Genomic DNA, 113,066 nt, shown 5'->3' on the forward strand with positions numbered 1-113,066 from the left:
CTCATATTTTAGCAAAATTGCTTTCATTAAGAGAAGCTTGGTCTTAAGAAAAATATGGCAAAGTAACAGATACTCCTCTGAATTCGGTTCACAAATTCATTAAGCACCTTGCCATTTCTGCATTGATAGAATGAATTTCCAAACATTGATGAAATCACACCACTCTTATACTAACCAAACAGAAAAACCTGTATTGTGCAGGACATACAGACATAAACAAATAGTCCCTGTGCTCAAAAAGTTTACATTCTCCCTAAGGTATACTCTCCTCTTCTATTTTTCAGATCAATCTAGTTTTCCAGGTCTCTCTGTCTCTGTCTCTTTCTGTATCTATCTCTCTGTCTATCTCTGTCTCTCTGGTTCTCTCTCTCCCCTTCTTTAACTCACACATACACACACACACACACACACACACACACACACACACACACACACACACACACACACACACTTCACCATGGTATTAAGCCCATAGCATCCACTTTGACTCAGAAAAAGCAGAGGCAAGAGGTCAGGACAAGAAACAGGGCATGTAAGGTGTTCTTTGGTTTGCTCTCTGGCTGAAGGACCCAAGAATCAGACTCTATGAGTTAGAATATGCCTTTTTTAACAGGAAACACATTTTTTTTAACTCCAAAGTGTTTCAATATAGCTTGAGTGAGTTCTGAGATCCCAAGATGCAGCACAAGGTAGGAAGGGGCAGTCTCCCTTATGTGCCACTTTTTTTCCATGAGGAAAAGCCTGAGGGGGTGAATGGTTCAGGGAAGGCCTCTAGTCACAGCCCTGGTTGGGAAGAAGTGTGGAGGGTCTAAAATCAAAGCAAGGAATGCCAGGTCCAAGCTTTTTCTTTCTATGTTTTCTAAGCCACAGCTTGGGAGGTAGAGGGGGGCTGCCAAGACCATTAGTCCCAGCCCTGGACTATGGATAATGCTTCTAAAGAAGAAAACCATCATGTTTTGGAGGTTGCAAGACAGGAGCCAGCAGAGAGAAAGTAAAGCAAGCAAGCTTAATTGAAGGAAATATAGTATAAGGGGCAACCAGGGGGGAATGAAACAAGTCAGGTATGCTGGTGGGCCCGGTGGAACTGGGCACCAAAGCTGGTAAGTCCTGATAGCTTTTTATCATATTCTTTTCTGGTTCAAGCAGGGACCAGTCATTGGGAGGACAGAATGGGGACTCTGGACCTAGTGTGCAGGTTCTGGATCAGGGCTTGGTGCTAATTCATGCAGAGAAGAAAACGTGGAGAATGGATGGACTGGTGCGTATTCAAACTGTACCATGGTCTGAGTATGTCGTTTTGATTCCACTTTCTTCACTCTATATCTCTTCATTGTAAAAAGAACACTGGATTTGGAGTCAGACGACTAAGGTTTGAAACCCATTACTACATAAAATTAGGCAAACCACACCCTCCCAGCTTTGTTTCCTTCCATGATGATCTGAGGTCAGAAGCCTGAAAGAACAATCAACCAGAGAAACAACATTTTTACAGATGTGAAATTAAGGAGGAAAATGAATGCTATGTGGTCAAGTGAGCATTGATTCAGGTGTGGTAAAACTATTCAACACTTGGTGGCAAGAATAGGTGCTCAGCCCACAGCAGCACAGTTCTGAACCCCTCAATTGGCCCCAGGCTAATGTGGCCCACAGTTTTTCAAACAGAAGTAGGCCAAGGGCAACTTTCATTATACCTCCATGAAGGACTTGACCTTGGCAATCTTTCACTATACCCTTTGGGGCTCTGGTATGACTAGAATAGAGCCGCAGGGCTTCCTGTTTGTCTCTCAATCTTGTTTTAGCCACCACACATAGGAAGACTGGACTCTTAGGCAAGGTAGTCTGGCCACATAATAAGAAGTGATATTTATAATGACCATGAATGTTTGAAGTACTCTGTATATATCATTTCCCTGGAGGCTCTCAACAACCTGATGGAAGGAAGGAAGGAAAGAAGGAAGAGAAAAAAGATGTCAAGAGATAGAAATAGATGATAATTATGGAGAGATATAGATGATAGATATCAAAAGACAGATATCAAGGTATGTATGATAAATATGTGGAAGTGAAAGACAGGTAAATGATAGAAATGGATGTCAGAAACAGGTAGATAGATAGATAGATAGATAGATAGATAGATAGATAGATAGATAGATAGATAGATGATAGATAGATAGATAGATGATAGATAGATCATTCATTAAGTCACTGCTATGTACCATGAACTATGCGAAGCAGCGGGGATACAGATACAAACAAGAAAGACAGTCCTTACCCTCAGGGAGCTTATCTCCTAATGGGGAAAGACAACACATAAAGAGAGGATGGAAATGGGGAAATGAAGGATGGGATAGAAGAAAAATACTAATACTCTACTCTGCATTTTAGGCACAATTCTGCCAGAAACAATTTTATTTAACTTACTATTATTCTAAATCCAAGCATTTTTACCTGAAATAAAGAAATAAAGAAAAATCTAAACTATCATAATGCCTTCATACCTTTAGATAAGACTGTCTACCCCAGAATATACGAAATGACATTTATAGGAATCTTGAAAAAGAAAAGGTTACACATGTTAACATTTCAGAAAAGTCAAAGTCCCTCCCCAGAACACTCTGCTTAAGGACTAACGGGTCTCCTCCCAGGTACATCTCAATTCTTTCTGAATGGAAAAGCCCAATCACTTCAGGGAATAGAGAAGGCAGTATTTTTAACCAGCAAAGAGGAACTCTTGGTTCTGTTTGGTGACCACTACTAATCCATTTCTCTAAGAAAGGCCTTTTTTGTCCTTGACCCAACCCACCTTTCTAAGTCCTCCCCTCCAAAGTCTGGAAAGGGCTTCTCAGTTGAACTAAAAAGGAGATTTTTAATATTCTTTCACAATTTCTAGAGGAGAAATTTCCTTATTCACCAGAAGGGAAAAGCAACATTAACATGTTTCTTTTGCTTCCCAACTAGAACTCAGACAAAAGCCTACTACAAAGGACCTCTGTCTTGCCACATTCTACTTGAAATAGCCTTTTAACAACCTTTAAGCTAGAGGTCCATCCATGAAAATATTGAGTCATAAAATCTACATGGCATTGAAAAGGTTGGGAAAATTCACTCATGTGGCCAATGAGATTAAAGTTAATGCATCTTAAAGACTTATATGGTCTGATGCTGAGTGAAGTGAGCAGAACCAAGAGGACTCTGTACACAATAACAGCCACGTTATGCAATGACTAATATTGTTAAGCTGAACCTTTCTCAGCATTACGAGGATCTAAGACATCTCCAGAGGCCTCGGGATGGAAAATGGTGTCCACATCCAAAGAAAGAACTATGGAAGTCGAATTGCTATCACTTATTTTTACCTTCTGTTGAGTTTTGTTTCATCTTTCTGATGATTCCACCTATTGGTTTTAATTTTTACTTGCAATTTCACTAATGTGAAAATATGTTTAATGGGTATGTAAATGTAAAGCCTATATCAGATTGCATGCCATCTTGGGGAGGGGGGGGGGAAGAAGGGGGAGAAAAATTTTCAACTCAAAAGCATATGGAAGTGATTGTTGATAAATCAAAATAAATTAATAAAATTTTAAAAATAATAATAATAATAAATAAAATAAAATTCTACTAGGAAAAAAATTAATGCATCTTAGAGCACCCAGAATTGAAGTGACTTGCCCAGTACCACACAGTCCTTATCTGTCAGAGACTCAAACCCTGATCCTCTCATTTCTGAGGGTAGGTGTCTATCCATTACCTATCACTGCCTCTCCATGCTAAAGATAGCTACTAAAAATAATCAGACTCTTGTGGGTGCCCAGATGCAAGAGATCAGCCTCATCTTTTAGCTTCTCCTAGATGAGGTTCCAATTTACAGTTTTGTTGTTCATTCACTTCAGTCATGTCCAACTCTTCATGGCCCCACTTGGGGTTTTCTTGGCAGAGATACTGGAGTGGTTTACCATTTCCATCTCTAGCTAATTTTTTACAGTTGAGGAAACTGAGACCAACAGGATAAGAGTCTTGCCCAGGGTCACACAGCTACTAAGTGTCTGAGACTGGATTTGAACTCATGAAGATGAGTCTTCCTGAGTCCAAGCCCAGTGCCCTATGCAGTGTACCACCTGGTTGACCAGTATACAGTCTCTCCACTGATAAATGAAACCAAAAGATGATTAATAAGTACAGATCATAGAACATTTTTTTCCTTAGTTGCATATGTTTTACTTAAGTCTCGTTAAGTGTTTTCATTTCATTCTATTTCACTTCTTCTAAAAGGCAAGACATTAAGATGCTTCACTGTAGAAGGGTGACTAGGACCATGTAGTTCTTGAGAAGGGCAGAGAGCAACGCTAACAATGACAGCATGGGAGGAGGTAGTTGGCACATATATGAGGGAGGGGAGAAGTCCAGGGGAAATACCCACTTTGTTGTAATGCAGCAAGTCTTGAAGCCTGGGACGTAAGGGCTTGGAATGGAGAAAGGTCCCAGGAAGTTCAGAAACAGGCTCATCCCTTGCTCTTCCTTCATGCTTTTTCTGAAGGGCACCATCTCCACCACTAGGCAGCTACATGGAGCTCCAAAGTAGTGCTCCTGCCTTCCCAGGGTTGATGATACAAGTCTAGGCCTGCGGCGAAAGGAAGGTAGCCCTTAGACCGTCATGTGTTCAGGATGTGCTATTTGAAATATGGCCTCTTGAGGCTATAAGGGCAGACAGAATGAGGCAGAGAAACAGGATTCTTTGTACCCAGAGTCCACCTTAACACCCAGGTCCTAGCAAGGTACCCGCAATTCAAGGCACTCCATGGGTCAGCAACCACGCAACACCCAACGTGGTTTTTTTCCTTAAAAAAAAGTTCCGTTTGGTTTTGTGTTGGTGTTTGTAACATTAGTCTTTTCTAGATGCCCAGGGTCAAGAAGACCTGAGTTCATATCCCACCCCAGACACTTGCTAGCTGTGTGACCTTGGGCAAGTCACTTAACCTCCACTTGCCTCAGTTTCCTCACCTGCAAAATGGGGATAAGCATAGCACTGACTTTACAGGGTTGTTGTGATGATCTAATGAGATGGTGTTTGTAAAAAGCACTTGGCACAGTGTCTGGCATATAGTAAACCTTATATAAATGTTAGATTTATAATTTTAAACGAAGAAATACAATTAAGTAAATCCCCCAACTCAACGGCTGAGTCTGACAATGTATAGAACATTCTGTATACACAAGCCACAAGGTCTCCCATAAAAGAAGGCAGGTGTGTTTCCTTGTCTTTTCTCCAAAGCCATGGCTGGTCATTATAATTACACAGCTCTTGGCTTCATTTTATTCATATCTTCATTTACATTATCATAGTTGTTGAATCTGTTGTCTAAATAGTTGTCTTCTTCACCGCATCCGTTCATGCCACCCTTACTATGTTTTCCTGAATCCCTCACAATTTGTCACTTTTATATTCCATTACATACTTACACTACAGTTTGTTTAGCCATTCCCCAATCAATGGGGGCCCACTTTTTTCTAGCTCTTTTCTAACACAAAAAGTGCTGCTATACATCAATGTTAAAATGCATATTGGACTATTGTGCCAAAAGAAATGACGAACAGGCGGACTTCAGAAAAACCTGGAAAGACTTGTATGGTCTGATGCTGGGTGAAGTGAGTAGAACCAGGAGAATGTTGTACACAGTAATAGCCATGTTGTGCAATGACTAATATTGATAAACTTAACCCTTCCCAGCAATACAAGGATCTAAGACATCTCCAAAGGTCTCATGATGGAAAATGCTATCCACATCCAAAGAAAGAACTATGGAGTTTGAATGCAGATCAAAGAATACTACTTGCTATTTTTTTTCTTCTGTTGTGTTTTGTTTCCTCTTTCTGGTGGTTCCTCCTATTGGTTCTAATTCTTACTTACAACATCACTAATGTGAAAACATGTTTAATAGGAATGTATATGTATAGCCTATATCAGATTGCACACTGTCTTGGGGAGGGAGGGAGGGAGAGAAAAATTTAAAACTCAAAAGCTTATGGAAGTGATTGTTGATAATTCAGAATAAATTAATTTTAAAAAATAAAACAAAATGCATTTTGGAATCACCTATCCTTCATCTCCCTGGGGTAAATATCCAGGCAGGGAATTTCTAGGTTAAAGGGTACAAACAGTGACTTTACTCACATAATTCCAGATGGTTTTCCAGAACAGTCAAACCAATCCACAGCTCTATCACCTATGCATGAGTGTTACTATCATCTTGAAACCCTGACAACATTGAAAATTTCTGCTTTTTATAATCACTTCTAATTGACTGGTTGTAAGGTAAAACCTGAGTTGCTTTAATTTGTTTTGAAGACTTTTTTCATGTGGTCATTGATAATTTGTCATTCTTATTTCAAAAATCATTCAAATCTTTTGATTATATGTACTTTTCTCAGACAACCAAAAGGCACATTAGTTCAAGGCAAACTGAGGGACAAAAAGATTTCCACTATGCACATATAAGGTTCCTTTTTCACAGGTTACCACACTGCCCCTGAGGGAGAGTACACACATGACTTAGAAACTCTCATGCACAGAATAGAGAGAGAGAACAAATATACCCAGACAACACTTGTGAAGGGCCCACATGCCATGCACCCATGTGTCCAGAGTGCCTGTATATAGAGGACAGGGAGGGCTGGCCCCAACATATGAGTGAATAAAACAACTCATACCTCCATCAATACAGAACAGACATGTCCTCTGTGATATCTGCTGAACATCAGGTCAGGCACCATATCTCCACTCTCCATCATGTCATCTGCTAGACATCTTCACTCATCCTAGGGTCACTGAGATGCTCTCAACTACTATTTGTTGGAATTCATTTGTTCAGTTTTTTGGAGCCTACTCTTTGCTAGCACCTTCCGAGGTACAGTGTAAGCCCCTCTCTGACAAGAGAACGAAAGCTATTCTGATGAACAACCTAGGGTTTTGAGCAGCATTGCCCAATCAGGCAACCGACAAAAGCTAGCAGAAGCATCCAGGATAAAATTAAGTTTATTCTTTTGACCAACTTTCTCCTAGCTCTGAATCGCAGTCCCGGTGACTGATTTAGTTACAAAATTCCTTTTAACACCTGTTAATCCCTAGTAGTAATAGTCTGTGCTCCCAAAACCTATTTCAGGTGCCCCACCCAACCAAACCCACAGGAGCTATACAAGGACTGGGCTTGAATGCCATGCAAATAAACCTAGGAGCAAGAACAAAAAGGATCAATCCAACATAGCCTACAGTCTCTGTCCCCATTTCACACTCCTGACTTCACTCTGCATATCTTCCAGCAACGACATCGATGACTTTTGTGTCAACCATCCTCCCAGTACTTAGAAACTGACACCTGAGTTAAACCAGACATCCGCAAGGAGGATGCTAACCGAGCAGTAACCACAGGGATGATCACAAAAATGTAGCATCAACCACATTGAAGATAAGAGAACTACCCCACAATGCCAAGATGCCCTAAGAATAAATGAGCTGAGTAGAATGGATGGTGAGCATGGATTCGGATTAGGTAGAGCCTCCTTGGGATGTACACTTAGCAGCTCATTGGTGCTTAGGGATTCCACTAGCCCTCACTTAGACATTTCCATAGGAAACAGAACTGTTGACCATTAATTGGGGAATGGCTAAACGAACTGTGGTACCCAAATGTAATGGAACATCATTGTGCCGTAAGAAGCAATGCCGTAAGAACAAAGAAACTGGAGATGCATGAGAAGATGTATGAACTGATAAGGGGTAAAATAAACAGAACCAGGAAAACTATATCCACAATGTCTACAACAACAGAAACAGAAACCACAATGAGATGAATCCGAATGTTATATATTATATATTATACATATTATATATTATATATATTTTTTATATATTATATATAATATATATATATATTATATATTATATATTATATATAATATATATTTATATTTAAAAATGCATCTCATTGACTTTGAAAGACTTCTCTCTTCTTTGCAATGCAAGGATCTAAGAAAACTCCAAAAGATTCATGATGAAGAATACTGTCCACATCCAGAAAAAGAAACATGAAGTCTGAATGCAGATTGAAGCATACTATGTGCTCTCTCTCATTCTTTCTCTCTCTCTCTCTCTCTCTCTCTCTCTCTCTCTCTCTCTCTCTCTCTCTCTCTCTCTCTTCTCTCTCTCTCTCTCTCTTTCTCTCTCTCTCTTTTGGTTTCCTCTTTCTTGTGGTCCCTCCCATTGGTTCTAATTCTTCATTACAACATGACTAATGTGAAAATATGTCTAATATGCATGTGTATGTAGAGCCTATGTCAGATTGCATGCCACCTTGGGGAGGGGGAGAAAATCTAGAACTCAAAATCTTATGGAAATGAATGTTGAAAACTAAAAATTAATTGATTAATATTTTTTAAAATGCGAATAGAAAAAAGTGCATCTCATTCCCTTTTTTGTGGAGGTGATGGTTTGGAGACATGAAACTATATATTCTGTCAGATTTGATAGATGTATACCTTTGTTTTACTGAACTGCTTTTTTTCTCCTTTCTTTTTTTAATCTTTTGTTCCAAATGATAGCTCACTGGATAGGGGAAGGGAGGAAGAGATCAATATCAAAATATTCAAGTATGAAGGTGATGTAAAAATAAAATCTGGTAGTACAAGTTAATTTTGAAAAAAGAAAAGAAAACATAATTGTTCTTAAGAAAGAAGGAAATGTCCTTTAAGACCTGAACAATCTAATCCTAATTTGTTTTTGGTTTATGAATAGATCACCTGTAAATGGCTACACCCTAAATCCTACTGAAGAGATGAGTAGTTGAGTCAGCTCAGCAGGAAGTCGTGGTACTTGGAATGGGTTCTGTGGGATGTCACCCCATTAAGTTCCCTGAAATTTGAATAAGGCCAAATCAAAATAGCATCAAAGAAATTCAGGAGGAAATGTTCAGTGAGGACAATGTAGTTTGCATACCAAAATGGCAATTGAAAATCTGAGTTATATCCATTACTCTCCCATTTCCTTAAGATGCAAACTGGTGGTAAGCCACAATCTCTCAGTGTCTCATTTCCTTAGGCACTTTTATGGGCTTACTGAGGTCAGTCATGTGATGCTATTTGGAAAGTGTTTAGAAATGCTAGATGAAAAGTTTATCTGGGAAGGCTAAAGTTCCTGAGGGCATTTCGTCCAGTTCAAAGTCATTTTGATGGAACCCCTTTGTGCCCCAAACCCCTGGGCTTGAATCATCATCTCCCAAGTTCTGCCCCTCTACTCACTCACACATCTTCCAAATAAGTTCCCTGCATTTATGGTAAAGGAGAAGCTAGCTGACCTAATGTTCGATAGCCTGATATTACTGGTCCCTCTCCAGGATGGCTGAACCTCATATCTTCCTACAGTTTGGGCCATGCGAAAGGCCATGTCCTTCTGGCAATAAAAACATAAGATCTCGTTCAATAGAAAAGACCCAGAGGTTGCAAGATTGTTAACTTTTGTAGAGCTTGGTAATTAAGCCAGTGGGCTGGAGATCTACAAGGTCATCATTCAATTCATCAGACAAGAGTAACATCACTCTACCAGCCAAGCTGATATATGACCAAACCAATTTTACCTATATTAGTCATGTCCAGTTAAATAATAGAAGCCAATTAAAGATTATGGAAAGCCTTTTGTCCCTTCACTAATATGTTCCAAGAATTAGAAGAGTTTAACTGACTCTTCTGATTTTGGGGAGGTCTGATTTAGGGACTGGGTCTCCCTATCTCACTCTGATGGCCAATTCCACAAGTGACTATCACAGGAGTTTTGACCTACTGCCTTTCTGACTTGGGCTAGTTCAACCCTCCTTAGGCAACCTGGTATACCCTACTCCTCTTCCCAGGGTTCGCTATATTGGTGAAACACTTAGTGTGAACATCTATTCATGCCAGCCACCTACAGCTCAGACATTGTGAGCTTAAGGCATCTGCTAGCCTCAGACTCTTCAAAAGCAGAGATTACAAGCATATACCACCTTGCCCATCTAACATATTATGGTAATATGAAATGGTTACAGGCAACATTGTCAGAGCTAAGACCAGTCCTCAATCCTGCCTCTTCTCCTTTCTAGCTGGATGACCATGGGACAATTATTTAACTTTTATAAGCCTCAGGCTATTCTCTAAGACTCACCAACTAAGTCAGAGATAGGTTGGGATCTATTTTTATGGAAGGAGCTCCCACACAGATGCTTCTTGTCTTCATGTATGTCATTGTTAGGAGATGCCAGAAGCATATTTCTCTATGTGGTTGGCTTCTACCTTGAGGTGTGCTGGAGAGACTAATGGCTTTGTAGTCAAGAGATCTGGGTTCTCGTCCTGGTTCTGCCACTTGCTAGCTGGGTGCCTTTGAGTTTGCTGAAGCTTGCTACCTTTGTGATGATGGTGTGGAAAGATCACTAGTGGCACAGCATCTCCCTCACTAGCTGTGTAACTTTGGCCAAGTCACTTAACATCTCTGTGCCAATTTCATCATCTGTGAAGTGGTAATGATAATGATGTGACCTGCATTACCTACCTCACTAAGCTATTGAGAAATTCAAATGAGATACCCACCCTCCTTTGATCAGTTCACATGAAAGGGAGGTTCACTTCTCCACATACCCAAAGTTCCAGAGGACTGACTGATGATGAAAACTAGGATCCGTCTCCTGACAGGAAGGTTAAGTACTAAATATGCACAAGAAGACAGGCTTTTTTTGATGTGGACAATATGGAAATTTGTTTTGCTTGACTGTGCATATTTATTATAGTGGTTTATTACAATGGACGGTAGAGAAAACAAATGCTTACCATTTGAAAACTAAACTTAATTCTTGAAAAGATTTAAGATATATGAGATAACCCATACAAAATCTCTAGAAAACTCTGAAATATGATAAAAAGTATTGACAATTATTATAGCTCAACAGACTCAAATATATATTCAGGTCATTCAAATTAAGATGACCTCAGGGGAAGTTTGGTGGTGCAATGGATACAGCACCGACCCTGGATTCAGGAGGACCAGAGTTCAAATTCGGCCTCAGACATAGAACACTTACTAGCTGTGTGACCCTGGGCAAGCCACTTAACCCCATTGCCTAGCCAAAAAAAAAAAAAATGACCTCCTCTGAAGGTTTCTTCCATTATCTCTTCTCTGCTGATTATCACTCATGATTAATCTTGATTCTTAGCACCAGGACTAGGCAGCAGAAAAGGGAAAAGCACACAAAGTTCTGAAGATGAATGTGAATAAGATCAATAATGTCTTTTATAATTTGTTAAAAAAAAAAAAGTCTGGTATATGAATTACACTTGTCATCTACAAAGGCTCCTGTGATGCAAGGTTAAAGTCCTTTTGAAAAGAATCCCTTTGGGTAAAAAATTGAGGATTTGGAATCAGATGACCAGAGTTTGAATTTGTATTCCCTTACTCCCTGAGAAGCATTAGGTAATCTGATACCATGTGACAAATATTGCCTAAAGCACCCACTAGAAGTAAGACAATGTGCTAAACTCTGGAGGGAGATATGAAGACGAAAACCCAAAACAGCTTCCTGCTCTCAAGGAGCTTACATTCTACTCAGGGATACAATGTATAGATTAGTAAATACGAGGTAATTTTAGGAGGAAAGTACATTAAGAAGTAAGGCACTTTATTTCACTTCACCTTGCTTTCTCCTCTATAAAATAAGGGGATTGATCAAGATAAAGAACAGGTTCTCAAAGTATGCTCCAGGGAACCCTGGGGGTTCCTGAGACCTTTTCAGGGGGTCTGTGAGGTCAAAACTATTTTTCAAAATAACACTAAGATGTTTTCATTTCTAATATGGTAAATATAGGTGGATATAACCCACATAAATGAAAGCCCACACGTCTGCCCACATCAGGTTGGCTTGGACAGTCTAGGGAGTTATTAATAAAAGAATCTTAACTGACATTTATAAGTACTTTTGGGTTTCCAACGCCTTTTATATGGATTACCTCATGTGATCTTCACAATGATTTTGTGAGGTTGAAGTCAGGTTACAGTATTCTTGTTACCCCCATTTTACAAATGAGAAAACTGAGGCTGAGAGCCATTAAGTGACTTAGCCAGGGTCAAGCAGCTGGTAAATGTCTGAGTCCAGGTCTTCCTGCCTCCAAGTCCATCACTCTAGCCACTAAGCAAGGCAACTGTTCTTCTAAACCTTTAGCACAGCCCTTACTTAGGGGGTTTCATCATGCAGTGATCTGTTAGTCCACACCTAGGCCTTCCAGGAAGTGGTTTAAATTAATAGCTGTGTGACTATGGACAAATCACATCCCCTTTCTGAGCTTCAGTTTCCTCATCAGTAATCTAGGTCAAGCCAAAGCATTACCTCCTTGCCTGTCCATGCTCATTTTGACAGAGATTGGCAGAGAACAGCAAAGAAATAAGCATTTATATAGCGCCATCTACGTACAAAGCACTTTTTACTAATATTACCTCATTTGATCCTCACAATAGCCCCAGGAGATAGGTACTATTATGATTCCCAATTTACCAGTTGAGGACATGAGGCGAACAGAGATTAAGTGACTTTCCCAGGGTCACACACTTAGTAAGTGTCTGAGGCCAGACTTGAAACTCAGATCTTCCTGATTCCAGGCCCAGGGCTCTATCAGTTTCAGCTACTCACTGCCTAACCTGGTAGAGGTTAGACTAACAGGTGAGAGAGAAGAAAAGCAGAAGAGTGAGGCTTAACTGTTAGTCATTAGTCAAACCCTGCAGATAAGAGACATGCACATAAGAGACTGTCCCTACAATTAAGTAATTGGCAAAATGCCCGAGGAGATTAGATTTATACCCACAGAAAATCAGATAATGATGCAAGATGATGGGTAGCCTTCTTCCTGGCTCTTACACGAATACATGAAGAGAGATCTGTTATCTCATTGGATCCAAAGATGCACATCTTGTTCCCTCCCAGCTCTTCCCTAGACACCCCTCCTCCATGTCCTCTGCTCAGTTCTCCACAAGGGCTCTGCACAATACCATTAGGTTTCTCCTTTAGTTCAGAGATTCTAGGACTTTTTTCACATATCATGGACCCTCTTTGACAATGTCTGGTGAAGCCCTTCTCAGAATAATGTTTCTAAATGCAGGAAATTCACCACATAGGATGACAAAGGAGATCAAGTCTATTGAAATACAGTTATCAAAATATTAAAGTTCCAGGGACAGCTAGGTGGTGCAGTGGATAGAGCACCAGCCCTGAAGTCAGAGGGAGCTGAGTTCAAATCCGGCCTCAGACACTTAACACTTACTAGCTGTGTGACCCTGGGCAAGTCACTTAACCCCATTGCCTAGCCAAAAAAAAAAACAACCCAAAATATTAAAGTTCCCAGACTCCCAAGTTAAGAACCTCTACTCTAGAAGCAGCTAGAACAAATACAGATTCACAAAGGAAGGTCCATGAGTCTTTCACTCCCTTCACCTTGAACAAAAAAAAAAAAGGTTAAAAACCAAGGCCTGGTTGGGGCCTCATGGCCTCAGAGGAGAACAAGATTGAAGGCCTTTCTCTAGTAACTGAGGCCAAAAAGGGAGTAGCTGGGACTCATGATGGAAAATGCCACCCACATCCAGAAAAAGAACTATGGAGTCTGAATGCAGATTGAAGCACACTATTTTCTCTCTCTCTCTCTCTCTCTCTCTCTTTTTTTCTGTTTCTTCTTTCTCATGGCTCCTCCCATTGGTTCAAATTCTTCTTTATAACATGAAGAGAGATCTGTTATCTCATTGGATTATACCATGATTAATGTGAAAATAGGTTTAATATGAATGTATATGTAGAGCCTATATCAAATTGCAAGCCGTCTAGAGGTGGAGGAAGGGGAGAACAGGGAGAAAATTTGGAACTTAAAATCTTATGGAAGTGAATGTTGAAAACTAAAAATAAATAAATTAACTAATTAATTGAAAAATTTTAAAAAGAGAGTGGTTGATGCTGACTGGCCTTTTTGATGCCTTCACAGCACATCAAAGAGCTTCCCCTTTCCCGTGAGGTTAGCCAACCAGGACTAGGGTCCACCAGTCTCTCCATAGCACTTTTCTTATACATCATTATAAATCTCCCTAAAGCAAACTCCCTAGGGTCTTCCATAGGGAAAGGTTGCATCAGCCAAAGAAATTGAAAAGGTCTGCCCACACACCAGACCCCCATTATACTTTATTTTATGAAGTATCATAGCTTAAAATTCATCCCCAAGTGTTGAGCCTACTGGGGATGAGTACTTAGTCTGGTCCTCAGGAAGCAGTCTGCGTCTCCTAAGTCTCTCAAAGCCTTCCTATCATGGTAGAACCTTCCAGATCTTGTACTCTGCTTATGGAGCCTTCAAGAACCTAGGGTCACCTCCACCCACAATGAGGTTTCACAGCATGACTCAATGTCTTACAATCACTTACCATTCAGTACTGTTGGAAATAAATCTTTGGCATCATTCTCAGTCTTCCTGAGGAAGATTATGGAGAAGGAGCCTAGATGGCTCCACTGAGTTGAGTGCCATCCCTTATTCTCACATCTTTTCTCACTGTATCACAGACTCACAGAATGTTGAGTTGGAGGGGGCCTCAGAAGCCACCATTTCCATGATGGAATTCCTTGGCCTGGGACCAGCTTTTTGTCTTTCTTTATGAGCCCAGTGCTTAGTCTGGTACATAGTAAGCATTAAATAAATATGGGTTTATTGATTAATTGACTGACAATACCCTTTACAAAAGTGATCCACTCATTGCATGCAGATCTCTAGATTAGCCACATCTTCCCAAGGTAGCCCAGACCATTTGGGAATTATCCTGGTCAGGAGGGGCAGTTAGAGTACAGGGTCTGGAGTCAAGAATACTCATCTTCCTCAGTTCAAATCTGTCCTCAGATATATACTAGTTATGTGACCCTAGGCAAGTCACTTAATCCTGTTTGCCTCAGTTTCCTCATCTGTAAAATGAGCTGTAGAAGGAAATGGCAAACCACTCTAGTATCCTTGCCAAGAAAATCCAAAATGGGATCACAGAAAGTTAGACAAGACTGAACACTGAACATCCTTGTTAGGAAGTTTTTCCTTTCATTAATGATACATTTTCTTCCTACCTATTGCCCCTAGTTACCAAACAACAAATAAAACAATAGGATGTTTCTTGTTGATTTTTTTTTATTTTGGAAAATACAGTTATTTTCATTATTTAAAACATGTTCTTTATGTTAACATGTAATATGTTTATTATTGTTCATCTAAATAAATTAATAAATACATATTTTTAAAACTGACGTATTTTACTTTCTGAAATGGTGAATATTAGTGGACACAGCCTGCATAAACAAAGTCCTCAATAACTTTTAAGATTGTAAGGGAGTCAAGCAACTTTTTAGTTTAGACTGGTCTACAGTCTCTAGAGAGTCATCTGGGGACACTGAGAGGTTAAGCAACTTTTCCAGGGTCACACAGCCAGTATGTGTGAGAGGAAGGTTTGAACCTAGGCCTTCTCATGGCAGGAAAGATACCTTTCTTCACCTTTAAATAAGATTGGAAAATATGAACCACAGTTGGCTTTTTTTTTTCAGATCCTCAATACTGAATGATATAATAACAGGTATATCATTACTAGGCTTGGTAAATGTCCCTGGGGTTAATAAAAAATTTCCAAGCTATCTCAAACATTTTTTAAAACATATATATATTTTGGCCTCTACCTTGTTCTCTATTCACGTCAAGCCAAGCATCTACTAAGCGCTGAATCTAAAAGTGGATTCTCCATTCCTTTTTAACTTAATTATTCAAGGGCAGAAATGGGATAGTAGGAATTACAGTTATCCAAGAGCCCCCAGCTGTAAACAAATATGATTCACACTCATTGAACCTTTATCTGCTAACGTACTGTTTGAATGATAAAGCCCTGTGTTGAGCTGTTCCCAAAATGCTTAATTCAAGGTTCACTGGATCTTAGATCCTGTACCTTCTGGTACATTTTGTACCATAGAGCAGCAGATCTGTCCAATCCCCTAAACTAGTATTTTTACACTCCAGCAAAGGTCAGACTAACTCGGGTGTGAGTTAGTGAGAATATGCTCCATTAACCAGTGGGATTTCTTCTTCCAATATGGACAGGATGGCTAATGTAGAGATTTTTCTTACTATGGTTTAACAGGCACAAGGACTAGACCTGGGGGGACCCTCTATTACAATTAATTGTTTTAGATGTCTCTAAAACACAGAGTTTTTTAATGACTTATCTGGGGTCACATAAAAGTGGGACTTGAACTCAGGTCTTCTTGGTTTTCAGAAGCCTTACCTTGTATTGCCTCTCTTTTTCTTGGAACCGCCATAATCAAACGCAACTACCATTACTTCTGGGAAAGGGAATGTCAATTAACTTCTCTATGGCTTGCTCTATCCCTTCAGATTTTCCAAAACAAAACACCCTGACCTGGCTACTGCTCCCCTATGTGAGTTTCCCCAACCCTGCCTCCCATTAGACTATAAGCTTCTTGAGAGCAGACTGACTCATTTTTATATTTGTATTCCTTGCACTCAGAGCAATGCTAGGCACATAGTATATACTCAATAAATGTTTTTCATTCATTTATCCCCAAACTGTTCTGTCTCTCAAAATGAGTTTCATATTATATAGTGTTTTCATTATTATAAGAAGGATTTCATGACCCTTTTGTCCATGTTCATATTACTCCTGGTAACAGAGGGAGAGATGAGATAGGAGAATAGACTTATGGACCATCCCTTATCCCCAACTCCACATAATTTCTCTTTTTCCTTTGACAGTCTCCGATTCTTGATTTCTTTCTCCTTACATGAAGTGTGTGTGGAGGGGGGCAGGACAGACTTATAAATATGGGGAACCAAAGGACAGTGGGAAGGGGAGGAGGAAAGTCACACTTTTATTTAACACCTGCTGTCATATGGAGTAATTCTCCCCTCCCCTTTCACAAAGCCAGAGAGAGGCAACACCTACAGCAAACATCACATTCCAGGGTGTCCCATCATCACACAATGAGCAGGCCAACAGGCGACTCTTCATCTCTAACTGCTTACTAAAGCATCAAAGCTTGGAATGAAAGCTTCTGTCTTCACACAGCCTCACCTTCAGGAAGATCTGCACAAAGATTCTGCTAACATCCCCACTTTTCAGGCTAAGGAAGTATGTTTTTGTATCTTAAAATAAGTATAATAAAAACTCAAGGGTTAAGTTTCATTATTCTGGATTCTCCCCTTTCAAAACCTCTCTTTTATCAGATCATGGCTAGGGAAGGGAAACCTGACACACCCAGAGTGTGAGAATTGATAACTTGATAGGCTAAACCTTTGGCAGTTTCAACCTCTCCAAAAACTTTCCTTTCATTGAAGGAAAATGGCTCCCAACCTGTTGTTTTTTGTTTTTTGCTTTTTTTTTTTTTTGCAGCTGAGGGGATGCCACCAGCTATCTCCAGAACCAAAGTTATTAACCTGGGATCTGTGACATTATTTTTTAAAAACTATTTTGATAACTATTTCCAATATACTTGCTTTCCTTTGTAATCCCATGTATTTTATTTTATGCATTTAAAAGTATTGTCCTAAGAAGGGGTTTGCAGATTTCACCAAACTGCCAAAGGAATCCATGATACAAAAATGGTTCAGAATTTCTGGACTAGAGACATCACAAAACTCTTAAAATCAAAGTAACTGAAATTAATTTGTATTTTAAAATAAATCAGATAAACAAATCCATAAATAGAAATCCCAACACCTGGAGTAAATTCTTTGAGGAGGAAGTAGGCAGTATTAAAGGAGTGATTGCATTGGGGCAATGACAACCTGTCCCCCAGTGGGTCTACCTAGGTTGGGCAGGCAGAGGGGTCCCATGAGAGGCCTGGTGCCATGCAGGCAGCAATGAGGAGGAAGGTATTAGCCCAGGGGTGGGGAATCTGTGGCCTCAAGGTCACATGTGGCCTTCTAGGTCCTCAAGTGTGGCCTTTTGACTGAGTCCAAGTTTTATAGATCAAATCCTTCTATTAAGCGGATTTGTTCTGTGAAGTCTGGATTCAGTCAAAGTGCTGCACTTGAGGACCTAGAGGGCCACATGTGGCCATAGGTTCCCCACCCCAGTACTGGCCTATCAAGACTACAGACCTGTTTATTGCATTGTAGTCCAGGGCTTGCAACCACTCCAGTATCTCTGACAGGAAAACTCCAAATGAGGTCATGAAAAGTTGGACGTGACTGAAACAGTTCAACAGCAATAACCTCCACTTCCGGATACGGTGCTCTTGCCACCACACCTTTATGCCTCTCTGTAAACTGGATAACTTCTGGCATCATTCAATTGTTCATTCAACAATTATCTAGCTGAGTTCCTACTATATTCAAAGCATTGTTCTAGAAACTGTGAAGAATAAAAACAATGTAACACATGGTATTTGTCCTTGAAGAATTTATAATCCAGTAGGGGGTTTGACTTTCTAAGACAGAGTGATACAATGGAATGAGAAATGGATCTAGAGTGGGGACTGGGTCTGCCATATGATATTGAGTTTTATTCTATAAAATAAGAGGCGTTAACTAGATGACTGCTGAGGTCCCTTTCAGTTCTAAATCTATGATCCTATGAACCCAGCCCATGTTGGCACCCCAGGACCAAGCCCTGTTCACTCTGGGCTAGTTACAACTCCAAAAGGAAATACAGGCCATGTCAATCAACTCCAATGGTTCCTTATTGATGCTAGGATCAAACAGCTTCCTAGTTAGCTTTTAAAGCCCTTCCTAACCTGCCCTGAACTTCCATTTTCAACCTCATTACTACTCCCCTCTCCCACACTCCAGGGTCCAGCCAAACTGGCCTCCTTGCTAATCCTCTCTCACAGTGTCCCACATGCAATCATCACTAAGCCCTTGCACTGGCTGTCCCCTCAGCCCAGAATGCACTCCTCCTCACCACCCTCGTTTCTGTCAGAACTCTGCTCAAGCTCTATTTTCTATAGGAAGCTTTTCCTAAATCTGCTCCACCCTCATCCTCCGTGCCCTCTCACTTAAAAAAAAAGTACCATCTTTTTATTTTGGACGCATTTTGAGTATACATAATTATACTGCTGTCTTTTTTTCCTAAAGGAAGGAAGACTTTCCAAGCCTGTCTTAATTCTAGTGCATTCCCTCTGTTGATTTTTTCCAATTTATCTTGTATATAGCTCATTTATACATATTTGTTTATTTGCAGTCTCCTCCATGATTAGATTGTGAGCTCTTTGAGGGAAGGGACCATCTTTTGCCTTTTTTTTTTTTTTAATCCCCAGTGAAACACAGTGCCTGGGGCACTATAGGCTCTTAATACACCTTTACTGATTTGATTGACCGTAGTATAAAACCTTTTGAAGGCAGGGATCTCAGCCTAAAACTTAATTAAAACGTAAGTGAATGTTGAATATGACTGTTTTGAAACTAAACTAACAACAATCATATCCTCTTCTCCTCTACGGGTTGAGTAAGTGCTTAATAAATGTTGATTGACTGACTGATTGATGCATTGTCTTGTCCAAATCGGAAATTGGGGATACTATGAAATTGTGCCTCTTATAAATTCCAAACTGCTTAGCAGCCATTAGCCAAGGGCTAACAAGAATTTCTTTCTCAAGAGACTGTTCACCCAGGAGGGAGAATAGAGGGGTGAGGTGGAGATGCCATTCCCAGTCAAGATTAGCGAGCTCCAACTGAATTCAAGGATGTGAAATTGAAAGAATTCAAATCAAGGCTGGCCGGGCCCCAGCTCCTCCCCTTGTTTAATTTCCATGATCCTGGCCCCGCCCCTTGCCGTCCTCTGATTAAACCGCTCCGCAGCGAAGGCGGCTCGGTGCTCGCTGGAAGGTGCAGTGCTGGTGCTCACAGGTGCTTCCCAGGATGAGGGTGTCCGGCCTGGGATCCTCCTCTTCGCTGGTTGCCTTCGCGTCCTTGCTCCTTATCTGGCCCAGCCAAGTCGCGGCAGTAAAAGAGCTAAAGTTCGCCTTATTAGTGAGTAGACTTGCCTCCCCATTGCTTTATCTCACACCTTTGTTCCCCATGGGAGGGAGGGCAGGTGGACCGCGGTGTTAGGTTTCATCTCTCCCTTGCACTGCCCCTGGGACACCCCAACTGCCCACGCTGCACTCCCAACTTACCGCTAAAGTGATTGAGCAAGTTCCGCAAGTTTCTGCATGAAGTCCAAAACAAGTCTCGACACACCCGCAAACAGAAAGGTTTCTTCGACTCCCCTCCCCCAGTTTTGTCCCCTCTTTGTTTCCCATCTCCCCTCTGCATCAAACTCAGGGGCCTCCTGGCAGGTCACCTTTGACTACAGTGATTGGGTCTGAGAAGCAGCCTGGTGGGGAGGCAGGAAAGCAGCAACCTAACTTCAGGGCAGGGGTTGGGGCCAAGCTACTGCCCAGCTCAAAGTCCCGACTGGCTGAATTGAGGAGCCAGGCAGGCTCAGGTAGCAGAGGGCAGTCCATAAACAAAGACCCATTTGGAATTCACCATCGAACCTTGAAAGTGAAATTCAGTGGTTCAAGGATGCCATTCAAAACTTTAGGATGTCTTTGCCTTTGGAATAATTCATTTATTTTCCTTCATGATGCATGTGAAAATATAAGGAAAATGAGTCATGGAATGAAAAGGTATAGAAAATATATTATTTAAAGTACAGAGGTTTAAATGGAGAAGGGAAAGGAAAAGTGACAGATACAGGAGAAATCTTTCTTTACATATGGATCCTAATATAATCTCTCCTTTCTTTCTTCCTCCCTTTCCCCTACCTATCCGCATCACTTTTTTCTCCTTATGCTTCCTCTTCTCCTTTTCTCTCCCTCTCCCCTCCCCCTTCTCTCAGAGACACAGAACGCTTCCAGCTGGGAAGGAGCTTCTGTTTGCTCGCTTATCTAACTCCCCAGGTTTTAAAGATTTCTTACTTATTTTCTCCTCTCTTTCTCCCTTTTTGATCTTTCTTCTCCTTCTCCCTCTTCACTCCATTCCTTTACTTTCTTCTCTCTTTACATCTCCTTTCTTGTTTTCATTTCCCCTCCTCTCCTCTGCCTCCACTCTTCTCTCTTTTCCCTCCTCTCTTCTCCTTCCTACCTTTTCTCTCCTTTTCTCTCTTCTTCCATCTCTCCTCACCTTCTCCCTTCACCTGGCCTCTCTCTGTGTTACCTGGATCGATACATGACAATCTTTTAATGACATCTTTCTTTCTGCAAATGGTCCTTTTAAATGAGTTTTCTCATTTAAAGGAGCCCAAAGATTTCATTTTACTGACAATGAAGCTCCTATTTTCTCACCTCAGTAGATCCATGATTCACATCCTTCTCTACTGTAACATAGCCAGCCACAGAGAGCACATTTTGGAACAATGATCATTTCTATAAATCTTGCTGCCTGTTTCAGTAAGCCTCCACTAGGCCATGAGTTAACAATGTAGACAGAGGCCAAAGTTCAAGTGGTCAAACACATGCTTTATACCGAAAAGCAACTGCCAGGTTTCCATTCTATAAATCTCTCTGATGCTGACTACCTTTTCAGGGGTATGATACGTGCAAGTTGGACTTTTTATTTAAAGCCTTTGAGTTCTTTAATTCTAGTACCTCCTCAGGTTGACATTTATATGGCACGTTTAAAAAATGCTTTGTTCAGAGAAGGGCCGTATTTGATAAGATTTCACAGTACTCACATCACCAAATGCATAGAATCTGCTACTTATCTGAGAAATTACAGTCAACTCTTAGTTAACTGTGTGTGGATTCTCTAGTTTGTAAATTATTTGTGGTAAATTTCTTATCGCAGACTGGTTTCCCCCTTATTTTTAACTTAGGTTAAGGTACTTTTCCCCATTGATCCATGTGGATACATGTTCCAGAAATGTTAAAGATGTAATGTTATACAAATATTCAAATAGATGGCTGATCTCCTCAATATGCATATTCCCTCCAGTAATGATGATTGATGCCTATGCATGGTTGCACATCTTGGATGTTTTTTAGCCATTGCCTTACATAAGTTTGCCATAGGAGGCCCATCCAACATGCTGGAGGGAGTTGGCCTGACCTGGCAAGGATACTACTGTTGGAACACAAAGACTAGCCATGAGGTTTTTCTTACTCTTGCATATGACCAACCTCTCTTCTTTTTCCAGTCTTTTAAAATGATATCTTCCTTTTATTACTCCACTTCTCCTTAGAAATTCCTTTTCTTTAATGTATTGCAACCTGCTTATGCCCATGCTATGCCACTCTGTTGCCCTTTGGGTAATTTCAATTTGGATAAATATCTATGCAAAATCGTTGGGTGAGGGGATAGTAGATTTCTCTTCTTAATTTTTGACTGTGCTAACAAAAAGATGCCCTGTTTGAATGTGACGTGGTGCTGATTATATATCCATCACACCCTGACACTCTTGGATGAGATTCATGATTCAATGGAGCTTGATCTAACACAGGAAAAACCAAGTAAATGAAGAATGCTATTGTACAGACTGTGATATGCAACTAGGTGGATGGACAGCCTATATTACTCATACATATGAATAGATATATATATACACAAAGAGATATATAAAAATATCTTAGATGCTACAAACAGAGAATGAGCTGGGTCTGAGATTGAACAGGAGGAGAACGTCCTGGATTTTTTGCAAAGTTCTCTGAATGATGCCACGTCGCTCCCTGAAACAAAGGTCCATCTTTTCAATACCAATTTCTCTCTGTGCTGTTATATGACTACAAGTCATGGAACACTGCAGTCTCCAAAGAACAGAAGTGGAGGTGAGCCAAGAAAAATAAGTCTGTGCCACTTCTTGGAGGTGCCTACTCTTGGTAGGAAAAACGGAGAAGCTTTTTCAGACCTGGTTTTATGTTGTGACCAGGGTCTTCACATTATCTGTAAAATATTTCCATATTATTCCTTTGTGGTTCTAAGACAACAAATCAAGCTGATGAACTAAGATGTATGCTTTAAGGTATAAGTTAGACCAGATAACTTCCAAGGTCCATTGCAACTCTTGAGATTTATAATTTATTCAGTTCTTCAATCCTGTTAGTGCAGAATTTCCATTTAAGGCACTCTTTGACCATAATACCTCAGAATCTAACAAATCCACAAAACCTCTTGACCAGGCTTAATATACTTATATAAAGTAGTTGGGCAAGCCCTAATGATTCCAAGCCAAGAAGCAGTTTCCAGAGGTAGTGGATACCTACCATTGTCCCCCTGTTCCAAGTGGAAAACAAAAAACAAAAAACAAAAGCGCCCCCATTGGTGATGTTACCTAAAAACCGCCCGGTCTCGCTCTCATCTACTTCATTTCTCCATATTTTATTAGCTGACAAGAAAGAACCCTAGATTGCTTTCAAGATGGCTTGCCTAGTTAACTGGAATAAAAACAGAAGCTTTCTGTGCTTTCAGATAACATCTAGATTATTAGCAATTAGTCTTAGTTGCTTTGATAATAAACTGAATTAAAACACAATTGCAATTTAAAGGGAGGTATGGAGAAGAGAGCAAGGGATTATTAATGAGGAATCAACACTACTTTAGGCTAATCAAGCAATTTTTGCATACTACCATAAGACTGATCAGGGCTTTTGTGTCTAATCCAGAGATGTATAAAGTGGCCACATGAAGCACTCATATTTGAAATTTTAGGCAAGGTTTATTGCAAGGATCCACAGGACTCAAAGGTATTGCCTCTGGGTTATGTGAGACCAGGAGCCTCTGATTCTTGGGGTGTGGGGTGTCATTCTTACAGGAAAGGACAGTAACCCAGAGCTGAGTAACTTACGTTCTTCGGGATTGAGATGCTTCATTCAGGGAGGTATTAACAGAAAAACTCAATGTGGACACTACTTAGTCTGGGAATTCACACTTAAAGCACTACATAAATGCTCATTATATGGCACCTAGAAGACACAGTGAATATAACACTGGCCTTGAAATCAGAAAGACTGAGTTCAAATACTGCCTCAGACACTTTCTAGCTCTTTGATCTCGGGCAAATCATTTAGCCTTCTGTGCCTCGTTTCCTTATCTGTGAAACAGAACAAGTAATAGGACTTCCCAAGGTTGTTGTGAAGATCGAGATGACGTATGAAAAGTGCTTTACAAACCTCCAAAGCACTACATAAATGCTCATTGTCATTACGCTTGTGAAATATACAATCAAAATTCAGCTTCATCATTATCCATTTCAGCTACGCTCAGTCCTGTTTGGGGCAGAAGACAAGTTATCCTAACTGATTTCTGCCTTCACAGAATGACATCGACTACCCAGATTATTTCTGGCAAGCCATGGAGCATCTGGCCTCATCTTTCACGTGTGCAGGGTGGAGTAAAAGGTCTCTTCCAGCTGCAGGTCTATAATCCTCTAATCCTGTGTAAATAATAGCTAATAATCACAATAACTAACATTTATATAACACTGACTACGTGCCAGGCACTGTGCTAAGTGCTTTGGTTTTCATGTGCCTTTTATTGTCTTGGCTGAAATACATTCTGTCTCCTTCATTCTAGTTTATATATAAACTTCTTAAGGCCTCCAATTTTTCTCCAGTTTGGGTAAAATTGCCTACCTTGTTCTGAATCTGTTTTCTTCTGCATCCAGTCTAATTTCTTTAGGCTCTGGGCCTCTGAGGTAGGGTACCACTTGTGTGGCTCTTTCATTTCTAGCCAAGCTATAGGACAAAAGAAGCTATTTGCTATTCAAATTAATTCAATAAGCCCCTACTATGTGCCAGTAGAGGCAGCAAAGTGGTGCAGTGGATAAAGCAAAAGGCAGGAAGACCTGAATTCCAGTTTGACCTCAAACACTTAAGAGCTGTGTGGACCTGGGCAAATCATTTAATGCCTCTTTGCTTCAGTTTCCTCATCTGTAAAATGGGATAATAACGTCACTTACCTTGCAGGGTTGCTGTGAGGATCAAAATAAATAATTGTAAAATGCTAAGCACAGTGCCTGGCACATAGAAAGCACCATATAAATGTTAGCTATTACTGCAATTACTAGCACTAGGCCCCATGCCAGGTGCTAGAGTGTAAAGATGAAAAAGGATGACCCCTTTCTCTGAAAGAACTTGTACTCTACCGGGAGAGACAACATGGAAACAGAATGTCCAATATAAAAGAAAACATCAGATAATTTGGAGGGTGGGGGAGGAAGAAGTAACAACTTAGATGTTAATGCTCTTCCCTCTAACCAAGGCTAACTTGTTTGAAGTTCTGTTGGTGAATGTTTGTATCAGTATTTTACTTTGGGCTGTAGTTTAATGTCAAGAAGAGTGTTCTTTCTAGGAAGTCCAGGATATCTCAAGTTTTATGGTTCCCCTGTGAACGCCAGACTACAAAGTCAATAATAATAAGGTAGCTTGACTGGAACGGGAGTCCAGAAGCTGACCTACTAGTTCAAAATGAAAAGTAGAGTTGAGGGAAGAGAAAGGTAAAAAATCAGCATATAAATAAGGATAAAAATAGCTGTGTCTGTGAAATGAGACAATGAGATAGAAAGGAAAGCCATGGGCCCGGAGAAAGTTGGCCCAATTCAGAATGGTGTTGACTTAAAAGCTTCTCTCTGGGAATATGCATACGTGATGCCTGACATGCCATTATATGACAGCTAGCTCTGAAACTGGGGTGGGAACAATGAGGGGAAAAAAGAGCCTTGTGACTCCGGTTCTGCTACAAATGGAATCTTGCAGGCACTTTTTCATTCAGTTGTACAACTCTGACGAAAAGATGCTGAATTTGAAGTCAGGAGAAAATCCTACTCCTTCTTTGAACTTATTCTTTCTACTTCTTCTACTTATTACCTTTGTGATGTTGAATAAGCCAGCTAACCTCTGGGCCTCTGTTTCCTTATCTGTAAAACAAGAGGGTTAGACCGTATAGGCTCTGAGTGCCCTTCCGACTCTAGAGCTGTGACCCTATAACCTCTACAAAGCCATTGGCACCCAGTTCATGAGGATGGCTTGGTTTGTGTTCATTAAGTACTTCCTAAAAATGTTCAAGAGTCGCCATTAGAAATCCTTCCAGCTCACCAAATTATAGGGTATATCATTATCTATGCCCAGTCATTACATCTGTATAAAGCCTTACATTTGTATATTGCTTTATAATTTACATCTAGATAATGCTTTGCTGTTCACAAAGAGCTTAGCACAGTGCCTGGCATATAGTAGGCACTTATATATTTATTGGGGCAGCTAGGTAGGGAAGTAAATAGAGCACTGGGCCTGGAGTCAAGAAGACTCATCTTCTTGAGTTCAAATCCAGCCTCTGATACTTACTAGCTGGGTGACCCTGGACAAGTCACTTAACTCTGTTTGCCTCGGTTCCTCATCTGTAAAATGAGCCAGAGAAGGAAATGGCAAACCACTCCAATTATTTTTGCCAAGAAAACCCCAAAATGGGGCCTTGGAGAGTTGGACAAAACTGAAACTTAACAAATGTTTACTGACTATGGACAAAGTACTTGTCATACATTATCTTGCTGGATTCTTTGCAACAACCCCAGAAGACAGGTGGAGGAATTATTACTATTCCCACTTTACAGATAAGGAAGTAGAGTCTCCTCAAGGTAAGTCAACTTACTCAAATGATCCAGCTAAGGCTTCTGATTCCCAAGCTAATACTCTCTCTCTCTCTCTCTTTTTTTAAATGATATCTCATTGCCTTTCTAATGATAGGGAGAGGTGGATTCTCCAGAATTCCATGGCAGGAACTTAGCCCACCTTAGCCACCCAGCTCTTTAAGATGAAAATACTTGTATTCTCTCCCAGGGACTTCTGTATATCATTGAACCACGATTTTTCCTAATGCACACATTTCCATCCATCTTGGGACCCTGCTCCTCATCTAAGGTGTTGCGTTTTTTTCTAGCACAGAAGAGAGGCAGGAGTCTTCATTGAATCTTCTCCAACTAGACCAACAGAACTTTAAAAGTGATGGTTTAGCCTAGAGGGGGCCACAACTGTCTAAATGACTAAGAAACGATATGAACTATTTTATTTTAAAAATAAGTTTTAATGATGCTTTTGGTTTTTAGGTCAGTCATTTCTGGAAATATCCCTCCTCCCCCAGCCCTCCCCCTTAAAATGGTATCCTGCCCTTTTGACAAAAAAACGATTAAGCAAAAATGCCTGATACAGTGACAGCGACTGATAATCTATGCATTTTGCCATAGTCTCCCATCCCTCTGCCATGAAGGTGGAGATACATTTGATTATCCTTTCTCTGGAACTGTTACTGGCTTTTTTTTTTTAGTTCCTCAGAGTTCATCTTTCTTACAGGGATCTTTTTGTTTACCCTGTTATAATGTTCTTCTGGTTGTGCCTCCTTCGCTCTGCATCTGTCCATACAAATTCTCCCATGTTTCTCTGGATTCCTCATAGTCACAATTTCTTATTGCACAGTATTACATTGTGCTCCTATACTACACTTAATGTAGGCTATTTTATTAAAATTTCTCTCTTCTAACCTCTTTTCTCATATGTGGCAGCCACCTTTTCATTACTAGAACTGTGCAAAATGTCAGTGAGTCAAATAGTTGGACCCAGGGAAAAAATTGTAGGAAATGTGCTGGGATTAAAGAAGACACTCAACCATTTACATCAATGCAAGTATTAATTATTAACTAACAAGTAACATGGCAGAGTCTGTCCCACGCCTCAGTCATCCATAATAGTCAGTGTTTTGGGAAGGACATACGTTCACTCATCCAGGTCAGGAGGGGATCATTTAGTGCCCTGTAGCCATCATTTATTAAGTCCCCTTGGTAACCTCAAAAGGTTCATTCCAGCCCAGCGATTTCTATCTAACTACATTATCTACTGAGATGTAAATTTTGCATAATGCTTTGAAAATAACAGGCATGAGTTTTATTTTACAAAGGAGAAACTAGCACAGATATTTCAGGCCTCCTCCCCTGCCCTTGTCACTTTCTTGTGCAGCCATGGGAATATAGCTTCCAGATGACAAATGGTGAAAATCCTCCTCACTTTATTCATAATAATAGTGACATTTGTGACCCAGATCAAGACACTTCACTTTGCTCAGCCTTATTTTCCTTATCTATAAAATAAGGAGGCTGGAGGAGATTTCCTTCCAGGTCCCTCCCCAGGCTAAATCTATGACTCTGTGAGGCCAAGTAGAGTCCACATGGTGCAGTGGTTAGAGGGCTAGCTGTAGAGTCCATAAAATGTGGGTTCAAGTCCTGTCTCTGACACATACTGGCTGTGTGACTCTGGCTAAGTCACTTAACAGCTTAGAGCCCCAGACCATTCTCTTGCTGGTCCATGTAAAGGAAGGGCATTTCCACACTGATAGTCACTTAAACCAAACATCACAGACAAAAAAAAAATACCGTGTCACTTTCCAGTAACTTTTTATTAGGAACTTTCCTCACAAGAAGGCTGTGAGGTAAATGATGTGAATATCTCCATTTTACTGATGAGGAAACTGTGACCCAAAGAGAGGATGAATCAATATGAACCTGGAGGGTGATTCTGATAGATCACAGAGAATCTGTCCTTGGCCTTATGCCATTCAGCATTGTAACCAAGGATGCTGATGCCTACATAGATGTCATGTTTATCAGATTAGCAGACTGCACAAAGCTGAACACACTAGGTGACAGAATCAGGAAAGATCTGGAAGGATGGGCTAAATCTAATCAGATGAAATTTAACAGGGCTAAATTTAAAGTTCTATACTTCAGTCTCAATAATCAACTGTAAAAGTACTGGTCTGAGGAAGCTTGGCTAAAACAATGATGATAATAATAATAACTAGCATTAATGTAGCACTTTGAAGTTTGCAAAATGGTTTACGTATAATACCTCATTTGAGCTTCATAACTATCCTGTAAGCTAGGTGATATTATTTTTTAAAATAATTTTTATTGATCTTTTTTTTTACATCATCAGAATTTCTTCTAGTATCCCTTTCCTCTTCCCTCCCAGGAAGCCAATATATCATTATAACAAATAATATTTTTAAAAAGAGAGAAAAAATGGCAAAACATTGAAAAAGTCTGAAAGTATATGCAATGGCAAGTACTATTATACCCATTTTATAGATGAAGACACAGGCAGGCAGAGATTAAATGACTTACCAGGATGACACAACTAGTAAGCATGTGGTGTAGAGTTGGACTCTGTTCTTTCTGGCTCCAAGTCAACACTCTGTCCACAATACTTTGGTGGTGTTGTGGATAGAGTGTTAGCTTGGAGCCAGGAAGTGCTGAGTGCTGCTCAGACACCAAAATGCCTGAGAAAGAAAATGGTTGATGGGAAAAGATCTGGCTGAGTTAGTGGACAGAATGTTCCATATAAGCTAATCATGTTACAAAGCAGTAAAAAAAAAAAGAAAAAAAAAAAGCTAACATGCAATGAGCTTGTATTAATACTAATGTAGTTTACTTAGCACCAGCGTGATACCATGGAGAGCGGAAGTGTTGCATCGTACCTGAGGGAGCTTAGAAGGAGGGATTCCCAGTCTACTTGCCACTATGCAGACCACACTGGGAAGTCTGTGTTCCATCCTGGGTGCCACTTTTAGGGAAGACACTGACAAGATGACCCTTTTTAGAGGATGGCAACAAGACTATATAGATGGACTTGGAAATGATCCCAGATGAGGGTCAGCTGCGGGATATTTAGCCCTAGAGAAAAAAAGTTGTGGAGGAGGCACATAAATATCTAAAGGACTTTATGTGGAAGAAGGCTTAGATCTGTTTTGTTTGACCCCATAAAACGCAAGTAATATCAATGAGTGAAGCGGGAGCAAGATTGTTTTAAGCTCTATAAAAAGACAAACTTCCTCGCAATTTGTTGTTGTGGTAGTGGTTATCCAGTTGTTTCAGTCATATCTTGACCCCATTTGGGGTTTTCTTGGCAAAGATACTGGAATTATTTGCTATTTCCTTCTCCAGCTCATTTTGCAGATGAGAAAACTGAGGTTAAACAGGGTTAAGTGACTCACTCAGGACCACACAGCTAGTAAATGTGTGAGGCTGGATTTGAACTCAGGAAGATGAATCTTCCTAACTTCAGGCCAGGGCACCACACAGCTGCCTGACCTAGCAATTAGAGATGCCCCAAAATCAAGTCAACAATTATTTATTAAGCACCTGCTATGTGCCAGGCTCTGTGGTAAGTGCTGACACTGCTCAATGAAAATTTGTCAAGGATGTTGTGTTGGGGATTCCTAGACAGGGATGAGTCAGACTAGATGGCCTTTTCTATCCTTTCCAGCTCTTTTGATTCTATGATTCTAGGAACTGACTTCTAGGAAATGACCTTATGTTTAACACAGTGCCTGGCACATAGCAAACATTCAATAAATGCTTGTTAACTGACCAGTTGATGAACTTGCCCATATTAACACAGCTAATGATTGATGAAGCTGGCCCCAGACCCAAAAATCCAACCTTCTGACTCAGTCTGTGTTCTTTCTCTTACGTAGCACTCTCTCAGCCACTGTCCTGTCATTTTGCATGCTTTTGTAAGTACAGGTGTTTGGCACGCTTGTTAAATGGGGCTTATTCACACACCCAGTTAAAATAGCAGCTGGAGAAAGCAGTCTGCCTTGATAATGCGTTGGGTATCTGGCATTCTGTTATAAGTAAAAAGCTCCCTTTCACCAGCACAGACTTCAGCTAATTGTCCCCTGCTGTCATCTACTGCTTAAGCAGATATCCTTCCTCACCCTTGATCATATCAAGTCTCTGGCCTCATTTGTGAGCCTTTATGGAATACACAATGGAAGCATGAAATCACGGGATTGTAAGTAACAATCAAAATACTCCCCACAAACATCAATCTCTCCCCTGACAATGTTAGCTGGGAGCAACATTCCACCCTGACTTTTAGGGGGTCATTAAGGTCCTGCAATCACAGCTAAATTTATTTCAATAGTCTCAAAGTGGCTAATATAGTTTCCCAAAGTGCTTGAATTATTTGCAGAATGATAATAGTTTTCAATTAAGATGATCCTTTAAGGTTTCCAAAATGTTTTCCTCAAAACACCCCTGTGGAATAGATGTGACAAGGACTTATTCCCATTTTACAAATGAGAAAACTGAGGCTCAGAGATGTTCACTGAATTGCTCCTGGTCCTGGTAATTGTCAGAGTTGAGATTTGAATCCAGGTTTCCAAGACCAGCCCTATCACCATTATGTTGCACTGCCTCTAGATGTAACTAGTACAGGGGAAGAATCTGACACAATATACTCCCATGGTTACAAGTGTCTGTTTCTTATTGCATAGCATCAGAGACAGTTGGGGCAGGGTGGGGGAGGGAAGAACAAGGGAAATGAATTAAATACGGTATTTTATGGTCTTTTTTCCCAGGGTCTACAAAAACCCTAAATAAATTTCCAAGTTAACAAATCTAAAATGCTTCCTCTGACACATACTGGTGATGAGACCCTAAGCAAGTTCCTTCATTTATCTGGGCCTCAGTTTCCCCAAATGCAAACTGAGGGAGTTGGACTGGATGACATCTAAAATCCTTTCCAACTGTCTGTTGCTGGTGCTGTCATTGTAACCTGCACTGATCGTCAGCAAGACCGCAGACTCATCAAAGTATTGGAAAATTGAAGGAGCTGAATTCCACCTCTTTCTAACCCTGACCTAAAACTCCTGGTTCGCTTTATGGGGCCAAAAGGCACAAGCCCGATCCCTCTTCTACACAAGGGCCCTTTGAACACTTGGAGGTATTACCATGTCATAATGACCTCAGTCTTCTCTCATCTAAATGCTCCTGTTTCCTTTGATGCTCCATGATTCTGAGATCCTTCAGCACCCTTGTTACCCTACTGTGAACAAGGTCCAGCTTTTCAATGTCCTTATAAAAGGCAACACCCAGAATTGAATACAATATCCCAGCTATGATCTGGCCAGGGCTCAAGTACTGAATATTGGGTCTTTACTAATGCAAAAGTAAATGTGAGAGTTAGGGGTGAAAGGGAATTGCATGCCAGGTTTGGAGTCAGGAAGACCTCAGATCTTACTTCAGATGCTTAGGACATGTGTGACTGTGGACATGTCACTTAACGTGTCTGTTCCTCAGTTTCTTCATCTATAAACTGAAGAGACTGAGCTCAGTGTTCTCTCCCATCCCTTCTAGACCTAGATCTGTTCTCCCATGATAATGTAGCAGTGACCGTGGGAGGCACTGTGGCATGATACACAGAGGGATGGCCTTGGAGCCAAGAAGACTTGGTTTCAAATCCTGCCTCGACTACGTCCTAGCTGAGTGACCACAGGACAATCACTTATCTTCCAGGTGTTCTTGTATGAACTCGGAGATTAGTAGAGTTGGTCTACATTGGTGAAGAGAATTTCCACTCTAGGAATCTGTCACACCAAACATCAAATGAAATTCCTCCTATCATCTAACCACCTCCATCCCCCCCCCAAAAGTCTACATCTGCCTTTTTAACTGCCATGTCACAATGGTTGACATACCAAGCTTGCAGTCCACTGGTTTTCAGACCAACTGAGAACAGGTCCATTGTTTTGGATAGAGCACCAGGCCTGGACTCTGAAAGATCTGAGTTCAAATAGCCTCAGACACTTGCAGGCTGTATGGCCGTGGGCAAGTCAGTTAACTTCTATCTGCTTTAGTTCCTCATGTGTAAAATGGGGACACACTGGAGAAGGAAATGGCACACTACTCCAGTGTCTTTGCCAAGAAAACCCCATAGACAATGTCTGTGGGGTCATGACCGAATGACTGAACACTAACTAAATCTTTTTCTTTTCTTCTAAGCTATTGTGCACTTAAACATAGGATGTGGCTTCTTCATTGTTTTCTAATTATAAAGACTTTGGCAAGGAAACTCCATTGAAACCTGGAGCATTACAGTGAAGCCTAGTTTTGGCAGAGAAGAACCAACTTGTTATTGTAACTTCAGCCAACCTAAGTACCTGACTTGGTGGGGATGAAGTGGCCCTTTGTGATTTTATAAAGGTGGGGAAAGACCTTCATTGATTGGCAGTATCTCCTACATTATGCAATGAGAAACATTTAGGGGATTCAGGTTTGAAGCAGGATCCTCTGAGATGTGGATAAAAACTTATTAGCATATCATCCATTCTCACCAGGTTATGCAAAGCACCATACAAACGTAAACTACTCTTTTTATTACCATAAAGAATTTTCTGACATGATAAATATGACTAAGGCTCCTCTCTGGAAGAAACCAGCCATTCAGCTACTAGACCCAATAGCACAAGGTACATGGCAAAGCATCTTAAAAAAAGGCAGTGAACCTGGAAATATTTTATTAATGATAGCAAGGTCCATTACCTATGAACAGATATTGCAAGTTAGCAAATGTGAAAATGTAACATTTCATTCTCAGTGGTTCTCTGAGGTGAGTGTCTATACAAAACAAATCCAGAATGCAGATGAATTACAAAATTTAATGTTATTCAAATCAGTATAGTATACATGAATATATTCTAGGTAAATCAACAATTTCCTATAATTTTAGGTTTTAACAAAGTGGTTAAAATCTCTTTAATTATTCAGCAATGGTGAGTCTTTCTAGGAAAGCTATAGCCCCTACGTAGTGCTACGAGTCTGAAGAAGACCTACCCCTGAAGGTTCTATACCTTTAAGGGACATGATTACATGACAATTTAATTTCAGTCCTAGTTCATCTCAGGGACCATGGATATTTGTTGAATGAATGAATAAACACAAGAAAGAAGGAATGGATGGACCTGAACTCTCTTCTTCTCTGAGATAGAAACCATCCACCACTGTTCCTTTGTTTACACTCAAGGAGAAAAACACCCATTCAGGCAACGTATCACTGGCCGAGCCTATGGAGTATTCCACAGAGGCCCACAAGAGCCATGTTGATTGCTTCACAGGTGGTTATGATCCATTTTCTACAAGGGAGAGGCAAAAGGAGGTCCAAACATGTGATTTCATCAGAATAATGAACTCTGTATGGAAAACTCTCCCACCATTTCTGAACCAGAGCTGAGCTGAAACTTGAAAATTGCCTAGAGAACTGAGAAATTAAGTGACTTGACAAGGGTCTTGATCAGAGGCAAGTCTTCTTCCCTGGTCTGCCTGTCTCCCCCACCCCTTCCATCTATTATGATGTGCTGTGTTTTTTTTTTAATTTCTTGTAATAAAACTTTAGACTACTCAAGGAAACCAGAGAATTCATGCTACACATATAGTAGGTGCAATAACAAGTTGTAGAAGATTTTGGAGAACCAAGGAAATTAAAACTATAGTTATTTGCTTTGAAATCAAGTCTAGTCCCACTGCATCCTGGGCCATCCTCACTCATCCTGATCCATATCTGGCCAGTGAACCTAGATGGCTCTGGAGGAGAAAGTGAGGCTGGTGACTTTGCACAGCCCTCCCTCACCTAAATCCAATTCACTTGCAAGTTGTGGCATCACCTCCCTGATGTCATGGTCTGCTTTGAGAACAAAGGACAAACAACGACTATGCTTATAAGCACATCCTATGACTGTGTATGACTACACAGTCACTGTGCTGAGTCCAATGAAAGATAAAGGGGGGCTGGGACACAAGAGTAAGAGCTAGGGGTAGGACCAATGAGCAGTGGTTGCAGAGAGGAAGATTGCTTCTTGATGTGAAGAAAAATTTGCTAAAAGTTAGAGCTGTCCAAAAGTTGAGTGGGCTGCCCCAGGAAGGAATGGCTTCTTCCTTGTTAGAGACCTGCAAACAGAGAGGATTCTTGGATGTTATTAGTTGAGATACTGACCAGATCTGAGAGACTGTGATTATAAACTTCAGTCCTAGCGATCCATCCTTTAATATTAATTGTGCTATCCTAGCCATGCTTCTATATTACCTGAAGAACTGCCAAGAGGACAAGGGAGTAGCTGGGTTTACAATGAAACATATCAAGACAAGTAACTGAGAAACGCCAAGTGAAATGAACACCGTATCTTTCCCACTTTTTTTTCCAGCTATTTCGGCATGGAGACCGGAGTCCTATTGAAACATTTCCCAATGATCCCCATCAAGAATCTGCTTGGCCTCAGGGATTTGGACAACTTAGCCGGGTCAGTTAGCTTTTCAGATAAGTATAATCAATGAAGTGCAAGAAGAAATGTTCACTAATTGTTCTAATTTACTTTTTTCCCTGATGGGTATATTAAAATTGGAAGATTGTATATCAGCAAAATAAGTCATTTATTAGAGATTTTTAAAAACATATACAAAATAGCATAGTAATCCCCATGACCAGTTATTAGATTCAAAAGAATTAAATACTACTCTTCTAATTTATGAGATGAATCAATTGGGCTGGAAATACATGATCTTATACTCAGTACTAACATCCTATAGTGCAAAGAACACTAGCTGTGGAATCAAAGGATATGGTTTCAAATCCTAATTCTAATGCTTACTGTCTGTGTGATCTTGGGCAAATCATTTACCTACCTTGAGCCTCAATTTCCTCAACTGTCAAATGAGGGAATTGAGCTCATTGGCCTGAGGTCCTTGTCAGCCCCAGATCTATGATCTTGTGATGCTACTTACCTTCTCTAAGCTTCAGTTTCCTTATCTGTAAAATGAGGGGATCGAACTCAGGGTTTTCCAGCTCTCAATTTATGACCTTGTGATGTAGCTAAGATTATCTGAGCCTCAACTTCTTGATCTTTAATATGAGAATAATACCTGTGGTACCTTTCTCATGGGGCTTCTGGAATGAGATAATTTAAGGAAGGGACTTTAAAATGCTATATAAATAAATGTTACTTGTTGCCATTAGTATTATCTCTTATGTGGTTCATTCTTCTATCCTATAGCATGTCTTCCTTTTAATTTGAATCAGGTTAGAAAATGTCATCTTCACTTGTTAGTACACGTTTCTCCCCAGAGACTCCATGTTTCTGACCCCCCTTGTTAGAATAACCCCCTGGATAGAATGAGAGGGGAACATTCCTGTGAGTTACTCTGAAGTGGTCTAAGGTCCTCAAGTTCATTTCCCAGCCCTGGACTGTGTACCCTTATTCCAAATCTTTAAAAGAGAAGGGGTTGCCCAACCAGTTCTGCTGCTTGAAATAAAAAGCCAGCATGATCAAAAGCAGCTGCCGTGGAGTGGCTTAATAACAACTAACATTTATCTCGATTACTTCAAGGGTTACTGACTGCTTCTTTCAAAGCAAGTCCATGAGTAGTTGGTAGGGCCAACAGTATGACCCCCATTTTATAGATGAGGAAATAGGCTTAGAGAGTTTAGGTGACTTGGCTGCATTCTTGGGTCACACAGTAAGTAACTACCACAGCCTGGATTTGAACTGAGCTCTCCCAACTCCAGATCCACTACTGATTAGAAAGTAGCTTAGAGTTCCTGCTTCCCCCAGCTTTACCAAGTCATCAGGTGATCCTACCATAAATACATGTACAGGAGCACACACTTCCCTTTTCTCTAACTCCCAGTGATAGAGCAGTTTAATTACCAATCTCTCATGTCAGGGAGCTGGCAGGTGAGGGTAGGGGTAGAGACGTATAACAATATACAGGACAATATCTCCTCTGGTTCTATGCCTGTCTTGGATAACTACCAGGACCACCTGGCCCTCAATGCAGTCCTTCTCGGCTTTAAAATCAATTTGTGATGCTTTATTTACATATCATCCAACTTCCTCTCGCATCATTCTGTACCAAGGAATGGTGCAGATGAAATAAACCAAACTAGCCAATTCTGACCGACGTCCTGGCATGTGTAAGGGGCTCTTGTAGGTACCAGCGGAAGTCCCATGAGAGGCTTTACACATCTGTGTGATCTTGACTCCTCACTTATACAGTCTGTTTCCAAGTCTGTCCTTCTGTCTTCTTAGTATCTCCATTCACACCGCCACCCCCAGGCCAGGCCCTCATTATCTCAACCCTAGGCTACTGCGACAGCCTGTTGGTTGGTTTCCCTGCCTCCAGTGTCTCCTCATTCAATCCATCCTTCCTTCAGCTGCCAAAGAGATTTTCCTAAAGGGCAAGTCTGACCATGTCACCCGTCACCCTACTCTATAAATTGGAGTGGCTCCCTATCACCTTCAGAATCAAATGTAAAATTCTCTTTTGGCATTATAAAGCTCTTCAAATCCTAGTCTCCTCCTACTTTTCTAGGCTTTTTCTACCTTCCTCCCCTCCACTTTAGTCCCCTAGCAACTCTGGCCTAGGTGCTATTCCTCTAGCAAAGTGCTCCATCTCATGACTCTATGCCTTTCAAATGTCTGGAATGTTCTTCCCCATCACCCCTACCTCCTGGTTTCCCTGGCTGCCTTCAAGATGCAGCTTCATTGCCACCTTCTACAGGAAGCTTTGCCAATGAATCCTACTGCTAGTACCTTTCCTCTGGGATTTCCCCCCATTTATGCTTCATACAGTATGAATATTCAATTTTTTCCATGTTGTCTCCCTCATTAAAATGGGAGTTCCTTGAGGACTTTTCTTGTATCCCCAGTGCTTAACGCAGTATTTGGCACATAGTATGTACTTAATAAATGCTTGTTGAATGACTGACTCAGAGTCACAGCTCAAGTTTCTTTGCTCATTGTCACTGAAGTCTGTGGTACTGGACTGCACCAGAACTGCCGCCATTTATAAAGAGCTGGATGATGCATCCTGACCATTCACCTTGATCTTTGTTTTTGTGTTCCCACAGCTTGGGATGGAGCAGCACTATGAGCTTGGTTCATATCTAAAGAAAAGATACTCTAATTTCTTGAATTCTACTTACCACCGGAATAAGGCAAGTGGAACAACTAGAGGGAGGGGAGAAGGAAGAATTCCACTGTCCAAGATAAAAATTGAGTTAAACATTACTTATGGAAAAGTGCTCATCTTCTTTTTGTTGATGTTTTAGTCATTTCATTTGTGTCTAGCTCTCTGTGACTCCATTTGGGGTTTTCTTGGCATAGATCCTGGAGTGGTTTGCCATTTCCTTCTCCAGCTCATTTTACAGATGAGGAAACTGAGGTAATCTTCAGGAAGATGAATCTTCCTGATTCTAAGCCCAGTGTTCTATCTGCTGTGCCACCTCTCTTCCTTTACAGGAGATCAAATGCAAATTACAGGACCTATTATTTATATTGCTAAAAGTACTATTTTTAGAGTCATTTGCCTTTTTTCGGCACTGAGCTACTCTATTCAATGGTGACAGTATGTCAGTAATGACTATAAAGTCACTCTTTACTCAATAAGATTATTCAAGAAAAAATGTATCTGTAAACTACATTTTTTTAAAAATGAATCATACTTTAAAGTCCTTAAAAGTAAGGACTGTTGGAGAGGATTCTGGGAAGATGGTGGAGTAGGTCAGAAAATTCCAACCTCTCCAGATTTCCCCTACAAACAAGACAAAATAGTGCCTCAGGGCCAACATTAGAGCTGGTAAAAGTAAACAAGAGTTGGGGAGAACAGTAACCAGAAAAGGTTTGTTCCCTGTAAAGTGTAAACACCTCCAGGCTAGTTCTGATAAAACAGCAAGTGGAGATGCCTGGGGCTAGCTGAGTTGGGAGATAGCCTTGATCCCAGCCACAGGAATTTTCACCTCCTGGACAGGGTGGGGAGTCAGGTATCTGAGCAGGGAAAGATTGAGGGAACCTCTGCTGATAAGGGATGCCAGGCCCAGCTGTGCTACCTGAGACTCAGCCCTGGGTGAGAAGGCACTAGCAGTGCAGAAGCAGTGGGGCAGGGACACACTGGCTGTGGACATTTACAGAAGAGCAGAATTCTTGGTTTCAGTTCAGGCCAGAGGGGAGAACTTAAGGAGGACCTGAGGCCAGAGGCACCATCTCCTATACCTCAGGACTATAGGTGATTACAAGTTGCTATAAATAAAAATGAATAAATAAATAAGCAGGCAAAGGAGAAAAAACCCAACCATAAAAAGCTACCAGGGGAATAGAGAAGACTGGGGTTCATCTTCAGAGGAGGATAGTGAAGCAAAAAAAACCTCTCCTACGCCAAAGAGTAATATCAAATGGTCACCTGCCCAAAAAGAATTCCTAAGAAGAACTTTAAAAATAAAATTGGAGAGACTGAGGGGGGAAAAAAAACAGTCCAAGTAAAACAAGATTATAAAAAGAAAGTTAACCAACTAGAAAAGGAATCCAGAATTCTAAGGAAGAAAACAACTCCTTGAAAATTAGAATTGGGCAAGGGGAAGCCAGTGAAGTTATAAGAGACCAAGAAATAATAAAACAAAATATAAAGAATGAAAAATAGAAGAGAATGTGAAACATCTACTAAAAAAATACTGATCTGGAGAATAGATCAAGAAGAAAAAACAGGGGGCAGCTAGGTGGCGCAGTGGATAGAGCACCAGCCCTGAAGTCAGGAGGACCTGAATTCAAATCCGGCCTCAGACCAAACACTTGACACTTACTAGCTGTGCGACCCTGGGCAAGTCACTTAACCCCAATTGCCTAAAAGCCAAAAAATTTTTTTTAAAAAAATTTAAAAAAAAAAAGAAGAAGAAACATAAGAATGACTGGACTACCTGAAAGCTACAATCAAAAAAAGAATATTGATGCAATAACAAAAGAAATAATTAAAGAAAATTGTCCTGAAAAATTAGAACAAGAGGAGAAAGTAGAAATAGAAAAAATACACTGATTATCACCTGAAAGAGATCTTACAAGGAAAACCTACAGGAATATCATCGCTAAATTCCAAAACCCCCAAGTCAAGGAGAAAATGTTATGAAAAACAAGGCAAAAAACAATTCAAATATGGTAGATACACACAAGACCTAGCAGCGATGATACTGAAAGACCACAGATCTTGGAACATTATATATTGAAGAGCAAAAGAACTGAGGTTCTGGCTGAAAATAACATACCCAGCAAGGCTAAGCATAATACTGAATAGAAAAAAATGGACATTCAATGAACTGCCACTTTCAGAATTTTATTGCAAAAAGACCTAAAAATTTGACATGCAAGATTCAAGAGAAATATAAGGTAAACATCTAAGACTAATTACAAGGGACTCAATAAGACAGACTGTTTACTTTTTATACGAGGAAATGTAAACTGTATGTCTAAGATTGTAATTAGTAATTGGGTGGTTCAAAAGAAAGATTAGGGTACAGCTGAGTATGATATGATTCTAAAAAGTAAAACCATTACGAAGAGGTAAAAAGAGTAATTATACAAATGAGGTGCGAGGAAGAACTGACAGAGAGGAATTAGATGGGGGAGAAGGGCTTGACCCTACTCACATCAGGAATAGCTTAAAGAAAGAACTATATATAAATATATATATATATATATATATATATATATATATAGAGAGAGAGAGAGAGAGAGAGAGAGAGAGAGAGAGAGAGAGAGAGAGGTATATATAGAGAGTATATGTATATGTAAATATGTGTGTGTTTATATAGTATATGTATATATATATATGTATACATATATATATATATATATATACAAATTCTTCTAAATTTAGAAAGAAATAAAAGGTAAGGGGAGGGATTTTTAGAGGGAAGCCTGTCATATTAGATATGGGTTAAAGAGAGAACAATGTATACATTTAGAAGAGAATATAAGTCTTCTACATTTATAAAGAAATAAGAGGGTGAGGGAATAGGATAAGAGGGGGGTATAGAATGGTGTCTGGATTAATGGGAATGTAATAAAGAGGGAACAACATAAAATAAAGATCAGGAGTATAATTTATTAGGAGAAAAAAAGCAGGAGTAGTAAACATGATTTCAGACAAAATTCAAGCTAAAATAGATTTGATCAAAAGAAAAAAAATAGGGAAACTACCCTATATGCCATCCATATTAATCAATATTGTTTTAGACTATTTAAAATAACTAGACAGTATAAGGTTGGAATATTGCTATGGTGTAAGAAATGATGAGTTGGTAGATTTCTTAAAAGTGGAAAGACTTGAATTTATGAAGGAAAATGTTATCTACCTTCAGAGAAACAGAACACAAACAAGTGTAGAATGGTCTTACATAGATGCACATGAATATATGTGTGTGTGTGTGTGTGTGTGTGTGTGTGTGTGTGTGTGTAATTATAGATATCTATGTATAAGTATGTGTACATAAGTGTATGTCTATATGTATGTCTAAATGTGTGTATATGTATGTATATAAATATATATCCATGCTTAATTAAAAAAAGAACAAAGTAAAAAGTACACAGCAGAGGACAAAATTAAACCTACAAGGAAGTAAAGATGTTCAGCTCTGAACGCAATGTATAGTATTTATTATGTAGGCTTTCTTGAAATGGAAATTTTTTTGCTTTATATTTTGAGTCCTCTCATGTTCTGCTGTGCACATAGCAATTTTTTCCTTTTCTTATTTTGTATTTAAGTTTTAGTATTTGTTTCTGTTTTCTTTTCTTATTTTATATTTAAGTTTAAAATAAAAAATTTACCAAAAAAAAAGTAAGGATTTTTCCTTTACTGTCTTTGTATCCCTAGTGCCTGGCACATAGTAGGTGCTTCATGACTACGTGTTGACTGATTAACTTCCTCAGTGGAAAGAGTTCCCTCCACTGCTGAAATCAGAGTCAGGATCAAAAATTCATTCAGTCATCAAACACTGATTATGGGTTTGCTGTGTGTCTGTCAGGCACTGTGCCAAGCCCTGTGAATACAAAGAATGGGGAGTGTGCATTCTAACAGAGAGATGACATGTAAATAACACCAGGTACACACAAAACAGAGACAGAACAGATAAGAGGTCACGTCAATGGGACATGAAGGGCTGGACGGGCCCCCAGAAAGGCCTCATGCAGCAGATGAGACTTGAGCTAAGTCTTGAAGGGAGTCAGGGAAGCCAACGAGTAAAGGGAGAGCCAGAACATCCCAATCACTTGGGTCAGCCAGGGCTATGCCCAGAAGATAGGACAAGGGAAGGTCACATTCAGGAACTTAAAAGAGACCTTTTGAGCTGCAGTGTAGAGAGGATGGAGAAGAATGAAGTGTGAGGAGACTAGAAAGAAAGAGGGAAAAAACTAATTAAAACTTGTGGGAAGGGTCTTTTGTAATGCAATAATCAACCCTTAATTTATCTACAAATTCACATTTTTATAAATAAGACTCATAAAGTGAGGCACACTTGTACTACTGCTTCTTTTCATAGAAGAGCAAAATGAGTCCAATAACTGAGGATGTCCTACCCTTGCATAAGCTTCCTGTGTGGGCATGTAGGGCCTTTCTCCTAGGCCCTGTTAGTTCCTTAGAAAACCCACAGTTCCCATAAATTGGTCTCTGCTTTGTTCTTTCTTGCATACTACATGTCCTAAGGAGACGTGGGAAAAGACCTCATAGTGATGGCTGGTTCTAATGACAGGGATTTTGGTTTTGGTTTGTTTATTTTCTCTTTTAGGTTTATGTCCGAAGCACAGATGTTGACCGGACTCTAATGAGTGCCATGACAAATCTTGCTGCCCTGTTTCCACCAGAAGGCTCTAGTATTTGGAACCCCAAAATCCTCTGGCAGCCGATTCCAGTTCATACAGTACCAATTTCTCAAGATCAGGTCAGTATGATGGCAGAGCTAGAGGTATCTCTCAGCTGGAGATTACAGAGAAATCTGAAGGAGCCAGAATATACAATTCATTAATTTCAAGTCACTTTAAAAGTGCAGAAAAAAATTGAACCAGTGCTTACTGTGTTCAGAGCTGAAGAAGAAACAAATTTTACATAAGCCATAATCCCTGCCTTCAAGAAGTTTATAGTCTAGGATATACAGAATAATATCTGATAAGGGCTAGATCAGACAGTATATACAAAGTGGTATGTAAGCTCAGAGGAGAGAAAGCTTTTGACTTGCAGGGAGAATCAGTGAAGGCTTCATGATGAAGAGTTAGCAATAGCTGGCTTCCAAGGCTGAATAGCAATTCAATAGGTGAAGGAGGGTAAGAGGACATGCCAAGTAAAGGAATGGAGGTTGGAAAGGGCACATCGTGTGCAGGGCTCAGCAAGCAGTGTATCAGAGAACACAAAGTACATGATAGAGAGGTGGTGTTGTTTGGTTGTGTTTGACTCTTCGTGACCCAATCTGGGGTTTTCTTGGCAAAGATACTGGAATGGTTTGCCACTTTACAGATGAGGAAACTGAAGCAAACAGGGTTAAGTGACTTGCCCAGGATCAAACGACTAGTAAGTGTCTGAGGTCGGATTTGAACTCAGGAAGATGAGTCTTCCTGACTCCAGACCCAGCACTCTATGCACTATGATGCCCCCTAGCTGCTCACATGATATGGAGTAGTATGAGATAAGCAGAGTAAATGTTACCAGGTATGTCCGTTCAGGAGCTCCTCCTCCCTCTACTTTCTCCTGCACAAAATATGAAATTTCTGGCATGAGGTCAACTCTTGGGCATGAGGTGGATTTCCTCTGTTCTTAGTACCTGTTGCTCTACTAACACCACATCGATTATGAAGTTCATGACTAGAAGGTGTAACCTGAACTTCATCCTTGTGCTTGGCGTTTAAAAAAGCGGCCATGCGCACCTTGCAGGGCTGGAGAGGTAGGAAGTGGAAAAGGCTGGACAGTGCAGAGAAGGGAGCTGCACACAGACACGGACTCCCCCCTCGGGAATCATTCAACCCCAAGCAGGACAGCCGCTGGAGGCAGCAGTAGAATGGAGAAGAGTCCTTGGGCCAAATGGGAGCAGCAGGTTCCCAACTCAACAGCAGTATATTGACAGCAACAAAATGAAAGTATCTTCTGAACCAGCTAAAGAAGTTCCTGGACCAGACAGAGGAATTCCTGGACATGCCAAAGATCTAGTTCAAACCAAGAGTGGAAAAAAAAGCTGAAACCAAGGAGTGACAAAGCCAAGAGCCATAAGTAGGAAAGGCAAGCCTGGAGGGGACCTTGCCATCACTGGTACTGTGAGTAATGTGGATTGTGAAGGTCCAGAGTAGGGATGTGATTCTCTGATGACCCTAGTGGGTCATACTGCAACTCTGGAGTGACCGTATAAGACCCTAGGAAAGGTGGGGCTCAATATGAGGATGGCTGACAACTTTCTGACAACCCCTAGTCCTAGCTCCTTGCAGGGCACCTCATTCAGGATAGCGCTATAAGCCTGGAGCCCTATATCGGTCCTTAGGGAAGGCATGAATTCATCAGAGAGGGAAGGAGAGATGTCCCTGATGTTTAATGGCTTATGTTTAAATCTCCTGCATTTTTTGTGGACTTAACTAAATCCTGACCTGTATTTAATGTCTTCTTAGCCTGAATGATTGCACTGGAATAAAGATCTCATTTCTTTTTATGTGGTCAGTTAGACATAAGAGAAATCCTGATGTTCCCACGAGAAACACTGGGTGAGAGCTAAAGAGATTTTTAGACAAAAATCCTCATGACTGAATCTAATCCATGGGAGCTAAGAGTCTTGGTAATGGCGCATGGGTTATATAAGTATGGAGAGCTGAATGCTACCAATTATTAAGGTTCTCAAAGTCCCGGCAAGGAAGTGCAAACTTTACTTAATGGCCAATAGGGAGTCATTGAAAGTCTCTGAGCAGAGGCATCATATCCCCAGATCTATGTAGGAATATGATTAGTCTGGCAGTGGTATAAAGGAAGGAAAGGAGAGGGAGCGAGTAAAGGTGGAAGTCATATTCAGAAGCTATTGTAATGGTCAAAGCAAGTGGTAATGAGGATCTTCATAGGCTTCTAGCATCGTGAATAAAAAAGAGATGATGGCTGTAAGAAGATCATATTATCCTAAAAGAAGGTGATAGTTCCACTGGACTCTATCCTAGTTTGACCACATGTACCGAGTTCTACACACCATCTTTTAAAAGAAGGACCTTGATGATGTGGAGAATGTCTTGAGGGGGATTAATTAGGGTGATAAAAGGAAGGGAAGGATTGAGGGTCTTTAGCACAGAGAAGACCAAACTCAGCCGGGTCACAATGAAGGGCTGTTATGTGGAAGAGGAATTGCTCTGAAGGGCAGAACGAGGAACAAAGGGAAGTATTTGCAAAGAGTTCTATTTAGGCTTACTATAAGAAAGGATTTCCTAGCAATCAGAACCAGCCCAAAGCAGAATGCACTGCATCAAGAAGCCATGGGTTCCTCCTCCTAGGTGCTCTTCAAGCAAAGGCTGGATGGCCACCTGTCACAGACACTATAGAGGGGATTCTTGCTCAGGGCCAGCTTGGACTTGATGGTTTCTGAGGAATCTTCCAACACTGGGCAGCTGTGATTCTGGGATACTACAGAAGTTTCATCAACAAAGCTTGGTAACTAACTTCATATGAGAGATGAAGAACAAAAATGAGTCAGAGCTAACACCTTGGAAACTGGGAAAATGGAAATAGCAACAAAAAGAAAATGGCCCCGTGTGACTTCTGATCTGTGGAAACTTCAAGGTTATCTTTTTATCTCAGCCTCTGGTCTGTCTCCGTTCAAACACACAGAGGATGTTTCAAAATATAAATTTCCAGATAATGCTAACCCTAGACAATACGAGGAAGCTGACAGATTTTGTTGGGGGCCAACTTATGCACCCTTTACTTGGCTTTTTCTTCCTCCCTCCTCGTCTTCTCTTCCATATTTTCCCTTTACCCCATGTTTACTAACTAACCTCCAGCTGCCCAAACCTTCTCTACTTTAGTCTAGCCTCTTCTGGTTATTCCATGCTTCAGAATGACTTCTCCCTTATTCCCTAATCTCCTATCAGAATTCCCATAGTTTCGAGTTTGAGGTTTTCAGGAAGAAAGCAATTGGGTTCAACTAATTCACCCTTTGTTGTGAATGGCTGTTATTCTCCTAGCCTTTCAAAGTGTATTTGCAGAGAGGCGGGAAGGAAGAGGACTGAAGCTCTAAATGTTAGAATTTCAGGAACTATGGGAAGAGATTGTGTGGGTTGAGTGCTCTTGTTTTAATACTATCAGATAAAGCAGCCAATATGGGAGAGAAGCCTGAAGGACAGCTCAGGTCTCCACCAGAACTCCATAGAGACCTAAAAATGTCCAACCAAGTCCTGATTGGGAAATCCAAGGGAAAAAAAATCACCATAAGTTATTTTTCCAGTCTAGGTCATCATAGGGAGACAGGCAATGAAGTCTAGGGAACAGGGTCTAGCCAGGAGCACACCATGGAGAGACTTCCAGTGCTGGTTCTGAATGAGGGTCTGTCCACACTGTGTACCAGGACAAGAAGTCCAAAACCCACAAGGAGGTGCCTGACTTTGTTCAGTAAAGAGAACAGGGGCCAACTGGCAGCTGTTGCTAATTACCTCATTCCAGGTCACAGATTCAGACTGAGAAATTGAGGTGCCCCCAGGAATGGGGTAGAAAGGAGCAGCCATGAGCCCTTAGCTATGTACTAAACAATGACCAAGTCCAGAAGCATGCAGCTCTGACCCCAGGAGTGAAGCAGGGTCTGAGTTCCAGCCTCCATCCCAGTCTGAACAGGCCCTTTCAGGAACAGGCTGACCTAGAGGTCTCTCCCATCTGTGAAATGCTATGATTCTCTGATCCCAATGCAATGTTTTAGAATGCCCACACTTATGGAATCAGGTTATAGAAGTACAAACGAGACTGCAGATGAAGACTTCCATACGGAGAAACCTCAATACAGGAAATCTTCAACACAGGTGATAACAGAATCAACCAGAGTACACATGAGCTGTAAACTTTTAAACGCTTCTCTTTTGGTAGCCACCAAGCTGTTACGTTGTAGATGTAGTGAAGGGAAAGTACCTGTGTTATTAAGAGAATAGAAATCTTCAAATTTCCTCTGTCTCTATTAAGAAATATCCAATTCCAAAACCCGATGAGAGATGCATCCCCATGTTACTGCAGAACTGCCACACTGGAGAAAGGAATGTTTCATTCCTCTGAACTCATTGCAGCTCTGGCTTCAGCACGTGTGCAAGAAACAGACAGAAAATAACTGGGGGATGACAGACAGGACACAGATGCCATTAGCTGGGAAGCATCTAACAGTTACTCTCCACAAAGTGCTTTTCATCTATCATCATGGCTTCGTCATTCCACCATGATTAGTGGAGGAAGCATAAAGAGAAGAGGACCAACTAGTTGACCTCTTACAGTTCCTGATCATGGGCTCCTAGATCTAGCGCAGGAAGGGGGAGGGACCTCATAGGTCATCGGGACCACCCCCTGCATCTTACAGATGAGGAGGCCAAGGTCTAGTTGATGCTGAGTGACTTACCCAAAGCCAATGGGGGTAAATGTCCGAAGCAGGATTTGAACCCAGTTGAGTGCTCTTTCGACTCAGTGTATCGGTGTTGTTATTGCTCAGTCATTTTCAGTCACATCCAAGTCTCTGTGACCTCATTTGGGGTTCTCTTGGCACAAATACTTGAGTAGCATGCCATTTCCTTCTCCAGCTCATTTTATACATGAGGAATTGAGGCAAACAGGCTGAAGTGACTTGCCCAGGATCACACAGCTACTAAATGTCTGAGGTTGGGTTTGAACTCCAGAAGATGAGTGTTCCTGACTCCAAGTATGGCACTCTATGCACTGTGGTGCCACTACCTGTACCAGTACCAAGACTTAAAATGTTAACCTATGTGAAATATGGGAGTGGGAGAGACTGGTTATACACATAATCTATGTTGGAAATGAGAGGAAAGGGATAGAATGATTTATGTCACATTTCATTTGAAGAATTAGGACGTGACAAAGTATTTCATCACAGGCCTTCCGTTTCTTCCTGAGAAGAATGAAATATTGTCTGGCCTTATTCTCTCCTCATCTCCCTATTTAAGACTCTCAAATACATTGATCCCTTTTTTAAAAAAAAAATCTAATTTCAAAAGTTCAGTTCAATTGAAATTTAGGGTTTTTTCTTCATGTTGGTTTCCCAGCTGAAGTTTGAAACGTGACTATACTTTTCTAGTATTTCTATGTAATTTTATAGACTAGAAATGGAATTTGTTCTAGTATTTCTGCCTAATGGATTCTTTTTTGATTCCTGTTCTTTCAGTTGCTGTACCTTCCTAATATGAAATGCCCTCGACTTGAAAAGCTTCAGGAAGAAACTCTGATGTCAGAGGAATATCAAAACTTGGTGTCTCCATACAAGGTTAAAAAAAAAGAAGAGCTTGACTTTACTAGTCTATATGTTGTTATATAATGGGCTCAGGTTGGGGATAGGAAAGGGCCTTCCCCACCCCTTGGGTTTGACTGTGAGTATTTGGGACTGAAGACAACTTACAAGGTCAGAGTCACAATTTTCATTACTGACCAGCTAGCTTGATACCATGCCACAACCACGGTCTACACCCCCAAACCTAACCTGCTGTCTTCAAAATGGACCTACTTAGAGCAAACAAGTTGTTGTTGTTCAATTGTTTCAGTTGTGTCCGACTCTTTATGACCTTATTTGGAGTTTTCTTGGCAATGATACTGGAGTGGTTTGCAAAGGAGACAATTCCCTTAAAGCGCTTTCAAAACTTTAAGGTGATCTCAGAATGTCCATATGATGTTACTATTAAGGTATGCACATGATTCCATGTAAATATATCTCATCTAGAAAATACAATTCAAGACATAAGCCTTGCATTCTATAGTACATAAAGCAAAACTCATTATTATCTTTCTATCTTATTAATTCCATATCCTGTGTTCAGGTTGTGGGGAGAGTTTGGCAAGCTGACTACTTGGATAAAGATTCTGTATTCCAGTCACAAGATTATGTGATCACACTTATCCCAGCTTCTCTCCAAGTTATATCTGGAAACCTTACAAGAAGCAAAATACACACTCATGTTTTCCTCCTATTGCCACCATGCTACTTTTCCAGGTTTAGCTCAAGACTCTTTGTCATGAGCTGAGGCTCCCCCTACACACCCCGCTTCCTGAGCTCTCACTGTTGCTGCCCTCCTGCCTACGTTCACCATCCTCAGAATCTATAGTTGACTCTGCTCTCTTCCGACATGAGAACAGCCACAACTCTGTTCCCCTCCCTCAGTGTTAGAATGATCATTTTCTATAAGAAAAGTTGTACTCTTGGATAGTGAATCCAAACCACTTCCTTGTCCTTTGGGCAGTCCACAGTCTAGAATGATTTTCTCATTCTGAACTAAGGATAACCTGGAGTAGGTCCTCCCATATTATACAAATCCCCAACTACCTCTATCACTGCATCAAACCTGACAGTAATACAGGTCAAGGAGGGAAAGTCAGCCTTCTCCCAGATGCATGTTTGCCTTTATACTTAAAGTATTCCAGAAACAGCTGAAGAAACTGTATTGTCATTCACACAGGTAATTCCCAGTGTGTGAATTCCCTCCTCTATGACAGCAGAAAATTCCTAGCTGGTTGCCTGCAATGCTTCACAGTATAATGGAAAGATCATGGGACTTTGGGATTAAGTGAAGCTGATTCAAACCCTGGCTTAGCTACTCTGGAGACAGTGTTGCTTCATAGAGAGACCACTTGACCTAGAGTTAGAAAGACCTGCTCTGAATCCACTCTCATTCTTAATAACTGGGTGACTGGGCGAGTCACTTAACCTCCTTAGGCTTCAGTTTTCCTCATCTATAAAGTAGAGATAATAATAGCACGGTCCTCACAGGGAAGTTGTGAGGATCAAATGAGATTGTAAACATCTATAAAGACCTTCATAAACCTCAGAGTACTACATAAAGGATAGTTATTATTTTTGCTAACTAGCTATGCAACCCAGGCAAGTCACAACCTCTCTGGATCTGTTTTATTTACAAAATGAGGCAGTTGGACCAGAAGAGATCTATGATCCCTTACCCTTCTAAAGCTCACAGTCCCATGACATCATTAAATGACTTGACCCAAGATCAGATCGCTAATTAAAATCTGAGGCAGGATCTGAACCCAGGCCTTCCTAACTCCAAGATCACCATTCTGTCCCCCTACAGCAGGCTGCCCCTATACTTGCAATATTACAAAAATTGATCTTGTCTACAAAATTCTGTGGGTTCATCTTATTAAAGTTATCATAGTCAGTATCACCCAATGTACTTTCCTGGCAAATAACTAATTCACCATCATTTTTCTTTGTGTCAATTTGTATGTTTTTCAGGATTTTATAAATACTTTACCAAAGCTTTCAGGACTCCAAATCAAGGACCTTAATGGAATCTGGACTAAAATCTATGATCCTTTATTTTGTGAGGTACAAGTAAAAAAAAAAAGACTAACCTCCTACGATCTGATGCTTTGAAATATGCCTATGTAGACTTCTATAACATAGCCTCCAATTTTTTCCTTTCTAGATATATTCCTCTTATTTCCTTTAACAGTAGAACATAAATTAGGACTCCTTCTTTATTACTGAAAATCCTCCCATCTTTCCTTTTCTCTCTTGTTATTAATATTCTTACCTTTTAGAAAATTGCAGGCAAAATTGCTTTTTGTCCATCTTCTGCCATTTAGTGATTTTTCACTCACTCAGGAATTCTGGGCTCTTGGTATGTGTTTTAATTAAAAAAGAAATGCATTTCTACAGGACAAAAAAGTTACCTGAATTTTACAGATATATGGAAGCAAGAGAATGTAGGCCACATGTATCAGCATTGACTTATCAGCAAAGAGCCTCACCAAACATTTTCCTATGAAGGTCAAATACTCATTGTAATTCAACAAATTGTTACTGGTTTTTCAAGACGATATTTCCTTCACTTGGTGAGGAATTTCTGCCAGCCCTCTTGTGTGTCATTTCTGAGTCACCGTGTTCTACCTACTAAGTAGGAGAGGAGGATACAATGAGTTTCTGTTTTCCCTCGGGCTCATTCAATGAACGAGACAATCAGTGAGCATTAATTTATTAAACTCTTCCTATTTGTCCGGCTATGTATTAAGCACTTGAGATATGAAAATAAAAATAAAAATAAAAGTCCCTACTCTCAAGGAGCTTCTAATCTATTGGGGGAAATAACCTACACACATGTAAGTGCATACAAAATATATTCAGGGTAATTTTGGTGAAAGGTCACTGGTGTCTAGAGTGATTGGAAAAAGGCTTCTACATATGTGTAGAAGATCTGAAGCTATAAAGGAATTTAGAGATTATACAAAACTAAGGTAAGGCACTAGGGCAGGGGTGGGGAACCCGCAGTCCAGGCCACTAGTGGCCTTCTAGGTCCACAAATGTGGGCCTTTTGGCTGAATCCAAACCACAGGTTCCCCACCCCTGCCCTAGGGAGTACAGTGAGAGAGGAGGTCTGATGGATAAGCTGTGGCTAGAGCATTGCCTACATGAAAAGTCTTGTGGGTAAATGCTGCTCTCCACTATTCATCACTGCTTCTCACTTTGAAATTATCACAAGCATGGGGATGGGGTAGAAGAATGGCCCTTGAGTTTGATGTCAGAGGGTCTGGGTTTAAATTCCACCTCTTCTGCCTCTCTGGGCCTCAGTCTTCTCCTCTGTAAAATGAAGAGGCTGGACTAGGTCATCTAATTCCAGTGCCTTCTCTCTGTTAATTATTTCCTGTTTATCCTATATATAGCTTGCTTTGTATATATTTGTTTGCATATTGTCTCCCGCATTGGATGGTAAGCTCCTCGAGGGCCAAGACTGTCTTTTGCCTCTTTTTGTATCCCCAGTGCTTAGCATGTAGTGCCTGGCACTTAATAAATGTTTCCTGACTGATTGAAGTCCCTCCCAGATCTAGATCCTGTGATCTGGAAGCATAAATTGGTACCATAGTTATTACCCTAGTGACAAATGACACAGTTTGTTTCCCTTGGGTAGAGTTGCTTGGCTCAGATATGTGTTATGTTTCTATTTCTTTTTATCATTATCATCTACTTCGCCAAATATATCCATCCAACCACTTCTGTAAAAGATTCTTCCATGGAAAAGTTTAAGACTGTCCTTTTATGCTGTTCTCCTTAGGCTCCCTTGGCCTTCCTTGAGATCTTGTTAATTTCCCTTTTCCTGGGGCCATTCAGTCACGCCTGGCTCTTTTACATCTCAGTTCAGGTTTTTGCTCTTCACTGGGCTTTGATCTCCACTTTTACCAATTCAATCCTGCTTTTGCTTCTTGGGGAATTGGTGGTCTTCTCTGACTGGAGGGTAATCCTAGCATGGGATCTCTACCTGCTTTGCTTTGGAGACTGAAGATTTTCCCTTGGCAACCAGTTGGACTCATTTTAAGAAACCTTTTGAGATCATATTGCCAAAGGCTTCAGAGCATCATCCCTTTACCTTCTCACCTTTCAGGCCACAAAGGTGTTTTGCGTTGTTTTTAAGCCCTTTAATTTATCTTCTTCAAGTGGAATTTCTCTGCCAATGCATTTGCCTTTCCTATTAAATGCAGGGGGAGGTTCCTAAACCTCCTGCAGGTTGGGTAGATTTTTATCCTAATATTCCCTACTTCATTGTATATAAAATTCCCTTTTGCCACTGAGAAATTTTAAGTCAAAAGCCCTGGCCACACACAAAGGGGGAGAGAAATCAACCTCAGTGTGTGTCTCCTTGGGTGACTTTTACAGCTGCTTATCAGAATGTGAGTTGTTCCTAGAAAGAGCCCATTTCTTATATTTTGTACACCAAAACCAGTGAGGTCTGAACACAGTGGCATTTCTGAGGTCATTAGGGAAGACAGATTGATAACAAACAAGCAGGCCAGCCAGAAGGAAAAAAAAAACTATTCATTTTCTGTTTTCCTCTTTTTGCAGAGAATTCACAATTTTACTCTACCCCCCTGGGCCACCACAGACACCATGGCAAAGCTGGAGGAGCTGTCTAAGTTATCTCTCTTGTCAACCTTTGCTGTATATAAGAGGAAAGAAAAAACTCGGCTTCTGGGAGGTATGTCGCTAAAACACAGACAGGCACACATGTGTATGCATATGCATCTACATATACAAGGGCAGGTAGGTGGTACAGGAGAGAGAACTCTGGGCCTGGAATAAGGAGGGAGTGAGTTCATATCCATCCTTAGACACTTACTAGCTGTGTGACCCTGGGCAAGTCACTTACCCCTGTATGCCTCAGTTTCCTCATCTGTAAAATGAGCTGGAGAAGGAAATGGCAAACCACTCCTGTACCTTTGCCAAGAAAGCCCCAAATGGGGTCACAAAGAGTGAGACACTGAAAAAAACAACACCAATATACATCTACATGTGTAGATGTATATATATATATATATATATATATATATATATATATATATATATATATATATATATATATATATATATCAGATTATATAGGGCTTTATGATTTATGTAGCCTAGTCATGCTCTTATAAACTGCAATCATCTCAGAATTCTGAACAATGAATTCAATGCCTATCCCGGCTAAGCAAGATTGGACTAAGCCAGAGGACACTTAAATATTAACTTGGCTGTTTATGGAATGACCTTTACTTTTTGCACATTTCCAGGGAAAAATGACTAAAGTGGCCTGCCACTCTAGAAGCTCTGGGAAGGAGCCTGACATTAATGGGAATTTGCCTGGACCAATCCCAATGAGAAGGTCAATAGTTTTAGATTTGGGTAAATGAAAGCAGTTGAAAATCATCCTCATCTGTAAAAATGGGGCTAATAATATTCGTATGGCACACCTCACAGGGCTGTGATGGGAGTCAAGGGAAATCACGTCCAGAGAGCACTTGGCAACCTTCAAGTGCCTCATAAAGGTCAGTTATCATTATTATATCAGATATTTTTGCCACATAGATATTCAATAAATTATAACCTAATGCAGCACAGCAGATATACTCATTACTCTGCTGCCCCACTGCATTCACCGACTCCACCAAAACAGTGTCCAGTTACCCCAATCCAGAGCTGGGGCAGTTGACCTTCAGGAGCAGGAAGGCCGCAGCTGCTGCCAGCCCCTCGCTTTCCTTCTGAGGCTGCCTGGAAGCAGCACATGCTGATAAGCAGGAGCCAGCTCTCTGGGCTGGCATTCCTCACTGGCTGTCCCACTGTGGCTCTAGAGTTCATCGTCTCGGACAGACGGAGAACCAGGGAAGTCGGGTGAGAGCTCTTTGTAGCGAGGCATGTCAGTGTTTCTAGTGCATGGGATGGCTTGAGTAGCTTCCCTTTTGTATCTGTGCATGTCCCTCCAAAAAGCCAGGTCCTGCAAACAACAGTTACAGGGACAAAACACATGAGTTCACAGGGACATGGGATAGAAATGTAACAAGAGGCATCTTAACTTTTCACACAGGAGCCAGACCACCTTGTTCTCTTAACGGATGGATATTAGGGAAGTGAAGGAGGCAATAAACATTTATTAAGCACCTACTATGTGCCAGGCCCTGGGCTACTAAGCCCTTTACAAATATTTTGTCATCTGATCATCACAACAACCTGTGAGGTTAGATGTTATTACTATCCTGATTTTACTACTTACAAAACTGAGGCAAACAGAGGTTAAGTGACTTGCCCAGGATCACACAGCTAGGAAATATCAAAAACTGAATTTGAACTGGTCTTCCTGATTCTGAGGCCAAGTTCTCTATCTATGGTGCCATCTAGCTTCCCTGGTGGATGGCATATTTCCAGTGGCATGCTGGCAAATGTTTAACAACTGACTCTCAAAAAAATGTGCCATGACACGCTTTTAAATTTAACCTGTATTATTAACATTTTCTCCTTCATTTAAGTCTAGTCAATCGACAAAATGATAAATCAAGTCCCAATGTATAGTATTTGCTCATTTCCATGGTCACACCAAAAATTTAACAATCAGCTCTCATAAGGCAGGTAGAGGTGGCTCCAGCACACCCCTGGATGTTAGAATCACTAAATTGCAGACCTAGAAAGGATCTTACAGGTCAGTTAGTCCAAATTCTTCCTTCTTCTGAAGAGAAAACTGTAGCCACGAGGAGCCAAAATTTACCCAAGGATCTATGATGAGGTAGTCATAGCATCAGAACCCAAATCAAGATCTCTTCCTTCTTCTTTCTACCACACCATTAAGGACCATGAGAATAAAAAGAATTACAATAACAAGAGGTAATTAAATCCTGAAAAATCATCTGAAAAGTCTGCATTACACCTGAATCCCAAAGCAGCTCATTAGAATATGAACATATGCGAGCAGGAATAGCGTACAGAGAGATACAGGCAGATAGGCCCCCGGCATCCCATTTTGTAAGCCTCTGCTTCAGAAAAAAACGGCATTGAAAACAGTCCCAGATGATGCTACAAGCCTCTTACAGTGTCTCTTAAATTCAGTGCTCTAATTTGTGTTTTAAATAACCCTCTCCCTCTCCCACTGGAGCTGTCGCACAACAACCTAATCGTGAACTGAGTGTTTAGCTCTAACCAGATGTTTGATTCATCCCCACCATTTTGTAATTCTTCCTGAAGGTGTTCTGGTGAAGAATATTGTCGATCATTTCAAGAATGTGGCCAATGAATCTAATGAGAAAAAACTCATCATCTATTCTGCAGTAAGTATGCTGGTTTTCTCTGAGTTGGAGCAAAAATAAGATACAAAGGAAGACAACTTAATCTCCTAAATAGAAAGTTTTCCATAGCAAGTGAAGTCCAAAGGCATGGACTATACAGATGCCCAACTCTAGGGGTGTCCCTGATGGGATTGAAATAATTTAATCTCTGTAAACACTTTATGAGCTTTAGTTTATGAGTGAAAGACAACCTGGAATATTCATTCATTTCACTCAACATTTCAACAAACATTTATAAATCACCGACCATATGTTAAGCACTTTACTGACTTCCTTCAAGTCTTAGTGGAAATCCCACATCCTCTACAAAAAGCCTTTCCCAATTCCCCTTCATGCTAGTGCCTTCCCTCTGTTGACTGCCTCCGATTTATCCTATAGATGTCTTGTTAGTACACAGTTATTTGCCTGTTGTCTCCCCTTTTAGAGCATGAGCTACTGAAGAACAGGAAGTTTTGCCTTCCTTTGGAACCTGCAGGGTCTGCCATATTAGGCACTTAAAAATGCTTATCAACTTGACTTGATGAGGGCCTGTGGACAGAAAGGCAGAAATGGAAAAGTTCCTGCCTTAAGGAGCTTCACATTCCTGTTAGAGGCAAACAACATGTAAGCAGAAAAGCAACTACAAAATCATTTCCTCGAGCTGCAAACTGACCCACCTTGATGTCAGGAAGACCTAGGTTTAAGTCCCATCTCTTAGACTGTAGGACCATGGGAAAGTCACTTCACTTCTCAAATGACCCAGGCAGCTCCAAGATCATATGTTACAGATGAGTTCCCACATTTGTAACAGTCGGGGGACACTCCATACCCAGAGTTCCCTATACCAATGAAATCAGTGGACAAAAATGGGAATATAAAGCTAGGTCTTCGGGGTTTTAATACGCAATGTACTTCCAGTTTTCTGTGTGATCTTTAGTACATCACCTACCCTTTTCTCCATTTGTTCATTCAAAAAGTGAATGGGATATTGCTCTAAATCCCAGCAGTATATGAAGCCAAACTAATAACTTCTAAGCACTCCGAAATATACTTCCCTCTATTTCAATGATTATGTAAGTGACCCTCTCTAATTCTTATGAAATTTTATCCTCAAATTTCTCAAGAAATTTTATCTCCAAATTTGTGCCTCAGGTGGCACAAGACCATTCAAAAATGTTGTTATTACTCTGTAGCTGTGTCACGTCAATGAGTCCCCGAAAACTTTATGATTATTTGTTAAGCTAATGGAAAAGGATAAACTACAGGTAAGCCTGGAAAATGTCTTTTCTTTCTTTCAGCATGACACTACTATTGGTGCCCTGCAGATAGGACTCGATGTTTTTAATGGAAAATTCCCTCCTTATGCTGCCTGCCACATAATAGAATTATATCTTGAAAATGGGTGAGTATTTCTGAATTCTTTTCAAAATCAAAATCACTATCTATATCAAATTGCTTGCTTTCTCAGTGAGGAGGGAGGGGAGGGAAGTAAGGAGAGAATTTGGAACTCAAAATTTTAAAAACTGAATGTTAAGAATTGTTTTTACATGTAATTGAAAAAAATATATAAAAATTTTCCAAAATCAATGGTAACCTAAGATTGTAGAAGAAAAAAAAATAGTATGTTAACCCATCCATCACAACTTTTTAAAAATGTTTGTTTTTATTCTGAACTTAAATGCAAAAAACAAAAACAACCCAACCTCAGAGTATTTCCATACAGCATAACACAACAAGAGGAGTCAATATGAAACCATGACTTTCCACCAGCCATGGAAAGTTCTTAAAGCACTCCTATGTAGTGATCTATAAAATCATGAGTTGCTTCCATTAACCATTTGGGAAGAAGGAGTGTGGGAATAAAGAAGATAAACAGAGATGGATATAATGTTGGGGCTGGAAAAAAACCTTTAAAAACTGATGGGCTCCTCTTTCACTCATGGCTTGCTAGAAAAACTAGAAAAGGGGGAAAGAGTTCATGACTAGAGAAGCAATAGAAAGAGTCACAGAAGATAAAATGAACAGTTTTCAATAAAGAAAATTTAAAAGTGTTTGCACAAACAAATCTAATGAAGACAAAATCAGAAAGGAAACCTGTGATAGCGGGGAGGTGGGTCTTTTGCAGAAAACTTTTCTGATAGAGATCTCTTGTCAAAGATATTTAAGGAACTGATTCAAATTCATAACACTAAAAGCCATTCCCAAATAAATAAATGGTCAAAGGAAATAAAGAGGAAGTTTTCAAAAGAAGAAATCTAAGCTGTCAACAACCATGTGAAAAAAATGTTCCAAATCCCTAATGATTAGAGAAATGCAAATTAAAGCAACTCTGAGGCTCTATCATACATCCATCAGATTGGCAAAGTTGACAAAACAGGAAAATAATAAGAGATGGGAGGGCTGAAGAAAAACAGGCATATTGATACACTGTTGATGGAGTTGTGAATTGATCCAAGCATTCTGGAAAGCAATTTGGAACTGTGTCCAAAAAGTTTCTATACTGTTCATACAAGCTCTTTGACTCAGTTATAACACTACTGGGCTTATATCCCAAAGAGATCAAAGAAAGAAGAAAAGGACCTACATGTACCAAAATATTTTCAGCAACTCTTTTTGTAGTATCCAAAAACAGGAAACTAAGGGAGGGCCCTCCTATTGGGGAATGACTACACAAATTGTGGTATGGAAATTTGGAATGGAATGGACTATTATTGTGCCATAAGAAATGACAAAATGGAGAGTTTCAGAGGAAATCAGGAAGACCTCTTTGAAGAAAGTGTTTAGTGCAGAGGAGAACAGTTGATAAGAAGACAACCATGTAGAGAAAGACAACTTTGAAAGACTTTAGAACTCTGATCGATGAAATGAGAAATCACACGTCCAGAGGACAGAAGATAGAACATACTACCCACCTCATGCCAGAGAGATAATGCACTTACAATGCTGGATGCTACATACATTTGTGAAAATGACCAATGTGGGAGTTGGATTTTACTGGACTATGCATATATGGGGGTTTTATTTGGGGACTTTTTTAATTGTTCAAAAAAAATTAATGGGAACAAACCAATTCTCTTTTCCTCAAAACAGTTTGACCCTCCACTGTCACCCTATATCCTAATCAGACCCCTTGTGACTAGGTGTCAGTATTGTGTTCAGTTCTAGGCATCTAGAAGGAGTATTAACAACCAGATTAAGTACAGATTGTAGAAGAAAAAAAATAGGGTGCTAATGCAGCCATGATGCATGTGAGGCCTGAGGACCATAAACGGATCTGGAGACCAAATGCATCAAGGGTTTTAAGGATTGCCACGTGGAAGGATTCAGTTTGTTCTGATTGGCTCTGGAGGGCAGAACTAGGAGCAAGGGGTGAAGAGGTACAGATTTTTTCTTAATACAAGGAAACAGTTCCTACCAGAGCCGTCTAAGAGTAAAATGTACTACCATGGGAGATGGTTGGTTTGCCCTCCCTGGAAATCTTGCTGAGTTGTTATGATGCCATTCTTAGGTTTTGCCAACTGCACCTTAAACCCATTAGCTACACCAAGATCATTCCAAGAGCTGTCGTTCACTGGAGAAGGCCACTAGGCTTCCAGCATGGAAGAAAAGGCGCAGTGGATAGAGTACTGGCCCAGGAGTTGGGAGGACATGAGTTCAAATTCATCCTCAGACACTTGACACTTACTAGCTGTGTGACACTGGGCAAGTCACTTAACCCCATTGCCTAGCCTAAAAAAAAAAGAAAGAAAGAAGCAAATACACATTCAAGCATGCACACAGGGGTATTAGATCTCCTGAGATCCAAAGATCACAGGATTGCAGGAAGACAAGAAAAAACAGAACTAACCCACTTCATAGAGAAGGAAGTTAGACCATTTGTACCAGACAGCTGCTTTGTCACCCCTAAAAGTATCTGGGCAGTAAGAAGCACCTTGCTCCAGAGCATTCTCATAATGCTACCATAGCTACATGCTTCTGACTATGTATCTTCCAGTGGGGTGAAGAAGAACGGGTGGCCAGTGAGGGAGCTCATCTCCTGCTTTGATGTCTCCCTGCTCCTTTTCAAGGAGGAAGCCCAGACGGCCACAATCCAGGAAGGATGGTACCCACCAGTGTTCAAGAAATTAATTACCCAATATTAATTACTCAGCTACCATAGGTAACTGTTCCAGCTAGGGGAGAGGGGAGATGAGAAATAAATTGGCATGCTACCCCATCAGTGAAATCAAAGAACGTCAGAACCAGAAGGGACCTTCAACATCTTCTAGTCCAGCTGACTCACTTGACAGGGAAGTCATGGGATAAGAGCACGAAGTCAGTGACAACCCTAGGAAAATAAAATTTGGTACAAAACTCTACATCACTCAGTATATAAAGCTGGCCCTGGAAATCTTCTTAAAAATATATCTCTATTGAAATCTTTTTAAAAAAAAATCACCTACATATCTCCCAATACCCCTCCTCCTCCCCACCTAGATATGTATCTCATATAACAGAATATTTTTAAAGAAAAATTAAAAAGAAGAGAAAAAACAGCAAAACCAATTGACACATCAAAAAAGTCTGAAAATATACAGTGTTACACACTGGAACACCTTCACCTCTGCAAGTTTATGAGAGGAGGTATCTTCTCCTACCTCTTCTCTACCTCATGCTTTTTCTTTGCAATTCTACAACATTCATTTTCTGTTCTTTTGTCATTGTTTTTTTTTTTCCATTTACATTGTTGTAGTCATTGTGTATATCACTTTCTTGGCTCGGCTGACTTCACTCTGCATCAGTTCATGAAAGTCTTTCCATGCTTCTTCGTATTCATAATATTCGGGGGTTTTAAACCAGAGTAATATTCCATTATATTCATTTACCACAGTTTGTTCAGCCATTTCCCAATTGATGAGCATCTTCTTTGATACCCCTGGATATCCTAAAAGAAAAATATATCTGCATGACAGACAAGAGCCTAATAGAAAAGGATACAATGTGCTACAAGGAAAAAGAGCATTGTCTTGATTCAAAAGACCTGGATGGTCTTGAGCAAGTCATCTAACCTCTTTAGGCCACAGTTTTTCCGGTTGGACTGAAGATATTACATACCACCCACCTCCTGCCACAGAGATAATACTCCTAAAATGCAAGATGCAACATATGTTTTTCAAAATGGCCAACGTGGGAATTTGTTTTGCCGGATTATGCATATTTGTTATAAGGGTTTTCTTTTCTTTTTTTTAATTGCTCAAAAAAATTAATGGGCACAAGCCAACTCTCTTTTCCTCATACTAGTCTGACCCTTCAGGTAGCTAGTAGTACAGTAAATAAAGCACTGGGCCTGGAGTTCAAACCCAATCTCAGACACTTGCTAGCTGTATGACCCTGGGCAAGTCCCTTAACCTCTATTTGCCTCAGTTTCCTCATCTGCAACACTGGGGATAATAATAGCACTTACTTCTCAAGGATGCTGTGAGGATCAAAAGGGATAATATTTGTAAAGTGCTTAGTACAATGCCTGGCACATAGTAAGTGCTATGTAAATGTCAGCTATTATTTTTATCTGTAAAATGGGAATAGTGACAGCATCTACCTCTCAGGGCTGTTGTAAGGATCAAATGAGACCATAATTGTAAAGCACTTAGCACAAAGCCTAACACATAGTAGGCACTCTATAAATGTTAGATGTTATTTGTTATAATCACTGAGGCCCCTTCCATCTTTATGAGCCTATGAAATTCCCAGAGATTCCTGATAGTAATAATACTAAATGGGGCAGCTAGGCGGCTCAGTGGATAGAGCACTGGCCCTGGAGTCAGGAGGTCCTGAGTTCAAATCCAGTCTCAGACACATAATACTCACTAGCTGTGTGACCCTGAGCAAGTCACTTAACCCCAATTACCTCACCAAAAAAACCATTTAATAATAATAATACTAGAGCACATCTCACACAGCAGGTGATTAATAAATATTGAATTGAATTACATCAACATGGGGGTTTATAGCTACACAGCACTCTACATACTGATGCACTGGAAAGAACATTGGATTTTTTCTTGAGAGGACCTAGTTTCAAACCCTGGCTTTTCCATTTACCACTCCTGGGACCTTGGACAGCTCTCTTCCCCTCTCCAGGCCTCCGCTTTCTCCTTTCTAAAATCAGGGGGTTGGACTAGAGGTGGTATGGGTAGTCAGAACTGTAGCCAGCCTGAGCGTCAGGTTTAGACCAGGAGTGAGACTGCAAGAAGGCCTTCTGTTCCCTCTCACCAGTTGGGATTCAGTCTCAGCTTCATTCCCATTCTGCTCCTTACTATTGTTCTCCCAGGATGTGCTGCCTCCCTTCCCCCTTCTAATACCAGGCAGATGGTATTAGAATAGAAATTAGATTTTATCAGAATAAAACCAGGGATGGGGAACATTTTTCTGCTAAGAAGCAATGACTTGAAGGAAAATATTAACCAAGGACCACAAACGTGGGGAAAAACTTGTTTTTGGTTATGTTTGTTTCTGATTAAAGAAAAATCAGCAAAAAAAAAAGCTAAATTCTTCTACTTCAGATGCAAGAACAAGGGAGAAAAGCAATATACTATGAAGGAAAAAGTTCTGAATTAGAGCCACGATCATAGGTTCAAACCCTAGCTTTGCTGCTGTTCCCTGCATGACTTTGAGCATGACAACTGTTTGGGGCCTCGGTTTCCTCATCTGTAAAATGACAAGGATGGACTAGAAGGCCTGTAAGGTCCTTTCCAACTCTCAGCTATGACCCTATTAACATACAGCATTTATTTATATATTATCTCTATGTATTATATATTTACATATATGTGCACATATATATTAATCATAGACATCTATAACAAATACATAACAAATATTTTTAAACACAGGTAGACAGCAGGTGCTGCCAGGGAGACAGGCAACTAGGCCTATGTAAACCCACTAAACCCATGAACTTACTGAGCAAGCTCATGCAGCTTGTTTCCCCCATGTTCCTGTAGGTAGAGCTTCCCTAGCAACTTAGTCCTCTTTAGGGGCTTGGATTCCACTTTTCAAGCAACTCATTCCTCCCCTTCCTTCACAAAATGTATCTGGCTTTTCAGAGCCCAGAATGACAACTAGTCAGACCAGGAAAATGGAAAAGGAAAGGAACGGGAAAATGTCCTCATTTGGCTCCCTCGCAGCTCCTGGGATAGAAGCATACGAATCCCAAATTCATATGTCAGGCTGGTACTAGATCACTATTGCTCTCCTGCTTCTTCTCACTGTTCTAAATTATCCCCCAAGCCAACCTGTTTTGGTCACTCTGGGATGAGGAATTCACTGTCTCTGTTCCTCTATTTATAAACATACATATACATATATGGGTATTCGTGTGTGCCCACAGCTCAGCATCTCTCATCATTAAAAGCTTTATCACATTTGCTTAAGAAACAAACTTTTAAAATTAAGGTTAATACCTCCCAGGCCTAGAGGGAAGCATCAAGTTCAAAGTAAGTGAATGGCCTCTCACAGGATACCTTGATCCATATCCAGAGAGAAAGAAAGGGGAGAGGAAAGGAAGGTCACACTATCTCCAGCTAAAACTAATACAGCTATCCAGAGGTCAGAAGTGAAGTTCTATATAATTAACAGATAGAGTAAAAAAAAGGACATCTAAGGAAGGGAGAAAAAAAAAACAAGAAGAGGAAGGAAAAGGGAGAAGCATTCGGGGGGAAAAGGGGTAGAAACATGGTGATTGGGTCATAGGCTCATACATTTCGAGCTGGAAGGGACCCTAGTGATCAAGTCCAACCCTCCTCATTTGACAGAGGAAGAAACTGAGGCCCACAAAGATTGTCTTGCTCTAGTTCACATATGCTGATGACCACACTCCAATACAGATGCAAGTAGACATGAAAGAGACCAATGTCTACATTCAGTCTTATGGATTGACAGGAACTTTGAAGAAATAGTGTTGTATAATGAAAAGAGAACTAGATCTGGAGTCAGAGAAACTGGGTAAATCCCAGCTCTGCTAGGTATTTGATCTTGGACAAGTCACAAAAGGAATGAGTGAAATAGGAGACAAGGGATAGGGAAAGGCCAGCTTCTTGCCCACTCTACCCTGACCTTCAGCAATTCCTGGTCTGTTCCCAAAACCTTGATCTGATTCCCCCTTCCAGTCTGACAACACTCCAAAAATCACTCCTCCTTCCTGACCCGCTCTCTTGCAAACAAGAGACTCTTTATCCATTGAGATATCTCTAATTCCTCCCCACTCCATTCGTGGCCAACATCTTTCACCTATTCCCTACAACACTTTTCTCCCTGGGTCTGCTCTTCCCATCACGGCCACAACACAGATTTCTCCCATCCCCTGAACCCCAAGGTAGGCAAAGCGTCCTTAGACACCCTAATCTTTCACTTCCTGTGTTGCAGTCCATCTAGGGAGGAATTTAAGAGAAACTTGAACTATACAGGAACTAAAGTTGCTCTCTTTTATGTCCCACAAACCAGGCAATACAACGTTGAAATGTACTATCGGAATGACACAAAGCAGGATCCTTATCCCCTCACCCTACCAGGCTGCAAATCCAGCTGTCCATTGAAGCAGTTTGTTGAGCTGGTCTCCCCTGTAATGACAGAAGACTGGTCAAAGGAGTGTTTCAGCCTTAGCAAAGACCAAGGTACTAAGGAAGTTAATAAAACATATCAAGGAAGTTAATTCCTACTCAAGAAGCAACAATAAGAAGGCCTAGGAATCATGCACAGCTTTGGGATCATGCCTTAGCCATCACTCTCAGTGGCTAGGGGGAAATGGATTTTGGTGATATGTTTCAGGGAACTCCCATTCTTATAAAGGCTAGACTTCTCCATCTATTACTACCTTCACTCGCAACAAACTTGCCTTAGCTTGTATACAAGGGTGATGTAATGTCTATCAGGCAGCGGCAAAATCTAATTGGGGATAAAACTGGAGAGAATGTTACAAGTTTTCCAAGTTTCATGCGGCTCATCTAAGCCATGCAGGTACTAGATTGGCCTCACCAGTCTTTATACTTCCTGCGAATACCCTGAATTCAGATTAACAGCACTAAGTGTGGATCCCTTTAAACACCAGGTAGAAGAATATGTCTTGGGTGCCAACTCACTATCTTCAATTCTCAAGGGTCCTAGGGGAATGAGTGATCAGATGCCAGTGAGGGAACAGACTTCTAATAAACAGAACCTGACAGCAACAAGCAAGAACACTAGCCCCAACTCCTAAGAGTTCCCACCTTCCTAACAGAAGATGCCAAGATGGTCGCTGTGGAGAGGAAGAGTTGATAAAATAAATGAGTCAGATGGGGGCAGGCCAGTGGATAAGAGCAGCATAAGGGCAAGGATGGGGCTGGCTAAAATACTGACAAGTAGGACTGGGAGATGGAACTGAATCTTCACTTGGATTGCCCTATCCTGGGAAGCAGGTTGTGTCTTGTTTTGAATTTGGTTATGGGTTGTGGGTTGTTTTTAATCCTGATTAGCAGAATTGAGAAAACAAAAACTTCCTTGATCCATCTGGCTCCTAAAAACCAATGAAAAACCAACCTCTCTTTCTTCTTGCTCCTGAGAAATGAAAACAATCTGTGAGAGTACATTGTGTAGGGACAGCTACCGGCCCTGAAGTCAGGAGGACTGAAGTTCAAATCCAGCCTCAGACCAAACACTTGACACTTACTAGTTGTGTGGCCTTAGGCAAGTCACTTAACCTCAATTGCCTTAAAAAAAGAGAGAGTACATTGTGTGCATGTCATATGTGTAGATATGTTGGATAGATGAGTAAATAGAGAGGTTAGGTGGATAGATAGAGATAAAATGGAAAGGGATAGATAGATCATTATAGAGGAGATGTCAGGTGAGGAAAGGGGGAACCTGTGTGCTGACACAGGAAATATGCACAAAAAAACTATTCTTTCTAGAAGCCACCAACTCGAGGGATATAAAAACTGAAAGAGGTGTGAGAGAGGAGGCATTGTCATGTCTGATGAACTTGAGAAAGTCTGGAAAGATAAGATCTTTCCAAGGATATGCAAAATAAAAACTTCTTGGAGTACAGACAGTGAATTCTCAGATTGCTGTGAAATTTAGACCATAAGAACCAAACTCCGTGCATGTCTCTCTCAATTCAAAAACCAAGTAGGGGCATGATGAAGTCTAGGAGAGCAGCCAGGTGGGAGCCCTCTCCTTAAATGGAGGATCTGGGAGGAGTTTTCTGATATCCACCCTCCACCCTTTCCAGTCAAAAGGAGGGAGAGCCCCAGGGACACAGGGTACTAAGGAGGTATAAGTTTCAGAGTAGATGTGATCTTATAGGAGGATGAATTTCTGGAGACCTTGATGAAGTTTAATAGATCAGCCAGGTGGGAAAGGATAAGATGGCTGCTGTGGGCAGATTTCTGCACCTAAGAAGTAACTACAGAAACTGATGTTCCAGTGAGTGTCTACCCACAAGAGTCAGAGAATAAAAGTTGATGTGGATTTGACATGTGAATGACGCAAAAATGCTTAGAGGCTATCATTCTACAGACAAAATTGCTGAAGTCAAAAGGGAGAGAATTTTAAGGGATGGTTCTACCTGGATGCTAAAGTCACAAGCAGAGCTTCTCCCAATTAAGATGGCCTAATGTGGGGAGAAGTGGACAGCGCCTTCCAAATGACACCTCTTCAGCCCTTTCTTACCATATGAACAATAAATATGACAATGATTATTTAGAATGCTGTATCAGCCTCAGGTCTAGATCCTACTATTCAATGACACATATAACTTTTTCCAGTCTCTCAATGAGTCATATATGAAATAGGAGGAGGGGAGAAGGGAGAGGCCAGTATTAGGAAATTTAAAAAGTGACTTTAAAACGAGACTTTTCAAAGTCGTGTGTACAGGATTAAGCATTTCTTTAAATAGTTTTAAAGTTCTTCAGTACAGATTCCAGAGGGCCCAGATCTCATAATCTTACTAAAAGGAAAATAATGTTGTAAGGGTTTTAAAAGATCCATTTTACCAGGAAAAAAAACACTTAATTCAGATTTCACTAATAATTTTTGATCATTCTGACAGAGTCTGAGCTTAAGTTGACTTCATCTATTCAAAAAAGGAAAGAGATTTGCTAGGCAAATACATACTATAAGTAATATTAGAAAGGAAATGTAGACTACTCAAAGACAAATTATTTTGGAGCATTTTAAAAATACAATGAAATATACTTAATCTAATTGGCATCTAAGCAGAAGTTAATACTATTTTAGATTACTATGTTTATCACAAACTGTTCTTATCTTTTCAATAAAGCAGGCCCTCTACTACTGAACATTTGGCAAGCATATATATATGTATGCATGTATGTATGTGTATAATATTTGACAACAATAAAGCCTGATTTCTTTAAAAATATTCTGTACTTCAGAATTTTCACCTATTCTGATAGGATTCCCCATTATCCTCCTTCTTGTCCCAAAATTATTCAAATTTGAGGATCTACTGGTTGTAAAAAGATTTTTTGCTTACCATTTTTTTTAAACTATAGACTCACTGGATTTGTTATTCATGCATTCAGTTGTGTCCAACTCTTTGTGACCCCGTGGACCATAGCATGACAGGCTCTTCTATCCTCCACTATCTCCCAAAGTCTGTCCAAGCTCGTGTCCCATTGGACATACACATAAGACAATGCTCACATAGTCCTTTAGGGCCTAGCCCTGAAGTTCTCATGCATAAACCTGGCACTTAGCTGGACAATAGTGGGGCAACACAGACCAACAATAATCTACAAAATGGACTGTCTATATATAGTATTCTAATTTGTTGCTATAACTTGAATCTTTAGTTGGAGTGTTAGTGGTGATGGAAATATCTGTTTCATCTTACTAATACTATATTACTCCATTTGACAACCATAAAAACATATCTAATGAAACTAAATGCAAAAAATTATAAATCGGCCACAAAAATAGATTTTAAAGGTTATTACCTTCCCCTCACCCTCAGCCCCAATTCAGTATAGCCTTCAAAATTTCATCTGCATCTTCCATTGCCAACTATCCTCCAGTTTTCATCTCTTATAATTCCACTGTTTATGATAGTATCTAAGAGGCAGCACAGTAAAATGAACAAAATGCTGGATTAGCTGAAAGGGAACCTGCTTCTAGTTCTAGTTCTATTACTAACTCACTCTGAGACCACAGGAGAATCATTTCTTCATTCTCGGCCTTAGTTTCCTTGACTGCACTATGAAAGGTTTGGGTTTTCTCTAGAACTGTAGGATGTAGAACTGAAAAAAACCTTAGAGATCATCTTTTAGAGTCCAACTTCCTTATTTCACAGTTGAGATGACCAAGGCCTAATAAGACACCAGGGCAGTATGATGGAGGCTTGTGGATTAGATCTGGAAGAGACCTTAAAGACCATGAAGAGTGACCAGGGGTGTGGAACCTGTGGCCTCGAGACCACATGTGGCCCTCTAAGTCCTCAAGTGAGGCCCTCTGACTGAATCCAAACTTCACAGAACAAAGTGGCTGCACTTGAGGACCTAGAGGGCCATAGGTTCCCCACCCCTGATCTAAACCAAACCCCTCATTTTGCAGTTAAGACCCACCTTCTCTAAGGTCTCCAAAGCAGAAATGGGACTCTAGCCCAGGTCTTCTGATTTCAGATCCAGTGTACTCCCCAGACTTGACAGATCTATGAATCTAACACTCTATAAAACAAATAAGTTTGCTCTCTATCTCCATAAGAATGTATATTTAGGAAAGGAATAAATGGTTATATATAAATGTGTTTTCCTTTGTTTTTGGAGGTTTATAGGCAGAAAATTTAATTAGCAGTTAAGAAAGACGTTCCCTTACTTACTGTCTATTTCTTGATTGCTCAGCTATCAATGGGGGATGGACTAGGTAGGTGGAAATGAGAGGACAGATTAGACATAAAATACAGTTTGGTTGGAATTGCTTATCTTTAATAAGAGTGATTTAACAGTTTCTCCAGGAATACAAATTCTCATAAAAATGAAAACTGCCTAAAACCCCACCTAACCCAAAGAGATGGAAAGAAGAGACAGGATATATTCCATTTCTTTTAGGCTGCTGCTTGACTACGTCATGATTGGCCCTTCATTTCTTTCATGCCTAGGACTCGTGGGTCATTGTCCATTTCAAGGCTGACTATTAATTTCAAGGCATCTGAAATTTAAAGGGAGGGCAGAAAACCACCACTGTTGCACAGCAATAGGATCTTATTAATGAAAACTGCTTATCTACCTTTTTCTATTTTTCCAAGCTCTAAGGATAGCACTGACTGCCTTTTGCCTATCATCTGGTGTTCTGGTGGTGTTGCTGTTCATCCTCTCCTGTTATGGACCCTGCAGAAAGAGGAACCCCTATCAGTCTATTTAAAAGGGTGGTTAAAGCAAGAACAGAGGAGCGATACAAGATTCCTGGTATGACATATCTGTTTGTAATGCAACCCTCAAAGAAATGGCATTCATCTCGTGGGGATAATTCTGCCTAAACTAATCTGTTCAATTCTGTTCAGACCTTGGAATGAAATCACAGCAGTTCAGTAACTGCCACCAGATTGACAGCTAAAGGCATACATACTTAGGATTCATTGGTCACCTCCGAGCCATGAATTGAGACTGACAATTTTATCTGGCTAGGTAGAGAGGTGGCTCCCTGACAAAGGATTGTTGTGTCTTATACAGGAAACCTTACTATGCCATCTCACCAAGAGACCAGAATGGTCAGTGTAGGGCGTAAAAGGAAACCAACTTTAGATCACCTGTTTCCAAAAAAGAGTGAAAGAAATTTGTGGTTGGACAAAGTAAGGTTAAAGGAAGCTAGATAAAGAGGAAAGATGGAAGACTAATGTCATAAAAGATAGTTTTCAAGAAATAAGAAACAATGGCAAATTGTAGATGATCTTTTTTTTTAATTAAGATATGGCTAGAATATAGAAATAGAAAATATAGTTTGAGTTGCAGCAATAGACTTCTATCTAGAATGTTTTCAAAACCCCAAGAGGAAGGTACTCAAATTCCTTAACTTCGAACATTAACCTTTTTAGCTGTAGTTCCATCCAATATGAAAAGAACAAGTAGAACTAAGAATTGGGAATGTCTGCGATGAGAAAACAACTAGAAAATTCATGGATCATGATTCCATTTGCAAGACTAATTATTTGTGGTTTTGTTTTTATCTGGTTTTAACATAAGAAGAAATGCCTTAACAAGGGTTAAGGACAACCATGACTAAATGGAAATAGATTTCAACTTCTGCAAATTTTCTATCTTGCATTTCATACTACATACCAGGCAGAGTCATTGTTTTGTTGGTGACACATCTCAGGGCTTCAATTTCTTCATCTTTAAAATTAGGGGGTTGGACACAATGACCAGCAACATCCCTTCCAGCTCCAAATTTTATGATCCTCTGATTTCATATTAATAAAAGATTAGCTTTGAACTGTGAATGGAATCATAATTCATGAATTGGCTAATGATCTTTCTGTGGTGCATATTAGGACGTTTAGATATGATATCCTCCTTAGCTCAGGGACGGCAGTCGAAATCTTTATGTCTTTATTTTTCATTAGAGACAGTGGGATAGTTAAGAGACCATTGGCCTTAAAGTCCGGAAGACCTGAGTTCACTTTCTGCCTGTGAAACCTACTGGCTGTGTAACCAACCCCTCAGTTCCCTAGGCAGATCTCTAAGATTATAATAGGAAGCATAGGTGCTGGTCTGCATTATTCAAAGAAGCACCTTCCAGGGAGCTCCCAACACTGATGAAATCACAGGTCCATCTACAAAAAAAAAAAAAAGTCCATACCTGGTTAGTACAATTAGAGATGAAAAAGGAAAGAAGCTAGCTGGAGCACTGGACCTAAAATCAGGAAAATCTACATTTAAATTGTTAACAAAAAAAATATCACAAGTCCACAAGACATGCATTGCACTTACTTAGCTGTGTGAACCTGAGCAAAACCCTTAATATCTGTCTGCCTTCACTGTACAATGAGTGTAATAATGGTACTTACCTCACAAGATTATTGTGAAGATCAAATGAGAAAATATGTGTCAAGTGTTTAACAAAGAGCCTGCTACGCAGTAGACGCTTAAATAAATGCGTGTTTCCTTCCTCTCTCTCTCTCTCTCTCTCTCTCTCTCTCTCTCTCTCTCTCTCTCTCTCTCTCTCTCTCTCTCTCTTCTCTCTCCCTTTCTCTTTCTCTCTTTTATTAATTTTTTTTCCACTTGTCAAACTTTTTTTCTCCCTCTCATCTCTTCCCACCACTGGAAAAAAAAAAAGAAAACACCAAAGGCAATGGGTTCATAGACTCATATTCAGATCTAAAAAGGGACCTCAGAGATTATCTAGTACAACCTCTCCACTTTACAGTGGAGGAAACTGAGGCCCTAAGAGGTCAGTTAAGTGACTTGCCTAAGGCCACACAGCTAGTTAGTGGCAACTTTGGAACTTGGAGCAGCTGTATGGTTCAGTGGATAAAATCTTAGACTTGGAATCAGGAAGACCTGAGTTCAAAATCTAGCCTCAGATACTTACTAGCTAGGTGACCTTGGGCAAGTCGCTTAATCTCTGTTTCAGTTTCTTCCCCTGCAAAATGGACATAGTAATAGCACCTACCTCCCAGGGTTATTGTGAAGATAAAATAACATAGTGTTGTGGAGTGCTTTGCAAACCTTAAACTAGAAATGCTAGCCATTATCATTCTTAGATACTGGGGGTGTAGGAGGGGTGATCTGTTTTTCTCAACTCTTTCATTTCAGCGATAAAAAGAATTTCTATTTACCATCTTCCCCTCCCCTAAAATCCAATTTAGCCTCCCAAAGATGAAAATTAGGTCTGCCCTGAGTCATTTCCTGGGAGCTACTATATTGACAAATACTATAATTATTTTTTAAGCTTCATGGCAGAATGACAAATGATCCACAACAATAAATCAGAGTACAAATGCATCCTATAACGTTTGTCAGAACACAGACTCATCGCATGATTTCAAGATCTCTGCCTTCTCTCTGAGATTATCTAAATTGGCTGCACTCATTGGCCAAGATGATAAAGTTCTTAGGAAACTAGTCTTCTGTCTTTGCCATCATAATAAACACTACTTAGAATGAAATCCTCAGAACTTCAGCAAGCATAATTGCCATTTTATGGATGGTCCAGATTAAGATAAGATTAGAAACCAGAGTGTCAAGGGGAAGTAGGGAGCTTTCATTGGAGGATAGATTGCCTAAAGTAGAAATGGTTAAGTTACCCTCCAGGAGAAAAAGAACTAAGTGAGAACATTTCCACTGGAAAAAAAGAAAAGTAAAGGAAAACCCTCATAACAAATAAAAGCTGTCAAACAAAACAATTCTCTCCTCTCCCCAAGCTTTCTGTCTTCTCTTTGCCCCTCTTTCCTAGCCCCAGATTTGCTTGTGTTTAGGGAAGCTTCCAAGTAATAAATAATATTAGCTAGAATGTATTTTGTATTTTAAGGTTTGCAAAGCAGTTTACATGTGTTGTCTCATCTGATCTTCACCACCACGTTGGGAGACAGGTGCTATTATCCCCATTTTACTGGTAATGAAACTGAGACACAGAGAGGTTATGTGATTTTTCTGGGATCATGTACTTCCTAAGTAGCAGAGGAAAGTATTCCTGACACTCCACTGCACCCCCTCGCTGCCTCTCCAAATAAATAAACCATTTGTGCCACAGAATCAAAGCGTCTTTGAGACAGAGAGCTTGCTCTGTGTAAAGAAACAAACTTTGTTGAATAAAATGTTCTGTTACATGTAAAATGCCACTTTCAGTTCATCGAACTGAAGAAATAAAATGGTACGTTTCTTTTAAGTATGTGTGTCTTTTTTGCTGAGTGATAGATACGTTTCCTTGGAATACTGCATAGTCTTGAACGTGAAAACCTTATCTAAAACTCCTTGCTGGCCACCAGTCTCCTCCTTGCTTTACCTTACCAGAGGGCTGGTGCCCATCTAACCCCCCTGAAGGAGGCTACAATGTGGGATGAGGAGGGAACAGGCCCCCACAGCCATGAATTCATCAGACTGAGGGACAGGGTGAATGAAGAGTTAAAGGTGAAAGACAAGGACAGAATGATGACCAATTCATTCTCTATTGGGGATACTAAATTTGTGACCACTGGGATGCAGCTACTTTGGCATTAGCCTAAAAGCCTTTTTACTTATAGCTGGAGACTTGGATGGTTAAGCTACAATTGAGCAGAGTTTCAGATCTGTAGAAGCAAGCAATGTCAGCAACTGAAGATCATGGTAACTAGGATGGGAGGTCAATGCCAGATTTAATTTGCCTGCAAATGTTATGTAATGCTGAGTGTGTAGGGCATCCATACCCTCTGTAACACCTCACATCTCTGTGTGTGTGTGGACACATACTTATTCTCTGGGCTGATTATTTTCACACTGACAAGTCTAGGTACCTAGAGTAAGTTCACCACCACAGTGTTAAACTTAAATTATTTTAGGGTCTAGGAATAACCCTGTTAAGAGGAAATATACTCCCTTTAGTCACTGCACTAGCTCTTGAGCTCCCAGCCATGTGTTTTTATTTATACAACCAACGACTCACAATAATGACACTTTTAGATCTTAAAATAACCACTTACTTAACAATAAGACAAAGAAATTCTGACAATATCACAGATACACACACACACCTGTGAACTGGGTTCACAATCCCACCAAAGCACTTGATATCTATAGGGGAAAGTGGATATACATTTATAGAAGAAATCTGTCACAGAGGCACCTGGGTAAGGAAAACCCATGTACTCAGAATAACTCACAATTCTGGAAGGATAAACTTTGATTCCCTTCTGTCTTAGGAACTGTCCTTAAAGGCTCCCTGATGAATGTAGCTTCTATACTGAACTTCCCCACTGCTAAGGTAAAGTGACCTACACTGTAATTGACTAACCCTGAACTGGGCATGAACTTCTCAGCCAAGATAGTTGATCTGCTGAGTAACTTATCTGGTTCTCTGCAATCTATAACTCTCCTCCAATGGCCTTTACCCATCAATACTAATTGTAATACCTATCACTTCTAACTCGAAACTTAGTTTATGCCACTCTGAAATAGGACTCCTTTCTTTTTCACCTCTCTTCTCTCTCTTTTCTCTCCTTTTCCTGGGTTCAGATTCTGGGCCCTCTCTGCATAGGACCTTAGCTTATGATTAGTAATCAAATTCTCATTTGTTTATAATCCATAATCATACGATAGTTCTTTAAGAGTGATAGCTGCCTGGTCTGAATTTGATCATGTAAGGAGTTAACTTGTATCGAGTGCGTGACTATTGCCTAATTTATTCAGTCCTAAAATTCTAAATTAAATTAAAATTCTAATTAAAGTTTTATATAATAGGCTATATAATGAATCAATGAAGCACACAGTCAGTGACACAATTACTAGGAGGAGCCAGGAAGATGGGGGCTGAGCTAATAATTTAATTAAGTAATCTGACCTAACCCTTAGACCAGAGATATCAAACACTTGACACCCCCCCCCCATATATGACCTATAATATTTCAGAGTGCCACTGGAACCAGATTAAAATACAGAAAATACTTAACAAAATAAATAAAAATACAATAACATAGATAATGTTAACATATGATTTTCTAAGTTAATATTCACCTGATCCTTATGGTTGGTTTAGCTGCCCCCCACCCCTTTCTATTTGAGTTTGACACCATTGCCTTAGGCTAAGGAGATATGCATTAACCAACAAAAAGAGGGCAAAGCTTAGGGAGAAGGACAGCCAGCTCTGAGTCTGAGAGTTTGATAGCTAACCTGGAATTACTACTGATAAGTTTGATATAACATTTGGCATAATGTTTGATATATAGTACCTGACCCATACTATATTTTTGAATAGAATGGGACAATATCCATAGTTCCCCTTGGTGACTACGCTAAGCCTTTCTTCTAAACTAACCTAAAATGCTGTTGGTGCTACACCAGGTCAGGGTGTCTGGGACCAACACAGCACACATGCACCTGAACAAGGAGAGGGTTCAAAGTGTGTCTCCATAAAGAGACCCTATCTTAGCCAGGGCCTCGCTCATTTCCTGCTGCCTTGGACTGCTCCCTCCATTGAGCTTCCTTAACAGCTCTATGCTGGCCCTCTGCCCTGCTTCCAGCTTTGTATTATTGATCTGACTTCCTTTCATGAAGAGCATCCAAGAGCAACATGCTAATTACCCTTTTCGATTATAACTTGGCCCACACCCATGCCTACTCCAGCTATGTTTGTTCCCTTCATTCCTGCTAATTATGTTTAATCACAAGTGCCACTATTGATTACTATCTCCATAAGGGCAGAGGTAGGCAGTGTTGTTTCAAAACCAAAACTAACCCTCCTCCCACTCCCAGGCAATGGTAGAGTGGGGAGGCATCAAGAAATACTCCACCTGAATAACACTAGCTCTCTCTCTCTCTCTCTCTCTCTCTCTCACACACACACACACACACACACACACACACAGAGGTTCTTGGGATTCCTTGACTGTTACTGTTGTCCAGTCATTTTCAGTCATGTCCAACTCTTTGTGACCCCATTTGTGGGTTTCTTGGCAAACAGACTGAAGAGGTTTGCCATTTCCTTCCCCAGGTCATGTTGTTGTTGTCGTCCATCCTTTGTTTTTGAGGAGGACCGATGGTATCCCTGGTGATGTCTTGACTTGTGTGTGGACTGGATTTAAGTGAGGCAGAGTCTTGCAATGTCTTCAGCCTCACTCCTCCGGAGTCATCAGAGTCCAGTGGCAGGGCAAAAGTCAAGATGACTGGCGATGGCCCAGGATGCAGTGGGTGGCCTTCTCATCTTCCATATGTGATCAAACTCTAAGTGCTCCGCAGCGCCTGCCTCAGCCTCATGGCCGTCAGAACAAATTGTTCTCATCCGCCCACTCTGGCAGGGGAAGTTTTCACATGCTTGGGGTAGATGTCCCCTAAGTCTCTAACAGGTTTGAGACCTATCAGTCACCCTCAACCTGGCGGCCCATCGGCCAAGACATTTTACCAGCGTGAGAATACCATGCATGCTACAGCTTCTTGGTACACCACTTGCACCTGTGGCTCCAGCTCATTTTTACAGATGAGGAAACTGAGGCAAACAGGACTGGAATCACATAATTAGCCACCTCTTGGGACATAGGAAATGCCATAGTCCAGTCTCCACACTGCTAGGGGCATTGACTCGAGTATGGGCTGTACACCACTCTATGGCACGATACATGCGTGTGTGTAGAAGCAATGTGCGGCTTATCCTTCATAGCTAAGGAGTTCATCATTTTGAATCCTGGTTACGTACACAGAACTTTATGGTTGACAAAGCAGCTTACGCATATACGTGATCACAACTGATATGCACACAACAACCCTGTGTTTTAAGTACTAAATATAATAATAACAACTAGCATTTAAATAGTACTTTAAGAGCTTTACAAACATTGTCTTGTTCTATCCTGGTAGGTAGATACTGTTATTATCCCTATTTTATGGATGGGAAAACTGAAGCAGACAGAGGTTAAGTAACTTGCCCAGAGACATATAGCTAGTAAGTGTCTGAGACTGGATTTGAACTCAGGGCCTTCTGACTCCAGGCCCTATGCTTTATTCTCTGTGCCAGCTAGCCATCTATATCTTTATCCCTTTTTACAGGTGAAAAAATTGTAGCTCTATGCAATTTCTCCTCCCCTGCAATTCTATTCATTTATATAACCAAGTATAAATCCTTGTTACTGGAATCTATCGGCCTCCAAAGTATTCTTCATTTCTCTAGGAGTACAATTCCTGGTTCACAGTCTTCCTCTACACTGTTCTCATGCTTAGGGATATTGATCAATGTTTTGGTATGGGACCCTGGGTAAGTCACTTAACTTTGTCTGCCTCGGTTTCCTCATCTGTAAAATGAGCTGGAGAAGGAAATGGCAAACTGCTCCAGTTCTTTGCCTAGAAAACCCCAAAATGGGGTCATGAAGAGTCAGACACAACTGAAATGACCGAACAATCCCCTCAAACATTTTGCCCTCCCAATTCCTCAACCTCTTTAACTCCCACAGCCTTCACCTTCATGCCACAGCAGCCACTCATGTATGGAGTATAGACTGTGGAGCTCCTCATGACCTACAATGGTGCCACCTTCATAATCTTCAACTCTGGAATTCCCCTCAGGAAACGTGACCTCCTGTCCTAGTGTCCTGATGCAAGGAGGGGAGGATGTGACTAGTTCCTGGTCCCATTCACCAAGCAGAAAGGACTCCCTCACTTGAGAGCTTTGTTCACTCCTTTACTTCCTGGGCTCTTATCTAATCTAGGAATTTGATTTAATTAATCATCACTTAGGCTCAGCTCCTATCTATTTCCTTCTATGTGCTGTGTGAATCTGCCAGTACCTGGTCTCAGTAAGCGATTAAGTGGATTAAGAAGATAATACCACAGGCATGGATATCTGGGAACAAGCAACCACCTCAATTCTTCCCACACTCACAGTCAGAACCTTACTCTCATTGGCTCTCTTTATGAGATGAAAAACACCCACAACACCAGTTCACGTGTTTAATGCAAACCTCTGTATGTTCAGCAGGTGCTAGAGGTAGTTGGAATCACTCACATGGTTCCCACAGCTACAGATCTCACTCGTGACTCTAACAGCTGCAGAAGCCTTAGGCTCACTCATGTTGCCTCTAGATGCTGCCTGCTCATTGGCTCAGCTAGGTAACACTTCACTCACCCCAGTACACATATCAAGCTTTGGCTCACCATCTAAAGACGGGAATAATATCTGTCATGTGAGCAAGGCTAGCTTTATTTTTTTTCCTTTAAAAGGAATAAAATCCCTAAGACGAGGGGTCCAAGAGTCTAAGGTTCATTGACACAGCTTCCTAAGGCACAAAAGGCCAGCCCGTGAGGAATCAGTTCAGTGCCCCCCTCAAATCCAATGGATGTCCCTCTACCATGGGGGTCACCACACCCAACCCATCCTGCTAAGAGGACACACTTTTGGATAGAGACAGCTGGAATAATCCTGTATCCTGGCCGAATATCTTTCCTATGTTATGGCTACATAAACACCCTGTTTTAAGTGTTAGACAGTCTATAAATCTGGTTTCATTGCGAACCCAAACCTAAGAAAATCCTAAAAAGGAAGCTTCTTTGCCAGGCACAAAGACAAGCCAAGACATAGAGGAAAAGTAAGTCTGTCTGTCTGTCTCTCCCCTCTCCCCCCCTCTCTCTCTCTCCTTTTGAAAATCCACAAGTGAATGAGATCCATGTATCCTCTCACAAAACTCCTGGGAAATTATTTAGATGAGCTTGCAGCATGCAAAGCTGTGCTAAGTACTTTATTATTTCACCTGATCCTCTCAACAAGCCAGTGAGATAAATGTTATTATTATTCCCATTTTACAGATGATGAAACTGAAACAGAGGCTAAGTGACCTTCCATGGTCACACAAGTAGCAATTCAAACCTAGGCCTATCCTAATTCCAAAGCCCATATTCTTTTTGTTGTTGTTGTTCAGTCATTTCAATCATGTACAACTCTTCATGACCCCACTTAGTCTGGGGGGCATTTTTTTTTTTTGGCAAAGATAGTGGAGTGGTTTGCCACTTTCTTCTCTGGTTCATTTTACACATGAAGACACTGAGGCAAACAGTCTTCCTGGCTCTAGGCCCAGCGCTCTATCCACTGCACCACCTTGCTTCTCTATATTCCTTACACTATACTATGTTGCCAAATACGAAATTAAGGAAACTACTGAAAGACGGCATTTTTCATTAGCATTCTGCCTGCTGTGAAAGGTTATTTTTTTCTATTCCCTAGCATTTTTGTATACTTCATCTTGAAATGATGACTACTGCAACAATGATACTTTAATTTAGCCAAGAAACAAAGTCTAGAAAGCTTATTAAAAAATGTGACTTTGATTGAGAATTTCTTTTGGCCACCAAATATTGATTAAGAATATTGAACAAATGATTTGAGAAAAACAACGGGATCTCTAAATTAAAGGTCAACTGTAATCACAAATATGATGCTAAAATTAATTATATATCATTTAAAATGTATGAAGAGAGATTTTCCCATATGAAGTCAATGTTAGGTGTCAGAGTTATTAGCAATTAAATGTGAGAATGGATCTAATGCCAAAAAGCAAGTCAGTTTGATTTAATGAAGATAGATGTTAACAATAAAAAGTCTTTCACACACAGAGTAATGATGTTGAATTAAGGTGGTAGCAATTGATATAAATTCCTTTGATGTCACTGGAAGTCTTCACACCCTTCTTGATACTGTAGAGTTCAATTACCCTCACTGTAATCAAGAGGGCAGATGGTCACTCTTTATGAAATAGGTGACAATTGCCTATGATGCCAAGGAAGAACTGTAACTAGACAGATCTTTGCCCCACAGAAGAAAATGTAGGCAGCCTTAAAAGCATCATTGTAGTATGTGCTCCCTCCCAGAACATCTGGTTCTTAGAAGTGGCCATGTCAGCACCCTTGGCCCAGAATACACTTCCTCCCTGACTGTCCCATCCCCAGTGGAAAAAGTGGTAATGGCATGAAGGTTCCTCCCAAGACATGATTCTGCATCCCAGAATGGGCTTCCTCTCCCAGTGGCTGTATTTCCAGTCCTACTCGTGCTCCTTCTTTCTACTTGCCCCAGTTGCAAAAATCATTAGTTCTAGCTCTCTACCAGGCAAGTCTGCAGAGTTTTTAGGGTTCACAGGCCACCAATGATTCCTCTGCTCCATCTAACACCTCACTCCTCACTGATTTCCAAAAGTGAAGGTCTTCAATTTATTATCATAGTTCAAGCCTGGTCCTAGTAACAACAGTCCTGAGTACTAGTCAAGGTCTTCTTGGTTCTGGTATCCAGTCCCTACCAGTTTTATGTCATTCTAAAAACTGATTTGTTGTTGTTCAGTCATGTCTGACTCTTCATGACCCCATTTTGGATTTTCTTAGCAAAAAATACTAAAGTGATTTGACTTTTCTTCTCCAGTTCATTTTACAGATATGTAAACCAAGGCAAACAGGGTTAAGTGACTTGCTAGTAAGTGTATGAGGCCAGATTTGAACTCAAGAAAATGAGTCTTCCTAACTCCAGGGCCAGCGCTCTATCCACTGAGCCATATAGCTGCACTTGGTATTAGTTATTCCTCAAAGCTTAATTTCATCTGAAAATATAAGAAGCAAACCATATATTTTTGTTTTAACCAAATAAACATACCTCACTTTAAAAGATATCCAGTACAGGTAAATCTTGATTTACAGCAAAATTAGTTTTACATTAGTTGCACTGCAATTAATTATATTAGGTTATGAGAGTTTGTTTTGTTGATAGAAACTTTTAAACAAGTAAACACCTTTACAAAAAGCAAACATACACACCTTTTAGGACCACTGAGAAAAGTGAAGTCCCCAAAAGTGGTGCTGGATTTCTGCTGATTCATTCCTACTATTGTGCTCAGAGGTCCTGGTGACAATAGCTGTGTATCTGCTTGTGAACAGCTGCTACATGACCACAAACCTGCCTTCCTCTTCCAGATTAATGCTGAATGTCCAAGCCTGGCTTCATCTGCCACTGCTACCAGCTGGTGGGTGGGGCAGGGCGGGTCAAGATTTGGGGGTAAGCACTACTAGGCCTATTCCCCAAAGAGATCAAAGAAAGAGGAAAAAAGCCCACAAGTACAAAAATATTTATAGCAACTCTTTTTGTGGTGGCAAAAAAAAATGGAAATGAAGGAGGTGCCCATCAATTGGGAAGTAGCTGAACAAATTATGGTATATTAATGTAATATAATACTATTGTTCCATAAGAAATGAAAATGGGGATCATTTCAAAGAAACCTGGGAATAACTAAATGAAATGATGCAGAGTGAGCTGAATAGAATGAGAACAATTTATATAATAACAATATTGTAAGACAACTTTGTAATTGTTATAATAACAGAGTTGTAATAACAGCTTTGAAAGACTTAAGAATCTTGATCAATGTAATAACCAATCATGATTTCAGAAGATTCATGATCAAACATTAATAGATGAGAAAACTGGTACCCAGAGAGGTGAAGAGACTGGCCCCAAAGTCACAAAGAAGGACGCAGGTCACACCAAGTATTGGAGGTAGGATTTGAGCCAAGGTCACCTAATTCGGGACCCTGTGCTCTTTCCAGAAGGCTCCATGATGCCTTCTGATGGTGACTAGGACAATTATGATAGTGTCTATGATAGCCAAAGAAGTCACAAAAAAAACCCACAAAAATGCAACAGGAGTATGTGTGTAACCAAGCTTTGGACACCACTGTCAAGTTCATCCTGCTTTTATTTATAAGGGCCTTTCAATTTGTGGTCAAAAAGCTGTGCCACAGAGCCCCCCAAAAGCTGACATTTTCTGATGCATAATTACCCTGAAGGGGCTTACAGGTAGTGGCTGCTCACCTATAGAGCACAGAGATAACCTCTATGCTCCTCAGTGTTAAGGCATCCATCCCACCTCTTCACAACTGTTTACTTCCAACATCCAATGTTATCTCATTTTACCCTCACAATAACCTTAAAAGGTAAGTGCTACTATTATCTATCTCTATTTTACAGATGAGGAAACTAAGTGAGACAGAGGTTAAGTGACTTGCCCAGGATCACACAGATACTAAGTATCTGAGGCCAGATTTAAACTTGGGTGCTCCTGACTCTAAATCCAGCGCTCTATCCACTAAGCCACCTAGCCATGTAGGTGGCACCCATAACTCATTTTGCAAATACTTCTAAGGAAAATAACTTTCATGAGGAAGCAGAATTAGGAGAATGAAATGTCAGGAATAGAGTCACTGCACATGCAGCTGCCATTTTATACTGATGGTTTCAATGCAGCATAGCTGCAGAGCCCTGAAGTCAGGAGGACCTGAGTTCAAATCCAGCCTCAGACCAAACATTTGACACTTACTAACTGTGTGACCCTGGGCAAGTCACTTAACCCCAATTGCCTAAAAAATAAACATAAAAATAGCCTAGCCCAGGGCAGCTAGGTGGCGCAGTGGATAGAGCACTGGCCCTGGAGTCAGGAGGACCTGAGTTCAATTCTAGCCTCAGACACATAACATTTACTAGCTGTGTGACTCTGGTTAAGTCACTTAAGCCCAACTGATTCACCAAAAATAAATAAAAGAACAAATAAATAAAAAATAGCCTAACTCAAATGGCCAAAGAGGTCCAAAAAGCCAATGAGGAGAAGAATGCCTTAAAAAGCAGAATTGGCCAAATGGAAAAGGAAGTCCAAAAGTTCACTGAAGAAAATACTTCCTTAAAAAATAGAATGGAGCAAATGGAAGCTAGTGACTTTATAAGAAATCAAGACACTGGAAAACAAAACCAAAAGAATGAAAAAATAGAAGGCAATGTGAAATATCTCATGGGAAAAACAACCGACCTGGAAAATAGATCCAAAGGAGATAATTTTAAAATTATTGGACTATCTGAAAGCCATGATCAAAAAAGGAGCCTAGACATCATCTTTCAAGAAATTATCAGGGAAAACTGCCCTGATGTTCTAGAACTGGAGGGTAAAATAGAAATTGAAAGAACCCACCAATCACTTCCTGAAAGAGATCCCCAAAGGAAAACTCCTAGGAATATTGTAGCCAAATTCCAGAGTTCCCAGGTCAAGGAGAAAATATTACAAGCATCCAGAAAGAAACAATTCAAGTATTGTAGAAATACAATCAGGATAACACAAGATTTAGCAGCTTCTACCTTAAGAGACCGCAGGGCTTGGAATATAATGTTCCAGAGGGCAAAGGAGATAGGATTACAACCAAGAATCACCTACCCAGCAAAACTGTGTATAATCCTTCAGGGGAAAAAAATGGTCATTCAGTGAAATAGAGGACTTTCAAGCATTCTTGATGAAAAGACCACAGCTGAATAGAAAATTTGACTTTCAAATACAAGACTCAAGAAAAGCATGAAGAGGTAAACAGGAAAGAGAAATCATAAGAGACTTATTAAAGTTGAACTGTTTACATTTCTACATGGAAAGATGATATTTGTAACTCATGAGACCTTTGTCAGTATTAGGGTAGTTGGAGGGGAAAAAATTAAATGTATAGATAGATTGATAGATAGAGGGCACAGGGTGAGCTGAAGATGAATGGGTGATATCTAGAGAATAAAATTAAGGGGTGAGAGAGGATTATACTGGGAGAAGGAGAAAGGGAGAGGTAGAATGGGGTAAATTATCTCACATAAAACAGACAAGAAAAGGCTTTTATAGTGGAGGGGAAGTGGGGGAAGGTCAGAGGGAATGAGTGAATCTTGTCCTCACTGGATTTAGCTTAAGGAGGGAATAGCATACACACTCAGTTGGGTATGGAAAGCTATCTTACCCTACAGGAAAATATGGGGGAAGGGGATGAGAAAGCAGGGGGATGATAGAAGGGAGGGCAGATTGGGGGAGGGGGTAATCAGAAGCATACACTTCTGAGGAGGGACAGGGTCTAAAGAGAGAATAGAATAAACAGGGGGTGGGATAGGATGAAGGAAAATACAGTTAGTTTTCCACAGCATGACTACTATGGAAGTGTTTTGCATGACTACACATGTATAACCTGTATCGAGTTGCTTGCCTTCTCAATGAGGGTGGGTGGGAAGGGAGGAAGGGAGAAAATTTGGAATCCAAAATCTTAAAAACAACTGCTAAAAAACTGTTTTCACATGCAACCAGGAAATAAGATATACAGGCAATGGAGTATAGAAATCTATCCTGCCCTACAGGAAAATAGAAGAAGAAGGGGATACGAGAAGGTGGGGGGTGATAGAAAGGAGGGCAGATTAGGGGAAAGGGTATTCAGAATGCATGCTTGTCTTGGGGTTGGGAGAGGGATGAGATAGGGAGAAAATTCAGAATCCAAAATCTTGTGGAAGTGAGTGTTGAAAACTAAAAATAAATAAATTAATGAATCTTTTAAAAAAAAAAAAGTACATCAGAGAAAAAGCATAAGGACCAATTTTAGTTTGTTCCAGAAACCAAAGCACATGGCAGTGAAATTAATTAAGCTAAATGAGTTTAGTCTGAATGGAGAACTCATATTTCCAAATTAAATTGAAGCACAGTTTTATATACTATCTCATTTCAATTAATTATGGTTTTCCAGAAAAATAAGCTAAAAGAAAAATGTTAGTAACTTTCTTGGTCAGATATTCAAACACATCAATGGCTCTGTGATCTTATCAATATCAATGTTCCCTCCAGACATCCCAACCCATCCATACTTGTCCATATATTTCTTTATTTTATGGATTGCCATGCCTAAAGAATTCATCACCAAATGGCTAGCCTATTGTTGATGAGCACCTCTGTATTTGGCTAGGCTAGTTTTCAAAAATCAGACTCAGTCTGTTACTAAGCCCTTTCTCAAATCCTTTCTACATGGTTAAACTTACATTCCACTAGCAGAGAGCCTTAGAGAACCCAAGGTTCCCACGACACCATGAGGTATCATATCAATTGGTTTGGTGGCCTAAATATTGCAAAGGATAAAGCTAGAAATAGAAAGCCAAGAAACTACTAGATCTGTCTCCATCCCTGACGTCTTTTCTGAACCCAGTTCCACATCTGCACCTACCTATACAGTGTGTCTATTAGTATGTACCATCAGTGCTTCAAACTCTACATGTTCAAAACCAAGCTCATTATCTTTCCCCCTAAACCTGTTACTCCCCCTGTCTATATAATTTCTGGTCTTCAATGTCACCATTAACATAGACTCTTGCATTCAAAAGCTTGGGTTTAATCTTTGATTCTTCCTGCTACCTTACTTCTCAGATGTAATTGCTTACCAGATGCTGTGGATTCTAGGCCTCCAACAACTCTCACATTCCTTCTCCTCCCCTCTTTTCCTACTTCTACCCCCACCTTATCAGCTCCTGGAATACTGCCATACCCTCTAAAAAAGGTCTTCCCATGTGTATTCCCTCCTCTTCCAATATGTCCTTAATGCCACAGTAATCAGCCAACCCCAGGGGTTTCCTCTTCCCACTCTGTTCAGTTTTCAAAGGCCTACACAGCTTGGCCCCAACCTACCTTTGCAATATCACTGGACATCACTCTCCCTCCCAAACTCCAAGACCCTGCCAAACCATCCTTTCCTCTTCCTCACTCACAATAGTCTAGCTTGCCAGTATTTGAACACAGAACCTCCAATGCCAAAGTCAATGCTCTTTCCACTACACTAACCTGTCTCTTTTAACTCAATTACCAACTCTTTCATAAAATATTTCCTGTTCAATCTATCAGCAAAGGAACCTTTCATCTTTCCACACGTGGATTCCACCTTGAAAAGTTTAATTTGGAAAATAGGGGGGAAGGGGATAAGAGGAGGATGATAGAAGGGAGGGCAGATTGGGGGAGGGGGTAATCAGAAGCAAACACTTATGAGGAGGGACAGGGTCAAAAGAGAGAATAGAATAAATGGGGGTGGGATAGGATGAAGGGAAATATAGTTACTTTTCCACAACATGGCTATCACGGAAGTGTTTTGCATGACTACACATGTATAATCTGTATCGAGTTGCTTCCTTCTCAATGACGGTAGTTGGGCAGGGAGAAAGGGAGATAATTTGGAACCCAAAGTTTTAAAAACAAATGTTAAAAACTGTTTTTACAGGCGACTGGGAAATAAGATCTATCCTGCCCTAGAGGATGTGAGAAAGGGGGAGTGATAGAAGGGAGGGCAGATCAGGGGGAAGGGGTATTCAGAATGCACACTGTCTTGAGGTGGGGGGAGGGGAGAGATGGGGAGAAAATTTGGAACTCAAAATCCTGTGGAAGTGAATGTTGAAAACTAAAAATAAATTAATTAATTTAAAAAATAAAAATAGGTAATTAATCAACATTTGTTGAATTGAATTTGTCCATATTTTCACATAGTCCTCTTTGTGTTTAAAAGCAGAGCTTGAATTATAGTACTTCTGGAATACAACATAAAGCTAACAGGACTACTACAGAACATTTTACTTTTACCAACAAAATATTGATCAGCTGGGTTGGGTGGTAAATAGAGTACCAGCCCTGGCATCAGGAGGACCTGAGTTCAAAGCTGGCCTCAGACCCTTACTATAGGGTCATGGAGAGTTGGGCAAGACTGAAATAACTGAACAACAACAACAAAAACTAGAATATCAGAATTAGAAGGTGTTTAAAAGATATCTAGTCCAACCATGCTCAAAACCAGTTTCTAGGCTCTGTTGGCTAGAACAGGGCCAGAACATTTTTTTTAACAATAAGAATAAAATAAATAAAAATTAAAAAAATAAGAATCTCCTCTATGATACCAATCAATTAATCAGCACTAATTTATTAAGAGCCAACTAAGTAGTACTAATTACTCTGCAAGGTGCTGTAAAACTGAAAATTGATTTTAATTCTATTTTTATGACTTAGTCAAGCTGACTAGGTTTATACCCCTTACCCTTCATTCTTCACTTACCTTTCAGAAAAAAAAAAGAAAAAAAAGAAAAAACATTTAATTTGATGAATATTACCACTACTGTTAACTGGCCCATTGTGTTAGCTTATCAAAGTGAAGAGACAGAGGAGGAGAGAGAAGGATTCAGATGGTAATAATATTCAGGGCTCTATAGTCATGGCAAAATAAAAGTTCTCTCTTCTTTCTTTAAAAAACAAATGTCAGGGGCAGCTAGATGGCACAGTGGATGGGGCAGCTAGGAGGCACAGTGGATAGAGCACCGGCTCTGAAGTCAGGAGGACTTGAGTTCAAATCTGCCCTCAGACTAAACACTTGACCCTTACTAGCTGTGCGACCCTGGGCAAGTCGCTTAACCCCAAATGCCTAAAAATAAAATAAAAAAAAAATTTTTTTAATGTCACCAAGGCTAGGAAAGGGGAGACAGAAAACTAAGCCAGCTACTTATTTTTAGTCCTTTCTCAAGAATTTCTTTGGAGCCTTCATATCTGACTCGGTCAATGAGTAGATCTGGCCAAGAAGAAAGAACCTAATTCCCAGAACTAGGTTAGTTGCACAATCATATGACCCACATGGGCAACTTCTCTGACTCAATCATGTTGCAGACATTCCAATAGTCCTAGTCATGAATGAGTAGGGAACTGTGTGTTGGAGTGTGATAGGTGGCTGTGGCTGCCTGTCGATTACATCTGCTGTATATAATGTTTTCAGCAAAGCTAGCAGAGAATCTGTGAGCTTTCTTGAGTCCCAAGCAATGGTAGGATTATGTAACTAATCTCCAACTCTACCCTGAAGGGAGGGAAGATTATATTTAGCCTGAGCATTTTGCAAAGTTTCCCTATTTGCAATATCAAGGGCTTGTCCTCCTGAATCTCCCTCTGGTTGATAGTAGGCAACTATTGATTTTTTTTTTTTGGACTTCTAGGGGAAAGCATGGGATTTCTCTCTCTGGTCCAGTACCTGGACAATAGAGAATTCACAGAAGCCCTCAGTTCATTGCATATGTATGGGGCGCACAGTAGCTAGAAGCCTTATAGCTTGACCTTAAGATCTGGAGCAAGTGGGCTATGGGAGAAGTTATAGGAACTAGTCAGCCTAGAAATCTTATTCACGGTGGCATATAAGCTGGTGCATGGGCAGACATGGTCTGAATCTGTTCCCTCTAACTGAAGAGACTCCTTCTGTCGTGCCAAGGCTGAACCCAAAGAATGTTGGAAGACCCATCACAACTCTGACTCTGAGATGGGACACAATCCACACATATTACAACATAAACTATATCCATCCTGGCTAATTAATCTTGAGTGGACACAGCCAACACCTCCAAAGTTTGAGCCACCAGAGAGGGCTATTACATGCCAAATAACACATCTGGCCGTTCTTGCCCCTATTGGAGCTAGTGAATCATTAGTTATAATCTCAGACATCAAACAGACGTCAAAAGATGTCCTTCAGCTTCAGAGAGAACCTGCCTATGCTGTCCAATAGAAGGCATTATATAATGACCAGTATTAAGCCCCCACCACTCATTGAGATGCAGTGAAGTCCTCTTGGAACAGGGGTTCTTAATATTTTCTCATGTCATCGATGCCTGTGGCTGTTTAGAGGAATCTACGGACCCCTTCTCAGAGTGTTTTTAAAAAAAACAGGCAGGATTACAAAGGAAATCATCCTGAAGTACAGTTTACAAAATAGTTTTTAAAAAATAAAAACTGCATGACTGCACACATATAACCTTTATCAAATTTTTGCCTTCTTGGGGGGAGGGAACTTGGAACTCAAAATTGTAAAAAATGAAGGTTAAAAATTGCTTTTATATGTAATTGAAAAAACTAACATATTAAAATTAAGCAAAAAAAAAAAGTTCATGGGCCCCAGGCCAAGAACCCCTGGCCTAGGGGATGTGTTAAATACCTAAGAGTAGAGATTCAGGACCAACCAGAAATCCTGTGAGATCCTCTATCCTCCAAGTAAAACACTGTGGGAATTAATATGCTGCTAAATGGCAAAGTAATTAACTCCAGCCATTCTGAAACCAGTTGTTTATTTCCTACCAAATACAAATACTATTATCCCACACTGTCCCCTCTCCCACTCCTACATGATCAGTTCTTCAAGGTCTTCTCTAGTTGCTCTTGAAGCTCTGAGGTCTTCTGTAACTCTTTGTTGGTCAACTTTCATTGTAATGTATAACCTGGGTCCTTGTGTGAGCCAGAGGAATGGGGGGAAAAGGTGTTTGTTTGGAAAAACATGAAACAATATTGTCAGAAGCTTGCAAGGGCCAACATGGTAAAGAGTGAGTGCAACAAGACCTCCTAGGGAAAGAAGGCCTACGGTCCAAGATACAGTCCAAAAGAAGAAGCAAACCAATGGCCAGGTCAAGTAAGAACCAGAATTTCTAAGGATGGAAAACAGTGAACCAAAGATGAAGTCAAGAGCAGTCCAGGAAGTCAGCCTAGAATCAGAAGGTCTTCAGGAGTACCACCCAGCAAAATCATAACTTGCCCAACTTTGCTACTCAAGGAGCCATCCTCTCATGGAGGCAATGGAGGGGTGCTTTCCCTGCCTTTCCTTCCCCATCCTGGCACTGCTACATTGGTAACTCTGTGGAATCAGACAATACCAACTTTGCAATGATGGATACAAAGTAGTGAGTTGAGCAATGTCTGGGGTCTAAAAATAAGCATCAATAATACAGGTCAAACTGTCACTTGGTCCTCAACAGTAGATTTGGGGAGCAGTTGTCTGAATTATCTAGATAATTGGCATGATTTGTCTGTATCATTTAATTTGCATTTGTGTATATAATGACTTATAGTTGAATGGAATTTACTTATGACTCTTAATTCAATCTTGGTGTCAAAAGACCCTCTGCAGATATTGAATTCAACAAGGAAGACATTATCTAAGACAGAGAAAACCAATTTGTCACATCCCTGTGTGAATAAACGGTGGCAATGAGTTAGATGGGCATTTATGTATATGTACCTTTGGAAAGAATCAAAGGAAACTTCTGATTCATTACTTCATATTATGCAAACACTAGAATTGATGATCCTACACTTGTAATTTCCAGCTTTCCCTGGATTTCTAATTCATGCTAACAAGTTTTGGGTTCCTCGTCAGCCATCTTCTGGTCTCAAGAGATTCAACCTGTTGGTTGGATTATCCCAACTATTGTCTTTCTCAACTCAAGTACCACCTGCTTCGAGAGGTCTTTCCTGACTCTCCCAACTATTAGTACCACCATTACCCCATTGTTCACATCATTTTTTATCTTGTATATACCTATCTTTGTTTATCTTAGAATATAAGGTCCTCAAGACCTGCCTTACTTCTGTTATCTATTAAGCACCTAGAACAGTGCTGGGCATATACTAATTGCTTAATAAATTTTTTTTGATGATTAATGTTGGGGAGATCTCTATCCTGTGCCATCTGCTAGACCCCCCACCATTTTGTTCCCTTTATTTTAGGGACCCAGTAACTTCCACTCCAATTCCTTTTAACTACTTGACACAGAATTAGTATTTAGAAGGGGACATATACAAAATACAGCAAGAACAAACATACAAACTTTTCCATCAACAACTTGTGGCATAATCCACTCCTCTACACTACACTGGTCTTTGGGGAGGGAAGAGGGATTAGTTGCACAATTTAGCTCAGTTCCTACATAGAATTAGTCCCACCAAGTTCAGGTCCAAAACCTTGCCAGACTAATGTCCTGTCAGAGCTTTGATGCTGGGCTGGTTGTAACATTAGGCCTGGATTCCTGGACTCCTAGATCCCCATGACTCAAGCTTCCTGGTGGGAGACTCCATTCCCTTTTCATATAATGGAAAAACACGAATGAAAAGGGCCATCAATTCTAGGGAGGGGAGAGAGAGAGAGGAAAGAGCCCTCACATCCTCTCTTTTTACCCCATGGTGTCCTTTCTTGCGAATAAAGGGTCCTTTACCCTCTGAAACGAATGCAGGAAAAACCCTAATGGTATTCAGGCAGTTTTAAAGATAAACAACAGTTCTGGCCACATGACCAGAGGAAAAGGTTGCTCCCAACCACTCGGTAGGCCAGCACAAAACATCCAGCATGTTTCTATCCCCTCATTTCACAGGAACAGGTTCCCAGCATCTTCCATGTGGGTGACTATACTTTGGGTGGTCTAGACATGAACCAAACCCCCACCAGACATATACTATCCCACCTGATTCTCACAATCACCATATTAGTTTCCCCATTTTATAGCTGAGGAAACTGAAGAGGAGAGAGAGGTTAAATGACTTGCCCAGGGAGACAGAACTATTGTGTCCCAGGAAGGAGGTAGACTTCCTTTTCCCAAATCTATTGATTTATCCGCTACACCACATTACCTCCCTGCTGTCTATAGGTTTCTATATTGGTAATAAATGTTATACTTCGGCTGGCAAACTTAGATACAAATCTAGCTGTACAGCCTCAAAAGGAACAGAAATGGGGCAAGCGGGGCACATTTTTCCCAATTTTTCCAGGACACATTAGCCAGTCTCTTAGTGCTTCTGTACACTGAAAGCTAATTGTTTTCAACCCACGTGCCATACAAAGAAGAATGTAATCCCAAGTTGTAGTCTGACAGGGATCTGGTGGCGTCTCTGAAAATGGAAGGAATGTAACTGAGGTCCTTTTCCTCAGTATGGCCCCACAGCTGTATCATATGCTCCCTGAGCTAGTAGGGAAGAATCAAGCTATTATTTTATTCCAATATGAATAATCAGATAGCAAATATTAGCATTAAAAATATTTAAGCCTAAAGTATCATGCTTACAAATGTCAATACTAAAAGATCTATAATGTCACTGGAAGACAATCCTTGCCTCCTCTCTCCCCAAGCTGATCACAGATCACACACATCTATAACTTTGTGGAAGCCTGTGATAAACCTTCATCACCACACAGCCAACCTGATCACGGCCTCTCTGAAATGAGCAAAGATGGTCCTCAAACAATGCTTACACATACAGTCCTAGTTTGTGAGCAGATTCTCAAAGGTGTGGTGGAAAGAATGCTGAAAAAAAGGCTAGATTTGAGCCAAAGAACCTAGGTTCAAACCAGATCTCTGCTCCTAACTTCTGTGCAACCTTGGGAAATTCACTTCAACCCCTTGGACCTCAGTTTCCTCATCTGTAAAATGAGAGGTTTAAACTTAATGACCCTTCTGCTGTCTTCCAGATCTAAATCTCTGATCCTAGGACCCAAAGCCTTTCCAGTTTGGTGGGAGCAGCCACAGCCTCTCGGAGCCCAAGTTCACCTCCACACTCTCAACAAAGCATCAGCATTGTAATTTAGTGGAGATGAGTTTAGAATGTCTTTATTAAAAATTAGAATGCCAATATTAATTATAATATTAAACCCAATAGAAGGCAATGTGACATCGTGGATAAAAGGGCCGGCCTCAGAATTAAGAGCACCTAAGTCCAAAGCCTTCCTCTGAGATATACTGGCTATGGGACCTTGTGCAGATCACTTATCCTCTCAGTAAGTAAGTCAGTAAACATTGATTAAATGCCTACTATGTGCCAGGCACTATGTTAAGTGCTGGAAGCCCATAGCTCTGCAAGTCCCAGGCAACTCTCTGAGACATAAAGTAATATAACATTTATACAGTGCTATTTACAAAGTGTTTTAAAATTATCTCATTTGATCTTCATTAAAATGGACAAGATAATTACCCATTTTACAGGTGAGGAAACTGAGTCTAGCTGAAGTTAAGAGACCTGCCCTAGGTCACACAGCCAATAAATGTCTCAGGCAGGATCTGAACACACAGCTTCCAAACTCCTTGACCAGTTCCCTATCCTCTGCAAGTGGACCTCAAATTTCAGATGGGCCTTGGTAAGGGAAGTTTTTCACCAGTAGATCCTTGCATGAGTGAAACTGCAGATTTAGACACACACCAAAATTAAAATGTAAATTCAACATTAAGTTTATTTGATTCTTTTAAGGAAAATGATAATTCCATATGAACAAAAAAAAGATGCATAATGTTTTGTGAGCTCAAATAGCTTTTGTAAAGTATTATTTTGAATTAAGCCTAACTTGGCCAGAATAACATCCAAATGACTGAAATTCTTCTGTTCTATCTCTGAAAGGAAACCAAGTTTAAATATTAAAGGACAGACTTGAGAATAAAACTTTCAAGTGTATGTAATGCCTTTTTTTCCCAAGGAACTCCAAAAGCACCTTTTCATTTATAATTCAGTAAGCATATGGAATTTTATCTTTTTAGAATGCTTCATTGTGTGACTTCTCAAGACAGCCTATGCAGTAGAATGTCACAGCTGTCTCCATCTTAAAGACGAACAAATTGAAAAACAAATTCATGTAGTGCACTCTAAAGTGGTGCTTTCCTGATTACATGACACTTAAACGCAGGTCTAAGACATTTGCCAACTTGGTATCTCTTGCAGCCTGGCATGAATAACCCCTGAATCCATGTGCCCAGAGGCAGAAGTCGGTCCAAAGAGTCCTAAGAGTCCCTAAGGATACCCGCAGGAGCATTCAGGTCAGCACTAGAATGGACTTTAGGGGCCTTGTAGCTAGAGCCATAACTAGTATGAGGCACATGGAGCTTTGTTCCAGGGCAATATTTACAATCCTTCAGCAGCATAGAAATAAAATATTAGCACCTAGATAGCATGTATAATGAGATTCTCCTACAACTCTTCCCCCCACTCTGTCTTCCTACCTCTCTCCACCAAATATGCACTCAACTTTCTTGCCCCATGCAGGGTTTGTGCTACTTGTATCAAATGCAAAAATTTCTAGTATAACCCTGCCCATATTTGCCATTAGTCAATCGATTAATCAATCTGAAAACATTTATTAAGGGCCTACTATGTGCTGGGCATAGTAGAAGCTGCCGTGCCCAAAGTATTTTAATTTACAGGAAGTTACTGGCTGAGAGGCCTCTCAGGGTCTGGAGAGCTGCCAGGAATTCAAGAAGGCACAGAGGGCCACAGCTCTGGAGATGGAAGAGCCCCCAAGGGCCATCTACATTTTAAGGAATAATAGCAGAGGCTCAGGGAAATTATATCATTTGTATAAAGCCACACAGGTGACATGCATCACAGACAAAATTTAAATCCTTACATGGATGATTTCTTCCTAACGCCTGTCAAATCTCTTTTTTGAGTAGAGCATAATCCCTGAGAATATCTGGAACCAATCCACCAACCATTCTGGAGGAGCCCCACCCAGAGGTTGGAAATAGACATTGGGCATACCTTTGGGCTGGGAAACCCCCACTGAACAACACATTACAGTTTCTAGATGCACTTCACCCTGCAGTTTGCCACCACTAAAATACTGGGCACACTTCCACCTACTGAATACACGTAATGTGTCCAGGACTATGGAGGACAGAGATTTACTTCAGTCCTTCAAGAACCCATGATTTAATCTGTACAAATACTCCTTCCAATGAAGCAGATTATAGCTCATCCTCATCTTAGTAGATGCTCCGCAAAAGTTGGTGTGGCCAAAAGAAGAAAAAGAAAGTGGGATTCACTACGTAACCATCTATAAAATGGGGATAATAATGGCAACCTCTGAAAGTTGCTGTGAGGATGAAATGAGACAAATGACATGAAGAGCTTTGCAAACCTTAAAAATTGTAGCTATTACTACCATTACTATTCATTTTAAGAATAAACTTTCCATTTGTTGATGGTTATGCCATCAGTGGAAGTAGGGTGGCATAGTGAATACAGAACCATTAAGACCTGGTTCAGATACCACCTCTGATACATACTGGCTATGTAACCCTAGACAAATCACTTCCCCTCTCAATGACAACTATATAAAACTATCTAAATTGCAGAGAAGATGTTGACCTTTATTGACAGAAGGATTTTTCTTGGAGTTTCTTATACCTAAGAAATCATAAATCCAGTATTAGGATGTGCCAGTCATGAAACAAAATGGTGGACAATGTTTCTAAATGATCATATACATTCTGTAGATTTTAAGCAGTGCATTGGAATTTTGGTCAATAATAGAGATGGCAGAAGTTCTGTAATGCAACCCAGGATCACAAGAACTTACTCCCATATCACTCTGTTACCTAATATTGACCTTACAGTATACTGAAACCCCTGAATCATTCCCCTCCCCAATCTCACCACCTTTCTGTGGCTGATTTTTTTTAACCTAAATACCTACTCCACAGCAAGGCATTTTGCTGGGTGCGGAATGTCAAGATGAAAAACAACAGTTGCCACCTAAAGAAGTTTGCAGTCTAATAGGGGGACTTCACAGGTTTGGGCATCACGTTTGGGGGCTGACCCAGGTGCCCATGACATCTATGCTCGCTTCCTATTCCAAAATTTCATGCTGTTAATTGCTTCCCTTTGCCTGGCTGTCAGTTTCAAACTCTCTGACTCTCCCTTTGATGTTCTTACCAAATGACTGAAGACTTGCCTAATAAGCCTACCCTTAATCCTTCACACTTGCATAATAAGCATCTTCTGTCAGTGAATTTTTTTTAAATGTCTCAAGGACACCAAGGCAAGCCTGCCCAGAGGAAGTCTTTCTATTGCTGGAGCCTCTGCAGAATTAGTTAGCTCAGGCAGATTTGGGATAAGCAGCCCAGCTTCTGTCTGCTTTTCTGATTCCAGTCTAACTTTCCATTTCCCCCCAGAAAGCCCCCTAACACTCATGTCAATCAGGAGGGTCACGCTGCTCACAATAATCCTCAGCCATCAAGGCTTGGTGGGTCCCTTCAACTTAAACTGTTCAGCACCAAGAACAACTTCCAACTTTGAGGATGCTTACCAGTTATCTCAGTGCCCCTGAGCTTTGTTTACTGCCAGGGAGTGATTCAGGCAAATCAGAAGGTGAATCATTCTTAGTGAGGCGCTAGACGGATCTAAACATTCTCCTACAACAAGAGCTGGTGCCTGCTCTCCTCCTCATGAATTTCAGTTTAAGCTACAAAGACTCATTTAGTTCCTGGGTACAGGCCGCCATCTCCTGGCCATATTGGCTTGTTGGCTTTTAGACAACGGTTTTTAATGCAATGAAAAAGCCTAGGAGAGGGGACCAGACCTGTGATCTCATGGGCATGGGCCAGGAACGCTCTGCTTAGGAAGCTCTCTATGCCAATGCAGGTTCACAGGTTTTAGTTGTAGAGGCAGGACAGAGGTGCACAGCTAGAGGTGCTCTATCCACTGAGCCACCTAGCTGCCTCCAACATTAAGATCTGAGCTCTGTTTGAAATTTAGGATCACTTAAAAGTCATCCATTCTTGCAAAACTGATCACACGTTTTGATTTGATGCCTGCATTGCTAGGACATTCTCCCAAACCGAGGTCTGCAAAATGATTTGTCCAAGGTCATGTAAGCATAAAAAGGGGGGAAAAAAGGACCTATCTGTAAAAAATTATTAAGACATGAGCTATTTGTAATAGCAAAAACCAGAAACAACCTCTATGTCCAGCAAACAAAATGAGCAAATTATAGTACATTAATAAAACAATGCTAATTAAATGTTATTTAGATATTAACACATGTAAAAATATAGAAAAGCAATGCAGAGTGAAATCAGAATAACCAGAATTATATATACGCTGAAAATATATGCATATGCATGTATACATACATACATACATATGTGTGCACTCATACACACAAAAATATGTGTTTTTAAAGTAGGGAAGCAATGTTCTACAATGGGAAAGAGCACTATGCCTGCAGTCGGAGGACCTGGGTTCAAATTCTACCCGTGACACTTACTATCTCTACAAACTTGGGCACATGACCTCAACTTCACCCTGGTTTCATCATCTGTAGGATGAGAGGTATAGACTAGATGGTCTCTGAGATCCCTTCACTTCACTTGGTCATTTTGCTATTTCTTGGCAAAAGGTTAAGGGTCTGAGCAGAATTTCACCTCTCATTTGGTATGTTTGTTTGATCACTTATGCTGTTGATATAGCTGGAGTTTGAACAGGGCATGCACAGGGCTGTCCTGCCTGCTTTTAGCCAACCATGTGTGCCAGCTCAGCATTTGGGCTTTCTGGGGATGCTGAACTGCTTAGCTGATTCCAGCTCACCACATTCAGTTCGTGAGCACTTTGGAGGTGATTAAACAAGCCTTTTGTTAGCCACTGAACCAGTCAAGTCTTCTCTAGGTATTCAATGGACCTTTGAAAAGGGAATAATAGGGGCAGCTAGGTGGTGAAGTGGATAGAGCTCTGGCCTTGGAGTCAGGATGACCTGAGTTCAAATCTGCCCTCAGACACTTGACACTGATTAGTTGTGTGTGGGACAATTAAACTCAGAGACTTCTCAAGGTGGAGAGTAAAGGTTACCTTTATTACAATCTCGCCAGATGGCTGTCTGCTCCTTCAATACCGTGGAGAGAGAGAGAGAGAGAGAGAGAGAGAGAGAGAGAGAGAGAGAGAGAGAGAGAGAGAGAGAGAGAGAGAGAGAGAGAGAGAGAGAGAGAGAGAGAGAGAGAGAGAGAGAGAGAGAGAGAGAGAGAGAGAGAGAGAGAGAGAGAGAGAGAGAGATGGAGTAACAGGGGCCGCCTTATGAAAGCAAATCTCCACCCACCACACAAACAAGCCTCCACCTACCACTATCCTTTACTCCCTTAACTGGGGGTGGGCTTCCATTCTAAGCTTGAAAGTTTCTTCCTATCCTCTTAACTGGGAGGTGAGGCTTACAATCCAGGCCCGAGATTCAAAGACAAGGAGAGAGGCAGGAAGCTCAGGTTGGGGGTGGGGCAGGGCTTATTCTTTCTGTTAAGTGCTTAAAAACAGGGTCTGAGTGGGGGAGGATTTTGAAAGTAATAATCAAGAATTATTGGACCCTTTGAGGAGCCTTAACTCCTGAGAGTTCACTTCTCACACTACCTTCTGAACTCATTACCTTCATTACACTGAGAAGTCTTCACTGGGACGTCCCATCCAGTTGTGTGACCCTGGACAAGTCACTCAACCTCAGCTGCCTCACCAAAAACAGAAAAGGCAATAATCTTATCCAGGACTCTTTCTTCCCTCAACCTTTCAGGTAGCATCTTGTAACTCACCCAGGCCACACAGCATTGACTTTTCCAATGTGAGAGCTGGGGGTCAGCATGGCAAGCCTGTGCCCACGCTTGAGCTCATGCCTCTGGATGCTCTTCTGCTTTATGATTTTGAGGGGACTTTGCCTGATCATGGGAGACTGAACAGCAATACCAAGATGGAGATATCTCACCTTAGAGGCAGCCTTCTCAATTGGACAGGTCTAGGGATACTGGGTTTCTTCATCAGAGCAATGGGGAAGGGGGGGTTTACAGTGGAGAAGTAGCCTGGCAAATAGTAAGGCCAAGCCCAGGTCTGGCTTGCCAGAAGACCTGGCTAGTTGTTTGGACAGTGGAGAGACAAGAGGAAACATAATATGTCTACTCAGCAGTCCTACAAATAGTTTCATTTTCTGATTTTCAAGTCTGAGCCTGCCATTGTTCAAAAGTCTTTCAGTGATGTCTGACTCTTCGTGACTCCATTTGGGGTTTTCTTGGCAAAGTTACTGGAGTGGTTTACCATTTCCTTCTTCAGATAATTTTACAGATGAGGAACTGAGGCAAATAGGGTTAAATGACTTGCCCAGGATCACACAGCTTGTCTGAAGCCACATTTGAACTTGGAAATATAGTCTTCCTGACTCCAGGGCCAGCACTATACCCACTGTGCCACCTAGGTGCCCAGGAACAGACCATTTGAATTAAGCATTTCTTTTGTATGTAGGAAATAGCTCTCCCCTACTTCATTTTATGGGTAGCTAGGAGGTGCAGTGGATAGAGTGCCATGCCTGGAGTCAGGAAGACCTGAATTCAAATCCAGCTTTAGACACTTACTAGCTCTGTGACCCTGAGCAAATCACTTAACCCCAATTGTCTCAAAAAAACCCAAAACAATTCTATGCAAATCTTAAAGCGCTCTATAAAAGCTAGATGACTTACCCAGTACCTTGTAAGGGACTCTCGTTTAGATATGTGTCAGACCAGGATAGTGGGATCACAGCTTTTGAATTGGAAAGGGTCATCTTGTAGAACCTTCTTGTTTTATAGATGGTGAAACTGAGGACCTAAAAGTGATTTGCCCAAGGGCAGAAAGTGTCAGAGTCAGCATTTGAACCCAGGCCCTCTGACTTCAGACCCCAAACTCTTTCCATCACAATAAATGGTGATATGAATCACAAGATTCAGATACTGTGAACTAAAATGGACCCTACTTAACATAGCATAGCACGGCCTGAAAATAGTATGGAAAGCCAAGGGCCTAATTCCTAGTGCTAGTATCTAGAAAAGCACCATGTTCACAGAGACTGTCAATAAATATTTGTGGAATGAATGAACAGGTAGACAGATGGATGAAGTGCTGATATGACAGGTTTCCCTGGGACAAGCCTGATTTCAAGAAAAGACAGCATATTTTTACCAAAGCTTTGCAAAAGGATTAGGTTTTGTCAGCCCATATGTCTCATTTTGTGGTTGGAAAATACAGTTCTTGCATATAGCTTCCCCTCTAGGGATCTGGAGGCAACCCTGGACATTTTCCCATCTGCTCTCTTACCTCACTTTCAACTCTTGGAACCCTCTCTGCTCCAGTCTAGATTCAGCTCAAGGGCCACTGCCTTTTAAGAGGCTTTTCCCAATTCTTTCAGATGTTAGTGCCCATACCCAAAAAACTATGCATTTTTATTTCTTTATTTTAATATTTTATTTTTCCCGATTACCTGTAAAGACAATTTTTAATATTCATTTTTTTAAATTTTGAGCTCCAAATTTTCTCCATCCCTCCCTCATTTCCCCTCTCCCTGAGTCGCTAAGCAGTTTGATATAGTTTATACATGTGCAATCATGCAAAACATATTTCCATATTAGTCATGTTATGAAAGAAGACACAGATCATACAGTAAAAAAATATGAAAAAAATAAAGAAAATGAAAATAACATGCTTCAATCTGCATTCAGACTCCGGTCAGTTCTTTCTCTGGAGGTGCATAGCATTTCCTATCCTTTGGAATTGTCTTGGATCATTGCATTGCCGAGAATTGCTGAATCATTCACAATTGATTACCGCACAATACCTTTGTTATAAGGGACAAGGAGGTGGCCCTGTGGACACAGCACCAGCCCTGGAGTCAGGAGGACTTGAGCTCAAATCTGACCTCAGGTACTTGATACTAGCTGTGTAATCTTCGGCAAATTACTTAATCCCAACTGCCTCACCAAAAAACAAACAAAAAAAACCCTCAAAATTGCTGTTACAGTGCTGTGGAGTTTTAAAATATCCTGTATTAAATTGTCTATAAATATGTTGTACAATCATCACTACCACCACGACCCCCATTAAATGTAAGTACCCTGAGGGCAGAAATTGCTTCACTTTTTGCATTAATGTCTCTTGCATGCTGCCTGGCACACTGTCAGTACTTAAATGCTTGTTGATTGATTGGTTAATTAATTAAAGACAATCTTGCTACATACTCAAGGAAGCAAAAACAAGCCTCCTCAAATGTGTGCTCCCCAGCCTGGCTGATTCCCTCTGACTCATAGAGAGGAGAGAATTCAATACAATTCTATTCACCAAGCATTTATTAAGCCCTTTCTCTGTACCAGCATGGTGCTAAGTGCTAGGGATGAAAAGAAATACTTTCTGATCTTACATTCCTTTGGGAGGAACATAACACTTATACATATAAGGAAGTCAAAATATATACAAAGTAATTTTCATGGGGAAAGGGGTAGTCACAGATCTAATATGAAGGATTTAGTCAGAAGCAGGATTCCACAGGGCACAAGAAGGGTAGGGTCAGAGGGCTAGGTCTGAGATAGATGGCCATAATGGAGCTAGGAGCTGTTGAGAGGCGAGCTTTGGTCTTGGCGACTTCTGACTCAAAAGTATAAAATCTTGAATGGAGCCATCCTCTAATGGCTTATGTTCATAACAGGGTCTACTCTATTCTCCTGCTTAGTCCAAACAATCTGTTTCATTCACCTCTTCACACTGGGAATGTTAGATGGCTTTCCCAGCTGTAGCAGTGAAATGGCCTGTCTTGTTCTTGCCCCTTATACCTGCTTATGTCAGGAGGAAGGGGGAATCAGGTAATGGGCTTTTAGAGCTTTAATCCACCTTGAGGAGCAGGAATCATCTTTTGGGTTTGGTTTTGGCTTTTGTTCTTAATAGTCTAGCAGACAGTCTTCTGAGAATGTCACAGTGGCTGGTTTTGTACCACTTCTGCTTGCCCCACGCTGGCTAACATCCTTTCTCAAGGTGCGTGGCTCATGGTATGCATGAACAGAGGAATGTCACTTAGCACTCCAGTTGTGTGGTTGAGGGAAGCACTGATTTGACTCCCAGCAGTAGTAAGCCTGTGCTAGCCATAGTCCAACAGGTAAACTTGCTCCAGGTGAGCAGAGAACTGAGCTAATTACATTTAAGTCCTTGTTCGTCTTTGTTTAGGTAGAGGGGCTTCCAGGTCTTAGAATCTGTAAGAGGGTAAGGCTTTTGAAAGAAAAGTGTCACACACACAAAAAAAGAAAAAAGAAATGGATAAGGCACCAACTAAGGCAAAGAACAAGGGCAAGAGATGTGTCCTTTCAGGCAGTTATTTTGATCCAAATATAGTCAAGTTAAATACAAGTTTGTTGGGGTTTGCCTTAAATTATCTGATTGGGCTGTCTCTATTAATGATAGAGTAAGAACTAGAATCAAGATGAACTGCATTCAGGTTCTATCTCTGAGGCACTGAACCCTCAGTGCCTCAGAGACTCTTAATTGCAGAATATTCACTGAGCAACGTAATTAGAGATAGCATTTTTATGAGAATTTACTGCACCAATAAAATCACAGATCTGGTTGTTGTTTTTTTTTAATAATCAAGTACTAGAAGATAACCCAATCTCTGTCCTTATGGTCGTATGGAAACAGAGCAAAATGAGCCCCTTTCCCTTTGCTGATGCAGATGCTGATTCTGATGAAGAGCCCATGTTCATATTTTGGCTCCTCTTCTCCCTTCCCTTTTCTTGACACATTCATCAATGTAACAAGGTAAAGTCATTTTTAATCCTCAGCATTAAACACTGGATATGATGCAACATTCCTGCTTTTAGGGAATTTGTAAGAAGCTCCATTCTGAAGTTATCTAATGAGAGGTAGGATTAAGAGGTTTGGTGATGTATACAAAGAGTGTATAATGAGACACTTAAAAGAAAGAATGGGTAATGAGATACTTAAGTGGAAGTGTTATAATGAGTTGTATGTAGTGAAGTAAAGAGGGAATAAAAGAGGGTAAGAAGAGCCCAGAAACATGGACATAAAAATCAGGAAGGCATCTCAAGGCAGAATCTGGCCATCCTTAGGCAACTAAGGTATTATGTATGAATGGAAAGGAGTAATGAGATGTGTGTTTTTAAGGATTCTATTGACATGCAAAAAGCATTAGACAAAGCCTTCTTTGAGTAATGCGTCCAAATTTTCTTTCCACATATTAAGAGGGGCAAGAAAAATATGAAGATGGAGAAAGTACAGAGGACAGTTGCTAAGAAATTAGGCACTGGAGAATTAAATTTATAATGAAAGACTGAAGGATCCAGGGTATTTAGTCTGATGAAGAAAAGATGAAGAAAGATCCCATATTCTAAATGGTCCCTTAATGACCTGGGAGAATAAATGCATAACCCTAAGCCCCCAACATATCAAAGGAATGCTTTAGATATGGAAGAGCTTGGATGAGGTGGAGAAGGAAACAGCAAAGCCCTCCAGTGTCTTTGCCAAGAAAATCTCAAACAGGGTCAGGAAGAGTCAGACACAACTGAAATGACTAAACACCAATTTTGGAAAAGGAGCACACTAGCAGGTGGGAGTGGAATGGGGACCAGTAAAGGCTCCAAATAAATGATGACATTTGAGCTGTCTTAAAACCTGCCAACTTGGGGACAGCTAGGTGGTGCAGTGGATAGAGCACCCACCCTAAAGTCAGGAGGACCTGAGTTCAAATCTGGCCTCAGACCAAACACTTGACACTTACTAGCTGTGTGTCCCTAGGCAAGTCCCTTAACCCCAATTGCCAAAAAAGCAAACAAACAAAGCTATGTGACCTGGCAAAGTCACTTAACTCTGTTTGCCTTTTCCTCCTCCAGCCCATCTTACATACGAAGAAACTGAGGCAAACAGGGTTAAGTGACTTGGCCAGGGCACGTAGCTGGTAAGTGTCTGAGGCAGGATTTGAACTCAGATCTTACTGATGCTAGTTCCAGTGCCCTATCCACTGCACCACCTAGCTGCCCCAATACCAGTAATAACTACCCCCAAAAGAATTGTGAGGTGGAAATACGGAAACGTTCTGTAGGGAGAGCATCTGGAAAGAGCCAAGGCCTTAGAGTTAGGGCACCTGACTTTACATCAAACATCTAAGACTTTCCACCTGTGTGAGCTTGGACATATCACTTTATCTTCCTAGGTTTCACTTTCTTTATCTATAAAATGGAAGGGGTTTGATGAGATGACCTCGAGGGTGCCTTCTAGCTCAGGATCCATGGTCCTATGATAAGGAGCTCTTTGTAATGGAGAAAAGAATACCTGTAGTATCTGTTATCAAATGAGATAATATGTATAGTGTTTTGCAAACCTTAAAATGATATATAAATGCTAATTATTATTACCCATGTAGCAGAGGTGTTGTGAGACACAAATAATAATGAAATATTGTTTTTTAATAATAAATGCTAGCTATTATTTTAGAGGGCTGTGTGACCTTGGATAGGTCACTTAAACTCTGGGTGCCCTAGGCAACTCTCCAAGACTCTAAATGACACAGAAGGTGTCAGTCTGCATTGGAAGAGCTAGTTCTTTACCAGATCTGACCCAAAAAAAAATCTGATAAAGGGCTAGTATCTAGCAAATCATTTTAGTTTCCCCAAAGCTTTGGGGGTGATCTAAAGGGAGATGAAACAAGGCAATAGAAATCTGCTTCCTGAGTGTACTAAAAGCAGTGGTTCATCTGAAAACAACTTAAGAACCTCATCTTCTATTCAATGACTTCAATCTAGTTTTTTTTTTAATTTTTAGGCAATTTGGGGCTCAGTGACTTGCCCAGGGTCACACAGCTAGTAAGCACCAAGTATTTGGTCTGAGGCCGGATTTGAACTCAGGTCCTCCTGACTTCAGGGCCAGTGTTCTATCCACTGTGCCACCCAGCTGCCCCCCACTTCAATCTAGTTTATACTGTCCTGCGTCAATAATAACAGATGTCCACAAGGGATTGTTGACTTTCCACACAAGATGCCAGTTTCTCTTGTGGACTACCTTCTCTTTCATTCAGGGAAATTGTTTTAGACAAGTTGTTGGATTTCTTTTTTATTATGGATTTGACCAACATCAACAAACATGAATACTTCCACATACGCAGAACTGTCAGTGGGAAAACCTTGGCGTTCCAGCCCCTGCTTTTGAGCCTCCTCCTTCTTCCACTTTTCAGTAGGTGACTTTGGGCAAGTTACTTCATCTCTTTGGGTCTCAGTTAGTTCATCTGTACAATGGGGTTGGATGAGGACTGCGAATGAAGTTGTGGCTCTCCTTTGAGGGGAGTGGGATATGTATTATATTTAACACAACAGGGACAACACTGCCCTGCTCATCTGTGGACTGAACTTTCTTCTGCTCTCTGCTATATGATTTTAATGTTTTACTGACTAGTCTTTCTTTTTTTTTGCAACACTGTTACTACCCCATCATCTGCATCCCCTGAATCTTTCCCCATAAGAAATTAAATCTCTCCCTGGTAACAAGGATAGTCAAGCAAAATAAATTCATGCATTGGCCATCTCTGAGAATGTACATCCTTTTCTACACCTATATCTTTCAGCCATTTCAGTCGTGTCCCTTTATGACCCAATCTGAGGGTTTCTTGGCAAAGATACTGGCGTGGTTTGCGATTGTCTTCTCCAGCTCATTTTACAGATGAGGAACTGAGGCAAACAGAGTTAAGTGACTTGCCCAGGGTCACACAGCTAGTCAATCTTTGAGGCCAGATTTGAACTCAGGAAAATGAGTCTTTCTGACTCCAGACCCTGTACCACCTAACTGCCCCAAACTAAATCCCTAGCATAAGATTTTGTGGAGATTCACAGACCCTTTCACTTGGAGGAACTTGAGAAATCATGCAATCTACTTTCCCTCTTAATGCTAGTGTTGACCAGCAAAGATCACTATGGCTGGCTCAAGGAATGATCTTTTTTTATGTGTCTATGTGACTTTTCTTGAGGGTCTCTATCCCCCTCCTCCTTCTTCAGGGGGTGGAGGAAAACCCAAAGGTACTTGGAGATGTGAGATTAGCTTCTGAGGATTTTAATCTAAAATGAAGACCCTAGTTTCTTTTCTCTGATTTTGTTTCTCCTCAAAGCTTAAAAAACAACTTAAAAATACAAATTGCAAATAGATTTTATAAAGTGGTGTGAGACCCCAGGCAACCCACTGATTGCCAAGAAGGGAGGGTGAATTCCTTGACAATTGAAACTAGCTAATCAAATATACACAGAATTCCCTTCCCTCTCCAAAAACTAAAATTCTGCATGCAATTTACATTACCTTATCTTCATCTAGCAAACATAAATGTAAGTAACTAGTAAGCAAAGCATTTAAGTAGCAAAGATACTCAGTAATTACCTTTTTTGGACAATTATTGGGGCAATAAAAGAAAATAAAGGAGAGTGGGGAAAATTCACCATTGTTCTGTTTCTTAGACAGGCCAAGATTCAGGCACTCTTGGCTAAATTGTCTTAAGAAACTACTGGGAGCCAGGGAAGGAGAAAGGCTACTGCCCTTCCCATCTCAGAGTCAGTCTCCTGAGAAGGGAGGTCAGTCTGCCTCTCTTGCAGTGCTATTTCTCCGATTCCCACCTGGTTCATCTCTAGAAAGGGCCTGAACTCCTAACACACCTGAAGACTCAGCCCTCCAGTCACGATCCCAGAATAAGTCCTTACTTTAATCCTTGAAAAAAATGCAACTCCCAGGCTCTTGGAGTCCAGCCTTGCCACAAGGGCATTACAGAAGACTTTTCTCTACTATATCTGTTTAACGTGTTATCATGAGGTGGCTGTGTTCAGACTAAAAGAAAAAAGGGAATGATTAAAAGATTAGTACAGCTTCCTCCATATATAAAAGACCCACAACGTCACTTAGTAATTCATCTATCACAAGGGAGCTGAGACACAGAGTCACACAAGTAAGTCTCAGAGATGGGCTTTATACCTATGTCTTCCTTGACTTCAGGTCCACTGTTTTAAAAACCACGCCAACACAGGATGTCAGTGAAAAACGAATTTAGTGTGGTAGCTGCTGGATGGCCAGCTCCAGAACTCAGTCATGATGGTGGCCATTACTGTCTCACCTTGTCCTCAAGATTTCAACAGGGCATGGACACATTTTCTCTACTTTTGGAGGGACATAAGTGAGGTGGGAGGGGAGGTGGAATACCTGCTCTACTCAGGAGAAGAAAATATAGAATGATGAGGAGTAAAAAGTAAATAAGGTCTATGAGGCCAGAGAAGTGAGATCAATCACAGTTTTAGAGCTCGATGGGAACTCAGTGATCCTGTCCAGGGGTGGGGACCCACAGCCTCGAGGCCACAAATGGCTGTCTAGGTCCTCAAATGAGGCCCTTTGACTGAATCCAAACTTAACAAAACAAATCCCCTTAATAAAAGGATTTGTTCTGTGACCAACCCTCCTCCCATCCTTTGACAGATAAGGAGATTTAAGCCCAGAGAGCTTATGTGACTTTTATTTTTTGGTGAGGCATTTGGGGTTAAGTGTCACACAGCTAGGAAGTGTTATTCTTCTGAGGCTGGATTTGAACTCAGATCCTCCTGACTCCAGGGTTGGTGGTCTATCCACTGTGCCACCTAGCTGCCCCCTTATGTGACTTTCCCACATCACAGGGATGACAAGTAGCAGAGCTGGGATTTAAACCCTAGTTCTCAAATTCCAAATCCTTCCTTTTCCCAGCTAATACAGTGTTTTAAGGTTTCAAAGTTGTTGCTCAGTCATTTTTCAGTCGCATCCAACTCTTCGTGACCTGTTTGGGGTTTTCTTGGCAAAGATACTGCAGTAGTTCACCATTTCCATCTCTGACTCATTTTACAGACATGGAAACTGAGGCAAACCAGGTTAACCAGGTTAAGTGATTTGCTCAGGGTCACACAGCTGGTAAGTGTCTGAAACCAGATTTGAACTCAGGAAGATGAATCATCCTGACTCCTGGCCCAGCACTCTGTCCACTTCACCACCTAAGTTTTGGCAAGCGCTTTACAATATCTCATTTTATCTTCACAATAATCCTGGGAGATTAGTGCTTTATTATTATGCCCATTTTCCAGATGAGGAAACTGAAGCACACAGAAATTAAGTGACTTGCCCAGAATCACAAGCTAGTATCTGAAGCAATGATATTAACTCAAGTCTTCAGGATTCCGTGTCTTGGGCACCATCCATCATACCACCCAGCTGCCTTTGATTTGTATCAAACAAGAAATTATTGAGACAGACTGGAAGCAGCATAGGACACACAGGTCCCAAAAGTCTACTTTCTGTGACTGACACACCACAGATGAGATTACCTGTCAACAGGAAAACTTCAGTTACTTACTTAACTTACACTTTCTTGTTTCCAGGACCTTTACTTTCATTAGTGTAAGTACTTGCTCCACTGACTCAGAATGAGATCCACAATTTGTTTGTTCATCACCCTGTCATCAATCTGGTTAATGGTATCTTTGAAGTCAGCTGGGCTGGCCTTTGGATGGCAGACACCTAGTCCATCATCAGGTCCATTCTTAAAGCCATTCCAGTCTGGTATCCTGCAGAGACAGGGCAGATGACAGGCCCACTGAACACTGTCCTGGTCAGCCCACATCAGGAACATCAGGTTCAGTTCTAGGTACTTTATGTCAAAAAAAACCATGCTAAGATGGCAAGCATCCAGAGGACGATGACCAGACTGGCCACAGCCCTTGAGATAATACCTTATTACAGGTATTCTAAAGCGTACTCTGGGGATGGCTATGGGTTCCAGAAACCCTTTCAGGGGTTCTGCGAGATCATAACTATTTTCATAATAGTACTAATATGTTTTAATTTCTGATATCTTAAATATCAATAGACATAACCCATATGAACAAAAGTTCTTTGGGAGGACTTCAATAAATTTTTAGAGTGTAAAGGGATCCCAAAACCAAAAAGTTTGAAAACCACATGCCTTACAAGAATCAGTTGAAGGAAATGGGGATGTTTAACCTAGAAACAGGGGTGAAAGGTGTCAACATACTATCTATCTTCAAAATATTCAAAAGGCTGTCTTATAAATGAGAGATTAGCTTTGTTCTGCATGATACCACAGGGCCAAGCTAGGAACCTTGGGTGAAAGTTACAAAGAGGCAGGTTCAGATACTTCATAAGGACAGACTTCCTAAGATTTATCCCACAGCAGAGTTTAATGCTTTGGAAAATAGCAGATTCCCTCATAAGAGGCCTTTGAGACATGGCTGGGTAACTGCTTATTTACTGAGGATGTTGTAGAGAGCATTCTTGCTCAGGTATAGATCAGACAAGATGACTTCTGATGTCAAGTTGCAATGCTGAGATTTTGTGATCTGTAGGTTGCACTCCTAGGGGCACGGCCTTTAAGAAGTCAGAATCACTTCCATACAATGAGAAGGCATCAGGGTTGACTCTAGTAAAATCATGACCCTCAAAAAAAATTTCTGCCTCATGTTACACATATGGTCTCTTTCAACCAAGAGTAGCTCCCAGAATTGTTCCTAATGGCCAGGTATAAAATATGTCAGCAGGGACAGGTAGGTGGCATAGTGGATAGACCACCAACCCTGGAGTCAGGAGGATCTGAGTTCAAATGTGGCCTCAGACACTCGACAGTTACTAGCTGTGTGACCCCAGGCAAGTCACTTAACCACACTGCCTAGCCAGAAATAATAATAATGATAAATAAATAAAATAAAGTAAGTCAGCTTCTTATAGAGTAAAGAATAACTGGATAAAATGAAATATGACAAAGGGCTCCAGGTCCTTTATCCTTAACCCAAAAACACGGAAGATCCTCTAAGATCAGAGAAACAAGGTTCTTCTGCTTGTTCAAACATCCTTAGTAAGCAAATATCCTTAATGAGAGATGAGTTTAACCCCACTGGTAATCTTGCCAAATACACTGATTAAAATGATAGTCAAATTATTTCTAGAAATGCAGTTATTTTCTGCCACCATAAAGATTTCTATGTATCACAAGATTTCAATGCAGAACAAAATATTAACTAATTAACTCAGATTTCTACCCTGCCAAGTTTAGGATGAAAATTATAACACTAAATGGTTAAGTACAAAAGAAATTTTGATTAATTTTGCTCTTAACTGTTGCTTCTTTTAAAGTGCCCAGTAAGTTGGCTCTTTACAGCAATGCAAGGATCTAAGACAACTCCAGAAGACTCACTATGGAAAATGCTATCCATACCCAGAGAAAGAACTATGGTGTATGAATACAGATGGAAGCATACTACTTGCTCTCCTTTTCCTTTGTTGTTTTGTTTTATTGCTTCATTCTCATGGTTGCTCCCATTAGTTCTAATTGTTCTTTACATCATGACTAATGGGAAAATATGCTTAACGTTAATGTACAAGTAAAACCTATATCAGATTGCACACCATCTTGGGAGGGGGAGGGAAGGGGGGGAGAAAATTTAAAACTCAAAATCTTATGGAAGTGAATGCTGAAAACTAAAAATACATTCTTTTTTAAAAAATAAAAATAAAATGCCCAGTAAGAAATCAAGAGCCAACTCATTAGTGGGCCACTGTCACCATGAACAAAGTCCTGGGTTATTCTTTTGACACCTTGGGTGCTGCCCCAAAGATCCCTGGAGAAGGGAGGAGGGAAGATGGCAAGTGGAGGTGCCCCTGCTCCATTAAGATGACCACAGAAGCCATCTGGGTAGACGTGTGCACATCACTCCAACCCAATCATTTGACAAGGCAATTCTTCAAAGCATAGTTCTGGTCATGTCCCAGTATCAAATAGAAAGTCGGTTGCTTGTCATTTAAAGCTCTTCATAATCGGTCCCCTTCCTACATTTCTGGTCTTATTACACTATCCTTCCTCCCCACACTCTATGCTTCAGCTACAATGACCTGACGGTTCATCAAACATAACACTCCATCTCCCACTTCTCTGGCTTTAGATTGGTGTGCCTCAGACTAAAACGTTCTGCCCCCTCACCTTCCCATACTGGTTTCTTACGCTTCCTTCAAGACTCTGCTTATGTCTAGTTTCTGCAAAAGACCCAGACCCACCAGTAGCTGGTGCCTTCCTCTCTCACATTACCTTCCAACTACTCTGTGTATATCTTGTATTTACCAAGTTATCTGCATGTTATTCCCCCCCACACACCTTTGTATCCTAGATGCTTTGCACAATGTCTGGCATGATCAGGGCTCAATACCTGCCAACTGACTGACTCTGTGGCATTGTAGATCTGTGGGTAGTAATAGGTGAGAAGAAGGTAAGGAAAGAAGGAGGGTACACAGAGACTCTTGGGAGCAGCAGCCTGGTCAAACAGTGACCAGAATTTTGTTTATGGGAGAGACGCTGTACTCATTATACCTTGGTTTTCTTTGCCTCAGAAGAGTTTTAAATGGCCCTGTTAATAGCAAATAAGAGAATCAAGTGATTCTAAAAAGATAAATGAAAATGTCAGTAGAGAAGACAAAAGAGAGGTAGCAATGACAAAGGTGGCACCAGAAGTGATAGGGGAAGGGTTGCTGAGGCTTAAATAGAAGGCAGACATGAAATCAAAATGATGGCTCCATCTGGCATAAGTTGGGGGAAAAGAAGTGAACAATGAAGCCCTTTCATATTCCCTCAGTTTAGACAAGCTAAGGATGAGCCTACAAAGCACGGTTCAAACAACAGCAACCTTGGGAACTTCCTCTGGAAAAGAGGTGATTGCCCCATTCCACAGGAGCACCTCAAACCCTTTTACTGAAAAGATGAGCTGACCCAACTAGAGAGTCTCACCTTCATTCTAATAATTCACATGGTTTGAATTTCTTTTGAACAGACTAGATCCCCATGGCTCTCAACAATCACACCACTAACAGTGTCAAAAGACATAGATGGTTATGCTATCTCTCATTTCTTTAAGGCAAGGGTTTATCCCTGAGGATCAGAGGAGGAATCTGGAGCACAAAGAATAGAATGACTTCCTGGAAATGATGAATTCTGTCCGTAGTAGAGACAGAAAATGAGAAGAAAAAAAAAGATGAAGAGGGAACCTCTGTCTAAGGGTACTAGGCTCTATTAACACCAAGCAAGCCTCCAATACCTGTGAAAAACTTTTCCAGGAGCAGAGAATCAAAACATTATTAGGCACCAGCCCTAAAGTAAGGAGAACCTGAGTTCAAATCTGACCTCAGACCAAACACTTGATACTTACTAGCTGTGTGACCCTGGGCAAGTCACTTAACCCCAACTGCCTAAAAAAAAAAGGCTTAAAAAACATTATTAGGAAGTTGTGAGAGACTATAGAATGGGAGGGTAACGTTTCCTACTCTTGGGAGGAAAACAGCCCTTCTCTTACCTAATCTTAGCTCTGCTGTTATGCTAGGATACTCTTTCCACCAGTGCTAATCTTACACAGTGAATGAACATTATCCTTCCAGTCCTGCACAAAATTAGAAGGGCCATGTAGGCATAGGAGCAACATAGCCACAGGGGAGTGCAGAGGTGGGAGCAGGTGAGGATCACAAATTGCGAAGGAAAAAAAATAAAAAGCAAAAGCTAGCTAGAGTTCCAGGGCTTCTAGCTTAAGACCACCTGATGCCAGGAATAGAAGGGTAAAGTGGGCAAGACAGAATGTACTCAGTGAATTCCCCAGAAGCAGAAGCTTCAGCAAAGGAATGCCTTATTTTATCCTATTTCTGGTTTTTATCAGTAAACACTGAGTGTTGCTTTTGTTTGATGGTTGAGCCGAAAAGGATTCAGGACTTCCATTAACACAACCTATTGTCTGCCAGGCAAGTGCTGAGTCAGCAGCCCCAGCTTCTGTAACATCTTGTATTAATTATCTTACATAGTTTCTGGCTAAGTCAGGAAATAGTTACAGTGCTCTGGGCCACGAGGAGAATGAAAGCTGGACAAAGGAGGGAGGATGAGATGGCAACCAAAGAAGGACCTCAGGCCTCTTGGAGACAGCATCAACCCAGGGACATACTTTAATGGCTGTGTAATAGTCAGTATAGAGAAGACACTGATGGAGCGTCAGTGAATGGAAAGTAAAGCTTCTATCTCTGGCCAGCATCTATTAAACCTTCTGATACATTGAGGAAGATAGAATGCTCACTGAGAGTCATCTAAAGAATGTAACACAGAGTTAACATCTGATCATCCTTTAAAGTAATAATACCTAACATTTATAGAGCTCTTTAAGGTATGCAAAGTTTTTTACTCATCTGAGTTAACAACCCTTTAAGATGCTACTATCCCCATTTTACAGAGGAAGAAACTGAGGCTCAGGGTAACACAGTCAAGTGTCTGTTAGGATTTGAACTCTCCAGATCCAACACTCTTTTCTAATGTGCTACCTTCTGTTAGCTAGCCTTACTGGGGCAAACAGCTGGCACAGTGGATACAGCGCTGGGCCTAGAGTCAGGAAGACCTGAGTTAAAATCCAACCTTTGGACATTTAATTCCTTTAGAATCCTGGGCAAGTCACTTATCTCCGGTCTGCCTCAGGTTCTTTAACTGTAAAATGGGGATAGTAATAGCACATATTTTCCAGGGTTGTTATAAGGATCAAATGAGGTAATATTTTTGAAGCACTTGGCATTTAGCTAGTATTTAATGTTTGCTTCCTTCTTTATCTCCCCAATAGATTAATACTGAAACAATACTATCCAAATACATATTCATGTTATTATTAATGATTACTATAATTATTTGTATTCATGGCAAACTTTATTTTGTATTTTTAATGTGATTTTGAGAGGTAAGTGCTGGGTTCAAAATCAAGAAGACCCAGGTTCAAATCTTGCTTCTGACACAAATTTTCTATGTGACCCTAAGCAAGGCATTTAACCACTGAGTCTCATATAATTCCCAAAGATTTATCTACTAAGTCAAAGATGGACCACAAACTATGTTGTTGAGGGACCTCCCACACTGGGAGTTCCCAAAGCTATAGATTCTTTGTGTTGCACTGCTCCCAATGCGGGGCAAATAGAGGTTCAATAAACACTAATTCACTATGGACTGCTGCACTTTGAACATAGAAGCACTAAATAGGAAGGACTATTAGACCCTAGACCAAGAGTTGGAAGGGGCCTCAGAGGCCAACTAGTACAGCCTCATTTTACTGATAAGGAGCCTGAGGATTGGGGCAATGAAGTGATTTACACAAGGTTACTAAGGAAGTTAGGTGACAGCTGAATTCAAACTTAGGCCATGGATTTGGAGGCTAGTGATCTTTCTGTTACACCATGCTGCAATTAATAGGCATCTAACAGATATTTGTTTATGTGAATGGAAATCATCCTACTACCTAAGCCCATTGCTGCAGAATTTAAAATCTACTATGCAAAAATGTGGCTTATAAAAGAGCTGAGTGAGACAGCTAGATGGCACAGTACATAGAATGGTGCACTCCTGATCAGGAAGACCCAAGTTTGAATCTTGACTCAGACACTTACTAACAACTGTGTTACCATGGGCAAGTTAGTTAACTTCTCTCATGCTCAGTCTCCTCATCTGTAGAATGGAGATTATAATAGCACATACCCCACAGGTTTGCCATAGGAGTCAAATGAAATAACACATGCAAAGCCCACTGTATGTGGTTTTTTTTTAAAATTTATTAAGCATCTAGTATTTGCCAGGCACCAAGCTAAGTGCTTGACAAATTTCATTTGATCCTCAAACCAACCCTGGGAGGCAGGTGCTATTATTATCCTCATTTTATAGTTGAGGAAACTGAGGCAGACACAAGTTAAATGAATTGCCCAAAGTCTCACAGCTAGTAAATACCC

General features: G+C 40.7%; 1 protein-coding gene across 1 annotated transcript; it reads left to right on the plus strand.

Moving 5' to 3' along the window:
- Positions 1-19,838: 19,838 nt before the first annotated feature.
- ACP3 (acid phosphatase 3) lies at positions 19,839-70,618 on the plus strand. Its single transcript, XM_020987281.2, has 11 exons — positions 19,839-20,046; positions 35,020-35,115; positions 37,722-37,808; positions 42,420-42,572; positions 48,015-48,113; positions 50,091-50,183; positions 52,692-52,824; positions 55,341-55,423; positions 56,719-56,822; positions 63,902-64,071; positions 68,697-70,618. Exons 1-11 carry the CDS (start codon positions 19,936-19,938, stop codon positions 68,810-68,812), a joined length of 1,245 nt encoding a protein of 414 aa, XP_020842940.1. The 5' UTR covers positions 19,839-19,935; the 3' UTR covers positions 68,813-70,618.
- Positions 70,619-113,066: the final 42,448 nt, after the last annotated feature.

This window comes from Phascolarctos cinereus, unplaced genomic scaffold (assembly GCF_003287225.1).
Source record: "Phascolarctos cinereus isolate Bilbo 61053 unplaced genomic scaffold, phaCin_HiC Scaffold_1;HRSCAF=81, whole genome shotgun sequence".
Classification (NCBI taxonomy): Eukaryota; Metazoa; Chordata; class Mammalia; order Diprotodontia; family Phascolarctidae; genus Phascolarctos; species Phascolarctos cinereus.

Coding starts and splice junctions, on each gene's coding strand:
- ACP3 (XM_020987281.2), top strand. CDS start 19,936: ATGAGGGTGTCCGGCCTGGGATCCTCCTCTTCGCTGGTTGCCTTCGCG. Junction 35,116..37,721: donor GATTTGGACAACTTAGCCGG/GTCAGTTAGCTT, acceptor GTGTTCCCACAG/CTTGGGATGGAGCAGCACTA. Junction 64,072..68,696: donor CAGCCTTAGCAAAGACCAAG/GTACTAAGGAAG, acceptor TATTTTTCCAAG/CTCTAAGGATAGCACTGACT.